The sequence below is a fragment of the Lissotriton helveticus genome, chromosome 7 (assembly GCF_964261635.1).
Source record: "Lissotriton helveticus chromosome 7, aLisHel1.1, whole genome shotgun sequence".
NCBI lineage: Eukaryota > Metazoa > Chordata > Amphibia > Caudata > Salamandridae > Lissotriton > Lissotriton helveticus.
The window spans coordinates 1544542702-1544686880 of NC_136068.1; the positions used below are offsets into that span (position 1 = coordinate 1544542702).

The window sequence follows — 144179 nt, forward strand, 5'->3', positions numbered from 1 at the left end:
CCTTCTTTACAGTTTCTCTTCAAGAATAAGGGGAAGGAGAGGAATTTTATTGAGCGATCCAGCATACATCCTCCCCAGGCATCATCAAATTCAGAAAATGGATGCACCTTTCAGCAGGATCACCAAATCTCCACTCAAGACATTAAGATCTTTAAATATGATAATTAGGGGTATCACTTTCAGGATGCACAAGCCCCTCACCCACACAACTGGCATGCTTCATCATCAGGCTGGGCTCCTCGCTGGGTCGGCCCTGCAATGCCTAGTGGGCCTCACGATGGGGTTCTTTACCGGAGATCTTTTATTCTTCTTGCCTGGTGTTTGCAACAGCAAGGGATGTTTACCTTTACTATGACTGTTAAAGGGAAGGTAGATTGGGAGACAAATCTGTTAAAACTGACTATGGGCAATCAAGTAAAGCGTTCTTTATTCTCAGCGTTTGTCAAAAGGGGGACAGTGGGTAATATGATTGTCCAGGGTAATAGCTGAAATTGAATGGTGGTCGTGGTACTTTGTCGCCACTACTCCATTCCTCATAAGTTGGTGTCCACCTGGTTCTGTTTGATTCTGTATTCTGGTTGGTCCCTTTGGTCAGACTGGTTGACTGTGTTTGTTGGTAGTTTTCATTTGTATATGGGAGGGAATACGATTTTCACACAAAATGTCTTTATATGCTTCTGTAATTTGTTTATCTTTTGTTGGGTTAGTTCTTCAGTCTGCTGACGACCCAGCATTTACTCTCTCCTCCAACCAAAAGACTATGATTTCTTGTACCTATTGGCTAGTTGCTGGCTTAAGGGAAGCAGCTCCAAGATACTCTAAGGGGCCCAATATTAGGACACAATAGGTACATACATGCTGTAATGAGCATGTTATTGATTATTTCACTATTGTTTTCTGTGATAACGAGTGTCTCACAAGAGCGACCCCTGCAGGTAAGAGCAGTGGGCCGGCTGGGCGGGTTGGGGGGGAGTCGACAGATGACAACGTGGAAAAATGAATTTAAGGAAAAAGAAAACCACTCCGCCTTGCGCAAGGTGAGTGGTTTTCTTTCTTAATTTAATCTTCCCTCTTTGTCGTCTGTCGACTCCAACCCACCCCGCCCCACTGCTCTTACCTGCACGGGTCGCTCCTGGTGTTGCATTGTGTTGCCTTATATTACTTTTTATATGTTGTTTTGTGTAGCGCCCACCAGATGGGGAGCCCAGCTCGATGATGAAGCAAGCCACTTGTGTGGGTGAAGGGTTGGTGTACTCTAAAAAGCACACTCCAAATGACCATAATGAGTAGAGACTTGTTGGTCCTGCAGAATGGCTCTTCAACTTGATGTTACCCTTTTGTACAGTTACTATGTAAACATAAGAAGCTGGCCCCTGGCACACTCCCCTGAGCAACTGTTATTCACAGTGTAAAAGACTGAACATACTGATGGTTCATTCCAGGTTTTTCAGCTTGTATTTGTCTGGTATCCCCCTCATTTATGATCCACTCTGAACAGAGCCACCTGTCTTCTCTTGGCTTTATACATCCTTCAGTTCCATTAGCCTCCATGACGAGCTAATGACAGCTAATGGTGGTGTTTTACCACCCTTTCCTACCCCTGCCATAGACCCATCCTCACATGTAGAGTACCTTGTTTATCAGGAGAAATGTTGGACCACAGACTGATAGGAAAACTGTTAATATATTTTGAATTTGTCTGTAACTGTGGCTTCCAAGTGTAAATCGGTGAACACAAAAAAACATTTTGGGTAATCCAAAATTCGGATGAATATCAAACAAGAAGCAAAATCCACACACTGTCTTGCCCAGCACATTTTTCCCCATTGTTCGTAAAACTCATCATAATGCAAGATTTTGGCTTGTTTCCGAGGACCATCCGAAGAAAGCCACTAACACTTCGTACTTTTACATTATCCAGCCTGTGGGGAAAAATAAACAAATTTGACCTAGATACCGTTTGTGAAACAAAACCAATTACGAAGGCATAAGGGCACACCACCAAATGCCAAAAAGGGATAAGCACTAGGGGAAAGCCTCTAGCAGTCACTAGATTAACAGACTACGCTCTCATGTGTATTACTAGAAAAGTTCCATTGTAGATTCAATACATCGATCGCTCCTGATGCTCTCCGAGTGCCTCTGTAAGATTATTCTAATTTCTTTTCTTCTTTTCAAAACGTCCAGATTGTCCTTTCTTTGGTTTCTGCAACTTTATTCTCTTTGTTTATTATTACCAATTCTTTGTGATCCTACTGTTTTACTTTCCCCAATTTTAATCTCTCCACTGCTGTTTCACTTTGCTTCTTGAATACAGTTTCAGTTGTACAACTACTTGTTTTCCATAAAAGGTCTTCATATGAAATGCTGCACTGCACTTTTGCTGGTGGAAGCCTTTTTGTATGGGTCTCACCTATCTGTTGTGACAGATTGCTGGAGTTGCGTCACTTCCATGAGTTGCCACTACTGACGCTAGGGGTCGCAAAGGCAGTGCCCGGGGTCACAAGTGGCATGCCAGGGGTCGCAGCAGCGACCCCTGGTGACCACTAAATGACGTCCATGCTAACTTTTACTCTTATTGCTAACTATTTAACTACCATCTGTTTTGTGGATACACATTCAATGTTTTCTTCTCATCAAAGCATAACAACATTCATTAAAATTATATTGCTCACAATAATACCACAGATTCACTTCCCTAGCGCCCGCTGCTGCCTACCTTAACTATAATATGTGCATTTTTAATTTAACAATTGCCTTCTAAGGTGAAACTAATCCTACCTGTTTCTCTGGATCTGCAAATATGCAATAAAAATGTAGTCCCTACTCAGGGCTAGTGGTTCGGTGAATGGACTACTGCATTACAGGTTCATATTCGGTCAGGTCTACCCAGCCTTTAATAATTCTGAGATCAATAAAATCAGAACCACTGAGTTGAGTATCATTAAACATCTTTTATTCCGCACCAAGTTGTTGTGTTGTTTTCTGTTATTTAAGTCTTCTCCAAAGAATCTCAGAAACATTACTTCAAACTATTAAGTTAACCTCAAAACATGTCTTAAATTAATTCTCTGTGTTCAATCTCTGTTTCCAACAAACTTTCAAGGAAAAACAAACAATTTTCAAGGCGTCTGCAGTTTCTGACCGCAAGGTCTTCGCAAACTATCATGATTTCCTAGCAAGGACGCAGTGAAACCAAATAAACTTATGACCCACTAGTCCAAAATGTATTTTAAGTTCGGGCACCGATTCACAGTGAGTACGTCTGAGATGCCTAGCCTAAACAGTGGCAGCTCCTACGCAATGGAGGAAGAGCATCACCCCCCCTGCTGAAATACTGCAAAAATAAAATGATAATAAAACCAATTCATTATTATTTTATTTTTCTTTCTCCGCTAGAGCCAGCCAAGTCTGGGCAAGGCAGGGCTATGGTGACAGCATGGAAGGAGAAGTGCAGCACTCTAAGTGAGCATGACGGTTTGGCCGGCCGTCTTAGGCCGGCCAACCCGTCATGCCCACTTAGATTTCTCCAACCCAGCTGTGTTGCACAGCTGGATTGGAGAAACAGCACAGGTCTGAGCAGCAAAGCAACCCACTCAGACCAATCCTGGTGCTGCTCTCATGGTATTGAAAGCAGTACCAGGATTGGGTGGGGAGCCTGTGCTGGTGTCTCAGGGACTGCAGGGACGCCATCAGGAACACCGAAGCGGCCAACAGCATCGGCGGCAGAACAGGTAAGTTATTTTTTTTATTCTTATTATTTCCCTAATACCCTGTCCGGAAAACGCTACGCCTCCCCCCGCCCACCACCTGACTTTAGCAGCGACCACCACTGAGGCATTCAGTAAGCAACACCGATACTCCGGGACCAATGGCAGCCTTTCATTTCCAGAAAAAACTGGGCTTTTCTGCTCACCAATCAAGGTAAGTCACATATCATCTTCTTGTTCACAGTAGAGAGTGAGAGAAGCAGATCAGTTGCAATCTCCCAGGTACAATCGCATCACAAAAAACCAACTGCTGTTGTCTGTATATCCCTTACAGATATCCAGACTGTCAAGACTAGGGGAAGAGAAAGAAAGGAAAAGTGCAAGGGGTCCCAAAAGGCGGTCCGTTCTTCCTCAGAATATCTACAGATGGAGGGATATCCAAAGATATTGGAGAAGACGCCTCAATCACTTATCGTGACATGCTTTATCATCTGCATCATTCCACACCCAGGTAACATGGTACTACCTGGGCGGACTCAACCAAAGATGTTATGGGAGTTCTTATATAAAATGTAATCTGGCCACGCTGGGAACCAGATGGATGATGCTAAAAATACCTACAGGTATACCCAAACAATATCTTTATTCCTAGGGTACCTGGGGTATGAGATAAAATTGTGAACCGAATGGGGTTTGTTCTGAACTCAATTGATTCAGTTATACCCTCTTAAAAGTGCCAATATGTTTCGCCCCTCAACGTGAGCCCTCACGGTCTGGGGCCTACTTTAGGGCTAGAATATCTACTACTAGGTGTCCCTGCTCTATACTCAGCACGCTTTACATGCAAAATGAGGCCTAGTGCACTCACCTGTACTTTCTATTTTCCAGTAGTTTTTCTACTGGGTGTCGCTAATTTGCACCATGCGGGTCAGGGGATGTGGTGCTGTCTTTTAGTCACACATTTGTCAAAGTACAGTCACCGCCGGAGTACCTGTATCTCTCACCCAGCCGGCGGCTGGTACTCCGGCGTTGACTGTACTCTTAAGATATCTCATTTGGAGTATAACATTATTAATATAAGTGATACTAAAGCTGATAAATGTGACAGCAGCACATCTATCAGATAAAAATACCAAAGGAACACCCTTTGAGGGACCCAAAGTTATTTGGAAAAACTGGTAGCAGTACCTACAGAGTAGATCCAGGATCCTTCTATACCAAATGCACTCCAAAGACATGATATTAGCCGACTGTGCACTGTATAATTGTCAAATAACAAAAACCCTATATGAAATATTGGAACAGATTAGGAACTGTAAACCAGCAGCAACATATCTCGTATAGCCATTGCCTGATCAAAATCCCAAAGAATCAAAAGAAAGAGTGTCACAATCTGTCTTATGCCAGGTGCAGAACACCCACTCCTCTAACAGCACTCACATACTCGCTCCAAATCACAAAAAAATACATACCAAAAAGAACTTGAAAGTCAACAAAGTTAGTTTTCAGGAAGTCCATTAACTCCTCAAAGTGGTTCAAAGATTCAAAACCTCAAAATGGCCTTTGATACAATCCTCAAAACATCCTAAAGTGACTAAACCACTCTACCAGGGGCGTAGGTTTGGGGGAGAGTTTGGGGTGGGACACACCCCAAATAAATACATTCTTGTCTTGGTGGCCTGCCTGTCTATTTGTCGTCATAAATATAAATTTTCGATGCAGCCTATACAGATTTATGAATGGTCATTGATAACATTACAACATCCATTGCAAGACCCGCAAGTGGCATTCCCGTAAGTGCTTTAAAGAAAGAAGACACACCAATTGTAACATTCAGCCAACCTAGATTCACATTACTAGATTCACATTACTGGACATTGTCCGTCTGATGTGACCTCTCGCAGTACACTGATGCTCTGATAGGCCATCGCAGAACAGGATGTCTTGTCTCATAATTCTCCACATTGTCTGGCTCTGAACATGAAGTCCGTCATTGAACAGGAGATCTCGCCTTAGTCTTTCTATTCCCATCTTATAAACCAAAGTGCCACCTTCTTAGATGAATTCGTTCATTAAAGCACGAAACCCCAGTTTGCAGCAGGAATGCTTGCTCTTTAGCAGACAGTTGTGTCTTGTAGTAGGACGACCTTCTATATTTCAGGAATGTGTGTCTGGTAAACGTTCAACCTTGTAACAGGAAGAGCTGTCTTGTAGGATTTGGTTCTAGCTTGTAACTAGAAAATCCAGACTGTGAAAGCAAGGTTGGATTTATAATAGAAAGTCCTCCATATTAGCTGGAAATCCTCGAAAATTATTGCAGTTAGTGCCTGTTTTGATGGAGTGTGTCAAAATATACATATTGAAGAAAAAAAAACTAACCAAGGTCGTGGAGGGAATTAAGACTAAAAGTGAAATAAATTTAAGGCAAATGTAGACTGAAAAGATAATAAACATCTCTAACAGACACATATTTTGATCAAAATGTGCTTCCAGTAATTTACATAACAACACAGTAGGAGCATACAAGGCTAACCCTTCTCATCCATTGGAGATGATCGCTCTTCAGTAAATGGCACGTTCTGACTCTTCTCTGAATACATCAGTTCACCAAGCGATAAATAAATAATTTATTGTGAAATAAATTTACCAATGTTTACATGAATTACAGCAATCTTGGGTAAAGATATCTTTGATGGGTCCAAAGACCTTTATGTCCTCTGGAAAAAAAGTCACTAAATCGTCTATCAGCTGTCGTTTCCAAACGTTTGGCCCATGGAGCAAACTGTACAGTGATGTCATGCAATTTTTTTGATGAGACGAGGTGAAGATATCACTTACTACTACATATTCCATTATTTTTGAGAGTGAGGTGGTTTGTTTCCATCAGAAAGTCTCAACTATTGTACAACAGAATTTGTAGGTCTACGTTCATCCTCTCTCAACTCATGTTTCAAGACAAGCTTGAATGACGAAGATCAACGCCACCAGCAGGATGAGAGCGGCCAGACCAATACGTACTACATTTTCTGTGCTGATTGAGGTTTCCTCAGTTTCAGGGTCTTGGATAACAAAGGGGGGAAAACAAGAAGGATAAGTCAATGTTGATAGATCAAAATGTTATTAGCAGGAAGTAATACATAATAATGCAGTTGGTGAAAACCAGAGGTAAACCAAGCTAACGTCAAATCAGACCAGTGCTTTGAACAGCTTGGGAGGGCTAAAAAAGAGGTGGTCACATGTCACGCATATATTCAGGAAAGAGACGAGGATGTCGCTCATTGGCTGCATGAATAGGTTATTTACCACTGGGAAAGGCAAGGATGATGGCAGCCCTTTCTTCAACAGCAACCATAGAGTATATGTCGGGTCCCTGTAAGAACAAATCCAGCAAAAAATATCCTTCTAAAAAACTTAGACCATGATTTAGAGTTTTGCTGAGTAGAACATTTGGTGCAATGGTGACAGGCTACCTCTCTGCCAGCCTGTTGTTCTGCCCAACTTATTTAGAGGTGGGCGGGTGAACTGAAAGTATGTCAACGATGGAGCCTACTCTGGCTTTGTTGCTGACACACTCCTCCGACCGCCCAACACCACACAGGGATGTCGCAGGTTACCTATCCGACCACCTGCCATATTTAGAGTGGGCAGTCAGATGGCTTTTTTTTTTTTTGCTGTTGATCACCGCCAAAGGACCAGCAAAAAAAATAATGGGGCATATTATCAAGGAATGGCGTTAAAATTATCGCCGCTTTAGCAGCAGGAAACTGCAGCTAAAGCGGCGATAATGGGCTTGATAATATGCCCTTGAGAATTCCAATAGAAATCCATGTTCTGGTGATAATTTTAACGCTGTTCCTTGATAATATGCCCCAATGACTTTCATACAATGGGAAGAACATCTCATGGTGAGGGGGCCCCTAGTTTCACATTTATAAATAACAAACTCTCACTTTGGGAGTTTGATTTTACAAAATGTAAAATGGTGTAAAAGTTAAACAGAGGATCTTCATGTTTGTCAGAGCTGTCCGTCAAACTTTTACATCTTTGACAGAAACTGCCATAACGGCACTTCTTGCCAATGTTAAGAGATGTCTGACTGACCAGCTGACATCTCTAACTTTGGTGGTTGGCAAGCCATCAGAGCCATGGTGTATGTTTACCAAAGTCTAAATCATGTCTAAAATCATGCCTGTAGACTCTAAAATGTAGGATGTCAAAATCTCGACCTTTCATAAACATCTGCTTCAAAAGATTTAGACCGGTATTTAATTCATAAAATTCAAAGTCGCTTCCTACACATATTAGGGATGGGTTTGTTTACAATCATACCTCCAGCCCTTTCATATTTTGGGCCAATTGCTTGATATTTGGATATTGAATTCATTGTGGGCTAAATATTTTAGTTTTTCTTTCTTTCTTTTGATAACTTTATTTCGCTCACCACGGACCATAAAAGTAGAGAATAAAATACACACAAACACTATATTACAGAGAATAAATAACATGAAACAAAACAAGGACAATCACAATCATGTATGTACACCCACATTACAAGTTTAAAACCGTCACATATTAAAATCAGATTAAACCATTCAAGGTAGTTATCGGAAGTATTCATTTAATTTCCTGCAGATATATAAATTAACAATTTATTTCATTAAAAGATTCCTGCGTTTGAGCCACATCCCGTTTAAAAAGCGGGAGACGGCAAAAACGATAGGAGGGTATGTATCATATTTTAATACTCTGAAGGCCTTATAACATTCTCTGAAACCAAGGTTCCTACAGATAGGTTTCACCCAGCGTTTGCGTACACTCTGGTATTTGGGACAAAAAAAAAAGGACGTGAATCTCATTTTCAAGATGATATTTGCACGCTGGGCACTCAATATTTTTATTTAAGTCCCATTTACTAGTAAATGACATGAGCGGCAGTCTACCCATCCTAAATTGCATGTACAGTTTCCTTGCCGAAGCTGGATAAATCAGGTCAAGGAAAGCCTCCTTTTTGTAATCCTCTTTTACTTGGAGGAACTGAGATGTCAGTCTACCAACTGTAGAGCTCACGTGAAGAGACAATAGATTGTGGTGCCTATAATGGTATACCAGATCGGCCCTAGATATTGCCAGTTCTGATTTCAGCTCACACATCCCTGAACTCATTTCTGAAGGGAGCCAGTTCAGGAACTGACCATAGTCTTCTCCAGTAAGTAAGTGGCCTTTCTCAATAGATGGAATGGACCAGATTCAAAATATGTAAGTGTACACCAGAAGATTATTCCGATTTTTGAGTGAAGATTTACACATTTTGTGATTTTCAAAGAATTCCAGGCTTACTTGTGGAAAGCTGAAACAGCTGCAGCTTTCCAAGAGCAACTGTAAAAAGTAGCACATGCATAACGGTAATTAATGTGTAGCCTACTCAAAATGTTCTATTGCTAACTTTGCTTTCTGTTTTTTCTCCAGAAAGCTCTTTTCGTACACCCCACACATTTGTGTGTGTTCCTGGTCCATTAACACCCTTGAAGCATAGTTAATCCTGCCCTTCACAGAAGTATTGGCTAGATGTACTAAGAAAGTGTAGCAATTTGCGACAATTTTTTTCGCGTCTGGTCTGGTAATTTGCAAAGGATCTATTTACTAATAAGTCAGTGACAAATGACCAATTTCTTGTTTGTCGCAATTCGGCCTAACTAATGAATTTTAATGAGGTAGGTTGCAAATTTAAACCCAGCAGCAAAGGCAGCCATCACAGGGATGGTGGTCTGCTGGGGTCGGCAGACCTCCATATCTGTGAATGTTTTTAAATAATAGGAAACTGGATGAATTTAAAAGAAAAAAGGGTAGGTTTAATTTTTTAAGAATAGGCAGTGGCCCACGCTCTTAAAAAATGTTTTGGTCAACATTCACAAAGGTCCCTTGGCGACCCCTTCCCGTCTGCAAATGGTTTACCTCCTCCATTGAGAAGGTGGTAAAAGATTAATGTTCTGTGAAAGGAATTCGGTCGCGAAACATTAATGCATACTACTACGATTTGATACTTGGAAGAGACACCCAAAACATGACCCTCCCAAATACCAATTCAGTATTGGGTCGCAAATAAGCATGGGCGTAAAATCCGTTCCGCTCGCGGATTTTCGGTAAATTCGCAATCCGCGAACTCTCGCGAACTTACCGAAAATTCGTAAATCCGTGCGAAGCGGATTTTTTTGCTTGGTCGCACTTGCCAACTAGAATACTATACAATTTCGCGGGAGTAAACACTTGCGAAAACGTAGATGCGGCGGGCAGCGACAATCTCGCAATTGCGAGATTGCAAAATTTGCAATTTCGCACAAGAAATCCACCAGCAGGCAGCATAAACCTTGAAAATTATGATTTTTATCAGAATAACTCCTCAGGTTGACATTTGCCTGCACTTTTTTTTTTGCAAGGAGTCCATTTTGGGGGGAGGGGGGAGGAAGGAAGTGCCCCACAGTCTCCAACTTCCTGTTCCTGTCCAGCAGGCTCCTCTCAGTGCTTTCTTCATGTGCTGGTCACTTTGATTTGGATCTTGACCTGGAAGCACTCAGCAGGTGCAAAAGTTCAATCTTATCATTAGTAACCATTCCCTGTAGTGCGTGGAAGGATTACTCTTTGTGGATGCTGCTGGATATTTGGATTTTTGCAAAACTGAAAGCACTCAGCAGGTGCAAAAGTTCAATCTTATCATTAGTAACCATTCCCTGTTGTGCTTCCTGAGGTGCCCCTTCAGAGTTCAGTTGCCTACTTGCAACTATTCTATGACCCTGCTCTGACCCTCACAGCAGGCTCAGAGAAAGCAATTACAGATAAGGAAGCAGGTTCCAGCCAGGAAGTTCAAATTCAGTAACACATTAATCAGCCCCTAATTCATTTATGTCAGTTGAGGCAGGGCAGGTGTGCTTTTCCACCCATAATCTACAGTGATGAACTAGAGGGTGGCATGGGTGAGCCAGAGGGTGGCATGGGTGAGCCAGAGGGTGGCAGTGGTGAAACAGAGGGTGGCAGTGGTGAAACAGAGGGTGCTGTGATGAACCAGATGTAGAAACAACATGTTCGCGACCGTGGCTACCCGAAAAGTAAGTTCGCGTTTGCGAACTGGTACAAAATCCTCGCGAACTGGCAGAAATCCTTGCGAACACAAAAAAAATAAAGAAATCTGCAAATTCGCGAGAGTTCGCGGATTTTGCGGATTGCGAATCCGTAAATACGCAATTTCGCGGATTGCCAATTCGCAAAATCCGCCCATGCTTAGTCGCAAACCCAAATTGTGATTTGGTAACTTATTACCGAATCACAATTTGTACATCGTACATCTGGCCCCAAGTTTCCCAGCATTTTCAGCATCAGAATAGATCACAAACAGGTTTGTTAATACTACAAACTTTCCAGAGCATTCCTGCCCCGGTATTTCCGCTACCTCAAATATCCTCCAGTGTAATAGTACACAGTGCTGGCGCTGTAATAGGTTGTTTAGGGAAACAATGGTTCTGATGTGGCCTAAAGGTCCAAGTTGAAGTGACCCTTTGGCGGGCACTAAAGGTAGAGATTAAGAACTTAATTCTTAAATGAGAGCGGTAAGCAATATAAGCAGGGACATGTAGGTCAGTATATGACAGGCACTGTAATAGGGGCGAGTAAAATAATTTATTTGTGTACATTTACATTTAGTGAATAAAAACATGAATTGGCTCTTGAAAGTCAAGCCAATTATATGTATTGATGGAACGTTGTCAGTCAGACCCTATGTTTTAACATTACTGTATTTATTTAGGGTCTATCCCACTACATGGAGTCCACTACATCATGGGGCGTTATATCATCAACGCTACATCATTGTTTACATTGTTAAAACTAAGTAAAGTTATGAGTTAATTAATTTAAAAATTAAGATAATTCAGTCAAGTAATATTGTAAAAAAAAGGAGGCGTTGAGAGGGTTTCCTCCAAGATGATATAGCATTCCAGAATGTGGTGGGGGATATGTAGTGCCCGCGATGTGGTGTCATTCCATATAATAACATACACTTATTTTAGAGGCATCTAAAGACATTAATATAACTACTTATTGGACTGATTTAATATTGTGTCACCAGGCCACTGGTAACAGACAGAGTCCTGTGCGAATCTAGATGCTTCGGAGGAACTCTCATTTGGAGAACATTAGTAATTTCCACTAATTTTCAAACTGAGTAGATGTGGGGGGCTAAATTAGAATCGTCCTCGAGTTTCTCCTCTTGGACGAAGACCTCTAATGTACAGGGCTGTGGCAGAGTCAGTCACATACCAAATAATTCCTTCTGTGTGGACTTTTTTACTGCCTCTCCCTCAGTGGTGACTCTCTAATGAAGGCTATATTCAATGCTTGGGAGGGAGACACATTGAAGGTTATGGAGGAAAATTAGTGTAGATGGTAACGTTTCTTTAAGCATTGCCAGCATTGACATCTGAAGAGGTATCTATTTTAAGAGGGTGAATATGGTTTAAAAGAACATGGCATTATCCAAACGTGGGTCACTTAAGACACTGCAGATAGTTGAAGATGTAACAAGCCCTTATAATGCCATCACAGGTTAATAAATCACAAGCCTTTGTAGTTTGTACATGGCACCAGAGCTCAGACAGGGCATTATTGGTCCATAATACAACCAACACATTATGAATGTGTTTTTATTTAGGACGTGAAACGTCTTTTATGCTTCTAATTGGCTGAGCATCTGTAATATAAAGTCACTATTTATTTAGTTATTTATTTATTTGAAGAGTTTTATATATCGCTGGCTAGATATGTCCATCTCTTGCAGTATTAGAAATAAATCAAGAATAAGACATAATTTCTGTGATTATGGATTGAGAAACCACTCATATAAGTACAATTCTAATGGCCAAACAAGTAATATTAAAGAATATTAAGACGTATTACTCCCCCCACATTACCGTTCAATGAATGATAATATGAAACTCCCAACACCGATATTGTAGCCCCAACTTTTACGTGGGGCTTTAGGACATTCATTTAATCTTAGACTTTTGTTTTGGTGGTTAGAGTGTGGTTGGCTAATTCTGCTCTTCATTTTAATTTATTAATGAGTATTTCCCTTTAGGAAACGTAACATTTTTTAATTATATGAATTCGCTTAAGTCAATCAAACTTTCTTATGTGTGTTATAGACAGCTAGAATGATTGATGCTGGAATGCACAGTCCAGAAACTGATTTTTTCTATTAGTATTTGTGATAAGCAAGATCAGCCGCAGTTAGATTTTATAAATCAGGTGTTATAACTGAATTGCTGTTTCTTAAGTTAATGTTCATTTTGCTGACATGACATGCTGCCCATTGACCTGAGTGCACTATTTTAGGTAAGTGTCATCTTGAATAAATCCCATTTCAATGGTTTCAGATAGAAAACAGTGTTTGGAGCAGATAATATCTCCGGGGAATTGTGAAATTGGACACGCACTGCGCTACAAACATTTACCACAATATTTTTTAGACACTATGTGAAGTACAGTGAGCACATTACTTGCATAACTTTTGTGTGTGACGGTATGCCACGGTATGATTCACGTAAGAGGCATCATTTTTGCTGAAATATATGTAATATGCGTGGAGAAAAAAAGTACCACATTTTGCCCACATGTAGGTGGTCATTAACTGTTTGCAAACATTCACAATGTTGTCAGCACTGAAGTGCTACACAGTCGCTTTGACTGCCACATAAAGGCTAGGCATTAAAACTGATCATCATGTCTACAACGTACGAGTTGAGGTCAGTGTTCTTGCTGGTAAATGTTATACTTGTTTCAAACATGCATCTTTTCATCCCCTTACCATCATCGTATGTTGCAATATTTATAACCAGGCAGATATGTCTGAAATGATGTAGTAAGATGTGTGAGTCAGTGCCTCGCCAGGAGTTCGATGTTATCAGTCAGTCCCTGTTTCCGAGTGACAGACACAGAATCCCGAGGAACTTCATGACATGGGACCCCGACAGGGCCTGGCATCAGCACAAGAAAGTAACCACGTGACAGACTGAAGAGTCACCTCACCCCTAAGACCACTGTAATGACTGAAAATAACAAGCATTGGCAAAACCAATAGGTCACGCCTTTGGGACTATTGGCTATGTCATTGCTTTTCGCTCCGAGGCCACCGAAGTCATCTGCGGCGTCCCGCAAGGATCTTCACTCAGCCCCACCCTCTTCAACATCTACATGAAACCTCTCGCAGCCATCGCACGCCAGCACAACCTCAACATCATCTCTTACGCCGACGACACCCAGCTGATCCTCTCCCTCACCAGAGACCCCGACACCGCCAGAGCCTGCCTACACGAAGGGATGAAAGACGTCGCCGAGTGGATGAAGGACAGCCGCCTGAAACTGAACTCGGACAAGACGGAAGTCCTCATCCTGGGATCTTCGCCCTCCGCCTGGGACGACTCCTGGTGGCCCCCAGCCCTGGGCACCGCACCCAAACCAACCGACCACGCACGCAACCTGGGCTTCATCCTGGACCCCTCCCTCTCGATGACCAGACAAGTCAACGCCGTCTCCTCACCGTGCTTCAACACCCTGCGTATGCTTCGCATGATCTTCCGCTGGATCCCGACCGAGACCAGGAAGACTGTCACCCAGGCACTCGTCACCAGCCGACTGGACTACGGAAACGCCCTCTACGCCGGAACCACAGCCAAGCTACAGAAAAGACTCCAGCGCATCCAGAACGCCTCCGCCCGACTCATCCTGGATGTCCCCCGACGCAGCCACATCTCCAGCCACCTGAGGAACCTGCACTGGCTCCCCGTCGACAAGAGGATCACGTTCCGGCTCCTCACCCACGCACACAAGTCTCTCCACGACCTGGGCCCCAAGTACCTCAACGACCGCCTGACCTTCTACACGCCCACCCGCCAGCTACGGTCCACCAGCCTCGCCCTCGCAGCTGTACCACGCATCCGAAGAGCCACCGCCGGAGGAAGATCCTTCTCTTACCTGGCTGCCAAGACTTGGAACTCCCTCCCCATCCACCTTCGGCTGACCCAGGACCATCTCGCCTTCAGGAAACAACTCAAGACCTGGCTGTTCGAGCAGTAGCATACCCCTCCCCCCAAGCGCCTTGAGAACCTCCCAGGTGAGTAGTGCGCTATACATATGGCATGATTGATTGATTGATTGATTGCTTTGTGTTCATGCTGTACACCATGGGCATTGCCGACTTTAGTCTTAATAGTTGGAACAGTGATAAATGCAAGCCTTCAAATATTCACGGGACCGCATAGGGTGTGGGTTCTATAAACAGAACCGTGAATTTGCACTGAAAAATAAAGGTGGGCTTAATTGCTTAACTCAGATCTGTTTTCACCATAAATTCCACACTCGACCAAACCTTTTTCGGGGAAATGTTGGTCTCTCCAGGTGCATCAAATTGTAAAGAAGAGTGACGTAAAAGGTAACTGATGTATACAACTATTCCAATTATACGTTACCCAGTAACCGGACTCCGCAAATAGGTGGTGGTGGAGGCTATAAAAGAGCAACACACTTCTATCTTGGTGAAGACGTGGGTGGAAAGTTTACCCTTTTGCTTCTATCTTTTCCTTTTCCTAGAATTCTTATCCCACACTATTCTACTCAGACAACAACGTAATAAAACCGAAATGGACTGATAATAATACTTTTATTTGATCTGTTAAAATCATAAAAAGAGTGGAACATACCACCATGATGAAAATATCATAATTCAGATACAGAATCAAACTTGCAATATAACATTCTAGTTGTCGTAACCATCACATGATATGGTACCAAGGTACAATTGAGTATTGTAACGGCAATGTAAACTAGTCGATGCTTTCTTTTTAGGTCTCGCTTGAGACAGCGCATGCTGTCTCTTCGAGACATTTAGTAAGTGAGTTTTCAAAGTGCAACCTACATGGTTTTGCTGGCCTAAAGCTTGCGTGCCCCATGTCGTGCATGAGCACAGCAGCTGCTCACACTCCCTCCTTTGTTGTCAGCTGTAATGAGGCTCCTCTGTTTGCACCCCAACCCTCCTGCTCACATTCCCCCCTCCCTTTTCCTCCAGCCCTTCTCGTAACCTTTGCTTTCAATCACCCTTCCTTTCTCCCCCACCCTGTTTTCGTCATGTTAGAAGTTTGAGGTTTTAAATTGTTTTAATTTTACACACCTTCGTATAATTCAATTGAATGCGCTTTCTGTACAAAACGCGTGCACTCTACGAGAGCTTTTTGGAATTCATTTAAGCAAGCAAACCACCACTTTTTTTACAATTGTTTCTGCCTGGTTTTGAACGTGCTTGCAGAACAAAACCCGTTCACCCTACGGGCGATTGTTGTACAATTAGGCAAGATAACTGCAAGTTTGGTTGAATTACTTTTTAACAATAAATAAAATATGCTTTCTAAAAATGCCTCAAATGTTCTTTTGAACAAAAAAAAAAACCTTACTGTAGTTTTTGTTTGTGTCTACCCGTGTTTTAGTAATGTAGCCTTCACCAGACGTTTAGTGCCGTTGTAAACAGGGATGTAAATCATGTAATCTCGTCACATTGCTTTAGACAGCTCAGGAAACGGGTGGCTGCGCAACACAATGAACGTGGGGGGGTAATCAATTCAAAGTTCCATTGAGAGAATCCAGTCTTAAGAAAATAACATAAGAATGTGGTTAGTATGACAGTGTACCAACTCCATTCTAAATTGGATGTGAATATATTTTATATTTTATTATACCTGGACCTTACATTGAAATTTATTTTTTCCCCTATTTGCTTACATTTTCTTTCAAAGGCAATGGTTCTGTTCACTTTTAGCAGCAGATCTCGGTGGACTACAGGTCGCTAAATGTCCGGAATGTGAACATTTGGCTTCTAGTGCCCCGTGGACCATAGTTCCCACAATCTCTTGTGCAGAGACCCTCCTCCTCCAGTGTCAAAGAGCTCATAAATTCACTGGAGATTGCCCTTGTTACAGTTAACATCATTGGGACTTTATGCCTGTTGTTCTAATTTGCATAGAGCATTATTCTGATTTAAAGCAAGAAGCTATTGAAAGCATCGGGGAAGTCCATCGCTGTAGGCACTTGATCACAAGTATTCCGTTTATTTAGGCATATTTTACTTATGTACTCGGTTAACGACCATTAAAGTTTCCTTATTACAGAGGCAGTTGATTTATTATAGGAGTGAAGAAAGTAACATCATGGGGTCGGCTTTTTCAAATTGTTTCTTGGCAACAAGGGTTGTCCAAAATTTCTTAGCTCATGAAGCACACGTATTTCTTGCAAGATCCCATGAGAACTACACAAAGCGAAAGTTTATCGCCAGTTCCCCTTTGCATGCCAATTTAGTGTTTTTTACAGTAGTTCACTGACCATGTTCCCCTGTTGAGTCTGTCATGAGGTAAGCACTCGTGCAGTAGAGGAAGCTAGTGCGTCGAGAGAAAGACGCCTAGACCCATCACTTTCTGTAAATTGGGCAGGCAGTTGCTAGCACAACCGACTTAACTCAATTTCAAAGTTCTCCAAGACATTTCTGACGAACCAAATGTAGCATGACTAAACTACATAACCTGTGTATCAAACCCATTCAACCAGTATGATAGTGTAACACAAAACTAAGTTTACGTATTAAAACATGGTATGGGCCTACTTGCAATCCTTCCTTTCAAACCAGTGGAACGTAGATATCGATCCTTTATGCTGGCATTGCCGATTATTGGCCCTTGAGTGTCCACACACACAACCACACACACAACCACACATACAACCACAACCACACACACACACACACACACAACCACAACCACACACAAACACACACACAACCACAAACACAACCACACACACACACACACACAACCACACACAACCACACGCACAACACACATACAACCACACACAACCACACACACAACCACACACACACACCCACACACAACCACACACACAACCACAACCATACACAACCAAAACCACACACACAACCACAACCACACACAAAACCACAACCACACACACAACCACACACACACAACCACACACAACCACACACTTAACCACACACAGCAACACATGCACTATCACATATACAACCACACACACACACAACCACACACACAACCACAACCACAGATACAACCACACATACAACCACACATACAACCACACACTCAACCACACACTCAACAACACACACAACCACACACACACAACCACACACAACCACAAACACAACCACACACACACACACACAACCACACACACAACCACCCAACCACACACACAACCACAAGCACAACCAAACACAACCATACACACAACCACACACACAACCACACACACAAACACACACAACCACACACACTACCAAACACACACAACCACACACACAACCACACACACACACAGCCACACACACAACCGCACACACAACCACACACACACAACCGCACACACACAACCGCACACACACAAACACATACACATAAACACACATAACCACACACACAGACAACCACACACACACAACCACACACACACACAACCGCACACACACACAACCACACACACACAATCAAACCATTCCACACACACACAACCACAACCAGACACACACAACCACACACACAACCACACACACACAACCACACACACAACCACACCACACACAACCACAACACACACAACCACACACACAACCACACACAACCACACACACAACCACAACCACACACACAACCAAAACAACACACACAACCACACACAAAACCACAACCACACACACAACCACACACACAAAACCACACACAACCACACACTCAACCACACACAGCAACACATGCACTACCACATATACAACCACACACACACAACCACATACACAACCACAGATACAACCACACACACAACCACACATACAACCACACACACAAACACACACACACACACACAACCACATACACAACCACACCCACAACCACCCAACCACACACACAACCACAACCACACACAACCACACACACAACCACACACACAAACACACACAACCACACTTACTACCAAACACAAACAACCACACACACAACCACACACACACAACCACACACACAACCGCACACACACACAACCGCACACACACACAACCACACACACACACACAAACACATACACATAAACACCCACAACCACACACACACACAACCACACACACACACAATCAAACCAAACCACACACACAACCACAACCAGACACACACAACCACACACAACCACACAGACAACCACAACACCACACACAACCACACACACACAACCACACACAACCACACCACACACAACCACACACACAACCACAACCACACACACAACCACACACACACGCAAACACACACACAACCACACACACAACCACACACAACCACACACACATGAACACACCCAACCACACACAACCACACACACAACCACCCAACCACACACAACCACACACACAACCACACACAACCACACAAACACAACCGCACACACAACCACACACACAACCAGACACACAACCAAACACAACCACAAACACAACACACACAACCACAACCTTACACACAACCACACACACACAACCACAACCACACACACAACTACAACCACACACACAACCACACACATACACACAACCACACACACAACGACACACACAACCACACGCACAACCACACGCACAAACACACACAGCCACACACACACACAACCACAACCACCCACACCCAAGTTTGTGAGTATAGGTTGATAATTGCTTCCAGTAATTTGGGGGGGATTCCCCAAGCTTTCATTTTGACCCCTAGCTTGGCTCTTGGTACTTTATCAAAGGCTGCTTTAAGATCTATGAAACATGTGTAGAGTATGTTTGAATTGGTGATCGCTTTCTTTGCTAAGAAGGTGAGTGCTGAAATATTTGTTAAAGTCCCCGTGCCGGCCCTGAACCCAGTCTGCGTTTTCGGGATTAGACTTTTGCTGCTTACCAATATCTCCAGGTCTGCCAGTAGATTTGTTGCGTAGATCTTAGCCCCAACATCTATAAGGGCTATCAGTCTATAATTATGGGGGTCTGAACGTGTCCCTGACTTATAAATGGGTTGACGGATGCTGCCCTTCCAAGAATCTGGAAAAATTCCGGTCTCTAAGCTATTGAAGAACAGGGGGGTTAAATAGCAGGACCCGAACTCGGGGTTATACCTTAACAGTGCATTAGGTAGACCATTGAGGCAGGGCGCCTCATCCGATCTCAAATGTTTTATTGTATGCAGGATATGCTTTTGTGTTATCTGTACAGGTTCTTCTCTTTCCGCATGCTTGATAAAATCGCTGCTGTCTTTCTGTGTTTCTCTGATTTCGATATGAAGTTTAGCGTTGGATAAATTCTTCAAGTCGTTGACTGATGCGTCCACCGATGTCCATTTTTCCGTACTCTGACTCCTGGCTTCTGATCTTCTGATTTTTTTCTCCGGACTGGAGCACCTTTTGATCTTGTTTGTATTGTCACCAGTGCTGACCATTGTCTGTACAGTTGTGAAATTATAAGTATCTTCGATATGAGTGCTCCAAGATTGTTCTGTAATGTCAGAGGTGAATTGACGATGTTTGCCATTTAGCAGGAAGTTGATTTTTGCCCAAAACTGTTTCGAGTTTCTCTGCTTACTTGTGTGGAGCAAGTTGATCTCAAATTTTTCCTTATATGTACATTTATCCACCTTTATTTCGTATTTTAGTTCCCTTATCGTCTTTTCTATAATTATGACTGGACACAGCATACTGATGCTGCAAGGCTTAATATTTGTCTACTAAGATGCACAAGCACTATCTGGCACTGTCCCAGCCAAGTAATTCCTCAGCCTCCATCAAATGTTGGTTTTGGTGGTCTGGTTTCAACTGGGCGCCACATTTGTTCTGGTGGTCTTTGCATGGCTGCATGCACTACTTCTACAAGGGGTACAGATGCAGATATGAAACTACCTGAACTACACAGAGCCCATGCATCTTACTTTAATTGCATGGCTGACGTTAAAGGACCTACATTTAATTCCCCACTTCCAAGGGGGAATAACGACCTACCCCATCTACTGAAACTTAATATAGTAGTGACAAATGGACATCCACCCTACTGTTTGCAATATGTATACCTTGCTTGAGATACTGTTCGCTACTCCTGATATAATAATAACACAAGGCAGGCCTGGCTGCATGGACATGGGTGGGATCACTGACATAATATCGACTACAAAAATATAGGCATTTAAAATATCGACTACAAAATATCGACTACAAAAATATCGAAGTCCTATCTACAAACAGGTAAGTACAAAAATATCGAGTCAAAAATATCGTTTAAAATTATGTACTTTGTAAAAATATCGAATTTATTAAAATTCATGTAAAATTAAAAAAAGATTAAAAATAAATAACTAAAATATACTTAAAAATACTTAAATAACCTTAAAATTATTAAATAATTAATTTAGGTTATTAAAAAAATACACATTTATTTGTTAAAACATATATATATATTAACAGAATATTATTAAAAAATATACAATATTATTACCGTAGCATAGCAAGAGTGTTAAAATTACTATTCCCACTCCAATGAGTGCAACAGTAGGGAAAGCGTTGGATAGCGTAGCGGTTAAAATTACTATTCCTACTCCAAAGAGTTCAACAGTAGGGAAAACGTTGGATAGCATAGGGGTAAAAAATTACTATTCCCACTCCAGTGGGTGCAACAGTAGGGAAAGCGTTGGATAGCGTATGGGTAAAAATTACTATTCCCACTCCAGTGAGTGCAACAGTAGGGAAAGCGTTGGATAGCGTAGGGGTAAACATTACTATTCCCACTCCAGTGAGTGCACCAGTAGGGAAAGCGTTGGATAGCGTAGGGGTAAAAATTACTATTCCCACTCCAGTGAGTGCAACAGTAGGGAAAGCGTTGGATAGCGTAGGGGTAAAAATTACTATTCCCACTCCAAAGAGTGCAACAGTAGGGAAAGCGTTGGATAGCGTAGGGGTTAAAATTACTATTCCCACTCCAAAGAGGGCAACAGTAGGGAAAGCATTGGATAGCGTAGGGGTTAAAATTACTAGTCCCACTCCAAAGAGTGCAACAGTAGGGAAAGCGTTGGATAGCGAAGGGGTAAAAATTACTATTCCCACTCCAGAGAGTGCAACAGTAGAGAAAGTAAATACTTCATATATCATTTAAAAAAATATGAATTAATATCTATTAAAAATGTATTTAAAGTATTTACCAATTTAATATAATAGAATAATTAATCAATTATAATTACAAATTAAAATTAATTATTACAATTAGTTACCTATTAATACAAATTAATTACAAATTAACAATTAATTCAAATTATATACAATTAAATAAATTGAATTATTTAATTAATTATAAATAAATTACTTCCCACCCTATTCCACTATAAACCCACAACCCACTACAGAAAATAAATTAGTTAAATTAACATAATTAGCAATTAATCGATTAAATAAAATTAATTGGCAATTAAAATTTAATTAATTACCCATAAAAAAGTAATTAACAATTAATTCTAAAAAAATTAATAATAATTTTACATATTTAATTAATTATAAATAAATTACTTCCCACCCAATTCCCCTATAAACCCACAACCCGCTACAGAAAATAAATTAGTAAAATTAACATAATTAGCAATTAATCAATTAATTAAAATTAATTGCCAATTAAAATGTAATTAATTACCAAATATAAATTAACAATTAATTAAAAATGAATACCAATAAATAAATTTACATATTTAATTAATTATAATTAAATTACTTCCCACCCTATTGCCCTATAAACCCACAACCCGCTACAGAATTAAATTACGCAATAATTAAAAAAACAAAATTCATTAATTAAAATAAATTAGAACATAAATACACATTTTTCACACATATAATTACCTAGAAAACACTATAAAAAATTCGATATTATTAAAAATTCGATAATTTTAATAACCTATATTATAAACTTCGATATTTTAACTTTCTATATTTTTAACATTCGATATTACATTACTTACCTTAAAAACGATATTTTTGATGTCTATATTCTGTCCATTCGATATTTTGTCCATTCTATATTTTGGACTCGATATTATGTCCATTCGATATTTTCTACTCAATATTTTGACTGTTTACCACATGGGTGCATGTGTCTGGGTGCCATCAAAGCAGAGCTCTATCTGCAGATGACAAAAATCCCCGCCAGTAGATTGCAGAACAATGGGTCCCGTTTTGATGTCAGTACCTTGATAAGGCAGGCTGCAGTGGGAGGTGGAGTCTGATGGGTGTTAGATGGAGGTGTTTCTGATGGATGATGAGGGGTAATTGGTACTCACTCTCCCTTTGTTCAGGCTCCCCGCAGGGCTGCAGCTTGCCTCCACTTAAGGGCAATGTTTATGAAAGAGTCCCAGGGTGCGTTACAGGGGGGCAGAGACCGAGAGTGACTGTCTGCATTCCAGGCAGCCTCTCGAGTCCTGCTCGGATCCCTCAGAATTTAGTGGATCGAGAGCAAAATGAAGTTATGGGGTCCAGCAGGTGAAGTGAACGAAGAGACATAGAAGCAGGGCTTCATGCATCATCAGAGGTGGGCAGTTCCTATTCTATGAAATGTGACGTCATGGTGTGGGGGGCTGTTTACGAAGCCTTCCTCTCCAGTCAAAGTACGACTTTCCTAGCCATGGGGTGAAGCGAGTGAAGCACAGCGAGGTCGAATACAGCTTACGTACGAGCTGCTCTATGGCCCAGAAGAGATGCAAAGAGCGAAGCACATTTTACCTAGGCTGCCTAGAACACTGCATCCATTTCTGCAAGAGAAGTAACTAATATTCCATTTACTGATAGACAGTTTACCGACCGCAGGAGGATAAGTGGGCTGTGTTGTTTCAACATCACGTGTTCACGTTCTACTCAATGAGCCACCATGCCGCCTCTGAGTGAGTGTTGCAACAGCACAACAGTGTTTTGCGAGAACAGAGGTAGAAATACTGCAGATGGTAATACCTCTCCTAAGAACAACACCAGCAACAATAATATTGATGATAAAGTAGACTACCCAAACTTTACCCACTGCTTACTACACGCAGCCCAAAGCTAAATATACACTGTAGATGCGATGCACACAGACAACACCATCGAAATCAATTCCCACGAAATGCTCACACCTGCAGGTTTCTCTCAGCTGCGGTTTACTTTAGTACTAATTAGCCAAGACAATGTCCTGAAGACATATTCAACATTCAACTTGCCCGCCTTCCCAAATAAAAGCTTCACTAATTTACATGAAGTTACAATGCCGTCCATTCATCTAAAATTTACTTTTGCTTGGCTTACTCGGGCCGACTGTAAACTAGCTAATACAATTATTTTGATGTAGTGTGCGCAGTGAGCTCCATAACTTCTAGGCGCCTGGCCTTTAGTACTCACCAACAAGCATGGCCATGCGGCCGCGAAAGGAATCTGAGGTATGCAGCTGGTACCCAGTCACGCTGCTGCTCGCTCCCGAGCTCCCTAGGCCAGGGGAGAGAGAAGGCGGGACAAGCACCTGCCTTTGGCCAATTGCATGCTGTCTTTCTCAGAAAGATGCATGCAAAGGCCAATAGCGGGGAGGCAAAAAAAACCACATGCACGAGCGCGTGGTCCCAGTTGGAAGCCCTTACAAAAACCCTTGCGGAGCAGCCCATGCGCGCTGGCTCAGGCGAGACCTAAAAATAATGTGAGAAATGTGTGGGAGGGAATGCTCTGTGGGCAGCGTCGGATTGATAACACGGGCACTCGGGACGGTATTCGAATTCCAGCATTGGGCTGCTTTTTTGAACAGCCTCGGGGAAAGATTTGGGTGGTTTCTGCGTTGTTCGATGCAGCCAGCAGCCCAGTGGGTGCCTTAGTGGCCATTCCGGAGGCAGATGGGTATCCATTACCTCCCTTTTATCAACCACAGAGGTGTCACTCCCTTTCTCTCCCTGGGCTGGCCCATTTATATATGCATATTGAGCGGGGGCAGGGGGCCTGAGCAAAAGTGGCCTCACTTGTTTTCAGGTGTGTTTCACCAAAGTAAACTCATTTTTTAACCCTGCTCACCCCCTTTTTTATACAATTTCGCCAAAGCAGTGTTTTGCAGTAGGGCAATATGCAAATCTGGCCCACTTTTTTTTTTTTAGTTTGCCCAGGCAGATTTTTGATCCCAATCCAACCCTGTCTGTGGGTCCTTCCCAGGGGCACGTGAACAGTATGAGGTACTGCTTAGGAACGGAAGCTTTCTGACACTGAGGCTTCCTGTGGTTACAGTGCCAGGAGGCTAGCTAATTCGGATATTTGTAGACTGTGCAAACATTAGTAAATCTGCAGAAAGTTCAAAAAGAAATACTGTGTTTTACAATATGTACAGTATTGGGTATGCTAACTAATAACTAATTATTGTGATATGTTCATATGTTTCATTGCCACCTCGGACAAATAAAAACGTCTAGATGCTTTACAGAGTTTTAAAAGAAGAGAAACATTTGTAGGAGTGTGCTCTGTTGTCAGGAAGCACTTCAAACGCTCACCTGCTTTGCTGAAGGCTACATGTTCCTGGCCTGTGTGTGCACCAACCTCAGTGCCCTCGTCTGCCTTGTACAAGCAGCCATACTTCTCTCCAGGGCCGCCCAGCGTCAGCTGAGTGATGTCAAAGGTCATCGGAAACGTCTCAGTCTGCAGGGCAGGAGTCCTCTGTCTAGCTAGGGGTTCTTGCTCTCCTTCTCTGTACAGATACACCCAGCCACCTCCAGACTCCCCTGGGGTGATGGAGCAGTTCACTGACATCTCCCAGGTTGCATGGAAACGTATCCCTTGTGGGTTCGCAGGCTCATAGGGCACACCTATTCGTGCAGGGAAAACAAGCAGACATGCACAGGTAAGTGTGGGGTTAGTCGGAACTTAAATCTAAAACATTCCCACTAAAGGGGAATAAGGGTTACCATCTTTCTACCCATTTTCTAGACTGCACACCATTCTTGTGCCTCTACCCAGGGTGAAAGAGTCCATTTTAGTGGAGGAGTACTTACCTGTAACTTCAGTTATCCAGTATTGGTATCTTTAATAGATTCACATGCTTGAATCATCCCCGCCATTGAGGTGGGAGTCTCACGGTAAAAATAAATATATATCTATATATATACAGCAGAAGTAACAAATATTATAATAGGCTATAAGGGACTGCACAGTCACTGCAGTACCCCGTCCTTGTCCTTTTCTAAAAAGAACCATAGTTGAAACACAGCCAATCAGGCTCTAGCACCCTTCTAGGAAACTCCACAGAGAGGCAAGTCCCTCAGATTTTCGAGCACAAGTGACAACAAGCAATATAGCAAGAGGGGAAGCCTCTCCGGGGAAGAGGGTCTCATATGAATCTATGAAAGATACCAAGACTGGATAACTGAAGTTACAGGTAAGTAACTCGTTTTCTTATCCAGTATTGGATCTTTCATAGATTCACATGCTTGAATCAGAATAGCTAGCAGTTAATGAATTACATTTTAAAGGATGGTGGGTATCATATGAATGGCAAATAGATACCTATAAAAGGATATATCTGTACATATTCTCAACATATACGGTACAATATGTAAACAAGCATTTACAATGCAATGGTCTCGGCATTGTTAAAGTTAGAGCTATTGGCATTGCTCATGACATTATTTTTATTTATGTTTTTGTTTTTAAAACATATAAATAAATGGCATTGTCATTTACAATGCCAATAGCTTAATCTCTCGCAAATGCGAGACCTATTGCATTTGCACCCTCACACATAGCCACACACACAAAGCCACCCACACACACATACAGAGCCACCCACACAGTCATTCACATAGAGCCACCCACACACTTTGGGATGTCCAGGGGCACCTGTGCTCTCCCCTCCCACCAGGCCCTCGAGCGCCCCTTGGAGTCAGTTTCCTCTGCTCCACCAATTACATAGAAATAAAGGGAGTGGGGGTAGCAGGTGGGTCACTGGAGAGAAAGTCGCTGCAGATCCAGAAAACAAGGAGCTTTGCACGGCAGTAAGTTGTACTTACCTCTGTGCCCTACATTCCCTTACTCCAGGAGAGGATGAGCTCCAAACATTAGGAAATGCAGATGCTGAGGCAGCCAACAGGACAGACACTGCCCTGACCAAGGAGAGCATCCGATCTGAGCTGAGATCTTTTTCCAAGGGGGGGCAGAATACGCTGCATTGGTGGTGGTCTAGGCTGGGAGGGCAGGGCAAAGAGCGAATGCCGAGTGATGGCGGTATGGGCGCTACGGTTCGCAGATGGAGGGCGATGGCGTTTAGCCCAGAGTGCCTTCTTGCGCAGGACGTGAGGTGGCTTGCAGGCTTCTGGGGGGGAGGAGAAATAAATAAATAAATAACGTTTCCATATGGCAGAACGCGTCGCAGGCGGTGCTGAGAGGGGTGGTCAGAGGTCGGAATTAAGTGAGCAAATGGACGGGGCGGTGGCGGCGACTCTACGAGAGTCCTAGTGCTGCTGGGGGGGTGCGGGTCTATTGGGGGCTGGTTTTGGGAGTTGCAGTGCAGCGTTGGAAGGTGCAGGGAGCAAGTTCGGAGGGAGGGAAAGAGCGCCAAGGGGGGTGGGCACCTACGCAGGGCAGCCAGGGAAGACATCGAGGGGGCGGGGGGTTTAGTTACAGGAAAGGGGCCGTCCGAGGAAAGGAATGTATGAGATAGGGGTTCAAGGATGTCAGACTATGGCCCAGTGGGGCAGGCTGGTGAAGAGGGGTCAGTGCGGGTGCAGCCCCCACCAGGCACGGCAGTAAGAGGGGGTGGGATGGGGGGATGCGGGCAAAGAGGAGGGGCCTACAGTTGGGCCGGGGGGGCAGGATGGGAATAGCAGGATTCAAGTGGGGAGTATGTTATCGACCGGCCTATGCCTCTCGACGGTATGTATAGGCAGCGCGAGATAGTGAAGAAAAGTTAAAGTCGGACGCTTGATGTTCAGGTATTGGCTAGGGCGGCATTGCTTACAATGGCGGGAGTGGCCAGTTATGCGTTGCACGGTACCAGACTAGATGTGCGGCAATATGCCAGAGTGCGGGCGGGGGGCGGTTTGTTTTTAGAAAGGGCGGACTTTTCCCGAAGGCGTGGGAGTGCTCCGGAATAGTTACAGTAAGGATACAGGAGGAGAACATTACACGTCAGCATGTTACAAAAGGACAGTGTTGAGTTACACTAGGCAAAGGTGACAATTGTAAGGTAAAAATACAAGTGGTAGCAAACGATACAATACAGGAAGGAAAAGTTGCAGGAGGCAAAAGTGAGGGGATTGTATATCGCTCTGCGTGCCCAAAAATGGACTCTGGAATATGTGTTTGTTTTCCAGAGTGCGCATCCTTGTGAGGGACAGGATGATGCACAAGCCAGCAACATACATTGGATTTGGCACTGGCTGTACGTAATTGTGTGCACGTAGTGCACCCCCACACGGAAGGACGCCAACTGCAACAAATGCCGGCCCGGGCATGACGGTGTGGCCGAGCAGCAGCTACCCAGGGAGGGCCGGGTAGGACAAAGGATGTATATATTCACTGCGTGCTGTGCCATCAGGGCGAGCATGGTTCTGTAGGAAGCCGCCCAAAGCCTGTGGGTACCGTCAGGGCAGACACCGTCACCCTTGGACGTGTGAATGGGAGAGCAATGCCGGGGCACGTTGTGCCCTCCCACCCCCCGTGTTTGTTACGCTGACTAAGCAACACGAGAAGAGTCAGGGATTTTATGTCTCACGCTGCCTGCACACGCCAGTCGGCCCTCTGATAGGTTAACAAGGAACACCAATTAGAGAGCTGACTTGAGCGTGCAGGCAGCGTGATGAGGGGCGTGCTCTCTCCCAATGATGTCAGGGAGAGAAAGAACAGCAAAAACACACCCCTCTATCCCAAAAAGACGGGGCTTGAACGGAGTGACGCCCCTTTCCTCCAATGGCTGGCCTCCATTTAGGAAGCCAGCCAATGGAGAAGAGGGGCGGGTTCAAGCCCCCCATACTGTAAACATAAAATCTCGGCTGCGCGACACTGCTGCGCAGTGTACGCTATGCCGAGACCTAAAAAGCATTTAAGCATAAAGAGAAAATAAACCAGCAATAACGTGAAGCAAATACATTGAATTTAGTGTTTAATAGATAATCACCTCCAAAACAGAGGCTTACCTTATTGGAAAAGGTTGTGCAAAACTACTTGTCCTACACCAATTTCGGTTCTGTAGCCAAATCCAAGCAGTAATGCAGTGTAAATGTATGCACATTCTTCCAAGTTGCAGCACAATAAATTTTATTCAAAAGCAATTCAGCAAAAAGCGCTGCTGACGATGACACTGCTCTTGTGGAATGAGCTTTAGGTGTGACAGAAAGAGGACTTCCTGCTTTAGAGTGACAATATCTGACGCAATCCACCTTGCAATTGTTGCTTTAGTCACTGCCGTACTTGGCTTAGGGCACCATAGGACACAAACAATTGATCCGATCTTCGGATGGTCTTAGTATGTGACAGATAAAATTTGAGGCATCTCTTTACATCCAGAGTATGAAGAGCCTTTTCAGCCAGGTAAGTATGGCTAGGGAAGAATGAATGCAGGATAATCGTCTCATTAAGATGGAAAGCTGATGGAATCTTAGGAATAAAAGTAGGATTTATTCTAAGGAGAACATAATCATTGATAAAGCGAAGGTATGGCACTTTAATAGTAAATGCTTGTATTTCGCTGATTCTCCTGGGGGAAGTAAGAGCTAACAATACAGCAACCTTCCAGGAGACATATTCAAGCTCAGCTCTTTGAATTGGATTGAAGGGAAGCTTCATAAGCTGCGCCAAAGGAGCTCTTACAGGAGGATACACTCTGAAAAGCCCTTTCATGAACTGCTTGACCAATCGGTTTGAACAAAGCAATGGACCTCCAGTAGAACATCTGTAAGTAGAGATGGCGGTCAGATGCAACTTAATGGATGTGAACATAAGGCCAGATGTAGCTAGGGAGAGCAGATAAGGCAAACCCTTGTCTAGAGCAGAATCTAGAGGATGGACATCATTATGAAGACACCAGGAAAATAAAGTTTCCATTTGAAAGTGTAAGTCTTAATCGTGGATGGCGACCTTGCTTTAGAGAGTAAGTCCTGAGGCAGATCTAACTAATTGAATTCAGTGAGTTCAGAAGCCAGGCATGTAGCTGCAGCAGGGCTGGATGTGGATGGAGAATCTGGCCCTTGCTCAATGTCAACAGTGCTGGCAATACTGGAAGGCAATAAGGTCTGCATTCTGAGACTACGAGAAGCTCTGTGACCCAGTGCTGATGCGGACAACGTGGGGCAATGAGAATTATTCAGCGTGGCTCCATTTTCAACTTCCTCAGAAGTCTCGGGATTAATGGGGGGAAAGCCATAGGTGAAGATCCCTGTCCACCTCATCAGAAAAGCGTCTCCCCAAGAGAATCTATCTGGTTCCCAGCTGGAATAGAATTGTCATTTCTGATTTGCTTCGGAAGCAAAGAGATCCAAATTGGGCTTGCCCCACATCCGGAAGATATATTTGCGAACTTTCTGGGCCAGTTCCCATTCGTGGCAAGAATTGAAAGTTCTGCTCAAGGTAACTGCCAGACTGTTCTTTATTCCCGGAAGATGTTCCACCTTTATAGAAATGTGGTGAGAGAGAAGCCATTTCCATATCTCTTGAGCTTCCTGAGATAGGATGTGAGAGTGTGTTCCCCCTTGCTTGTTTAGGTAATGCATGCATGCGGTATTGTCTGTCCTTATGTGAACCAAGGATCCCTGAATCCTTGGGAGGAAAGCCTGTCAGGCTACAAAAATTACCAAAAGCTCCAGGACGTTTATGTGCATTTTTGAAAGCGCTTTGGACCATTTTCCCCTTATGCGGACATCTTTCGAGAGAAGCATCCGTAGTGAAGATGAACTCTGGTGTTCGAGAGAGGAAATTTAACCCTGTTGAGAGATTGCTGGACCGCTGCGACCAGAGCAGAGCTGTTCTCATGACTGGAGTTATCCTTACCAGGTCGTTGAACGATCTGGTCACCTGAAGCCATTGGTTGTCTAGTTCTTCTTGTATAGGTCTCAGACAAGAGTAAGGTACCATTAGGATTGCAGAGGACAGTATTCCAAGAAGAGATTTTATCAGCCTAACAGAAGCGAACTTTCTTCCTCTTAACTTTGTTGCCAGAGAAATTAGGTGAGATTGCCTTTCTGTGGACAAGAATGCTTTGTCTTGGATAGTGTCCAAAACTGGCCCTAGAAATTGCGGGGCATATTATCAAGAAACAGCGTTAACATTATCGCCGCTTTAGCAGCAGAAAACTGCAGCTAAATCGGTGATAATGGGCTTGATAATAAACCCCTGTGAATTCCCATAGAAGCCCATGTTCTGGTGTGAACATGGGCTTCTATGGGAATTTTTTACGGCGTATTATCAAGCCCATTATCGCCGCTTTAGCTGCAGTTTTCTGCCGCTAAAGCGGCGATAATGTTAACGCTGTGCTTGATAATATGCCCCTGCGTCCTTTGAGGCGGATGGAGAACTGACTTTTGGAAATTGAGAGATAGTCCCAGGGATTGAAACATTTGAAGGCAAATCGATGTTGCTGTTGAGGCTTGTTGAAAAGATGGTGCTTTTATTAACCAGTCGTCTAGGTAAGGGAACAGCTGCAGGCCCTGCAGCCTGAGATGAGCAGCAACTGGAGCTAGACATTTTGTAAAACCCCTTGGAGCTGACAGCAGACCAAAAGGGAGAACTCTGAACTGAAAATAAGCACCTGCCACAGCGAAAACAGAGAAACGTTCGATGTTTGGGATGGATAGGGTAGTGGAAATATGCATCCTGCAGATCTAGTGTCATCATGAAATCTGCATGATTGAGGAGCTGCAGAATTTGCTGAAGAGTGACCACACGGAATGTTTTTTTGTGCAGATATTTGTTTAATTTCCTTAGGTCTAGAATTGGCCTCCAGTCTCCCGACATTTTCTTTATTAGAAAGAAACAGGAATAAAAACCTTTCCCACTTTGGAGTGGGGAACTCTGCCCATAGCTCCTTTTTGGAGCATAATTCTGGCTTCTTTTTTGAGGAAACTGAGATGAGGTGGAGGCTTCTTTAGGAGGTGGATGGGGCAGAGGTAGCTTAACAAATTCGGGGGTATGACCACATTTTACTATGTCCAGGACCAATTTGTCCGAAGTTATTTTCTTCCATTGGTCAAAATTTAGCGAAATATTTTTGTCCTTGGGTTGAAGGGTGGCCGAATTGTTGCAGGTGCTGGGGAGGTGTGCTTTTTAGGTCTCGCCTACGCAGAGCGTATGCGCTGAATAGGCAGAAAGACCTTTTGCAGTTGCTTTGGCTTTTAAACCAAAGACGTGCACGCGTTCCATTGCCTTCAATGGCAACGAGTGTACGTGTGGCGATTCACTTGCGGGAGCACGCGGCACCATATGGGAGCAATTATCGCTCCTGGTGCTGCACGTTCCCGCAAGTAAAACGCTTTCACTCACTCGCCCCTTCCTCTCGCCCATCCCCCTGCTGCCTCCTTTAGGCGCGAGGAACGCGCTTGTTCTTTCTTTTGAATGACATGTGAGTTGGCTTGTTGGGAGTTGCCATGAGCAGAGTGCCTGGAAGGGTGAGGATGGGCATCTCGGCGTGCCCTATCTTATCACCCCACCCCAGTGACTGATCTTCGTGTGCGCGCGCCTTGGACACCTTTAGGGAATCCTGATGCTGCGCCCACCTCGCCCTGAAACACTTGAGTAAGGTAAGTCCCTGCGCAGGCGCCCAGCCCTGAAAAACCGAGTGAGGTGTGAGCCGGAGAAGGTGCTGTCAAGAGTGCAGCAGGCGCAGTGGCACCGGGCTCCGACACTTTGATTCTTGCACTTCCTCTCATGTCCATGGCTAACCCATCAGGTCACAATGCTTTTCACGCAGGAACCGCCGTCCCGACTTGAGTAGCCCACCTGCCGGCCCACACCCCCAACCCTTCACAACCTTAACACTGACTCACCGTGAGACACCCGGAAAGGCAAATCCGTCCACGACAGAATGATTGCACCACCTACCCATCATACCTTGAAGTACTTCCTCTGATGACGTGACAGAATAACCCCAAACCCCCTTCCAGCAAAGCTCCGACAGGCAGGGGCAGAGCTCCAACTCCATTCCCTTTGATGCTGAGTGCTAATTACCGCACATCCTGTGAGTAATCCTGGCTGACCTTTCACTACAGTGACAATCATCAGTACCTGCCCATTGAATGCAATGGGCACCATTAAACACCCCGTGTATTACACCCCCACACACAGCTGTAGACTTCACTGCCAGTACCGCACCCAGGGATGGGGCCGGGGTGGGTTACGCTTGGTGCAGTGCGATGACTCGACAGTCCTGCAGCGCGTCATGTTTTAATACTTCGGGAGAAGGGCCTGTCTCTTACACCACTAAAATGCACATGCACTATGTAAAAGCAGGCTAGAGGGAGACTTTAAGAAAGTATTTTGAACATAAATTCATGGGGGGAGGGGTGCATTTTTGCCTCGTTGACATCCAATTTACAGAGCTCTGACACCTTCGGGTAATGGCTGCGCTTTATAAAAATACACTAAATAAATAAAATTGCAACTCATGAAATTGGGAGCCTTGAGTATTGATGGCTAATGTTTGCTGTCGGTAGCGGCAGCAGAATGAAGCATGTGTGAATGATGGTTGGAGAATTTTCTTTCGTATTCTCTTTCCCAACCATTACTTTAATTTATCATGAATGGACCCTGGCTTCCTGCATGTTAAAAATACCTGGTCCATGGTATTGTGTTCTGTGTGGAAGCATTGCCATAGGCTATTGGCTCCCATTTAAGCCAATGCCAGTCTCCTGCTGCTACTGTGTGAAAGGTCATCCCATTGTCTCCTGTTTTCAAAAGGGACCAGCCTGACCGCCTCAAATTTCTCCTCACTTAGTTTAGTAACTGGAGCAGCCAATAGGAAGACAGCCTTGCTAAAGCAGCAAATGGGAGGACAACCATGCGCACAGACAAACATATTTACAGGAGTAGCCAATCCAGTCTGCAACGCAGCTATATTCTAAGCTTACTCCTAGCTGAGTTATTTGGTCACATGCCGTGTTCTAGTGTTAAGAGTAGACTAACAGCGACCTCTTTTGGTAGGGTAGCTCTACACAAATGCCACACATACTATTAAATGCGAAGAATTAACTTCTCAACCAGGCACCATGAAGTTTCAAAGTTTGATATGTTAGGATATTCACCTTCTAATTTCACTAACAAATTAAATATCAATATCAATTTGAGAAACTCACTATCCAGTGTCTTTAAACCATCCTTCTGTATCACCAGTTCTTGGTCGCGAGTCTTAGACCCCAAACTGCATCACTCCTGCTTCGTTTTCCAGGTCTGTGCGCAGTGTGCTGCTCAAAGTGTGAACTCCAGTCCAGGTTTTTGATTTGAATGCTGGGACTTGTAGTCGCGTTTTATAATGGAGTCAACAAGACTTCACGTCCGCAAATGGAATAAGCATTTGCAATGCAATAGGTCTCGCAGTTACACAAGTTTAAGCTATTGGCATTGTAAAGGGCAATGCCTTTTATTTATGTTTTTAAAACGAAAACAAAAATAAAAGGCATTGTTATTTGCGATGTTAATAGCTCAAACTCGCGTAAATGCGGGACCTATTGCATTGCAAATGCTTGTTTGTATTGTCTCTGACCTGAGGCGGCTGTTTTCTCCTGTTTTTCTGTCTGGTGTAAGTGGCAGCAGGGGGGCTCTATATGATTGTTGAGCTTGGTATCCTTATCTGCATTTATAAGTTTGGGGCTGGTATTTTTGGTAGCGCCCAAGAAAGGAGTAAGCCCTTCTACCACAAGCGCCTCGAAAAGGTGTTTTCCTGTACTGAAGTGTACCTAAGGCTTTAGCAGTATCCATATCCTTTTTTATTTCCTGCAAGGCATCGTCAATGTGTTTGCCAAACAGTGCATCACCATCGAATGGCATATCTAGGCTATTGCTCTGCACCTCATCCCGAAAAGTTGTAGACTCAAGCCATCCTTGGCGACGGAGGACTGCTGCCCAAGCTAGCTGCCTAAAACCAAAAGAAAGCAAGTCCATGGAGATGTCAATTATCTCAGATGCTGCTCTTTCCCCTTCAAGGAAAATTTTCCTTGCCTCTTGTTTCTTGTCGTCTGGCAAAAACTCAAGGTACGGAGCAACATCAGACCACATTTGGTGTCGTACCTTCCCAATATTGCCAAAGAGTTCGCAGCACGCACAGAAGCACCTGCCATTATGATAAATCTTTTTCCAATGCTATCCAATCTTTTTCCATCTTTATCAGGTGGTGCAGTTATAGGCACTGAAGGATTTCTCGACCTCTGTTGTGCAGCTTGGGAAATCACAGAATCTGGTTTAGGTTGTTCAGTCAGGCATGCAGGGGCCTGGGGTCTTGTAATTCTTGTAAATCCTAGGAAGAATCGCAGGTACTGAGAAAGGGTTCTTCATAATTTTAACGCCCTCTTCCCAAATATGGTCAGTGATGGGAATAGCACGGACAGATTTCCTGTTTTGGTCTTTGAAATCGTATAAAAAGCCGTCTGTCTGCTTAACAGGCATGGGAAGGTGAAAACGGTTTGCAGCTCTTTCCATATGAAAACCCCCAATGTCCTCTGGAGGAGAATCAATTGCATGAAGAGCCGGTGGAGAAGGTGTTGGAATTAAATAATCGTCCCACTCATCGACTGCAGTAGGTGTCTTTGGAAGTTCACCTTCCTCAGCGACTGTCTCGTTGTTATCATCCTGCACACTCTGGATTTGCGGCACATTCAAAAGATCTTGAGTTTCCGTCGTAGGAATTGAAGGTCCTGAAGACTCTGGAGCAGGCGAAGGAGAGGGTTGTCATTGAATAAAACCTGCTGCAGTAGGATAACAGGTATTGTGGTCCTGCACTAATGCCACAGGCATTTGAACCATAGGCTCTTGACGCGGTGGTAAAACTTGACGCCTTTCAATAGGTTGATGATGTGTGCCATAATTATCATCCTTGTCTTCCTCATTCTGGAATTTTACGTGTAGTTTATGAGGGGCTGCAAGCTGGACTGAACAGGCAATCATCCTCAGATTCCTCCAGGAATTGGCTAGGACGCAGAGGGGATATATATGAAGGGTCCTGACAAAACCCCATTGTCGACGGGATTGTGGATGAGAACCTGGAAGATAATATTTGTGTTACTTGCAAAGAAGAAGGCCTTCTCCGTTGCAGCATAGACGAGATGAGTGTCGACATGACCGTCGTCAACGGTGACGTAGTCGTCGTCGAGGCTATCGACGGTAGGACTATCGCCGACTATGTTGGCGACGTTGATACAGTGGTCGTCATCGTTGGCGGTGGGAGCGTCGAAGAGGGAGGCACCGTCGACAAAGAAAATGTCACCGACGGAGAAGACGCCAATGGAGGAGAGACTGTCGTTGTCTGTGGCACTGTCAACGGTGAAGTAGCCAAGGGCGAAGAGCATTTCGTCGACGATGGCACAGTTTTTGTCAATGAGTTCGTCAACGAAGTAAGCGTCGACGAGGTCAGGGGAGGTTTTGTCGTCGACGAAGCCGATTCCGATAACGAGGTGGTTCTGACAGACTCTGACAGAGTCTTAGGCTGTTTGAAGGAAGCTTTTTGGGGTATTTTTGAAGTAGCATTTTCCCCGGAATTCTCCTCAGAAGAGAATGGCAGCTTCCCTTTTTAGAGGTTGAGTGTAAAGCATCATGATGGGACTTTTTTGAAGATGTTTTAAATCCCTCAGGAGATTCTTCAGACCTGTCCCTTTTCTTAGCCAGCTGGACTGATGCCTGAGAACTACCATTGCCTTCATCATCAGAGACCACAGATGTTCTTGATTTTAGCTTATCCAGCCAAATAAGCAATATGCCTTCCCTCTCCTTTAAGGTTTTAGAGGAAAAGGTCCTGCAAATCCTATGTCCTTAACTTTATGAACAGGGTAAAGGCAGTAAATACAATCCTTGTGGGGGTGTTCAAACTGCAGCCTCCTCTCCCCACAATGACCCACAAGGATTGAATACTCCTTTTTTAGAAGTATCAGACATTCTGTACTCACAAAATCCAACAGATTGTAGAGATAACTGAGCAGAACTCAGGGAGACTCCCTGTCACACGACGTGCTGTAGAAAATCTGAGGGACTTGCCTCTCTGTGGAGTGTTCTAGAGCGTGCAAGAGCCTGATTGGCTGTGTTTCAACTTTGGTTCTTTTTACAAAAGGACAAGGCTGGACTGTTGTAAATGAATCTAGGACTCTAGTGTAATTTTTCCCGATTCATGCCCTTATATAGGTATAGATTATCCTATCCTTATATAGGCATAGAAATCATTACCATATTTAGACTGAGCCTATGCAGCCCAAATACAGCATGGCTACTTCCACTAAATTCCAAGAATCAACAACGATTTCTTAGAGAAACCCGCCTCCAGCAGCTAGGGACTTCCCCTTGCCTGAATACTAATTTATCTAGGAAATCATGGACTTTTCGAAGAACTGAGTCTCTTATGACGTTATTAAGTCCAATCACACGTCAAACTCGGCACCTTCAAAGTATAAATATGCCTAGATTTGCCCAGACAAACACACAGTGGTTTGGAGCAGATCGACGTACTACTTGCCCGACGCCCTGCAGCAGTGTCGACGGAAGCCAACCCTCCAGCTGACGCACTGAGAGACGCTGTCTTTTCTCCTGCCGAGAAATCCAGCTCCAGTGTTTCCAGGCTACCCTTGCGGGTTGCTGGGAAATCGAGTCCTGAGATTGAGATACAAGAACTCCTTCATTCTAAACCAAGGTACGTAGCTGATTAGACCCTTAGAGAATTCTTGAATAGATTCTTGGCAGAGAAATACTAAACTTAAACTACTCCTTACTTACTTCTTCCCTTGTACTAGACTTAGGTTAGGTACACCGGGGTAGGCGTATTTTAGAAGCACCAGTTGAGTACTTTTAGTCATTATTTTATCACTGTATGTATTTTATATGTTTTAGGCAATTTATGGCTTAGAAACCATATCATGCTTTTACAGTACTACTTTATAATACTTTTCGTATTATATGCCTTGTACTTCATAACCAGTATTATGATTGTAGCAGTACATTTCTTATGCTCGAGAAAGAAGACTGTTCAATAAAATACTTTTTATTGAAAACGCCCGTCTCTCTATTTTCTCAGCACCGCTGGTGAAACGAAGCATGCACGATTGACTGAGTAAAATAGTTATCTATTGTTTCCGCGACTCTAGAGATTGATTTCTTATTCTTGGGAAACAAAGTTGTCATGTTTATGCGGTTGTCAGATACGAATCCCTTCTTGTGAATTCGAGAAAGTTTCTAGTGACCTCTGAGCTAGCTGGCACTCACAATTAAGTCTAATAGATTCGGTAGAGACCTAGTCGACCTCAGTTCTACGTCTAAACTACAGCATTTTGATACTAGAGTAACTCAGTCGTGCTTTTCACACAGACCCCTTTCTCCTGTAAAAACTCCAATAGACGTCTGGAGTGGGTGAAAGGCTAATATCCGCCAAAACTGAGTAGGACGAAAAATCCTATGTATTAGTTTCTGGTTTGTTCAACGTTGAAGGATACAATGTTCCAAAATATTGTGCACCTAATCTTTGTTTCCTTGAAACTTGTTCTGCAAACTTTTCAATCAGTAAAAATAATGGTTACTGACTGTTGGACTTGGCCCTTCTGGCAGGTTCGCCACTGAACTTTTTGCCTGGTATTATTAAATAATTATAGTGATTTCTGGTCTTTGCGCACTTTGACACTGTGGCACAGTGTAAAGTGCGTGCGCTCCCTGAGTGCGTGTGTGAGATTGGCCTGCCCTCCCATAGGAATGCATGGGGAATGTGTGTGTCCCTGGTAGTTCCTGATGCCTGGGGATTGCAGATGCGAGTTTGGTATGTGCGGACTCGTGTGATTAAATGTTGCTCAATGATGTATGCGGCGTGATCGTGTCTAGTGTGGAAGTGCCACTTCTAGAAGTTGGCATGTTTGTGTAATTTGTGTCTGGCTTGTGATTGGCTGGAGCTAGCTGGTGAGCCTGGCTCCATGAGTCATGATGGGTCTGCCCCGGTGGTGAGTGTTGAGATTAGCATGAGTGATGTTAGGGAAGAGTACACCAGGGACCTGAATAGAGCTGGGCTTTCCCCACACAATGCTGGCTCTGCCCCCTGTGGTGCATCTAATGACCCTAGCCTGGCCAGTGAATAGTGAGAGGGGCTGAGCCCATCAAGAGTGCTCTCAAACCAGCTGCGCCTGGTTTTGCCCCCACCCTGCACCTTTAGACAAAGGGATTTTTGTGTATAAAAAGAGGCTGTGACCTCTTGTAAAATGTTCTTGTTTGCCAACTTGAAACAACCAGGGGCGTGCTGCTGCTGGGGCCCAGGGGAAGGATTGCCTCCCTGGGCCCTGCCCATTCCCTGGATGCCTGGAGGGATTTCCTTTTCTGGGAGCTGCTGTGCTCTGTATTACAAGAAAGTAACTGTGGGTCTAGAAGAGAGAAGTGTCTATGCGTGCCTTGATGACTCTAAGTGTGCCTTAAAATATGGGGCATACAACCGGATATCTACACAGTGTGGAAGAGTATTATATAATATAATTTGTTTGAGCAGTAGCAAATACTTATTGGGTCCTGATGAAGCGGTAGATACCTTTGTGGATCTTTAATTCCCGCAGAAACATGTCGACCAAAGATCTAGTCAGTAGTTATTTGTTCAATCTACTGACCTATTTGCACTTAATTGTTTTTATTCTCTTGGAAGTGGACGGCTCCAGAATAAAGTGAATATTGCGTTCACTCTCCAATTTTTAACAATAGCACTTTTCTTTATCACTTTATGCACTGCTTTCAGTTACATTTACATACCAACTACTGGTCACTTGGGTCCTAATACCATTGTAGTTAACCATTTCATAACAATGTCTTTTGAGGTGGTTACAGCATGGACTCCCCACTCTGTGAAGTGGTCCAGATGATGAAAGGGCGGTACAGGAAAAGTAACTGATGGATACTCTTCCACACTGTGTAGATATCCGGTTGTATGTCCTGAAAATGGTTTTATTAAAAATAATCTCACTACACCTAAAAAGAAGTAGGAAAACACTAAGCAAACACTTCCTAAAGAGAAGCATTGGCAATCCAGAGGAAGATCTCCCCAATGGGGAGGTAGGTCTCCCCAACGGGAGCCCTCTGAAAAAAGATATAACCTTAGAAATAGGGATAACTTAAGAAAACCTGATAGATATCAAGATACTGATACACGTTCCTCTCGTACCTTTCAGACTTCCTCGCAGAAATCCGAGAGAAGAGGACAAAGAAGAACAGCACGTTCCAAAAAATAAGAAAACTCAATTCACAAGAAGAAGGTAGCAAGCATAAAGATCAGACATGCCGAGGATCTTGAGGACACAACTCAAGAACGGGGAGTGGACCCAAGCAATGCTAGACAGCGCAGCAGAAGTGACCATAGCTCGCAAGATCCTGATGGATCATCTGGAGACAGTGGACTTGAATGAATGCATTCAAGTTGAAACTGCCGACACCAGGGTTAGTGTACACCACAAGTTATATGAAATAACACTCCGGTTGGAGGGGGACATACGTAGAAAAATAAAAGCTCTCTTTTGGGATAAGCTTTCCAAGGGTTATGACATTCTTCTAGCTGAACGGGACTGGCCACCTGAATTTGTCAGGGAGTGCCCACATGGCAAAGAGATAATTATGCCAGCCTTTTCAAATCATATTCCTATTCATAAAAAATATACATATGCCAGAAAATGGGCAGTAGCTCAGGCTCCAACATTATATAAAAATCATGTGGGATGGGATGAGGATTCTCCTCACCATAAAATCCAGTTAAAAAATCAACCTACTGCACAGAGGCAGTATCCAGTTAAGCAAGAAGCTAAAAAAACAGGTCATGGAGATTTTAAATCAACTTGAATACCAAGGGGTGATTAAAACATCCACCTCGTCAATGAACAACTCTTTGTTTCCTGTCTCCAAGCCAGACAATTCATATCGTCTAGTTTTGGACTACAGACACCTAAACTCCTGTTGCAAAACATTTGCAGTACAAAATGCACACAGTGCAGCACTAATGAATAACATCATGCGCAAAAAATATAAAACCACATTAGATATTTCAAATGGGTTTTTCTGTCAAAATATTGCACCTGAAAGCAGGCATTTGACCGCTTTCTCAATAATGGGGACACAGCGACAATTTTGCCGTCTCCCCCAAGGATTCAAGAATAGTCCAGGGTTATTTTCAGCCACAGTAACAGAGTTACTACAAATGTACGATGATGAGGCTTTATCTTATGTCGATGACATCTATCTTACAGACGATGATTTGGACGTGCACTTGAAAAGAGTGAACACCATAATACTCGGGTTCGTATCTGAAGGGTACAAATTCAATTTTAAGAAATCACGAATTGCCCACCTCAACGTCCTATTCTTAGGATACGAGTTATCAAGTGAAGGCAAAAGCCTGGCAGCCAACTTCCTAGAGAAATGTGCGCTGCTCCAACCTCCAAAGACGCTGAAGAACTTACAGTCAATTCTAGGTTTCCTGAATTTTGGAAGAACTTATGTTCTAAATTACGCAGAAAGGGTTAAACCTCTCTACAAACTAATCAAACCTGATTTCAAACCAACAAATTGGACTCAAACACACACAGAAATTTTGCGTTCAGTGCAAACAGACATGTTAGCAAAAACACAATTAGAAACACGCGATAATACGTGCAATCTTGTGATCCGAATCATCCCAGGGAGTGACCAGCAACTATCTCCAATTGAACAGCAACAAGACAAAGATTATGCTTTTTGGAAAAGCAACTGATCTCTGGTCTGCTGACCTGTGGCCTTCTGTACTTAGCCCTGCCCCTTCACCTAAGCAGTCAGAAAAAAATCTTGGAGTGAAGTTAGATCAATCACTCTCCATGAAAGATTAAGGTAATGCCACCTGCGGCACCTTCTTTGTCACTATGAAGCTCCTTAAAAATGCCCTCTCTTGGTTTCCTAACAGCGCTAGGAAAACGCTTGTCCAGGCTCTTATCACCAGCCACCTCGACTATTGAAATGCTTTGCTGACATCAGTAAATGATAATAAGGAGTATCACCAGAAAAAATGCTCGAAGAGCGATTTTCTACGGGATGATTCGTTAGCAGGGAGAAGAAAGTCCTTCTTTTATTAGGAACCCCTCAATCACCGACCTGGTCGGTGACATGCTTCATCATCGGGGCCACCCTGATGGCCGAGTGCCATCAAGGTGTGCTACGACACCTGAACTACAGTGGAGCTGGTATGTGGGTGATGAATGCAAAAAAGAAAAAATAGTGGGTGAGTTAAAAATTGTCCTGGTATGACTTATGTGAAAAAAATTTTATTCTTGAAGCTACTGGACAATATTAAAATATAGATGGCGATACTGTTAGTGGTGTAATTATAACCAAAAGTATCTGGATAAATGTGTGGTGGGTCTACATGTTTCAAACCGTGTTTGGGATTACCGGTTTTTCTTCAGGACCAAAACCAGGGAAATGGGTGGTCAGGGTACACTAACACCCTGCCGTGCCTGCAAATCCCTGTGCCTTTGCAACAAAATTAGTGGTGCTAGGCGAAAAAATATAAATAATAATAACCCAAAAGTGGTTATTCAAGACAAAAAAACTCCAATTGGAGAATCACAGGGCAGCACGGGATTTGGGAGGGGCGGCCAGGTTAAGAAACATATTAGTTTCACCGGCTAGCGGTAGCAATGCACCTACGTGGTCCCTCCACGAGCCCGTGCCGCCCCTCCCAAATCCCGTGCTGCACTGTGATTCTCCAATTGGAGTTTTTTTGTCTTGAATAACCACTTTTGGGTTATTATTATTTATATTTTTTCGCCTAGCACCACTAATTTTGTTGCAAAGGCACAGGGATTTGCAGGCACGGCAGGGTGTTAGTGTACCCTGACCACCCATTTCCCTGGTTTTGGTCCTGAAGAAAAACCGGTAATCCCAAACACGGTTTGAAACATGTAGACCCACCACACATTTATCCAGATACTTTTGGTCATAATTACACCACTAACAGTATCGCCATCTATATTTTAATATTGTCCAGTAGCTTCAAGAATAAAAAAATTTTCACATAAGTCATACCAGGACAATTTTTAACTCACCCACTATTTTTTCTTTTTTGCATTCATCACCCACATACCAGCTCCACTGTAGTTCAGGTGTCGTAGCACACCTTGATGGCACTCGGCCATCAGGGTGGCCCCGATGATGAAGCATGTCACCGAGCAGGTCGGTGAGTGAGGGGTTCCTAATAAAAGAAGGACTTTCTTCTCCCTGCTAACGAATCATCCCGTAGAAAATCGCTCTTCAAGCATTTTTTCTGGTGATACTCCTTATTATTTTTGTTAATTAAGATACCTAACCTAGGGGACCAGGAGTATTATTCCGTCCACTTCGAGGTGGATAAAATCCCTTAACTCTCCCCCAATTGTTTTTGACATCAGTAAATGATACCCTGCTGTCCAAGTTGCAAGTGGTCCAGAACACTGCTGCTCAGCTAATCTGAAAACCTCCTTCTCTCTCGCCCTCCTCCTCTACTCCTCCTCCTCCACTTTGAAAGCTTCATTTGCCGCCAATCTGACAACGCGTCATCTTTAAACATTGTTGTCTGACACATAAGGCACTTCACAAATCCCACCTAGCATATCTGTATACTGAATTAAAACCCTATCAGCCCTCCAGATGCCTCAGGTCCTCGGATAACTCGCTTCTGGCTATCCCTCGCATACGGACCTCAAAACAGGGGAGTAGATCGTTCTCCTACACTGCCCCCTATCACTGGAACAAACTCATCCTCAGTCTCCGCTCAGACTTGACCGCCTTCTGGAAGGGGCTTAAGACTTGGTTATGTTAGAAATCTCCCCCCTCTTTAAGCAATTCATCACCAAGATCAGCCACGGCTCCTGCAGGTAAAAGCATTGGGGCAGTGGGGCTGGGTGAGGGGGATTATGACAGATGACCAAGAGGGATAAATAAATAATTAATTTTCCCTAGTGGTCGTCTGTCAAAATCCCCCCCACAGGGCCCCTCTGCTCTTACCTGCTCGAGCCGTGACTGGCCGAGATACTCCTCCAGGAGTGATTTGTGCCCTATATTAAATGTTTTTATCATATCATATCACTGTAAGGGGAGATGCACACAGTAACACCCTTTCCTGTGCTTTTTGTCTGTTTCTTCCCCATTTCAGTGATTGCTTTCACTCAACCCAAGAATGCTGTGCCATGAAGGATGTGTCCCTCACTTGCACCTGTACAGAATGTTCAATGTTATTGTTTCAAGGGGAGTGTTTCAAGGAGTGTTTTAGGGCATCCCTTCCAAATACTGAATTGGTATGGTATGTATTACTGTTGCAATTCAGTAATACTTTACCACCCATTTGAAACTGGTGGTAATACATTTGCATATAGGACAGGGGTCCCAAAGTCCCCCTTCTCCTTTGAGAATGTAAATCAAAATATGTTTTAAGAGCAGGCAGTAGTCCCACAGACCACTGCCTATTCTTAAAAATTAAACTTCAAGGTTTCATTTTTTTCTTTTTAAACATATTCCTTTAAGGAAAACGTTCTGCATTTAAAAACAAATCCTTTATTAAAAAGCAATCACAGACATGGTGGTCTGTTGACCTCAGCAGGCCACCATCCTTGATGGCTGTGATTCCTAATGGGTTGTAAACTGCGACCTACCTCATTAATATTTGAGGTAATTCGATTTGCGGCCTACAAATAATCTCTACATCAAGAATAGCGATTAGGAAATCGGTATTCCTAATGTTTGTACATCTGTCCTAAATCCTTTGTCAAGACTGACAAGTTTGCAGTTGTTGCAAACTGTCTATTAACCCCTTGCGCGGTGCGTGAATTTCCGCGCTGTGTGGGCAAAATGAAGAGTAGGCGGGGTTCCAACGGCCCCTGGCCGTCCTCGGCACAGGCCACTGTGACGTGTGACGGCCAGGATCCATCCGCAGCACGCAAGGGGTTAAGGCAGCAGCCAGAATGCAAATTTTAAAGACATGGTTGCTCTTTTTAGGGTAACTATATCCGACTCAGTCTCACACAGATGACTAACTACGTGTTACTGCCATGGAATGATTTTTAGGCAATAGCAGTTGATGAGGGCATGGGGACTGGCACAATATGTTGGCATGATTACTGACCCAATAACTGTTTGATGGTCACACATTTAATAATTACAGGAATTAGCATTCCATCTCTGTTCCACACATGGCTTTTAGGAGTGCACATAGAAGCTTTACTTTAACATTAATAAAGAGGGAAATTCATTTTATTTCCATAGTTATTCAAATTAGAAAGGCTGGACTGGTGACATGGTTCACTGAGTTGGCACACCCATACTCGTCCGTTGGCTGAGTCAGCCGTGAGAATGAATTGTCACTGGTGATGGTTTTGCCCAGATGAAGCTGACACTTTAATTGGTGGACATCTTGAAACCTGGCAAAACCTTGGGGGTGGGGCGCCACACTCCCTAGGAAGCACTGCCTGCTGGCTGGCACCACCAGCCTGCAGGGACTGCACCTCGAACATGGGTATTAAGGGGGCTGTTCTGCCTGCAGGAGTCCCAGACTCATACAGTGTCCAATGCCACCCTGGCCCGAGTAGGGAAGGTGACTGTACCCGGAGCCTGGCACCTGGCCTACGGGGATCAGGCCCCCCCAGGTGAAAGCCATGGCTTCTCCCACCTCTCACAGGGGAATATAGAATCTATTCTGCTTGCAGGAGCCCCTGATTTCTCCCCGATCACCCCGCCCAGGGAGCTGCTTGGGCCTTCACGTTGGGTTCCGTCTCTGCTCCACCCCACTCTGGAGGCACCATGCCCTTGATACGGACTGCAACTCCTGTCCATAAGCTAAGCGTGCCCTGGGTCGATTTGTTCCACCTTCCTGGTGTCTGAGCTTGGGGAGGTAAGGATGGTTAAGCTCCTAGCCAACCTCCTCACATGTCCCCATGGGCCTGCTGGTCAAGCCGTTTTTCCTTAACTATTAAGCCCTGATTAAGTGGAGGCTTACAGAACCTAGGGGGAAGACACAAGTCAGAGTTAGCTGCACTGGTCGACCCGCTCATTATGTCAGCCAGCCACTAACCAGTCATCTGGTTGGACAGCCACCGGCAGGTCATCTGTCTTGGGCCGACATAGTGACCAGAGTGCCCAGGCAACAGTTGATAAGGCCAGTGTTCAGGAGGGATCTTCCTCGAGCCACTGACCAGCTTCTTGCCTCCAGGCGACTCCACTGATGCCCGCTCTGGCCATCTGGTTACTCTGCTGACCTTAACCTTTTCCATGCTCATGACGAGCTGAGATCGTCATGAGGCACGGTGCTCCGGTGCTCAGCTCGTCATGAACCGTGGAACGCTCAGGTGCGGGGAGAATTCCCCTGCTGTGCTGAGCGTTCCACGGGAGCCGGTGCACCTGTGACGAGCTCAGCTCGTCATGAGCACAGGAGCGCTGTGCCTCATGACGAGCTGAGCTCGTCATGAGCATGCGGGCGCTGTGCGCGCCCCCCTCCCCCCAGCACAGCGGGGGAATTACCCCCACAGCGAAGGGATTACAAACATTATGCCACCATCCCTGCACCAGCCGGTGCAGGGCCAGAGGGGTAGGTGCCTATGCTGCCCTCCTCGTATTGGAGGCAGCTTCCATGGGCCTGCACCCTGTCCCTTCCATCAGCCTGGTGGCATGAGGACCCTGGGGCAGCACAGGTGTCCACAGACTGAAACAAAAGCTTGGCTCAGAGGATGAAATTCAATAGATCACAGCAAGGTATCTGCTCTGCTAATTAAGAAAACCCTGGCCTAGAAGCAGGTCATCTACAAATGATTTAGTATCAAGTACCCCACGAACATGTGGTGCACTAAGAGCGATGGAGGCAGCCCCTTCCATCCACGCTCCAGTCCCCAAGCAAGCGGCTCTACGCACCAGCCCAGAAGCCTGCTATCTCAGGCCATCATAGGCTCCACAACACTGCAGTATTGTTAATGTTTAGGGGAGATTCTGATTTAGAGGCATTCAGTCATAATGACACAGATGGTAGCTTTACCTCTTTGGCTCATCGGCCAAGCATATACATCAAGGGGTCGGATCCGATCCCGTAAAAAGCACTCCGAATCGTCGTACGGAGCATTTTTTTCTGTACGATTCGTACCCGTAACTGTCCCCGTACGAACGACGTAGTACGATCCACACCCGATGCAGCTATCCGTACGAATCATACCAGGGACCGTACGAATGAAATTCCCGTACAAATAGCCCTCGGAAGTCGCTGTACACGACGTTTATTCGGTTCGCGGCTGCTTTTTATGACCTGGCAAGTACGATCCGTGTTGTGTACGCTCCGTAAGACCCTTTTTCTATGGGAGCTGGAAACTGTCGTACAGTCAGAGTTCGCCCCGAAAAAGGTACGGAACGGCCCCCCCGGGTACGGCGCGTACACCCCATGATCGCAGGAGTACGGCGCGTACCCCTGCGATCATGGGGGGTATGTGCCGTACACCCAGCGTACATGGGGTATGTGTCGTACCCCATGTACGCTGGGTTTACGGCACGTACCCCCCATGATCACAGGGGTACGGCGCGTACACCCCATGATCGCAGGGGTACAGCACGTACCCCTGCGATCAGGGGTGTACGCGCCGTACGGTGTGTAGGTGATCGTGCGCTTTTCCGTAAGAATAGCCCTTACCTGACGTGGACCGTACGAATCGCGTCCGGGTAGCCCGATCGGGATCATAATCGTCCGGTCGTACGGCGTCCGTACGAGTCATACAGAAACGGCTCCGGATGCGAGTCGTACGGACGGTGATTTTTAACTGATCGGAATCGACCCCCAAATGTCTGAACCTATAGTTACTCTCGGACTGAGCACGATACTATTGCAACAACACATCATCAGTAGTTTAAAATGAACCTGTCTCACAACTGTCTAAACCCAGCTCATGTCCCGTAATATTGGGTGAACAATCCAAATATTAGAGAATTCTACTTCGTAATGATAGAAAGAGCCGACATCGAAGGATCAATGCTTGGCCATCACAAGCCATCCATCTTTTTTGTTGAAATCTTTTTATTAGGGTTTTGCATTCATAAAACAGGTCACAAGGCAAACCGCATATGTGCTAGCAATACATAGCAATTACAAACGTGATTCAATGACAACAGATCAATTCCAGTCCCATGGACGCTGCAATTGCATAGCATGTCCCCTGAGTTCGGTGATGGGTTGTCCCATCGCGGGGTGTCGTGCTCGAGTGTATCTGATCCCTGGGGTGATGAGTTGGTGGGGTCGGATGGAACTATTCCCCTTCCGTTGGCATACAACCCTATTTGATAAGTGCAAACATCAACATGTTTGTAGAAATGTCAGACTTCAACGTACCAACTAAAACTGAACTGGGAATCACAGGAGGGGATACCTCCAGGGGTAAAAAGGAAAAAAGGGGGGGATGGGTGGGTGTGAGGGCCGCGAGCATAGGGGGAAGGGGGCGCGAGGGGCGTTCGCAAATGGCGCATTAGTTAGGCGACAGCCTGCAGTAGCCGGTGCAGCGCGTCCAAGGGGGCAACCAGGGCAGAGGGGGGAAGCAGGACCGAGAACGAGGGAGAGCAGGGGGGGTCGGAGAGGACCCCCCCCATCGAGACGAGTGGTGATAGATGCAATGGCGGAGGAGCCCGTGAGATGGGGCCACTAAGTGGGTTGCGAAGGCTGGGGTTGTGTTGGCCCCAGAACATCCTGTGCTGTCGTTTCGTGTTTAAATTGTGGATCACTGACATAATATCAACAGTCAAAATATCGACTTACCAAAATATCGAGGTAAAAATATAGAATGTCAAAATATCGACTTCCTATCTACAAACAGGTAAGTACAAAAATATCGACTCCAAAATATCGATAGGAAAAAATATAGACAGTCTAAATATCAATTTTTTAAAATATCTTAAAAGTAAATTTAAAGTACTATAATAATAAATATAATTAATTAAAACATACTTAAAATACTTAAATAAACTTAAAATTAATAAATAATTATTGTAACTTTAAAAAAAAAACATTTTTAAAATATATATATATATCTATATATACATATTATTAACAAAACATATACAATATTTTTTCCGTTGGATAGCGAGAGGTTTAAATTTACTATTCCCACTCCAGTAAGAGCAATAGTTGGGAAAGCGTTGGATAGCGTAGGGATAAGAATTACTATTACCACTCCAAAGAGTGCAACAGTAGGGAAAGCGTTGGATAGTGTAGGGGTTAAAATTACTATTCCCACTCCAAAGATTGCAACAGTAGGGAAAGCGTTGGATAGCGTAGGGTTAAAAATTACTATTTCCACTCCAAAGAATGCAACAGTAAGGAAAGCGTTGGATAGTGTAAGGGTTAAAATTGCTATTCCCACTCCAAAGATTGCAACAGTAGGGAAAGCGTTGGATAGCGTAGGGTAAAAAATTACTATTCCAACCCCAGCGAGTGCAACAGTAGAGAAAGTGTTGGATAGCGTAGGGGTAAAAATTACTATTCCAACTCCAGCGAGTGCAACAGTAGGGAAAGCGTTGGATAGCGTAGGGGTAAAAATTACTATTCCCACTCCAGCGAGTGCAACAGTAGGGAAAGCGTTGGATAGCGTAGGGGTAAAAATTACTATTCCAACTCCAGGGAGTGCATCAGTAAGGTAAGCGTTGGATAGCGTAGGGGTAAAAATTACTATTCCCACTCCAGAGAGTGCAACAGTAGGGAAAGCGTTAGATAGCGGAGGGGTAAAAATTACTATTCCCACTCCAGCAAGTGCAACATTAGGGAAGGCTTTGGATAGCATAGGGGTAAAAATTACTATTCCCCTTCCAATAACTGCAACAGTAGGGAAAGCGTTGGATAGCGTAGGGGTAAAAATTACTATTCCCACTCCAAAGAGTGCAACAGTAGGGAAAGCGTTGGATAGCGTAGGGGTAAAAATTACTATTCCAACTCCAGCAAGTGCAACAGAAGGGAAAGCGTTGGATAGCGTAGGGGTAAAAATTACTATTCCCACTCCAGCGAGTGCAACAGTAGGGAAAGCATTGGATAGTGTAGGGGTACAATTTACTATTCCAACTCCAGCAAGTGCAACAGTAGGGAAAGCGTTGGATAGCATAGGGATAAAAATTACTATTCCCACTCCAGCAAGTGCATCAGTAGGGTAGGCGTTGGATAGCGTAGGGGTAAAAATTACTATTCCCACTCCAGAGAGTGCAACAGTAGGGAGAGCGTTGGATAGCGTAGGGGTAAAAATTACTATTCCCACTCCAGCGAGTGCAACAGTACAGAAAGCATTGGATAGCGTAGGGGTAAAATGTACTATTCCAACTCCAGAGAGTGCAACAGTATGGAAAGCGTTGGATAGCGTAGGGGTAAAAATTACTATTCCAACTCCAGCAAGTGCAACAGAAGGGAAAGCGTTGGAAAGCGTAGGGGTAACAATGACTATTCCCACTCCAGCGAGTGCCACAGTAGGGAAAGCATTGGATAGCGTAGGGGTAAAATTTACTATTCCAACTCCAGCGAGTGCAACAGTAGGGAAAGCGTTGGATAGCATAGGGATAAAAATTACTATTCCCACTCCAGCAAGTGCATCAGTAGGGTAGGCGTTGGATAGCGTAGGGGTAAAAATTACTATTCCCACTCCAGAGAGTGCAACAGTAGGGAAAGCGTTGGATAGCGTAGGGGTAAAAATTACTATTCCCACTCCAGCGAGTGCAACAGTACAGAAAGCATTGGATAGCGTAGGGGTAAAATGTACTATTCCAACTCCAGAGAGTGCAACAGTAGGGAAAGCGTTGGATGGCGTAGAGGTAAAAATTACTATTCCAACTCCAGCGAATACAACAGTAGGGAAAGCGTTGGATAGCGTAGGGGTAAAAATTACTATTCCCACTCCAGCGAGTGCAACAGTAGGGAAAGCATTGGATAGCGTAGGGGTAAAATTTACTATTCCAACTCCAGTGAGTGCAACAGTAGGGAAAGCGATGGATAGCATAGGGGTAAAAATTACTATTCCCGCTCCAGAGAGTGCAACAGTAGGGAAAGCGTTGGATAGCGTAGGGGTAAAAATTACTATTCACACTCCAGCGAGTGCAACAGTAGGGAAAGCATTGGATAGCGTAGGGGTAAAATTTACTATTCCAACTCCAGAGAGAGCAACAGTAGGGAAAGCGCTGGATGGCGTAGGGGTAAAAATGACTATTCCAACTACAGCGAATGCAACAGTAGGGAAAGCGTTGGATAGCGTAGGGGTAAATTTTAATATCCCCACTGTAGTGAAAATAAATTAATATAAATCACATAATTATAAATTAATCAATTTTTACATTTTAATTACCAATTAAGAATTAATTAATTACAAATTAAAAATTAATAACCAATTTATTTAAAAAAATACCAATTCATTAATTATCATGTTTAATTAATTATATTAAATTACTTCCCACCCTATTCCCCTATAAACCAACAACCCGCTACTAAAAATAAAATAATATTATTCACATAATTATCAATTAAAAATTTATTATTTACCAATTAAAAAATATTTAACTATTTTTTCCAAATAAATACCAATCAATTAATTAATTAACATATTTAATTAATTAAAATTAAATTACTTCCCACCCTATTCCCCTATAAACCCACAACCCGCTACAGAAAAAAAATATTATTCACATATTTGTCAATTAAACAATTAATTAAAATTAATTATCAATTAACAATTAATTAATTATCAATTAAAAATTACTTACCAATTAATTCAAAATAATTACCAATTAATTAATTAACATATTTAATTAATTATAATTAAATTACTTCCCACTCTATTCCCCTATAAACCCACAACCCTCTACAGAAAATAAATTATTAAAATTAAAATATTTATCAATTAATCAATTAAAATTAATTACCAAATATATTTTATTTAATTACCAATTAATAATTAATTAACAATTAATTCTAAATAAATAACAATAAATAAATTAACATATTTAATTAATTATAATTAAATTACTTCCCACCCTATTCCCCTATAAACCCACAACCCGCTACAGAATTATATTACACAAAAAATAAAAATTAATATTAACTTACCTAAAATTCGATATTTTTGTTGTCTATATTATGTCTACTCGATATTATGTCCATTCTATATTTTTGATTTGATATTATGTCCATTCTATTCGATATTAAAATGTTCTAGTCGATATTTTGGTAGTCTATATTATGTCTAGTTGATATTATGGCTATTCTATATTTTTGACTCGATAATATGTCTAGTCGATAAAAATAACTCGATATTTTGACTGGTTACCTTAAATTGTATCAGCAGGTGTGCCCATTCCATAGAGATTGGGTGTTTGCGTGTTCCTTTTACCTCCTCGTCCCTCAAGATCTCTTCTTCCGCTGCCCCCCACTTGTTCATCGCCCCTATCCAGGCCGGACCCGCAGGCGCCCTCCAATGCATGGCTATGGATCGTTTGGCTAGAAGGATAGCTAAGGATGCGAACCGCCATTGCAGCTTTTCGGATTTCTTCTTCTTATAAATGACCAGGACGCACGTCTCCCAAGTGGCAATGTGTTGTAAGTGTACCAACGCTTGCAGTATATGGTGCACCCTACCCCAGTATGATTGCAGGGAATGACAGTCCCAAAACATGTGTTTAAAGTCTGCATTCAATGTGTGGCAACAGGGGCATATGAATTCTGTGTCTGGGTAATATTTACTCAACTTGTCGGGTGTAAGATAAGCACGATGTAGAACGCTGAACTGTATATTTTTGAAGCAGGCATTACGAGAGACTTTTTTGGGGTATTCTAGTGCTCGTGTCCACTCCGAGTCGTGAAGGACCCGCCCTACGTCATCCTCCCAGGATTGGCGCAACCTGTCTAAGGGAACCTCAGTGAGTTCCCGGATAGATTTGTAATGCCAAGTGTCTAGGTGTCTACCTGTCCCCATCCGCAATATCGTGTGCAGCACTGGGTGTGTGAGGGGTTCACCTTTTCACAAGTCCCAGTATGCTCGACTACTGTCTATGATTTGACTATGTGTTAACAATTGCCCCTGTGGAAGGTCGTACCACTCGACCATCTGCTCGAATGACTTCTGTTGCCCCTCGAGGAACAAGGCCTCCACCTCGGATACCCCACTGTCAGCCCACATCCGCAGGTCCCTCTCAGTGTAATATCCGTCCTTCCGGGGGAAGCCCACCAAAGGGAGTAGTGGGGAGTATAGCGGTCGTCCTTTTGACAGCCTATGGATGCGCAGCATGCATTTGCGAGCTGTAGCGACCTGCAACGGGTGTGTACGAACTGGTCTGGAACCTGGCATCAGTAGTCATCGGATGGCAGGTAGAGGTATCCATCCACTATCGGTGATCGTCTCTCCGATATGTCTCTCGGCCGTCCAGTGAGATAGCCACTGGAGTTGCGCGGCTAGGAAATATGATTCGAACGACGGGGCGCCCCGGCCACCGCTTACTGTGGGTAACTGCAGGGTGAGTAGAGCGACCCTGTGTCGTCCGTCCCCCCAGATCAGTGTTGTAAGGAGCGTGTCCAGTTCGCGGAAGAAGGACCGAGGCGGAACGACTGGGAGATTTGTGAAATGATACAGGAGTCTGGGTACCATTATCATTTTTGCGATGGCTACCCGCCCTATAGGTGCCAGGGGGAGTGTTTTTCCAGAAGCCAATAGCGGAGCGAAGGCCCGCCAGCACATTTCGGTGAGTCCCCTCATAGAGGTCCTCCGGGGAATGGTATAATCTCACACCCAGGTATCTGGGAGCTGCTGTACTCAATCTCAGGGTGTGTGCGTCAACCTGCAGATCGTAAGGTGCCAGGTCTGGGCGGAGTGGGTAGATCGTGGACTTGTCCCAATTCACTTTGAGACCTTACAGGTCGCCGAACTCTTGTAAAGCACGCCAGAGGAAGGTGAGATCACCCATCACATCACGGACATAAACTAGCAGGTCGTCTGCGTAAAGAGAGACACAGTGGGTCGTTTCCGCTATTGGGATGCCCCATCCCTCCCCCCCCCGACGCAGCCGAATAGCCAGGGGATCCACCACCAGCGCGAATAAAAGGGGGAAGAGAGGGCACCCTTGCCTGGTCCCTCTCTCCACCGGAAACGAGGTTGATATCAGTTTCCCGACCTTTATTCTGGAGACAAGGTCTCTGAACAGGAGATGGGTGTATGCCAGTAGCGTGGGGCCTATCTGGATTTCCCGCAGGACTGCGAATAGGTGGGGCCAAGTCAGAGTGTCGAATGCCTTTTCCAGATCGAAGATTAGCAGGCCGCACACGAGAATCGGTCAGTAACTTCGTGTTGTATATGAAACAGCCGACGTACGTTATGGGAGGTGTTGCGTCGGGGCACAAAGCCACACTGGTCGGGATGTACCAGCGTCGGAAGGATTTGGCTATAGCGTACGGCTAGTATTTTCCCCAGGAGCTTACAGTCCCGTTGAGTAATGTGATCGGCCTATAAGAGGCTGGAAGTGTGGGGTCTCTGTGCGGCTTTGGGAACGTCACAATCAGCGATTCGCGGAACGAGGCCGCCAGGTGAGGTGTTATTTCAGTCGTGAATGTTTTGAGGTATTCCAGGGGGAAGCCATCCATACCGGGCGCCTTTTTCTTTGCTAGCGAGTTTATGGCGTGCTTAATGTCGGAGGGTGTGATTTTACCGTCCAGGTCCTTCCTGTCTGCCTGAGATATTACCGGCATGTGTGATGGTTGATAGCCAGAAACCGGTCCTTGGATGCTTGATTCCGGTCTGGGAAAGACATGGCTTGGTAGTTCAGACTGGACTGTTCCCATGAGGCACATCGTCAGAGCATATTTGCATATAGCCAGTGTCTAACCTAGGGTGGTGTAGAGTGCAAAAAAACGATGGATTTAGGCCCAGATCTTTGTACTGGGGTGAATGTATGACATTGTTCTACATTCCGTCCATCAACTGTGTTTTTTGCAATTTTCACCCCGAGTGGGCTGGGTATGCTCAGACGTGAGTCCCAGGCTCTCCACACCACTGGAGTCAAGCTATCCAGGCTGATGAAGGCAGATAGCCAGAAACCGGTCCTTGGATGCTTGATTCCGGTCTGGGAAAGACATGGCTTGGTAGTTCGGACTGGACTGTTCCCATGAGGCACAGGGTCAGAGCTGATTTGCATATAGCCAGTGTCTAACCCAGGGTGGTGTGGAGTGCAAAAAAACGATGGATTTAGGCCCAGATCCTTGTACTGGGGTGAATGTATGACATTGTTCTACATTCTGTCCATCAACTGTGTTTTTTGCAATTTTCACCCCGAGTGGGCTGGGTATGCTCAGACGTGAGTCCCAGGCTCTCCACACCACTGGAGTCAAGCTATCCAGGCTGATGAAGGCTGATAGCCAGAAACCGGTCCTTGGATGCTTGATTCCGGTCTGGGAAAGACATGGCTTGGTAGTTTGGACTGGACTGTTCCCATGAGGCACAGGGTCAGAGCTGATTTGCCTATAGCCAGTGTCTAACCCAGGGTGGTGTGGAGTGCAAAAAACGATGGATTTAGGCCCAGATCTTTGTACTGGGGTGAATGTATGACATTGTTCTACATTCTGTCCATCAACTGTGTTTTTTGCAATTTTCACCCCGAGTGGGCTGGCTCCACACCACTGGAGTCAAGCTATCCAGGCTGATGAAGGCTGATAGCCAGAAACCGGTCCTTGGATGCTTGATTCCGGTCTGGGAAAGACATGGCTTGGTAGTTCGGACTGGACTGTTCCCATGAGGCACAGGGTCAGAGCTGATTTGCATATAGCCAGTGTCTAACCCAGGATGGTGTGGAGTGCAAAAAAACGATGGATTTAGGCCCAGATCTTTGTACTGGGGTGAATGTATGACATTGTTCTACATTCTGTCCATCAACTGTGTTTTTTGGACTTAGGAACTGTGGCAAGTCGTGTGGTGATGTCAGCGTCGGGCGCGATATTTCATGGCGTAATAGTCGTGGAATATACGTAAAATATCCGGTTGGGAGTGGTGAAGGTGTCCGTGTGGGTCCATGAGTTCGGTGATGGGGCGGGTCGTTGTATCCTGTTTAAGCAACCAAGCTAGGAGTGCGCCCATTCTGTTGCCCTCCCTGTGTGTCCCAGTCGCATAGGCGCGGAAGTTGTATTTGTGTAAGTCCCTCATGGCCTCTGCGTGTGCGAGCTTCGCCATTGAGAGTTGCGCTATGGTAGCCCTTCCCTGATCCATGCCCTGGGAGAGATACGCCAGTGCTTTCTCTGACTCGTCCAGTGCTCGCGCTCGCTCTAGTGTGCGCCGCACCCCCACTACCTGCTGAATGCAATTTCCACTGGCGCTAACTTTGTATGCGTCCCATTCAACGGCCCGGGAAGAGGCCGAGCCAGCATTGTGTAGGAAGTGTTCCCTGATGTATGCGCTGTGGGCATGGCGAAAGGCCTGGTCAGTGAGACACTCCTGGGGTAGCTTCCATGTAGGGACCGGGTGGTGAGGTGGCCGCCAGCGCAGGACCGCAGTGTGCGCGTCATGATCTGATAGTTTTCGCCCCATATAATCTGCATGCCTTATCTTAGGTATCAGGTCTGCAGTGCATAGGATTCTATCTAGCCTCACTCGCAGGTCATGCGGGATGGAATGGAAGGAGTACAGCCGCTCGGTTTGGTTCAGCGCTCTCCATGCGTCCACCAGGGACCAGTGATCAAGCCTCCGGCGGAAACGTCCTGTTTGTTTGTGGGCTGGCGAGTGGAGTGGTGGGGGATGTGACCTATCCAGGTGTAAGTCTAAAGCACAATTGTAATCCCCCCCAGGAGCCATGGTGTTCCAGTGTGGTGGGCCAAAATGCCAGTGAGGGTGTCCCAGTATTGATCTTGGTCAGTGTTGGGGGCGTACACACAACCTATAAGTAATGGCTGGTCCTCAAGTTGGCCTGTGAGAATGGCGTAGCGCCCCTCCTGGTCAATGATTCTGGTGTGTTCTTTGAAAGGCACCGCCGGCCTTATCCATATGAGCGTGCCTCTGGCGAATGCGGAGTACCCAGTGGCGCAGATCGTGCCTCGCCATTTTTTACGCAATCGGTCCGCTTCCTGCGCTGACAAGTGTGTCTACTGTAGGAGGGCCACTTGAGCCTGTTGCCGTTTGATATAGGTGTAAATCGAATACCGTTTACTGGCCACGTGCATGCCCCTGACATTAAGCGTGAGGAACTTGTAATCCGCGTTGGATAGTTTGTGCGTCATGTGGAGTCCATGTGGTCACACCCCCTGCCCCAGATGTGTCCACATCTCCACCCCGCCACCCCAGCCCGCCCCCAGAAGGCCCATGTTGCGCCCACCATCCGCCACCCGCTCGCTCGGGATGAGTAGAAAAGGGAGGATGCAAAAGGGGATAAAAAACTGTAACTGCGGGATACTTTCCCAACAACGGGGACCGGTTGCGCGAAGCAACACGTCCAAACTGGTTTGCATGATAACTTTAGAATCGTGGGGTTGTGGAGGGACATTCCTCCGGGCGCTGCCGGTGCGGCTTGGCGGCCTTTGAATACATCAGTGAAGTGTCCTCGTTTGGCGGAGCATCTGGGCTTCGCGTCAGCTGGGGAAAGGTGTCGCTGGTCATCGTAGGCTCTGCGACGCGAACCGGCAGACATCATGCCATGGCCCGTAGCAAGCGGAGTAGTACCGCGGCAGTTTGTGTTCTGGTGTCGGATCTCATCGCCCTCGCTGTTTGTCCAGTGCTATCTGGCGTCGCATCACATCAGGGTGTCAGCTGTCTGAGGAGTCACTATGGGGGGGTGACACAGAACCCTCCCAGGACGCAGGTGCGTCGCTGCACTCGTCCTCCGATCTGAAGAGATGTGGGCCCTCCTCTGCGTCAGACCCTCGCCTCTCGGGGTCCAGGGCGGCCACCGCACGTAGCGCCTTTTTGCGTTCAGCGATGATTTGAATCCGGGGAGCCTGTTCCGGATGGACTGAATCGCACCTCCAGCTGTGTCAGAGTGATTTTGCGGGGCTGTCGTCTCCCGCTGCGAACCGCTGGTCTGTTACGAGTGGGTGAGGCGTTGGATCGGCGGGGGAGATGTTGTTCAATCCAGGCGTCCGCTTCTTTTGGGTCGGAGAAGAAGTGTGTGTTCCCATCGTGGATAATCCTAAAATGGGCCGGAAACAGAAGGGCATATTGAACATTCTGTTGGCGCAGGGTGCGCTTAACTGTCTGGAAGGTGGCTCTCTGTCCTGCCTGGGAATAAACGGGGAACAGCATCACTTGTTTGTCTTCCACTTGTAGGTGGCCATGCACCCTAGCCGCACGGAGAATGGCATCCCGATCCCGAAAGTGCAGCAGTTTCAGCAAGAAGGGTCTGGGAGGGAGGCCCAGTTTTGATCTCCTCGCTGGCACTCGGTGCGCCCGTTGGATGGAGAAGTGGGGAGTCAGGTCCGCGGCGGGCGTGAATGTTGGGATCCAGTCCGTAATGTACTTGACCGGGTCCCCTCCCTCCGGTAAGTTCATGATGCGGATGTTGCTCCTACGGGAGCGCCCTTCCAAATCATCCGTCTTATGCTCTAGCGTCTGGATCCGGGCCTGGAGGTCTTTCAGGGTCTGGTGTTGTTGTTGGACTGGTGGATCCATAGTTTGTATCGTCGCTGCGCTCTGGTGCACCTTTTCAGCAAGTTTCCTATGGTCATCCCGCAAGAGATTGAAGTCTGTGGCCAGGGTGTCAAACTTTTGTTTCATCGCCACTCTGGAGTGTTCTATGGCCGCTAAGACTTGGTCCAATTTCCTGGACATAGCGTCTTCTCTGGCGGGGTCGTCCCGTGGCTTTGTGACGGCTGGGGTCTGGGAAGGCGTCTTCTGTGGGCGACCCATGCTGGGGGAGCAACCTCTCGTCGCGTCTTCTGGACGTCGGTGGCCTCCTGTAGCCCGCGACGGTTTCCTCGTCAGGAAGAGCCGCAGTGGCGTCTTGTTGGTTTTGTCACGCGAGGGACCAGGCCCGCAGCTACAACCAAGATGGCGGTGAGTGTCGCAGCGGCGATCTGGGCCGGGGGCGGTCAGGCACCCCTCCTGACCGTAGTCCACGTCTCGCGCCTCTGGCTTTCGGGACCTCACCAGTTGCGAGCGGGGGGGGGGCGGGCGGCATCGGTCATTAGAAATCCCCAGACATGCACCCCGGGTGTCGTGTCTGCATCTTCAACTTCAGCCACCCGCACCCAGGGTCACCCCGTTAGACTCGGGGCCCCGTGGCAGCAGGTCCCCAGCGCTGGACGGCAGCTCCGCGTCCGTGTCGCTCAGTTCGTCCCGCTCCCCTGCAGCCCCTCCGTCCCCGGGGGGGGTTCCGGCCCAGGTGCTTCCATGCGCTACAACTTTGTCGCATATGTGTCTCCCAAGACGCCTCTGACAGCGTATCCAACCTCCAGGGCCCAGTGCTATCAGTTCACTTTGAGGGCATCGCGGAGCCTACAGCGGTAACCACCGACCCTCTCACAGCCCGGCCCCACACTCCGTGGCTCACCGACCCGGGGCCGCCGGGCTCAGGCCGCCAGCACTGCCTCACCTGAGGATTGGGGCGCGTGTCCTCCGCGGCGCCGGGCACCAGTCCAAGCGTGGTCTTCTCTGTTCTCCAGGCGGAATCCGCTCCTGCAGCGCAAGCCTCTGTGTGGTGCTGAATCGAGGCTCGGACAAAGGCCTCGCGTGTGTGTAGGCCACAGATCGGGGGCGCCTTCACCCGGCGATCGGGCCGGTCCAGAAGAAGGGGGGCGAGGGGGATCCCCCCGTGCTGCGGAGGCGTCTCGTCGCGGTGCCGCTGGGCCTCTCGTCAGCAGTCTGGCCGGTGCGGTCAGGCAGTCGCTCTCCGCCGAAAGCACGGTTGCTCCCCCCGAGCCGGCGAGGGCGAGCCGCTAGAGTTGCGCGGCGCTCCGCCGCGGGTCCGCCATTTTGAGGAGGACACCCGTAGAGGACACGGATTGAGCGCGCCCGGCTCCATCGCGTCGTGTGTCAGGGCACCGAGTACACAGGAATGCTCCCAGCTGTTTCCGGGCACATTTGGCTACCTTCAGGGCTTGGGAGGACACAGGTAAGGGGTAGTTAGGGCCGCGGTTACCGGCCGGCAGCCAGAGCCTCACAGAGAGACGTCCGCCATCTTAGCTGGACCGGCCACGCCCCCATCATAAGCCATCCATGTGGTAACTTTTCTGGACTCTCCTACTTTAAACCCGAAAAGTCAGCAGGATCGTGAGACCCTGCTCTCAAGGTCTGTATTCAGACTGAAAATTGAGATCAACTGAGCTTTAGCCTTTTGCCCTTATGCTATGCAGTATATTTTTGTCTTACCTGAGCTCACCTCAGGACACCTGCGTTATTGTTTGACAGGTGTACTGCCCCAGTCAAATTCCCTACCTGCCACTGTCCCTGGAGTGGGTTGCACCTTGAAGGAGCCGGGCGCTTGGTGCGCGAAACAAGAGCCCCACAGGGTTTGCCTCCCCCGCCTCACCACTTAGGTAACAAAACTATGAAAGCAGTGGCATTTCACTGCCAGCCTGAGGGCCTCCCACTTATCCTACACCTCTCATATCTGTTCAGAATGCCAGGCTAGAGTCACACTCAACAGGATCTGCTTTCCCCACTGATTGTGCTAAGCCCATTCCCTTGGCTATGGTTTAGCTAGATAGTAGCTAGGGACAGTGGGGATCTCATTCATCCATTTATGCGCGTCACTAATAAATGACAAGGCATTTGGTTATTGTTGGACCAACATACAGAGGCTCACTCTGGGTTGTTAATGCTGCCCATCAGCGTCAAATCAGACTTGCTTTCAACAACACAACTATTGTTCTGGAGTATAGCGATGCTTAAAGCTTGCAGGAACATGAATCACATATCAGATAGCCTTAAGAGTGTCATAGTTACACCCGCAGTTTAGCCATGTTTCATTGAATTTCTTCACTTCAACATTCAGAGCACTGGGCAGAAATCACATTGCGCCAACATCGCCTTGGGCCTTCGTAATACTTTGATTTAATTAAACAGTTTGATTTCCCTGGTCTGCAACATTTGTCAGCTCGTGGGCACCAGCCAAGGCAGAACACCGACCATACACCCCAGGTAGGGGCACGGGAAGAGACGACCACTGCAGCTGGGGAAATCCACAGGAAGGGCCCAGCTCATGGCCAAAGTCGCCGTCGCCGCAGAGGGCGACACTTTTTCCAGCCTCGCTTAGCACCCCAAACCAACCGGCCCAGTCCTTAGACCCAATTCTTATCTCGAAGTTATGGATCTGACTTGCCGAACTCCCTTATCTACATTGTTCCAACATGCCAGAGGCTGTTCACTTTGGAGACCTGCAGCAGATATGAGTATGGGCCAGCACAATATTTACAGTACAATATTTACAGTATCTCCCCTGGAGACCAGCGAGATTATTCACTGGCTGCCACCATAACCAAATCGCTTTCCAATGCTCAGGCCCCTCTCATGGGGTGAATCCATTCCAGGGTGTGCTGCCCTTCACATAGAAAAGAGAGCTCTCCCCCAGGGTTCCCACAAGCTTATTTGGGATTGTTTGTGTTACCACACTGGACGCCACGAGGGCGCCCATCACTGCCACTCCAGGATCAGGGATCTGAACCAATCTCCCTTTCGGTCAGCTGATGGCATTGGAGGCCATTGACCGTCCCTTCCGAACGGCATTTGCCCATCTTCTAGGAAAACTGACCCATGTTCAACTGCTGTTCACATGGAACCCTTCTCCTCTTCAGCCTTCAAAGTTCTCATTTGAATATTTGCTACTACCACCAGGATTTGCAACTGCAGCAGCTCCACCTGGGCCCTTGCCCCAGGCTTCTGTGCATACCACAATGGCCCTCCTACTCATCACAGTAGGACATGGGCTTAGTCCTCACATCTCCCAGCACTGGCCAGGTATGTGGCCAATGCTCCAGCACCATTCATTTTCAGGGCTAGTTGATCCGGCAGTTGAGTTGTTACACACTCCTTAGCAGATTAGGACTTTCAAGGCCACTGTCCTCCTGTCTATATCAACCAACACCTTTTCTGGGGTCTGATGAAAGTTGTCATTGGGCACCTTAATCCAGCATTAGGTTCATCCCACAGCACCAGTTCTGCTTAACAAAAGTGGCCCACTAAGCAAACACATTCGATGCCTGGCTCCACACCACCAGCGAGCTGGGCTTCTTACCCATTTAAAGTCTGAGAATAGGCTGAGATTATTTCAGCCCCAAGACCTCTAATCATTTGCTTTACCAGATAAAACTGGGGTTTCTGAATGGCAGCTATCCTGATAGAAACTTCAGAGGGAACTAGCTACTTCATCGTTCAATTTGTCTTTTGCTCCTACGCCCATGTCCTGGCCTGGCAGGTCGGGCTGGACTGTTCCCATTGGAGCAGGGTCAAGACTAATTTGCAGATGGCTGGGTCCAAATTGAGGTGGCATGGTTTGCAAATTAATGATGGACTGGTATGTGGCCTGAGTAATTACCAGTGGCTGAGATTATCTCAAGTATTTAATTTGTCACTTTTTTGTTTACTTTAGTGGCCAAATTGCATGGACACCAGAAGGGGGGTACTCTCTTTTGCATGGGGGGTCACAGCAGCACACTTTTCCCCATATTGGAGACCAAAGTCTGCAGGGGCCAGCAGGGAAACCAGCACCTCTGGGAAGGCAAGGGCCTACCCAGCCGCACAAGTCGGTGCCCAAGGTGGTGCACACGGAACGCCGTGGGAGATCACAGACAACTACATGCAGCACACAGCCAGGCATGCATGGAGCCCCATACTTTTAAGGGTGTAACAGACCTGTTATTGCTCAATCTCAAATGGCTGAGCACTACTTGTCCCTCTAAGAAGTTGAATGGCAACAACTGAGGGGTCACGTAACTAGTTAGCTTGGAGGAGTCTCAGTTGTTATAGGAATTAACCAGACAAATCGTTCCACCAACTGAGAACGGCTATACACCACAGACCCTAAACACATGAAGCCGCAGACTTTTGTTTCATCAGCAAAATACAACATGGAAGTCCTAATAACACCAGAAAAATATGACAAGATGGCGATGGACATGTCGAAAAGTAGAAACCTTGAAACTGTGAAATTTAATTATACGTTGCCTCTGCTCATCCTTAACTAACTAAATCACTTTGCTCCCAGAAATGGGGGCAGCACTTGAGCCTGGGAGGACTGACCGTGGCTCCGTAACAATAGGCATTCTGCTTTGTAAAGTTAACCATATGTCTGGATGTCTACATGCGGAAATATTAATCTTTCCCACTCCTAACTATGTGGTCTTTACCATGTAGGCTACCCAACAGAGAGCAAGGCAGTAATAGAGAGACACAGAAACTCTACACAAATTGGCTCAAACAAAAGGTTGTTACATCTAGTGTAAAGCGCTCCGATACCCTCTAGGATCATGTTCGCACTATACAAAACTTTATAAATAAATACAAATATGTAATGTGACTGGTCCACAGTAAAGTGCGATGATACACATTAGATCGAGTCCACACTGTGTAAAACTCCAAAATAAAGAAATAGTAAGTGTCTCTGTGTACCTGTTACTCTCAATTGTAGAACATCACTGGCTTCTGACCACAAGCCATTTCCATCCCTTCTGTAATAGAAGCAGTTGTAGAGTCCTCTATGCAAAGGGCCCACATTCTGTAGAGGAAACTTGACGATCGGTAACTGGTCCTTGGGCTCCTGCTCTCCGATTAACGTTTGGCCCTTATAGAGCGCAAACACCATGTTATGCCAAAGCCCCTGGCAGCAGATAGTCGCAGATCCACCATTCAGAATAGGGTTTCTTGGGATCAAGGATATACTGGGCTTGGGGTACTGCTCTGCAAGTCAACAGAAGGACAGAAAAAGAAAATGTGAAGAATAACTGGTGAACACACTAAATAAGACAAATTTGACTAGTATCCTGGAAAAACGGTACAAGTGCCAACATGCCGGTTTCTCTGTAAGACCCTGCATGACAAATGATTGACTCTGCCCTGCTGGCCTTTCAAAGTAAATAGAGTATTCTACTGCCTCTCATCCATGCCCCCTCCGGTATTTAGGTTTATAACAGAAATAGAAAAGAAACTACTATCACCCTAAATTGTTACATGCTCTTTTTTAGATCTGGTTTGACAGTGCAGCTTTCCGAAAAACCTAATGTATTAAACTGTACTAGGAGAGGGTCTTTGGCTCCACCTAGAGGAGTATTTCTCTCTCATCTCATGCTATTGGCTGTTTGGTGTATTATTACAAATGCTATGGACTACTTACAGTGAAATGTATGGGGGACTATTTTACATCTCAAAAGAACGATGAATCATCACGTTAAAAATGTTTATCGGAATGTGGTCATTTTTAGGGAGAGCCCATCTGACAGCACAGCTGCATGGTTGCAAAAGATCTATTGTGAGCTTACCAAGAGCTTACAGGAAGGTACAGCCCACCCACTGCTTGCCATTGATTGGCTTTACTGCCACCCCCCTCATTTACTTGCTTCATATTTGATGGTTTTCCTTGTCCCAGATCGTGCATCTTGTGTTAGTCACTCCCCTGGAGCATAGGCACTTTCTTTCCCATTTCTCTGAGTGTCTGGCTTGTATTCTTCCACAGCTCACTATTAAGGAACTGCTGGTTTTCTTTTTGGTTTAGCACTGCATAAGAGTGCATGTGTTTTTGCGTTTTCTCGTTTGTGCTTCTGCCGTTCAAGATACCTGTCCCCCATGCTGCAGTCTCCCTTGTGTGCTACAAAGTTCTTCCCCTCGCCAAACTTCCTCGTGCTCCATGTTGCTTTTTCCATTGTGGGCTTCTCCCCTCACCCGAATGTTGTTTTACCTCATGTGCTGCTTTTCTCTTCCACCCAACCTACTCTGCTTTGCTTCCCACCCCCACGTGCTCCACATTGGTTCTCACTCCCTCTGCCACCCGCTTGGTCCTCAAGCTACTGGATACTTTGTTTATTTAGAGGGCCAGGAAGCAAATTGTGGCTGGTCCCTCTGCCTTTAAAAAGTGCTTTAGTGCTACTTCAATTTCATATTTTTGTTATTTATCAATCTATTTCAGAATGGTACGTAATAGAAATGGCACCTGGGCCATTTCCCAGGCACGCATGCATGGTGATGCTTGCACGCCCCACGATATGACGTGGGGGACTGTGTCATCACGCCTTTTTTTGATTTGTTTTTTACCTTAAGCCATATAGTATACCATCTTGCTTATGCTGTCCACCTTCACCAAAAGGCACTGGCAATACAAATAGATCCCAAAGCCTAGATTTGCTTTGCCAATGCTTACTTTATTTAGTTTTTCCCTGAAGCAGACTATGCTAAAATATTTTACGAGTCAAAATGCAAGCCAGATCTTTTCATGGATATAATTTAGGGTTCTCTGGGGGTCGCAGCTACGACCCTTGGCTTTTCCCATGTGACAACTGGCACTGCCTTTGCCTCCCCTGGCCTCAAGGGTGGCAGAATCAGTTCCAAGAACTCACAGGGGCTCCACATTCCTTATTCTCGCCTTGTTTTACATTCTCCAAATAGTGAATAATATTCTAATATTCACTATTAGTGTAGCGCACTTAGGACCTAGGGTAGTAAGTAAAGGTGGTTTCAAATGTATGTTGTAAGGGTGCTTGCTAATAAGAGCATGTTTAAATGAGAGAGAACGTGTGTATGTGTGAGAACATTTTTCTGTTTGTGAATGCATGTGTATGCGAATAGAAGTGAATAGGAGTCAAGTGACAGGTAGTGTGTAAGAAAATGTGAGATTGAGGCCTAGATTTACTGTTCTTTGATGTGACGCAGCGATGCACCAAAGTTGCTATGCTGCCTTGTGTCAAAGGGAGATAGAAAAATGTGTCATATCTAACAAAGATATGGCACATTTATTCTCTCCCCGTGTGCTGGCGCAATTTTGGCACTATGTGCCAATGCACATACCCTTGTGCCAGAGTGCACGGTAGGTGTATTCTCTGAAGCATAGGTTTTGCATGGGGGTCCCTTCCAGTACAACAACTGTGCTTTAAGGGGTTTCTGCTTTGTATGTTTACTGTACAATACAGCACATGTACAAAGCTGAAAAACAAGAAGAAAAGAAAACATCTCTCCTCGTTACGCCTGCCTCAAGGAGGCATAGATTTTGGCACAAATTCCTGTCTACCAATTTTGTAAGTAGGGATTTGTCTCAATACCAATGGGTGGTTGCATGGAAACCCCTATGCACTATCGATGGAACACCCTTTTGATACAAAATAATGCAAAGCAGTGCATAGCACAACTTTGTGATACTATCTAACGCAAATCCTGAAATGTTTTGATGTTAGGTCATGTGACATGCCTTTCTGGAAAATAAATCAGGGTACGGGGTCATATTATGTCACTTACTGTGAGGTCAAATGGTATGTGATGTCACTTGTGCTGCCCTAGGCATTTTGGTCAATTGATGGCCATGGACTTTTTGACATGTTTTTAGAATTGCAGTTTTTAGGTTTCGGCTACCGTCCCACTGCGTAAGCAGTGGGTGGGCGGAGCCGAAATCTTTTGTTGTTAGTAGGGGGCCTTAACACGCCCCTCTTCTCAATTGGCTGGCCTCGTAAATGCTGGCCAGCCATTGGAGGAGAGGAGCGTCACTGAGTTGAGGGCCCGCCTAGACGCGATTCGGGGGCGTTTCCGGGTCTTTTTTTAAGTCCCGCCCTCTCCTCTTCCCATTGGCTGGAATTTTACCTTCCAGCCAATGGGAAGGGGAGAGCACGCCCCCAAATCCCTACAGGACGCTGTGTTTTCTGAGCAGCTACCGAGGCTTTTAGGTAAGCCTCTGCCCCCCTGTTTGTGCCGTTGTTTCTTGTTGTTTTTGTTTTAGATTGACGAGGGCCCGGTAGCTCCCTCGGCAATATAGATTTGTAAAAACCTTGGCAAAATAAAATGAGCATTGATAAAACAAAACGGCTGTCCGCCAACGTCAGATTCATTGGTTTTGCCAAGACTTGTTTATGTTGGAGTCTTAGAAGGCATACACCCTAGTTACTAGCTGTTGTCGTTGTGCATGTCGCACTATTCGGGTTTTTAAAGAGGTGGATTGCGCTTGTTTCTTAAAAGAGTAAACGATATAATTAGGTCCCGCGCAGCAGGTGTAGCTTATCTTTGTGCACGACCGTCAGCAGTCGCTGGTGCCACCGCCTCCTTTTAGCGCACGTTTGGTTCTTGAACCTTGGTGTGGGAAGCTACGGAATCGACTGAAGCGAAAGCGAGATCTGTATTTAAAAACGTAGAAGGAAAAAGAGCAGGTTTACTTTATTTTGCGTATCGTAGCATGCTGCATCTATTCACGAAACCTTAAACCAATTGCACGAGGAAACGCCGACTTATGGGGGAGGGGGTGGGGCGTTGACGAACAGCTGCCTAAGGGTCCTGCGTGTCAAGCGTATCTTGCATTCCGTCAAGTCTTTCTGTGTATCTCAAAAAGAGTGTTTCTAAACGCCCATTGTTTTAACTGCTGCTAGCTACAAAGCAAAACATGTCGATGTAATGGGAGACTTGGCATCTAGGCCTGCACTGAAGGGAGGGCTCGCTGGGATGAGAGGATGGCTGATTTTTGCAGTATTTGCTGTCCATCTCTCCTCCCTAAGCAATGCATGTTTCTCATGGCGCGTTGGCACACGGTTACCGTTGCCATCCTATAGTAGACCTTTGTGGTTGACAGAGTCAGAAGTATGCAACTCTCTGTTACTCTATTCCCCCCTCCCGCTGTCCATGTGCCTGCCCGCCCCCCTCCCGCTGTCCGTGTGCCTGCCCGCCCGCCCCCCTCCCGCTGTCCGTGTCCCAGTCTCTGGGTCTATCACATTCAGAGGAGGCTCGGGTGGGGGCTGCCCCCACCCTCCTCTGGAGCGAGAATAACCCGATCATATCCATGTATTTTAAGGCAGATAGCGCCTCGTTACCATGTCGGCGCCTGTCGCCTCGGGGACGCCCCGGGCATCCTTGCTGCGGGCCTGGCTGTTGGTGTTCACAAACATGCGCCGTACTTATCCGTTACTGTTCGGAAATAACCATATAAACACGTTGTGAACATATTTCTTTAAAGATACAGCAAAAAGCAAGATTTAGGAAACCCGACTATAAATCTGACATGCTTCGATCTTATTTCAATTTTACAGCCGCCAGTGTGTAGCAAAGACATCTTCTTGGGCGCGAACTTGTAATTTATGCCCAAGCGCCTTGGCCATGTAGGCGCTGTATTATGGCACCCATAGCCTCCCCAGCCCCGGTTTCAGTCGAGAATAGGCGCCTCTGGTATCACATACGGATTGGGTGACGGTTAAAGAGAGCCAATACACAACAGACAGCTCTTTATTATGGGCCCCAATGTTCTGGTGACATCCAGCCATTCAATATGTAGTTGGTTCGTAACCAGCAGCTGCGTATTGCCCAATGACGTCATGTCTTGTTCCTGCTGACGTGATAATAAACCACGACAAGTGGGCTTAACTATCACCAGCACTCCAAAGGGCTTTGTTAACCTTTATAATGCATGCATTGCGTGCATTTTTGTCAACAGTCGTCCATTTTATTTGCCTTTGAATAGCTCAATCACACCGTTTGAATGGCCTCAAAGCGCTTTATGACCCTAGATGTTTTTGCGATGCTGGGGCTCTCGTTGCGCATAGTATTTTTAACAAAATTATATTTATTCGTGTTTTTTTCGAAACAGTGAAATGTGTGCAGAAATGAGTAATATAGGGACTGCGATTATAGCTTATACGATTATAGCTACTGGGCTTCCAAATGGAGTAGAGTTGTAATGGGAAGTATTTGACAAGTCGGAAAAGGATGACCCAGGAAAAATGTTCTTGCTCTTTGTGGCATGATAACACACCAGTCAGTCGTTTAGCATTCGGGCGTGCATAGAAGGCGGCTCTAACCAGCAGATTTCCATGCTGCCAGGGCAGCTGGGGAGGTTAATGCACCTGTTGCCCAGACCCGCATAAAAGCAGTAGGGCGCGGGTTTCATTCCTGCTAGAAAGCTCAGTGGGCTGCTGTGTCTGCTGCAGACCCGGTGTCTAATTACTACTCCGAGCGCTTGAATCTTAGTAACATATCTCAGGGGGTTGAGTGAATACTACAGAGATATGTTGCTGACTCGCTGGACACCGGTCAGTATTTAACAACTATAGTGTTACACTAAATATTTAAACGTTGCGGGACACTTTGGCATATGGTGGCGCTTCATAATTGGACAGTGCAAAATATTATTATTCTACTATTGTAAGTTGAAAAGAACTAAATAGGTGTTGCATTTATTTATATAAAATGATATTTGACCGAAAGCAGCTCACATTTATTTTATATAAATAACACGAGTTATTTTCAAGAAAATACAGGGCTTAGGCAGGCCATACAGCTAAATGTACATTTCTAATACTTGCCAAAGGAATTCCTTTTTCCAGTTCCTTTTTGGTTGCACCATTTGAGTCATGAAAACGTGCATTTCTGTGTGATCATTAAGACGACTGAACACTTAAAAAATAATAACAATTGTATTGTGCCCAGGAAAAGCGCGCGCAGCCTCTCATACTTTTTCGGCAATGTATTGTCAGCATACAGTGCAAAAAGAGAATTCTACTAAATATGATAGTCCTCAAGCAAGCGTTTTCCAAGTTTTCGAATCTAGTAGGACTGTGATTGGTGTGTTTGTGCTGAGTGCACTCTGTCTCATGTACAAAACCAGTGTGTATTTTTAATTTTTTTTGTATAGTTTTTTTTATATAGCGCGAACTCGGCCCGAAGGTATCTGGGCGCTATACACGAGCACCAGGTTGCATCACATAAGGATGCATTCATTTTTTGTAGGCACGGAGAGATGAAGTGATTTGCCCAGAATCACAGGCTGTTGAGTCGACGCCGAGATTATTCAGTCCTTGTTCTTCAGTCTATCAGGTTTTAAAAGACATGGCACCGCCGGAAGCGGCCTCTTGTGTATTTCTGAGTTATTTTGCTGACCCACGGGTTTTGTTGCAACATAGTTCTTTTTTATTCTGGATATTGTAGTGTTTGTATTCCCTTGCCCTCTTCAGATCTCAAAGAGAAAGCAGAGTGTTTTTCCCCTAGAAAAATAACAAGCATTTACAATGCAATGGTCTCGGCATTATTAAAGGTAGAGCTATTGGCATTGCTCATGACATTTTTTTCTTTTTTTTTTAAACATAAATAAATGGTATTGTCATTTACAATGGCAATAGGTGAGCATTAGAGAGTATTCGCGGACACAGAGCACACACAGAGCCGCGCACACACACAGACAGAGCCACGCACACACACAGACAGAGCCACGCACACACACAGACAGAGCCACGCACACACACAGAGCCACGCACACACACAGAGCCACGCACACACACAGACAGAGCCACGCACACACACAGACAGAGCCACGCACACACAGACAGAGCCACGCACACACAGACAGAGCCACGCACACACAGACAGAGCCACGCACACACAGACAGAGCCACGCACACACAGACAGAGCCACGCACACACAGACAGAGCCACGCACGCACACACACAGACAGCCACACACGCACACACAGACAGAGCCACGCACACACAGACAGACAGAGCCACGCACACACAGACAGACAGCCACGCACACACAGACAGACAGCCACGCACACACAGACAGACAGCCACGCACACACAGAGCCCCGCACACAGAGCCCCCCCACACACACAGAGACACACACACAGAGGCACACACACAGCCACACACACAGAGCCACCCCCCACACAGACACACACACACACACACACACACACACACAGAGTCCCACACACACACAGAGCACCTGCTTCCCATGACCATAAAACAAGCAGGTGTTGCACACGGCACCTTTTGTTTTTATTAAAATAAAAATCTGTTATTTGTGTAGCGCTTTCACAAAAGTGCTTTACGTCGAATGCGGAAAGGAACAGGAGTGGTGCCAATGCACTCGCAACCATGGAACATATGCAACAGGGAGGCTAAGTCTAAGGGGGCGTAAAATGCAAGTTTGTGAGCAGCGTGATCTGCATTACATAAATTACTCTCTTACAAGGGGGTTAGTTAAAGGCCTGCCCCTGCCCTTGAAGAATCCTCCATTCCTTCCCAAACAGACCACACACACCTAATAAATGAGCCCATCCTAGGAATATACACTAGTAAAGGAGCTCTTCCAGCGTGCCATGGTTTTTGTGCTTTTAATGTAAAGTTGTAATTGTGCCTTGTATGGAGATTAAGAAGAAGATGTGCAAAAATAACTAACAGAAGTAGGTCCCTCAACCACCTGAAATGTCCGCCATTAATTTAATTTGAAACAAGTTATATTGCGTGACGAGTAGTGGCTTCCAGCCCTGGTCGGGAGGGGGGGAGAGAGGGGCTGTGGGGGAGAATGCTGGAGGGCTAATGAATAACGCTTCCGCATGCCACCTGAGCTTAATAGCAGCACTCATTGTAAAACACTATTTATAATATGCAGGCTACAAGTTTAAAATCTGGCAAACGCATTGTTTCTTTATACTTGGCAATACGTATCATTATCAAAAGTGTATTGGCAAGGCTGCTCGATTTCTGTTCGATGTTGTGCGCTGCTTTTCCAATTGACAATGTTTTCACATGAATGTTGAATTTCAAGCATTGGAGTCCTTTGTCATTTAGGCAACATTCTGCATTGGACGACTTGTCAAGGGTCGGGTCTTTATGGCTGCTTTTAGCTGTCATTCCATGTACATAAAGAAAGCCCACCCCTAAATTGTGCATCTCTTTGCTACTCCTGTGGGGTTCCATGTTTGCATCTTCAGCATGCTCTGTAGGGTGCCACAGGTTTACCTCGCCAGCACTGCCTGGAATGATCATCAGTAGTACTAGCGGGCATAAATACCCGGGTGACTTTACAGGCATTGTATAAACTGGCATTGCCATGTTCGTGCACCCAAGGATAGAAACAGCAGTGCAGAAGACTTCACGTTAGCAACACATATTCTTTGGTGCCAGGTGAAGATACTTAGTTACAGTGGAGTGGACAATGAGACAATGGGTCCTAACTCAAGAAGAAGAATTATCCTCCTACCCTCAGTTTTAGTAACCAATTGGCATAACTGAAGTTCAGTGCTTCGTCGACTCCCTGGGCCCCATTGTGACCCTACCTGCAGTGCTTATGATAGCTACGCCCCTAAGCATGTGATGTCCACACTCACTTCGATTGTTTTTCACCTGCTCCTTTCCAAATGTGTGTCTATCACATGTGCTGCCTTCTCTCACTCTATTCCCTCTGCCCTCCTTCTTGCTTTCTCTCTCTTCTACCATCCCTCTCTTTTCTGCCTTCTTACTCCCTCCTGCCCTCCCTTTCCACCTCTCTTCTGCTCTCTTTCACCTTCTTGTCCTCCATCTCTCTCTTGTTCTCTCTCCTTCCTGTCCTCTCCTCCTCTAGCCCTCCTTCTCCTTCCTGCCCTCCCTCTCCTACCTGCCGCCCTCTCCTTTCTGCCCTCTCTCACACACTCCTACCTTCCCTCCTGCCCTCCCACTCCTTCTTGCCCTCCCTCTCCTTTCTGCCTCTTTTCCTTCCTGCCCTCCCTCTCTCTCCTGCCCTCTCTTCCTTTTGATCTCTCTTCCTTCTTCTTCCTTACTCCTGCTCTCCTTAACTTCTATATCTATCACTTCTTCTCTTGCACTCAGTCTCCATCTCTCTCCCTCTTGCCCTCTCTCTTTATCTACACTCTCTCCTTCTTGCCCTCTCTCTCCTGTCTTCTCTCACACTCCTGGCTTCACTAACATGCTAACATGCTTTATGAAATAACTTGTATTCTAATTCACTGTACATCTGCATCTAATTGCATTATAAATGCAATCCATATTTCTGTGTAAAGTAAAACACATCAACGTTTTACACATAATTCAAAGAAGTTAGAAAAGACCATTTGTCAAAAGCAATACCAAAAGCTCAAACTTTAACAAAGGCGAAACCATTGCATTGTAAATGCTTGTTCTTTTTCTTCTTTAAATATATATTTCCCTCTTTTTAGGTTTTGGGTAGAAAGCACATGCGGTGTCTCTTCAAGACATGTTGTTTACAATCAGTGGGCTTACAGCCTGCTCATAGCTTGCCATTGGTAATCTTCAGCATCACTCTCATTTGCTTTGTTTCCATTTGTCATGGCATGCATGTGCCATGTCCTCTTCTTGTGTTTGGCTCTCCCCTGGAGCAAGGACCAAGTGCTTGTGTCTTTCCACTGCTCCCGTTTTAGGACCAATTATTTTTTGATTTGTCTTAATGATCTCCATAAGAGTACTTTTATTTTCAGGCCAGCTTCCATATTCCTATCTATGTCACTTTTATTAACTTCTACCTGCTCCCCATCAATGTTACTTTTTTCTTCTACCACGCATCTCCCGCCCATTTCGCTCTTTTCCCCTTCAACTCACCCTCATGTCACTTTTCTACCTCCCTCCCCCGCCGCATTCATTTGTTCTTCTTCTCGCCCACCCACCCCTGTCCCTGTTTCATCTACCCCCGCCTGTCATTGTTCATGTTGTCTGTTTTCTTGGGGAATCCTCAATGTTTACTTCAAAAGCTGATCCGTTGAAATATGCAAGGCCCCAGGCCAAAGGCAGAATGGGCCCCTACTCTGTCACATTCACCCTGGTAGTTCCATGGGACATCTGTTGTAAAGGAGCTGATGCAGGCTTGTCGTACAACATTGGTTTACAATTTCGTAATCATGTGTGGTGTTGCCTAAATTCAGAGGCCAAGAAGTACAGTTGGTGTAATGTGGCACAGCTAACCACAAGGCTGGTAAAATGTATGCGAAGTGTGGGGAATGTTTTAGCAAATATTAAATGCCTTTGTTAATTGCCTTCTACCCACCCACCGTCCACACCCTCCCGTGTTGTGTTGGTTGTACAGCCCCTGTGTTGTATCGTTTGTCCCGCCCCTCCTGCCAGATAAAAAGCCCTCTGACATGGCCAGCGATGGCCATGTCTAGGCACTCTTTTCCATGCTTACAACCATGCTGAACAGCAGCTGTGCTGGTATACAACATGGCTAGAAGACATTGAAATTGACAACACCAACAGCTCCTACATTTTCTAGACCTATTTGATTTGCCAATGCTTGTTTACTAATTGCTGGTAGCCTTTGTGAGTTGGACTTACCGAGGGTGACATTGACAGCCCGGCTGATATTGGAGTATTTCAGACTTCCAGATGTTCGTGTTGAGTACTGGCATCGGTACTGCTCTCCAGGGCCCAGAGTGACATTAGCAACAATGAAGACCACACTGTGATCAGTGTGAGGGACCTTCTTGACTCTCACCGGCTTTAGAGTACCCTCTCGAAACAGTCTGAACTGGCAGCCTCTGTACTCTCCTGGGGCTGAGCAGTCTATCTCATATGCAGCCCCAGTACTGGGGTCAACCCGCCAAGTGATGGTGGGTGCGGGGAGAGCTACAAGACAGGAATAAGAATGGTGGGAAAACATTGCAAGGTAAACGCAGTCTACCCACCTCTGCCCGAGTGAATAACAATCACCATAAGTATCTTAAATCTAACTTTGAAATAAAAGACTTCACATTGATTTCTAATCGAGTTTTACATCCCAGTAAAATGCGATTTTTGTTTCTTCTCTAGGTAGTGACATTGAAGTGCAAGAAGTTTCTACAACTTTGAAAATGAATACTTTAACTTTTTTCCAGGCTTTAAGATAACTTTCATGATGTTTGGAAGTGCTGGGCCTGTTCACTTAAAGTCCTAAAATAATTTTAAAACATGTTAATACAATTGGGACGTTTTCATCAAGATCCTTCGAGTTTATAACATTTTTCTTTCAGGTGAAAATAGAGCCAGTATTATCCCCTGCTGAGTGGCGCCGTTTCACCTTATTTGGGCCAATACCATTAGTCAAAGCGGTTCAGAGAGCAGAAGTGCAGTTCGGAAGGAGGTTTAGTCCACGGATGGGTGAGTGGAGCAGAGTTTCACTCACCCTTCTGAGCTAGTTGAAGTGAAGGTTATCAGACTCGGTAAAATAACTGCTTATATTTCTAAATCTACATCCTGAGTCCTGTTCTCTGTTACCTAGCACTTGTCACACAGTGCATGTGAAGTCCGACTGCACATGTGATAGTTGAGTGACAGTGCATGTTTGATGGGTGTTAAAAGAGTGAAAGTCTGTAGCAGAGAAACAGCACTGCTCCAAGTGATAGAAAATGCACTCAGCATCATGGATTCAGGCAGTGGCGTAGCAAGGTCAGGTGGTACCAGGTGCGGATAATTTCTTGTCACACCCGCTTGACAAAATGGCAAAAATATGTGTTTAAAACACATATTTTTGCCATTTTGTCACCCCCCTCAGTGATGACACCCAGGGCGGCCTGCACCCACCGCACCCCCCTTCCTACGCCACTGGATTCAGGCAACTGCCTCCTTCCTTATCCTTCTTGGCTATTTTCAGCATTCACTACAGTAAATCATTGGATGCGTCTGAACACACTCATTGTTGGAGTGGTCCTCAAATGGTTCACTTTGTAACTAACAGACAAATCGTAGAGGTTAAAAATTGACACCAGTTTCTCAAAAAAGGTTGCCTTAGCACAAGGGGTGCCCCAGGGATCCATTCTGGTCTCTTTCTGCTTTAGGTTATACATCGAACCACTGGGAGAGTCATGCTAAAGAAATCTGGGGCCTTATTTATGAAGGCCTTGCGGCCCCGGTGCGCCACTTTTAAAATGGGAAAAAGTGACGCACCGGCGCCGCAAGGCCTTCATAAATAAGGCCCCTGGGATCCTATGTCATCAATATGCAGCAGATGATACACACATATATCTAAAGGACTCATCGTCCAATGACATCTCCCTCCTAACTCCGACCCTGAATTCTGTTCAAGACTGAATGACTGGCAATCACCTAAAACCTCATCATTTTAAATCAGAATTTCTCCTCATCCCCTTATCTCATTCATCATTGCCTGTAAATCTGGGAGGGAGAACTTAGCATCCCAAACCTACCATCGTCAACAGTGGTAAATTGATAGGAGTCATTCTAGACAAGAGACTCAATCTACAGTCACTTATCAACTCCAGGGCTAGGTGTGCACACTATTAATTGCATCTGCTCTAGAGTATTCAGCACTTCATTCGAGAACAAGACTCTTGTTCAATCACTGCTGCTTTCAAGGATCAACTATTGTAACTCCCTCCTCGGTGGTTTTCCAAAGTATATATTTCCCCATTAAAAGCAGTACTACATGCTGCAGCACAATTTGTTTCTAGCACCAAAAAGGTTGACCATATCACACTGATATGACTTATGCGTCAATGGCTACCCATTGAGGCCAGGGCTATGCACAAAACGGCCAAGCTAAAGAAATCTGATCTCTGCATTCCTTCCTGTAGACTACACCACTACACTTCTGCTACAACTGTCAACCTTAAGAAGGAACGCACTACTGCTAAATCCATCTCAGGAAGAGCTATTGAAATCCTGAACTCTTTACCTCCGAGATTATGTACCACTACATCCTCCTATCTTCTAGTTTGAACAGAAAGTTCTTCACTTTGAAATATACCTGAATTCATTACTATTGTCAGCACTGCTCACCCAATCTGTTTTTGCTTGACAAGTTCACTGCCCACTGCCATTTGCATTTGATATAGAGCATCTCCACTCCTCTTGCTGTCTCCCTCCTCCTTGCTTCTTAATGCAACACCCTTCAACTGTGATCTTTGCGATGTGGTTTACAGATTTCAGCGGACTTAGGGCCTGATTACAAGGGACCGCCAAACCCGTGGTGGAGGTGCTGTGGTGGTCGGGGACCGCCCCACCAGCGGGCCTTATTACGAGTACAGCGGTTGGACCATTTTGTTTCAGTCGCAACTGGTAGGGATCCGCAGTCTGGGGAAGCCATATGTGAGGTGATGCCAAGCTTATTGCGAGCCTCCCCACCCTCAGCCTTTTCATGGGGAGAGGATGTAGCCTTACAGCTAGAGCGGTCAACCTCGGACCTGGCGAACCGGGTTTGAGTATCTGCAACGACGCTCAACATCCTGTGATTCCGGGCAAATCACTTATTCTCCCCGTGCCTAACAAAAATGAATGTGTTAATCGGCAACGAAACTGGTGCTCATGTAAAGCGCTCTGATTCCTGATACCTCAGGTCTAGTTTGCACTGTATAAAACTCTAAAAAAATAAAATAACAAAAAGCCCACCATTAAAAGACTGGCAATGGGGAAACAAAGGGGGCCCTACAGGACCCCTGTGCATGGGGATGCATGCAGGGGGGCACATGTTGTGTCCCCCCTGTCTTCATGCACCCTCTTTTCTGCACGGCATGGACTGAACAGTCCATGCATTGCAGGAACGCCCTTTTCAATAGGCACTGCAATGGGACCTCCGCGTTGCCCGCCCACCCGCCAGTCAACGAGGAAACTCGTATTCTGGTGGGCAGGCGGCAGTCAACTTTGGGGGTCTGGGAGCAGGGCGCTGGCGGGGCGGCCCACTCCCAGACCGCCAACGTCATAATCAGGCCCTTAGATTATATACTAGCCTTATATTACTGCTTACACTTGACTTTGTATAATACTTTATTTAACTTCACACTTGATTGCATACTGACACTCCAGCTTTTATTGCTGGTGTAATTTAATATTAGTTTCTAATGGCTACTTCTGTTGTAAAATGCTGTCACATCGGATAACGCCTGTGCTATTTAAAAGCGCACAAACAAACATAGTTAGTAACCAAGTTAGACTAACACCCTGAAATAGCTTTATTTGCGAGTGCAAAACTACTTTTCTGATTAAGAAAAGTTAGTTGAGCACTGGTAAATGGATTTATTCATTCTAAAGTTTTGTATGAGTAAATCTAAAATCAGGGGTTGGTCTACAGACCTAAATGTATAAAATTATTCCAGGTCATCAGGTATATTGTTTCCTGGGTTTTGGTAGTACTTAAGAATCAAATGCATTCTGGGAGTTGTAGGATTATCTCAAGCCAACCTAACATTGATATAATAGATTAGTGATGTCACGGAGGCGCCATTGGTAAGCTTTTTGAGAACTGGAATGCCTTGTGAGTTTATGACCATAAACTTGCCTTGACTCCTTCCAGCCACGGGTAAGGTCAGCGATTTACTTCTTTCAAGGTAAGAAGCAAATTCCTTTCTAGAAACCAGCCCCAATATTGATGAGGATTTGGGCAAGGGGCTTCATCACAGGTAACATTTTCTCCCTTGTGCAAGTGCATTTGTATCAGTGCTGCCGATTTCTTCATGCGAAAATACACTCATGCAAATGTATGCATGCTAAAATGGACTGCACAAAAACTTTCAAGGCGTACATCCGTCAACATATGACTGTTGCAGATTTCTAGTTCAGATCTGTAGACAATCTCAGGCATAGCTGACAGCTGCGAAATCCGGACATTGCTCAATTACATTGCAGAAGTAGTCCAACAGATGTGTCATGCTAACACACCCAAAAACATCAGATTGCTTTTTTAAAGATTTTCTCTAAGGAAGCTGACAGCTCTTAAATAGTCTATAGTCTCTCTGGGGTTTTCATATTATATAGTTTGATCTTGAGCATGTACTGCTTCAATAGTCGAGCCATGTTAGATTTTCTGAATATTCACATGACCTAACTGTACCTGTAATAGATCTAAATCTGAATCGCCTGGATCATCAGTAGTCCTCCTGAAAGCCTGTCCTAAGTGTCCTTACGGCCGTAGAAGTACAAACTTGCACACCTAAATGCATAAGGGGCGACTCACAAAAGCATTTATGGCAGGCACGGCCCGTGTCGGGCGTTATACTGGGGCGGTGACGTCAGGCAGGGGAGGGTCAGGGTGGGGGGTTGTAAAATGCGGGATATGGACCATTAGAGGTAAGTACTGATAAAAATAAATAAAACGAATTTCGTTGCCCACGCTGTGATGCAGCGTGGGCAACGAAATTCGTTTTATTTATTTTTATCAGTACTTACCTCTAATGGTCCATATCCCGCATTTTACAACCCCCCACCCTGACCCTCCCCTGCCTGACGTCACCGCCCCAGTATAACGCCCGGCACGGGACGTGCCTGATTTATGGACATGTGGAATAGCACTCCAGGGGCACTGTTTTACATACTCTTACAGGCCTTTGTGAATCTGCTCTGAAATGTCCAACCCTATTTTACTGAAACTGCAAAGAGGGTACAGTCCTTTCTATTTGAACAAATTGTATATGAATATGATTATTGCCATTTGGGACGTTATGGGGCCTATTCTCAAAGGTATGTAACGGCACATGAAAGGGAACAATGGGACTATTACATTACATACACTGAAATACCCTTGTGAAAAGGTGCCATGGTGTCTCACTTAATCTGTAAAGATCACATGTATGCCAGCATTTTTGTCTAAATCGAACACAAACTAACTTAAGGGTGCACCACTGGTTATTAATGCTGCTCTATATACTATATGCACTGTCCCACTGTGTTATGTTTGCATGTATATTACAGGAGTTGCACTTAAGTGGCAGATTTTTACAGGAGAATAAAATGCAAGGAGAGAAAAAGTCCAGGATACATAGAGATCTAGACAAAGTATGAGAGGACGTCAGGGTGGCAAAGAAAAGGAAATAAGAAGCAGAAAAGGAGAGATAGCAAAAAGAAAAAGGTATACAGATGAAGTGGATTTAAGAGAAAGGAAAGGGAAAATAAACTATTCGAGACTAATAGGCCGGAAGAAATAAGAATGGAAGAAATAAATAAATAAACAGGAGAAAAAGAATCTGGCATACAACTGGGGGAAAAAATAAAATGACGAGGCAGCAAAAACGACAGAGAAGTAAAGAAACAAGAATGCAAGCTGGTAAAGTATGCTAGAATATAAAGCAGAGAGATTTAGAAAGGACTAAAAAGGAAAGAGAATAACAGAAAAGAGAAAAAATGAAGAAAATAAGTAGTCAAAAGGCAAAATATAATTTGGGGGAAGTAAGTCTAACATTTAGAACACGCTGGGAAGAAAAGTGTAGCAAAAAAGAAGGTTGTATGAAATAAATAAAGCATAGCAAGACAAATAAAAGTGGGAAAAAAATAAAGAGGTGCGGAAAACAAAGGTGAGGGAAAAAGTGGCACAAGATACAAGTAAGCCAATAATAAAATCAGGTAAAGAAGACGGACCGGTTGAAGCGGTGCGTAGAGTGATTGAAAAACGACAGAAAAGGAGTTCAGCCTTCACACTGAGAGAAATCCCAAATATTCTATATGGCAAATAAATCTATAAAAGCCAAGAACTGCACTGATTTTGAGCATGGCTTGTAGCACTTAGGACTGGCATAAATTTAAAGTGCGCAGCGAAAAAGTGAATTGAACAAACAATTTCGAAACTTAGAAAACAGCCTTCTGTTTAAAATGCAAGCACTGAAGTTAGTTTAGAAACGTTTGAACAGCAGATGCGAGGCAGGAGTACTTACTGTGGACAGCACTGGACGTGTGCAGTGGGAAGCAAACTGTAGAGAAGGAGAGCAGACCATTAACGTCTTGGGAAGCTCACTGAAACCAAAGTGTGGTGATGATGGAGGTCACTTATAGATCATGTGCTCGAGGGAACAGGGCTAGGTATTTTCCGCATCCCCCATCCTTATTTGTATCCATTCATAAACACAGGACTGAGGCGTGGCTGCAGTCAGCTGTTGCCACCAAATGTCCCCAAAATGCAAATAAACATTAAATCTCCATGAAAAGGATTACAACATTTAGAGCATGAAATGACTCTGTGGAATCAATTAAGTATGCTAAGCAAAACTCTTTCTGTACCAATGACTCCCTGAAATCAATGTTCAATCTTGAGGTAAGCTGACATTTTTTATATTAATTTGAATTTCATTTAATTTACAAAAAGGCAGATCCCACTGCTCTACATGCTTCTTGCTTGGCAAAGAGCTTCATTCTGGATCCTAAGCTTGAACCGAAACTAGTTTCCCCCATGCTGTTTTCAGAAGCCCACCTGCACCCTGCTTCATTGTGGACCATAAGGATGATTGGTTACATGGCACAGACTACGTGCCAGAAGCACATTGGTGGTAAGTGCCACCACAGCAGAGTTGACACCGAGCTGGCTCAGGTGGCATCGCCCACCCAGAAGAGGCCACAGATGGGCCAAGAAGCGACTAGCAGAAGCGGCTCAGGGCCACTGAGCCTCATACTCACAAACTGCCAGAAGGACGGAGACTGTTCTCGACATTGTGACTCCTGAACACTCATCTGGCAGCCCGGCTCAAAGATATATATATATAGAAGCTTAGGAGGAACTAGAGTGAGGGGAGTGACAATGCACGGAGAGACACAAGGCGCACGCGCTGGATGTGAGCCATCATCTTTGAGAAGTCTTTTACAGTAAGAATTTATGGAGCTAGGCAATGGTCCCTTCTTAGCACAAACCTACCTGGGAAGCAAAGCAGAACGGTATTAAGCAAAGGGCACGACGGCAAGCCTGGAAGGGGGAATATTGCAGGTGTACATGCAATAGCAAGGGAGGCGAGGCACAGGACTGGCGGCTGGGGGACACTGTAGCATTACCACAGGCTGATGAGGTGCTCCTGGAAGAGATGGGTCCTAGGTTACTTTCTGAATGCAGGAGTGATGGTGCGAGCCTCATGTTAGAGGGGAACCTTGTGTGGACTCCTAGTGCATAAAGATTGCTCTGCTTTACATGCCCCAATCTAGGCTTAGAAATCTGGGGGTTCCTACTTGTATGCTCTCTAGCTGATGTGATTGGTTTAGCACTGAAATAAATGCGCTAGCTTAGCGTCACATTTACCAGGCATGTAAAATACTGCTTACAGTTCATTCATTTCTGTGGAAGAGACTGGAACATATTTCTAAGGGGATGTGTTCACATTGGAATGCTGCAGATAGTCACGTGCAACGAAGGTGCATTGTAGCAATTGACCCTGGGACCCCAGCCGGGACTGTGTCGGACCCCGGCCCATGATCAGGCTAGTGACGACTCCTGCAGCTACTGCGCATGTGAAGCCTCGGCCTCTTGCAGTGTGCCTGTCTGCCTGACAGAAATGCTGGACTTGGTTTTCATGATGATTGAACCAACATGGCTTCCTCTGTAAATACCTGGCCATAGGTACAAGTCATACAACTCATGAGAGCTGGTAAAAGAAACCAAACACGTTATGAAGACTTGTAGCTCCTATTTCAAGAGGGAAACATAAAAATCACCTGGTCACTGTCGGTCCTCTTTGACTACGGCTTTGCTGAGCTCACTCATTGCATTATATAATTACTTCTGAATAACTCCCCCGACGCATTGACGCATTGTGCAACATGTCTTCAGGACTAAGCCCTGTCATAAATCGCTTTTACAATTTTACTGTACATGTACTCCCAGTATTTAGCTTTAGTAACAGCTACTGTGGTTTGGGTTATTCTTGTGGGTCAGATCAAATATTGTTGATGGCCAGCTGTATAAGGATATTTCTCACTTGTGTAATTCAGGTCGACATCCTGCATGCTGAACAGGCGAGGTCCACCCAAGGCAAGGGCCCAATGATCCTCCAAGCTATGTTCCAAAGATATTCACAGAACAATCTAATCAACATTAGCATTTTGGCTGAGCATCCATCTTGCACAATAAGCTGCAAAATTAGGGAACATGACATTGGTTTGGTAAAGGCATGGCTCTTCCTAAACTAATGATGCAGAAACACATCCACTAAAGAACACACTCCACTTACTGCGAGGAATTTATGAACAGTAGACAATTTGGGACCCATTCCAGCTATGAACCAGAACCTAGCATTCCAGTCAATGATAGTAAGCACAACCACACCTTCACTTCTCCTGTGGGAAGGGAGAAGAGTTTGCTGGAGAAGCTATTAAAAATTGCCTCTCTATGGTGTTTCATTAGTTGACGATTAACCAATTAAAATGTGATCCGGATAAGACAGAGATTGTGGCCTTTGCTCGATCTTTGACAAATCTCTGGAGATCCCTTTGGCCCAAAGGACGCTCCCCTCCCTGTTTTTAACAGGATTCCATAAAGAACTTAGGCATCGAGTTCGATAGTGCCTGCTCCCTTCAACCACAGTTCCAGGCTCTGATATATTCCTGCTTTTTGGCTGCTACGGATGTTTAAAAAATGTCTGCTCCTACTGTCAGAGGGTTCCAAGAGAATGGTAATCCAAGCATTATTGACTTCCAAATTGACTACGGGAATGCTCTTTACCTGGGTCTCCCGAGTACCTTCTGGGTAGACTTCAGGTGGAGCAGAATTCGACAGCCAGGTATCTGAGAGAGAATATTCATGAGTACGTCCCTTCTAGAACCCTACGTTCCACCTCTAAACATTTGGCTGGGGTTCCCAAAATTCATCGGTTTAGAACAGGTAGCAGATCTTTCTCTTATCTTGGGCTGGTCACATGGAATAAACTCCCTTCGGATCTGTGGACCACCATTGATGTCCCCATTTTTAAGACAAAACTAAAGGCATGGCTCTTCCAACAATCTTCATGGGACAATCATTGCTGGTGCTGTTATGCCTGATTTAGCGCCTGGACACTTTTCAAGCAGCTGTGCGGTGTATAAATCTCATTAACATAACATAACATGTGCATCACTTATTCTAGTTCAATCCACTCCAAGCATAAGCGTACCTAAACAACTGCATTATCCAACTAATCACATTCTATTACAAATCAATCGCAAACCCAAAATACTTCCCATATCAGCCACTTCCACAGGGACCCAACCAAATGCAATCATGAAATAATTTAAAATAAATCCATGCATTCTGTCCCTCATTCATCCTTCCCCTACTACAGAAGTTTGCACAGTGACCAACACCGTGATAACAGAGCCTCTCTGATCCACCACACATGAGAAGAAAACACCTCCACGTAGGTCACACTGCATCTGAAAATCATTCTAATCAAGCAGTCCTCACAGTGTAGCATGATACCCATCTACTAATATGCACCTTAATATGGGTATTAATTGCAATATTGAATCAAAGTGCAATACAAATACAAGACAGTAGAGCCTGGTTTAGCAATGCTTTAAAATTGGAGTTCTAGTCTCCAAAAAACAGATAAAACTTGAGTACACCCTTTCACATGTATGCAAATCTACAGTACAAACGAGACATTTTCATGTGTGTATCAAACACAGCAGACACCCTCAAACCATATACTCTTAGTATAATCCAAAACAGAGGGCATTGTGATGCAACAAAGGATACCTTTGATTGGCATAAGACATGTCAATTTAAACAAATTTCCTACCATACCTGCTTCTTTACCACTGCTAACGCTTTTATGCACCACGTGTTTCTGAAACCCTACTAGTTGATTCTCAAATACCCCACCAGTAATGGAAGCAGTGGTAGTTATTGCTATGTTAGTTTGCACAAATTGACCCATCAAGGTCATATTGTAATTAAGTTACAACAAAAATGTCGGCATGTTTGTTGAGATCGAATTTTGGGGTGTCTAGAAGTTTGGAATACCCCCTGCCCACAGAAGTCAGGTATCAGAATTTGGTAGAATCAATCTTGCCCACCATGCTATCTGACGGCATATACAGCTATCAAGGGTCATTCAGCAATAAGTTTTACAAAAACCCATAGAAAACCAATGGATCACTGAAATATTATCGACGGACAAAATATCGAGTTGCCAAAATATCGTTGACTAATTATCGACTACAAAAATATCGAGTTTATATACTTATTTAAGTAACTACAAAAATATCGAGTCTATAATATCGAGTCTATAAAATATCGACTTCAATAATATAGACAAAAAATATATCGAATACAAATATATCGTTTGTAACCTAAATAACCCTAACACTACAAAAATATCGACTACCAATATATAGACTACAAAAATATCGTTTTTTGTGATTTATCGACTTAAGATTATACACATTATATATGTAAAATGATACATAAATCTTCTTGTAAAATACATTACACAATCCTAATTATATATTATATATTAAAATACATTTTTATAACACATTTAAATGTGAAAACATTTTTCCTACATATCATGAATAGTTAGAAAATAATATATACATTTTTCGAATTTTTTCAACATATATTATCACATTATTAGTACATATATTTAAAAAGATTTAATTAACTAACCTGCTTTAATGCAAAACTCTTCACAAACGACCATTTCCACTTCAACAAACAAAGCAATTAATTGTGAAAAAATTCAAAGTACCCAATAAAATGCTCTCTTTCTTAAAACATCCAATGACATTAGAGAATACAAAAAATACACACTATAAAAGGAGTACATGCCTACTACCATTTGTTGCTGCACAAGCTATAGAAAACAAAAGGCAACTCTTTGATCAACTAGTTCCTGATAAATCGAGATTACTATTCAAGATTGCTACAAAATTAATCAAGTAAGTGAAAATTAATTATTATAATACACAAGTACTAGGCTAAAATTGTATGTATTTCTCCTAACAGTTTAAATTACATTTATTTTTCTCTTTTAACATTTGATTTATAGACATCTCCTAAACACATCAAAATATGTGCTCCTAGTGATTTACCACTAAATACTATTTGTAAGTATATGTAAATGTTGTCTAATACACCAACTGCTGTTCTTATTAACTATTTTCTAATATCCTTTCTTTATTTATTCTATCTTCTAAACAGAATTTCTGATAACATCCGCATTCTACTCAACGAAATATAAAGACTACACAATTTAAACAAGTAAGTATATGTGTACAGTTCTAAAAGGCACAAAAATACTAAAACTATTTTCTAAAAACAATTTCTTGTTTATTTTATCTTCCATACAGATATTCTAAACACATCCTACATCTACTAGACTAAAGGCAAAGACTACACAATTTAAAAAAGTAAGTATATGTGTAAAATTCCTCAAAGGCCCTAAAAAGTTAAAGCTATATTCTAAACACCATTTGTTTTTTCTTCTATCTTCTCTACGGATATTCAGAAAACATCCGACATCTCCTCTACCTTAAGCTAACACTACAGAATTAAAACAAGTAAGTATATTTATTAACTTCCTCAAAGTCCCAAAACTTATAAATCTATGTACTAATAATCATTTCTTGTCTATTATATCTTCTCTACAGATAATTACATTACATCCTTCATCTACTCCACCAAAGACAAACAGTGATCAATTTTAAAAAGTAAGTATCTCTAATAATGTCCTAAAATTGCCTAAAATGCTAAATATAATACTGCTTTCTCCAAAAAAAAATAGAAACATTTTTAAAAAATGGCTTATAATTTTTTACTTTGCCTACCAACAGGAAAACAAGAAGAACATACTAGAAATAAATTGAACATAACAGTTTCAGAATTTTTCAACACCAGATTTACTAACTGTAAGTATAAACAGTGAAATATAAATGTGTAAAACACTACCAATAATATTTTACATTTAAACATGTTTCTTTCTAATCTTTCCTAGAACAATTAATACAAAATGACTGAAGGTGCAGAATTTGTTATGTCACAGAAAAATAAATTGTTGTTATGTTATATGGGGTATGTTTATAATCAAGAAAGACAAACAGGAAGAAAAGTATTCTGGAAATGTACCAAATACTATTCTAACAAATGCTATGGTAGGGCTACTACTGAAGACACAAATGTATTATCTATCAGAGAACATAATCACCCCCCCAATGTCACAGAGATAGAGATAAGGGATGCTTTAGAAACTATAAAAACAGCTAGCACAGGGAGTGACAAACCTACCATACAAATCCTAAAAGAAGAACTGTTAAAAATTCCTGCCCATGCTTCAGGGCAGCTACCCTCAATTGACTCCCTTAAACGCACAATAGCACGCACTAAAAGATTAACTACTACTACTCAACCTAACCCTACATCTTTTGAAGAAATAATAATTTCCCCAGAAATTAGCGTAACACACAGTAATGATAATTTTTTACTTTTTGACAACGAAAGCCCCACCAACAGAATTATCATGTTTGCAACAGCAACAAATTTAAGAAAAATCCAACAATGCGACCAATGGATGATGGATGGGACTTTTAAACCATGTCCCAAACCATTTTATCAACTATATACCATTCATGGATTATATCATCACTACAATATCCCTTTCATTTACTGTTTGTTACCTAACAAACAACAAAATACATATATAGAAATATTAAATGTTATCAAAAATGAAATCAATAATTATTTTCCCCAAAAAATAATTATTGATTTCGAAATTGCTATGATCAATAGCATTTTGAAAACATTTCCCCACACAGCTATCCAAAGTTGCTACTATCACTTTAACCAAAGTATATGGAGACATCTCCAAAAATCAACGTTAAGCATTCAATACTCAACTGATAGCAACTTTGCATATCAAGTTAAAAAATTAATAGCACTAGCCTATGTTCCAGTTACTGATGTAGCGGAACACTATGACTTACTTATTAACAGCACATACTACAAAAAGTATGAAGACAAACTAGCCCCACTACTGGACTATTTTGAGGATACTTGGGTGGGAAGGTTACATAGATCTGGGCACCGACGCCAACCTAAATTCCACATACCTTGGTGGAATGTATATCTAAGTACATTAAACCAAGAGGCAAAAACAAATAACAGTGTGGAAGGATGGCACAATGCATTCCAAGCTACCACTAACAGAGCCAAACCCACCTTCCTAAATCTAATACAATCTTTAAAAAAAGAACAAAGCTACCAAGAACTAAGGATAGAACAATCTGTTACACAAATTGGCCCTAAACTAACAAAACAAACAAAACAAATGTTCAGACTCCTGCAAAGCCAAGTGACTCTATATCCTTCAACCAGAGGTTTAGAATACCTATCACTGATAGCTAAAAGCCTACTATAATGTATCATACCAAAACTAACAAAAACTTATGATAATTTCATAAATTGTGCAATCAATAACAATTTTCATTTAATCATAAATAATACACATTTATTAAATAAATTTGTTAAATTATAAAAAAGATTTATTTAACAAATATGCAATATTTATAATATTAAACATTGCAATGACATTTAAATCAACATTTCCCACCCAAATAAAATAAATGTGAAAAACTTACAATTTATGTAGCAGAAGAAGAGGTCATCCAGCCACGTATAATCCATACAATACCTTACAATCCAGTACAAATCCAATTCCGGAAACCCTCAAAAACCCGAAAATAATAAAGAATTTGTGAAAAACACTCCAGGAAATCCCGATAATACAAGTGTGGACACTTTATTATTTAAAGTGATATACACACACCTTGTAAAAATTAACTTACGCATATTCTTCTCCCAATGCAATGCGACGCCCTACAAATATCCCGAAAATTAGTAAAAGATTAAAAAAATCGCTCCAGTAAACGTGGGGTAAACAAAGTGTGTAAAAATCATAAAAAATGAACATACACACACTTAGTTAAAAAAAAAAGCACTATGTTATCGTAATCCATCCCAAATCAACAACCATAAAAACCCGAAAAATCGTGTAAAAGATTAAAAATCGCTCCAGGAAATCACGAAAAAAGGAGATAGATGTTAAAATATTACATTAATTTGTAATACAATCTTATCTCCCAAAAAAAAACGCATCCTTCCATGGAATAATACTGCGAAGTTCCGGTACCTGTAAAAAACATACATTAAGTAACCCACCCACACAAACACCCAAAGATTCCAAAATACACATTAAAATGTATGTAAAACATGTTCAAACACATATCCTAAGCATAAAAAAACACTAGGCCTCTAACATACACGACGCCTTGGTAAATACGAAGTTTCACCTAAAACATACCAAAACGACGACTACATACATACAATAACTCTAAAAACGTCGAATATAGTCTCAAACACTACTACTCTCTATGAAATATTATTTAAATTCCCCTTACCTTTCTCAACGCGAAGCAGCTTCCAACCGCGCTCTTCTCCAGTCCTGAATGAAGCAAAATAACCTTACGCGGTCAAAAAGTAGTCCCCTTAAAGTATATTAGAAAGGTAAAAATAATAAATACAATGTTCTAATAAGAAATAAAATACATACACAAACTTATAATTTCTAATAAAAATGTGTAACACTAATGACCATTTATTTAGTTTAGATATCCGTTTTTAATTAATATTAAATAATATTTATAGAATATTATTTAATATTAATATTACTTAAAATATATAAACTTTATAATACATATCTTTTAAATGTTTAATGTTAAATGATATTTATTATAAAAAAAATCCTTTATTAAACTAAATGTAGCAATTTATTTCATTTGTAAATTAATAGTATAAATAAATAATTATTGTTATTTATTTATATTAATAATATAATTTAAATACATCATTGGAAATAAATACTATGACAACTCTAAAATTGAATTACTATTTTCAGAATGTATATATTTATTTTGTAACAAATGTTATAATTATTGTAAAATTGTAAATTAATTTTAATAATTAATATAATATATTAATTATTATTATTAATTATCCCAACAATGTATGTAAATTAAAAACATTTATTTTTAAACATTATATCCAACTAAGTCATTGTTTTAATATTTCATATAGTATTGGGAATAATGTTTTTCTCCTAAATATTTGTATATATATAACAAGAATTAAAAAATGTTTATTGTTTATTAAAAACATTGTATGTAATATCTATCAAAGTATTTTACAATGTTTTTTGTATAATATCTTTAAAACATATATTGACTATTGTATTTTTTTATAATAATCTATATATCAAACATGTATATTTAATAATATTAATATATAATATATTAACATTATTAAATTAATAATAAACAGTCTGTGAATAAAAATGATTATAATTTGTTCTCAATATTACAATTTGTCACCCAAATATAAATATGTTACAAATTATTATGTTTTGTATAAATACAGTACAAAAGATATGTATAAAAAATGTACATTTATAAATTACAATAAATGTAAATGAACACATCCTTTTTTCCTAACTACTTATATAGAATATTAATTGTTTTGACTATTGTACTGTACATGTTATAAAAACAAATTGACAATAAAATTATTAAAAACATCCATGTGTACTTATTTTCCTAAGATTATAACACAGTCATGTAAATTTTTCTGTGAGGGTGCTGAACACTGACCAATTATATTTTACTATTCCTAGTCCAGTCAGACAAATATCAGAGAAGGTGCTGAACACTGACCAATTATAATTTACTATTCCAACTCCAGTCAGACAAATATCAGGGAGGGTGCTGGACACTGACCAATTATAATAGATGTATTACGTTACAACGCATACTTTTACAACGCATACCTTTACAACAAAATATTTCGAAGACAAAAACCATTACAACGCATGTAATTGAAATGAATATAATTTAATTTAATGTAATGTAATTAAATTTAATCAAAATTATTTAATATAATTTAGATGTAATTTAATGTCATTTTTACCCTGTTCCCATAACCCCAAAACCCAAAACTAACCTGGCCTGAACCCTAAAAATACCCCTTTAGCCAAAACCCCAAAACTGACCCTGAACCCTTAAAATACCCCTTTAGCCAAAAACAAAAAACTGACCCTGAACCCTAAAAATAGCCCTTTACCCAAAAACTAAAAACTGACCCTGAACCCTACAAATACCCCTTTACCCAAAAACTGAAAACTGACCCAGAACCCTAAAAATATCACTTTACCCAAAAACTGAAAACTGACCCTGACCCCTAAAAATACCCCTTTACCCAAAAACTGACCCTGACCCCTAAAAATACCCCTTTACCCAAAAACTAAAAACTGACCCTGATCCCTAAAAATACCCCTTTACCCAAAAACTGAAAACTGACCCTGAACCCTAAAAATATCCCTTTACCCAAAAACTGAAAACTGACCCAGAACCCTAAAAATATCACTTTACCCAAAAACTGAAAACTGACCCTGAACCCTAAAAATATCCCTTTACCCAAAAACTGAAAACTGACCCTGACCCCTAAAAATACCCCTTTACCCAAAAACTAAAAACTGACCCTGACCCCTAAAAATACCCCTTTACCCAAAAACTGAAAACTGACCCTGAACCCTAAAAATATCCCTTTAACCAAAAACTGAAAACTGACCCTGACCCCTAAAAATACCCCTTTACCCAAAAACTAAAAACTGACCCTGAACCCTATAAATACCCCTTTACCCAAAAACTGAAAACTGACCCTGAACCCTAAAAATATCCCTTTACCCAAAAACTGAAAACTGACCCTGAACTCTAAAAATACCCCTTTACCCAAAAACTAAAAACTGACCCAGAACCCTAAAAATACTCCTTTACCCAAAAACTGAAAACTGACACTGAACCCTAAATATACCCCTTTACCCAAAAACTAAAAACTGACCCTGAACCCTAAAAATACCCCTTTAGCCAAAAACAGAAAACTGACCCTGAACACTAAAAATACCCCTTTACCCAAAAACTACAAACTGACACTGAAACCTAAAAATAACCCCTTTACCCAAAAACTAAAAACTGACCCTGAACTCTAAAAATACCCCTTTACCCAAAAACTGAAAACTGACCCTGAACCCAAAAAATACCCCTTTACCCAAAAACTAAAAACTAACCCTGAACCCTAAAAATACCCCTTTACCCAAAAACCCCAAACTGACCCAGAACCCTAAAAATACCCCTTAAAAAACCCCAAACATATTACATTTAAAATAGAATTATATACTTACCAATACTTAAGTTGTAATGTAATGCGTTGTAAAGGTACCTACGTAGTAAAAACATGCGTTGTAAATACATGCGTTGTAATTGTTTTTGTGTAGTAAAATTTTTGTTGTAATGGTAGTACGTTGTAAAAGTTGCGTTGTAAAGCTTGTTTCCCATTATAATTAACTATTCAAACTCCAGTCAGACAAATATCAGGGAAGATGCTGGACACTGACCAATTATAATTTACTATTCCAACTCCAGTCAGGCATATATCAGAGTCGGTGTTGGACACTGATTCTAAATAAATTTGTCCACAGATTATTTGTGATTTACACTATATATAATATATTTGATCATTTAGTATTTTTAATATACAAATTTTTATTTTTGATAATGAATTATTGTAAAAATATTACTTGTAATTAATAATTTTATTCTAAATGTTTAAAATTTCTGTGCAAAAGATTATATTTTACAACATATTTTGATAATTTTTTTCCACATATTAAATTATATATATTGTGTTATAAAAGAATATTTATGTTATTTTCAGATATATTTTATGTGTATTTTTATCCGTATAAATATTTTATAATCTTTTTTTTAAAGTATCAGTATATTGTTCTAAAATTAAATAAATTTAAGTATTTCTTACATATTTTATGATATTAATTATGAATTATATTTTCTTATTTTATGAGCAAAAATTAGTAGAAATTAATATTTGATACATTTATAAATAATAAAAATTAATTAATAAATGTATTCTATATTTAATAAAAAAATAATAAATATTTATAAATATTAAAATATTTTATAGTAATTGTTAAAAATATTAATACATGTTTATAAATATTAAAATAGTTTATAGTATTTGATAAAATTATTAATATTATTTTGAAAATATTAAAAAAAAATTACAAATATTAAAATTTGAAAAAATAAAAATATTTTTAATTTTTAATTAGTTATTTAACATATATTATCCCAAAATTTTATTTTTTCCTATAATTTTAAATATTTTTATATAAAAAATGTTATTTAAAAAAAATATTTTACGTAAAAAAATTATATTTATAAACTTATTTTAATTTTATTTTATAATACATTTATAGATTTTTACACTTTTTATTACATATTTTTAAATTACTCCCCACCCTTATCCCCTATTAACCCAACATCCCGCTCCTAAACATTAACATTATTTTCTATATTTATATAAATTTATATAGGATTTTTTTAAATAATTATTTATATATTTTTTACATTATTTCCAATTTTTGAGTAGATTTTTGTTATTTTCTTTAAATAAAAAAATATTATTTTGGATAAAAAAAATTATTAAATACATTATTAAAAAATATACAAATATTTTATAGATTTTTACACTTTTTATAACATATTTTTAAATTACTCCCCACCCTTATCCCCTATTAACCCAACATCCCGCTCCTAAACATTAAAATACATTTATATATTTATATAAATATATATATTATTTTTTAAATATATTAATAATATTTTATTAACATTTTATCTGTACTTTTTCGATATTTTTTACTATTACTACATATCGATATTAATATTACTCGATATTTTTGACTCGATATTTTTGTACTCGATATTATTTTCACATTAAATGATACGATATTTTCTACTTCGATATTCTTTTTTACGATATTTTCCTATACTCGATATTTTTACTCGATATTTTGTCCATTCGATATTTTGGAGTCGATATTATGACTAGTTACCAAAACCAATAGGTCTCAAAAAATTTTGAAACAATTAAAATGCAGCTATTAGATCATACCAAGTTTTGGAGTAAGGAGCCATGAGTTTGGCTACAATAGGTAGTGATTTTTAAAAATGAATGAAAAAAATGGATTTGCAGCCTCAAGCTAAAATTAATGCAGTATGCAGAAAATACCACAGAAATTGAGCACAACCATAGAAGTCTCTGACCAAAAGGAAGTGAATGCTCATGAATGCCCCAGAGGTACCTAGTGGACAAGAGCAATGGTTTAAACATTTAGCCATCCTCCCAGTGAAGGGTCGGATTGTGCAGTGATACAGCCTGTGAAGTTCTGGATAGAAGTTAAGAAGATAGAGATGTCTTTACAATCCATATTTATGGATGTCCCTCTAGTAGAGTTACTTACAAATGTGTGCCAAAAGGTGTGTTGTTCTACCACCATGACTTAGTGCAATGGTTATTCCCATCCACATTATTAAGTTGACCTCAGGAAGTTGCTGGCCAATGTCTCTATTGGATGGAGTGGCAAACACGGTCAAAATGTATTTGCTAATAAAGTAGAAAAAATGTAAAGAGAGGAAAATATATTTATTGTGAACTGACAGGTAGGTTTTAAACTAGGTGTTGGGATTCTTCTTGTTAATCGTCGCGAGGGCATTCTTGTGACATTCTGATTTGGGTTCCGGGGTTGAAAATCAGAATGTACTTTGACGGCAGTTGCTACCGGGAGGACTGCTTCACCGGACTTGAATAAAGGAAGCTCTTCAATTACCTGGTGTCGTCATCCTTTCACTGGCAACGGGCTGGTCTGGTGGCTGGTCCATTTAGCGTCCTGGGCAGTTCTCCCAAATACGCCTTAGTTTTAATCGACTATATGTCGAAATGGCCAGAAGTTAGATTTGTGGAAGGAATTAATTTTGCTACAATTATACATTTTTTTAAGGACGTTTTTCATCGGGAAGGATTCCTGGAGGAATTAGTAACAGACAACGGTACCCAGTTGGTGTCTGTTGAGATGCAGAATTTCCTTAAAGTGCATGGCATCAAATATATTCTCACTTCTCTTTACCATCCTTGCAGCAATGGTTTAGTTGAACGTCTGAACTGAGTAATAAAGGATCAATTACAGTTGGCCTTCATTAATGGTTTTCACTGGAAGCAAGTAATTTCTGACATGCTGTGGGCAATGAGGGTTACTCCCCATTTTAGTACGGGTATATCTCCTTTTACTTTGCTTAGAGGTAGAGTAGCGGGTTCCAAGCATAATAAGGATTGGATGTCAAGGAAAGAAGTAAATGTACAAAAAATAGGGAAGGTGGCTAATGTCAGAGCTGCAGCTCAGGCCAAGTAGGCATCTGACAGCGTCAGAACATCTCCTGTGTGTCAAGGTGACTGGGTAAGGATCAAGAAACCTATACTTGTGCGCAAGGGCTATTCTCGGTTTTCTGCTCCTGCCAGAGTCAAGGAAGTAAGAGATCATGTTGTTGTACTGGACAATGGGAACATTTGGAACAAGTCTGTTATCTCAGTAGTGCCTGAGTGAAAGGTTGAGTTTGCATAAAATGAATTTGGAGTAAGCACTTCTGGTTCGACTCTGCCCACTGAAATTGCCAGTCCTAATATATCTGTACCGAATAACAATGTTGTTTCTCTACTGGGTCTTTTAGGAACTAGGGGCCAGATGCATCAAGCTCAAATCCGCTCGCAAAGGGCCAGATTCTGAGAATCTGGCCCTTTGCGAGCGGTATTTTTGCATTTGGGATGCATCATCCCAAATGCAAAAATCGCAAATAGAGAATTCGCTAAATTGCGATTGTTTGCATTTAAGGAATCTCAAATTGAGATTCCTTAAATGCAATGCATGAAAGTTTCAAAAATAGCGAATTCGCTAATAGGGCACGCAAATTACCACGAAGTACAACTTCATGGTAATTTGCAAAAGCGTTGAAAAATGCACTTTTGTGCATATTTCAAAGTTTCATGTTGCGCACACACATGCCCTAAGGGCATGTGTGTGCGCAACATATATGCACAGATCAAAATCAGGGGTGCAACAGGGTGTCCTTTGAACACCCCTGCACCCTTGAACTCGCAATCTCAATTTGCGAATCGCTAATTGCGATTCGCAAATTGAGATTGTCTTCCCATTCATTCCTATGGGCCTCTGGGCCCATAGGAATGAATGGGGAGGTATTCATTAATTGCGACTCGCAATTTGTGAGTCGCAATTAAGGAATTCTAAGGAATCGCTATTTGTGTAGTGATTGCTTGATGCATTCCATTTTGCTATTCCTTATTAGCGATTCCTTATTTTTCGCTAATAAGGAATCGCAAAATGGATGCTTGATGCATCTGGCCCTAGGTCTCCTCCTGTCAAATTTCATGATTATGTTAGATATTAAATTTAATTTCTTTCTTTTTTTTCTCTAATCTTCTTCTTCTTTTAGTTTGTTATTCTTATCATTGTAATGTATTGGTATTATTTTGTGATGGGTGGGGGTGGTTCTGTTTTTAGCCATTGTTAATGTGTTGGGAGGGGGTGGTGTTTTAGGAAAGTTTTAGCGTTTTCAGTGAAGGGAGGGGGATGTGTTGGGATTATTCTTGTTAATCGTCGCGAGGGCATTCTCGTGACATTCTGACTTGGGTTCCAGGGTTGGAACTCAGAATGTACTCTGACGGCAGTTGCTGCTGGGACGACTGCTTCATCGGACTTGAATAAAGGAAGCTCTTCAATTACCTGGTGTTGTCTTCCTTTCACTAGGGATCAGCATAGATGAGAAAGGTATAAACTTACTAAAGCTAAATATTAGGAGTAGATGTACAGTAAAATTGTAAAAGTGATTTATTGCACAGGGATTAGGGCCTCATTACAATGGCGGTGGGACCGCCACCTCCAACCCAGCGCCATCGGACCCTGCATTACCACCTGCCGCATTATGATGGTGGGCGGGTGCTTGACAGCTGGAGAGACCGACCGGCATGGATCAGAAGGGCTCAAGGAGTGTAATGCCTACAATGGTGGTGGTGCCTGCTACAGCACAGCCAAAGGTATTACAATCTCAATTTCTGCCGGCCGTTTCGTGGCGGTTTACCCGCCATGAAAAAGCAGGCGGAAGTTGTATCCATAGAGATCCCTCCTTCCTCCCTGCCATCCTAATCAGGCCCTTAGTCCTGAATACATGTTGCACAAGAAGTCAGTGAGTCAGAAGAGTTATTTAGAAGTAATTATATAATGCAATGAGTGAACTCTATAAAGCCACAGTCAAGGAGGTCTGACAGTGGCCAGGCCAATTTATTTTGCCCCCTTTAACAAGGAGCACAAACATTTCATAATGTGTTTGGTTTCTTTGACCCGCTCTCATGAGATGTGTTATTCATACCCATGATTGTATGACAGAGGCACACATGGCTAAACCATGAGTCCTCTACCATGCAGCCCCAACAATGAATGCATCTAAACAATGCATTCCTTTATCACGCATGCCTTTACCACGCATGCCTTTACCACACAATTTTGTTGTAAAGGCATGACTGGTAAAGGGATGTCTGGTAAAGATAACACCCCAACCACCCTGTCTTGAGCCCTAAACACCACCAACCCCACCCCCAAGCTCTAAGTACTACCCGACCCGTCAAACACTAAACACTACCCAACCCCTGTGAGCCCTAAACATCACCCTGACCCCCAGAGCCCTAAACACTACCCCAATACCCCTCTGAGTCCTAAACACTACACCAATACACCCTGAGCCCTAAACACTACCCAAACCCGAGCTATAAACACTACCCTGGGGGTGAAGGGTGGGAAGTCATTTATTTTTAATTAGTTGTTAAATGATAATAATTAATTGATAATTAATTATGTTAATTGTGTAATATATTTTTTATGTAGACGCGACGGGTTGTGTGGTTTATTGGAGTGAAGGGTGGGGAGTAAACTAATTTAAATTAATTAATAATTTGTTGTTAAATACTATTAATTATTTAATTGACAATTAATTGTTTTAATTGGTTAATTATTTTTTTTATTTAATTTTAGGTGTGGGTTGTGGAATTTATAGGAGTAATTGGTGGGAAGTTAATAGATTTTAATGAATTAATATTTAGTTTTAGATTAATATTTGTTTAATTGATAATTAATTATGTTAATTGAGCAATAATTAAAAAAAGATTTTAGATGGGTTGTGGGTTTTGCAGGGGTATGGGGTGTGGCACAAATTAATTTAAAGTAATGAATAATTCATTTTTAAATTAATATCTGTTTAATTGATAATTAATCATCTTATTGGTGTAAATAATGTTCTGTTACACTTTATGAGTGTGTAGTGTGTTTTGTGGGGGTATATTGTGGGAAGTAAATTAATTGTAATTAATTAATATTTAATTATGAATATTAGTTTGTTGATAAATATTTATAATAATAATCATATTTTGCTAATTAAAGTGAAGTTTTAGGAGCAGATTGTGAGTTTTGTGGGGTTATACGTGGGGGAGTAACTAAACTAAATGTATGCAATAAATTACATTTTGTTAATAAATCATTTCTAAATAAAAATATAATTAAAAAACAATATTTTGTATGTCATTTATTAAAACATTTGTAGTTATTTCTGATATGTATTTACATTGTAATAAGTTTTTATTTTTTTAATTTGTAATAGTAAATATATTTGTAATTTTTTGTACGTTTCTATTTTTTTTTAATTTACTTTGTTTTTGAAAATTTTGTATTTTGTTCAATATATTTTGTTTGTTTTTCATGTTGGTCTAACTGGAGTGGGAATAGTACATTTTACCCCTCCATAATCCAACACTTTCGCTACATTACATTTATTGGAGTCTCAATAGTAAATTTCACCCCTCTGCAATCCAACACTTTCCCTACTGTTGCACTCATTGGAGTGGTAATAGTAAATTTTACCCCTCCGCAATCCAACACTTTCCTTGCTGTTGTACTTACTGGAGTGGGAATAGTACATTTTACCCATCCGCTATCCAACACTTTCCCTACTGTTCTACTGACAGGAGTGGGAATAGTAAATTTTACTCCTCCGCAATCAAATACTTTCCCTACTGATGTACTGAAAGGAGTGGGATTAGTAAAATTTACCGCTCTGCACTCCAAACGTTTCCCTTCTGTTGTACTGGCTGGAGTGGGAATAGTGCCTTTTAGCTATCCGCAATCCAGCACTTTCACTACTGTTACATTTGCTGGAGGGAGATTTGTAAATTTTACCCAGTTTTATTCTTTTTGCATTGCGTGAAGTCAGAGTAGTGCAATTTTAATATATTTAATATAATTGTTTACATAGTTTTATAGAAATTGTAGTGGGAATAGTAAATGTATTACATTTTATATTTTATCATTTATTTTGTATTCTTACAATTGATATTTTTTGTTTATTTACAATTATATGTATTGATCTTTTTTTGTGTAAAATATTTTTACTAAATGTTAAGTTGTTTACTTTTTAATTTAATTCGAATTTTGTTTTTAAAGAGTTTATATTATTGGTATGTGCATATCTATCTATATATTTGTTTGTTAAATTTTTATTTTATTAATAATATTACAAATTAAAGTATTTGGTTTAATATCAATTCTTTTAGTAGATATATGTAAATATATATAAAAATTATTACATATGTGTGTTTAACTTTTTTAAATTAAATGTATTTGTTATATTTGTTAAAATATACATTACATCTATTTGTTTAAATTAAGGTTACTATTTAATATATTTAATATGTTTATGTATATATATTTTAAAAAAAACAATATTTATTACACCAATATTTTTTTCCTGATATTTTTGTACTTACCATTATAAGTATAGGATGACAATAATTTTGGGATTGATATTTTGGTCATGATATTTTGGGATGTGGATATTTTGAGGGTCGATATTTTGTCAGTGAACCGGTTTGAGCCCTAAACACCCCCTGATCCCCCGATACCTAAACACTAACCTGACCACCCTCCTGAGCCCTAAACACTACCGGAGCCCCCTGAGCCCTAAACACTACTCTACCTCCGGCCCTAGCCCTAAACACTACCCGGACCCACCCCCCTAAGCCCTAAACACTACCCTGACCCCCCTGCACCTTAAAAACGACCGCTCCCAAAACCTGGCCCTAGCCCCACTTATCTCACCCCGTCCATTTCCGATCATGTCTACTCCTTTCCACCCATCACAGTATCTAGACCACGCACGGCCTAACCACGCATATGCGTGGTTAAGGCTTATGCATGGTTAAGGCATATGCATGTTTAAGGCATGCGTGGCAGAGCTTGCACGTGTGACTCTGCCAGTGTTGTTAAGGCCATTTCCCGTACCGATGGCCAGGTATTTACATAGGGAATCATGTTGGTGCAATAATCATGAAAACCAAGTCTAACATTTCTGTTAGGCAGGCACCCTGCAAGAGACCGAGGCAAGGGGCATGGGTACTGCACATGCGCAGTATCTGCAGGAGTCATCACTAGCCTGAGCATGGGCTGGATTCAGACCCAGACTAGATGAGGCCCCTGGGCCATTCGTTTCATGTCAAATGTCAAAAAATCTTATATAGCGCAGCTTATCACCGTGAGGTCTCGAAGCGCTTTCATTGCACCTTCATTGCACGTGACTAACATTCAATGTGAACAGCTACAGTACACCTTGCCTATCCTTATATAGCAGCAACAAAGACCACCAAAACTGCCACGTACACATCCAGTGTGACCTCATTCACCCTGCTGACTCTGCCTGTCCGGCCACACTACCCTAGCCTGGATCTGAATGGAGAGTCACCATCACCACTGAAAACAGTACATATGTGCCTGTGTATATATGTTCCACATCCAGCAAGCATGCGGCTAGTTTCAGTAGCGCTGGAACAATTTTCAGGCTAGGGGTGCTGCCATAATTGTTACTATACAGTAACACTTACAAAGTACACTGTACATGAAAGATCCTCCTGGGCGGATGATTGGGGAGGCTTTAATGGGCTTATTGACAGGAAAGTAGACAGGAGTACCTCTCGAGTCCTACTGATTAGTAGATGGACACTCCTGGAGGCATTTATGGCGTTTTACAGTATGTGTGAAGTATGTTTACAATGCCACCTGACTGGATGGTAGGTAAACCTTCTTTTCTAGAGTACACAGGTTCTTTCTGCAGTAAGACCACTTCTTTTTTCCAACAGCAGAAATTGCCAGAGTGGCATATACCTGGGTATATGTCAGATTGTGCCCTGACAGAGGTTACAATAAGCAGGGGGGGGCCATAGAGGCGGCCGGGCATATGGTGATTCAGTACCTGGTGGTTGACAACAGATGCGTTTAGGAAGGTTCTAAGAGAAGACTTTGGGGCCGATTACGATGGCGGGAAGTCCACCACCGCCAGCCTAGCGGTGAGGACCGCCGTCCCGGCGGCGATGGCGGACTTCCCGCCATCTCCCTGAATATTCCCACTTCCAAATTAGGATGGCGGTGGGAATAGGAAAGGTACCGCGGCGGACGGAAAGACTGTCCGCCGTGGTCCTGCAAGACGGCCTTTTCCGCCCACCTTGTGGGACCAGGTACCATAGGGTAATGGAGGTGGTGCCGTGCAGGCACCGCCGTGGGCATTAGGGTGCCTGTCTTTTGCGCGGAGTTTCCGCCGCAAAAAGACAGGGGGTAAATGCCTTTGGGGGCCCGTTGCAGGCCCCCAGGGGGGGTGCTGCACATGAGGGGTACCTATGGTATCCCTCTACATATGCATGTACAAGGTGGCAGGCACTGCGCGGTGCCTGTAATGTTGTACATGCATATGAAATACATGTTTTTTAACATTGTGGCGGGTGATGCCATGTAGTGAGCAACAGAGCATCGGGGTTCACTTCCAAATGCAAACGAGATGCCATGGAAGAGCTTGCTCAATTAAAGAGGGTGTTGTAGAGCCAGAGCACCAATACTGCGATGCTGAGTTGGAAGAAAATCTCCAGGCCCTGAATACGGTGAGACCAGCTTACTAACAACGCTTCATGAATGAGGCTCAACACATATGGGTGCCAATAAAATGCAGAATTTATAAACTAGAAAGGAAAGATGGGACAGCTACTGCACTGGTTGTGCTAAAGAGGGAAGGAGAGAAGTCGCATGGGGTGCTAGATGAGACATGAAACTTCATAGAGGACCCAACTTTAATAGCTTAGGAATTTGCTAAATGTTATCACAAACTTAATGGTCCCGAAAGTCCAATTCTCAGCTAGACCTCACCAACTTAAATTATTTCCCAATAGACTCACTATTGTATGCATAATTAAAGGGTCTGAACTGTGAGCTGACTCATCTCCCAGCTTTCTATGGGGAAAACCCAAGGCCAATGGTATTCTGCCTGAGTTTTCACACATGCGTCTCCGAATATATATATGTATATATATATATATATATATATATATATATATATATATATATATATATATATATATATATATATATATATAATATATATATATATATATATATATATATATAGACACACATACACACACACACACACATATATATATCTATATCTATACTACTATTATAAAGTAAGAACTTTGAACCTTTGAGGCGGGTAAACTCGGGAACCACAGCGCCAATCCACACACCCGATACATCATTGTAATCGTCAGGGTGTGCAGATGGACATAGGCTATATAAACTATAAAAGTATGTGTTATTTAAAAAATTTACATTAAAAAAAGTAGTCCCTTCGAAGTAGCGCCGGCCGCGACCTCCGTGCTGACGTCAGGAGCGTGGGGAGGAGCGGCGTCCAGGAGCGCGAGGAGGAGCGGCGGACATGGCGCGGGGGGGAGCGGTGAGGAGGGGCGGACAGGCGGGAGGAGCGGTGACGAGCGGCGAGGAGCGGCGGAGCGGTGAACTGAGGAGCGCGGGGGAGGAGCGGCGGCTGAGGTAAGGCTCCGGGGGACCCCACGGACAATGACGGGGCAGGTGGGGGTCGGGGCAGGTAGGGGACGGGGCGGGCGGGGGCCCGGGCTGCTGGACAATGTCGGGGCGGGCGGGGGTCACGTCATGGATAGAGCCAAACAGCAGCAATGTCACATCGCTCCAAAAGAAAAGTACACTGTGCTCAATACCAAGAGCCCCAAATAACAAAGGGCCATGGGGGCCTGTTTTTCTCCCAGCTATGCCTGTCTGCACATGGGCTATTGGGAGAAGCAGGTCCTCTTTGGTGAACACCATGACATATGTATGACTAACATCGTCCGATGGTACAGATACATCGATGATGTTTTCGTAATTTGGCAAGGGACACAGACGGAAGCTGATCAGTTTATTGACAAATTGAATTGTAACCAATTCAATTTGTCATTTACCTCAGAGATAAGCCCTAACTCAGCACACTTTCTGGATGTCACTCTCGAAGTCATTGAGGGTCAGTTACAAACCACCTTGTACAGGAAGCCCACTGCGGGCAATACGATATTGCATGCGCAGAGCCATCACCCTCCCCACCTGTTAAGAAGCATCCCCTATGGGGAAATGCTTCGAATCAGGAGGGTATGCAGCACCCAGGGCCAATGCAAGCTGGCCCAGGAAGCGAGTAAACAGCGGTTTCTTGCGAGAGGCTACAGCATTAACATCGTAGATGCTGCAATTAACAAGGCCAATGCGATATCTAGGGACACTGCCCTTATTCATAGAAAACCCCTAATGACCCCCATTGAGGTCAAGGAACAACCCATTAGACTGATTTGGACCTACAATAGACAACATGGGGCTCTGAGAAAGATCATTAACAAGCACTGGGATCTTGTTAGATTTGATCCAGTCATTGGTGAGCGTATGCCTAGGAAACCATACATCACTTATCGTAAGGCCTTTTCTCTTCAGGATGCATTAGTGAAATCTAGTCCTGAGGTGGTTAAGCCCGATAATTGGATGCTTGGGAGCAAAGGTTTTAGAAAGTGTTCCAACTGTAAAGCCTGCTTACATGGTGTTAGTAAAACCGAATACACCGTTCCGTTTACATCTACGCCCCGCAAGATCTTGAAGCAGCTCACGTGCAAAAGTGAGTACGTGGTATATGTGCTGGAGTGCCCGTGTGGACTGCGTTATGTTGGTAGTACCAAATTGCAGGTCCACAAGAGGGTGCTCCAGCACATCAGGGCTATCAATACTAACGATGCCACGTACCCGGTTGCTAGGCATTTTAAGGAGTGTCACAGCAACAATAGTGCACTCCTTAGATACTATGCAATTGATGCAGTAGGTCCTCTTAGGAGGGGTGGTAACAGGGAAGGCCTCCTTAGAGCGTTGGAGACCAAATATATCATTGAATTTAACAGTAAGGCACCTTGGGGCTTAAATTACACTGAAGACCTTCATACATGTCTTTGAAATGTCTTTGGTAAATTACACCTGTATTTGAGTGTCTCTATTCGCACAAGGTCCGATTCTGGGTCAATGTGTCTTTGCATATTTATCTCCTCACTGTACCCAAAATGAGTTTATAGCTATTATGTCTTTAAGCTAAAGTAACAGGGTATTTTTGAACTACCTGTACTTGTGGTTGGCCCAGGAAGCAGCGTTGCAATGTACACATCAGCATAGGTTGGGATCAGCCTATGCATCTTGATGCAATTGATTTTAACTACATATGAGTATTGATGCATACTCATATGTCATCACATCCACTTGTCTATTAGTTTTTTCTTTTCGACCCAAAATAACAATTTGGACACTTTAGCGGTGCTCTTCTTGGCATGTTAGTCCCGACTTGTGTTTCGGGGCTGATGTTTCAAATCACACATTGGTGGTTTGGTATTTATATATTTATTGTGTTAGTTGTCGGGTTCATTAACAACTGTAACAGATGTATGTGGTCTTGGACCTGCTCTCTAGAGTATTAGTGGATTTATCCAATATATTACAAAATATTACAGAGATGCATTGTGTTGAGACTGTTATGAATTTATCTTACACTTTGTACCAACAAACACACACTCTGCCATGCCAAAAGTACAATGCACCATGCCACTTTATATGTACACACGCAATGACCAAATTGGATTATCCAGTGATTTTGCATGTACTTTAAGTCTGTCTTTTATGTTATCTTTTAAGACTTGGTGGTGTCCAATCGTTATTGGCCGAATTGTAGCACCAGCACTTTAAATTTTGATCGCCCTCTCTTTGTGTCATGTGACCAAGGCCTTTCGGAGGCCGAAACGTTATGCTTGACGAAGGTGCTGATTAAAATCTTCTCACCTGAACTCCTGGGTCTCGTGTTCCTTGTTGCAGCGGCGCCTGGCAATCTTCAAGCGGTGTCCTCCAGCTTTGAGCGTTTGGAATATATATATATATATATATATATAAATATATATATATATATATATATATATAGACACACATACACACACACACACACATATATATATCTATATCTATACTACTATTATAAAGTAAGAACTTTGAACCTTTGAGGCGGGTAAACTCGGGAACCACAGCGCCAATCCACACACCCGATACATCATTGTAATCGTCAGGGTGTGCAGATGGACATAGGCTATATAAACTATAAAAGTATGTGTTATTTAAAAAATTTACATTAAAAAAAGTAGTCCCTTCGAAGTAGCGCCGGCCGCGACCTCCGTGCTGACGTCAGGAGCGTGGGGAGGAGCGGCGTCCAGGAGCGCGAGGAGGAGCGGCGGACATGGCGCGGGGGGGAGCGGTGAGGAGGGGCGGACAGGCGGGAGGAGCGGTGACGAGCGGCGAGGAGCGGCGGAGCGGTGAACTGAGGAGCGCGGGGGAGGAGCGGCGGCTGAGGTAAGGCTCCGGGGGACCCACGGACAATGACGGGGCAGGTGGGGGTCGGGGCAGGTAGGGGACGGGGCGGGCGGGGGCCCGGGCTGCTGGACAATGTCGGGGCGGGCGGGGGTCACGTCATGGATAGAGCCAAACAGCAGCAATGTCACATCGCTCCAAAAGAAAAGTACACTGTGCTCAATACCAAGAGCCCCAAATAACAAAGGGCACTAAAGATCACGGCGGGGGCCCGGGCTGCTGGACAATGTCGGGGCGGGTGGGGTTCGGGGAAGCCTGATTGCTCCCGGACAAGGTCGGGACGGGCTGCTAGTATATACATACATACACACAGCTGTTTCCCGTTTTTACTCCTCACATCTCACCAACGATCTCCGATTTGTACGTCTATTCAATGTTTTGCTTGTCTGCCATTAGCGTTCCGGTCACAGCCGTGATTTTGTTCACATAACGCACTGCACTTTTCCTCACCTTTAAATACGGTCACATGATTCTTTCACAGATAAACTTCTTCGCTTTAGGCGCCGTGATACTGATAGATATTCCTTTGTTAGATCATATCCTACATTATTTGCAATATTTACAAAAACTGCAATCACAGATTTTAGCTTTCAACATTATGTGATATTAGCTACAGTGCCTACAAGGTTAAAGACATTCTTGTGTACTCAATATATATACATGTGATGTGTGAAACCACATTTCTAATATCTCTGTCTTTGAGGGGTCCATAATCTCTGCCCTTAATGCATGACTTGCTCATACGCCCCAAAATGTATCTTTCAAAACTCAAAGATATTTTAGCAATTTAAGATTAGAAATTGAGGGAGGCGTGAATAGATATAGTAGAAACAAATATTCGAGCCTGGCTGAAAGAGCGATATAAACAAATAGAAAAGAATGGTAGAAACATAAGTCTAAAATAGACATAAAGAAGTAGAAAAAAGACAAAGAAGAAAACATCTTATAATAGGAAATAATGCAACCCCTCTGTTTTAGCTAACGTGTTTTCAGTGTGACTGCTGGGCAGATTATTTCTGAGCCCCTATTACTGCTTAACTTACTCAGTTGGCGGTACTGTCTAACTGAGTTGATTCATTCCTGTTCAAATAATTTTTTTCTTTTCCTTTACCATTCCATTTTTATCACAGGTATCATCACTCTTAAGTGTTTTTGGCAGCCTGGAATTTGACTGGTTAGCTTGAATGCTGCCCCTCACTTTCAAAATACCTTGTTCCTGCCCCCTATTGTTATGGTTTTATTGGGGGTTTGTTTAGTAAAGTGGTTGCTGCTGATGTTATAGACCTGAATGTTATTGACCCTTGGCACTGTTCTAGAACTTTACTCTTTCTCAATTAAGTTTCGGATATGTGCTGGAAATCGTGCAGGGAAGTCTTCTACTTAAAATTTACAAAAATCAATATAATTGCTCCTCAATGTTCAAACCATTTGTGAATTTAGGGCCTGATTACGATGGCGGGGAGACCTCCACCTACAGCCTGTCGGTGTCGGTCTCCCCGCCATCATAACCAACTTTACCACCTGCCATATTATGAAGGCAGGCGGACGTGTGGCGGCCGTAAAGACCAACCGCCACACATCTGACCGGCTCCTTGTGCCTGCCGATAAGGCGGAGGGACTCGTAGTCCCTACAATAGCGGCAGTGCCTACCAGACACTGCATGAAGAGATCAGACAGGGTGAAAGGGACATTGGGGGCCCATAGCGGGCCCCCCTTACCCTGTGGCCCCCAGACACAGGACCTAGGGGGCACCATGTGGCAGGCACCGCATGGTGCCTTATGAAAATTAAAGTTGTGCTGTTCCTGATCAGGAACAGCACTACTTTAATTCTCATATTGCATTTGGGCAACTGTACTGGACCTCATGTATAAAAGCCTTTTGTCCCTCTATTTGTGAATACCGTATGGTGCCTGCCACGCAGTGCAGGATTTGTAAACTGTCCTTTTTTTGCATTGCGGCAGGAGCTGCAGCCAGCAGCACCCGCCACAATGCAAAACAAGGGCAATGCTACATTCCCGGTGGCTGTCAAATTGTAATTTGTACTGTGGGACTGCCGCCTTGTAGGCGGTGGCCCCAAATACGAATCAATGGCGGACGGACTGAAGTCTGTCTGCCACTGTAATCAGCCCCTTAGTGTTTATGTTTATAATGGATCTACTTTCCAGCGGTCTCAGCTTCCTTTCTCGGTAACCTCACCTCAGGGAGTTTGGAACGGCATCACCACAAAATATGATAGAAATTCTGCATCAATCAATAAATCAGTTCATGGAACACATGGAGCTGGGACAGAGCTTCCTGAGATTGGTTAACTGCGATGTACGGAACCGTTAGCTTTAGCCCGAACAGGCCCCGCAATCTCTGAACAATTTAGGGTGGAGCGGGGCACTGCTGTTTGCCCTAGCTATGGAGCCTCTGGCCAGCCTAGTCCGGACAGGCAATAGATATCAAGGCATACAGGTAAGAGGAAACTATCAGTATATATCACTGTATGCTAATGACTGCGTTATGTTCCAGGGAGAGGCGTAGGGACACTGGAAGGGGACAGAGAACTGATGGCGGAGTTTGGGACGATGTCGGGCTTTAGGTCAATTGGCAGAAGTCCAGGTTTTTCCCCACTGACAGAGGATAGATTCCCGCCGAGTTGGCTGGGTAGCCTCCAGTGGGAAGCTTGTGCCTGGAGTATCTTGGCGTGAAGATATATCATTCCCATCCTGATCTCATTGAAGACAACTTGGGGCCTGCTATACAGTCCTTGAAGACCAGCATGGATTTCTGGAAAAATCTGCCACTATCCGTAGCTGGGTGGCGCTTCTAAAAAATGGAGGCACTTCCACACCTACTATATTTCTTCACAATGCTGCCTATATGGGTGCCGAGGAAATGGTTCACTGACCTACACTCCCTTAGAATTTCCGTTATTTGGGGAGCTGGCCATAAACAGGTGGCTCTGAAGACAATGAAGCGCCCAACGGATGACAGAGGACTTGAGGTCCCTGACTTTGAAACATACTACCTGGCAGGACAGCTGCAGTGGTTCGCACGATGAATAACGGGGCGACGGACAAAGGAAAACAAGATTGAGCCATTCACAACTGACCTTGTGGTGCTCTTACAAACTCTGCTGAAAGTGGGTGGAACCCTGGCGGACTGTACTGGTGAGATGGAGGTAGTGAGGCACTGCTGGAGGAGATGCCTCCCAAACACACATAGTCGAATTCCGTATTCACCGGACCTCCCCATGATGGTACTACATATCTTGCCTCATCGAGGGCAGTGGGAGGATATCAGAGACTGGACAGGGGCAGGGGAAACTTCTTTGGGAGACCTTTATAGAGATAGAGAACTTCTCCCATTTGAGGACTTTAGAGAAGGGTTTGACCTTCCCCAGGGCCACTTTCTACTACCTAGAGCAGTGACAGCGGCCATTCGACGGCACTGGAGGGCGGGCTCCTCGGAACCGAAACATCATAATACCTGCAGATACACTGCATATCAGGGGGCAGGATCAGAGCATTTATCTGCCTCTATACAGCGATAGGAGAGGATACCCTACTCCCTCTGCATGCACTGAGAGACCGTTGGGCGACTGACTTGGGTACCCCCATAGCTGACAAAGACTGGTAGTCCATCCTGGCCGGGATCCCTAAAATATCGAGAAATGCCCAATTCGGTTAATTCATTTTTTTATCCTGCACAGGGCATACCTCACCCCAAGGGGACATTAACCCATTCCACGCTCATGACGAGCTCAGCTCGTCATGAGTTACGCCTGTCGTAGGCTCATGACGAGCTGAGCTCGTCATGAACCGCGGCTTTTCGCAAAAGTCAGCGTACAGCGGGAAAACCTGCAGCGCGCATGGGGTTAACAAGTATTTCAACAGAGAGGATGTGAGATGCTTACGATGTGGCGAACTTTAAGCAGAATTTGTTCACATGATCAGAACATGTCCAACACTATAAGGTTACTGGGACGAAATCACAAAATAGGTGGCGGCAATGATTGAAAGACCTGTGCCTTGCCCGCCAGCCCTAGGCCTGTTCCCTCACACTTCCAATACAAGGATTACAAGCAGATTTCAAGACCTGGCCTTTACCCTAGCTAAAAGGGAAATAACAGGACATTGGAAATCATCTGAGGGGCCCTGAATAGTACGGTGGAAGAAAGTGCTGGAGAGATCGGGAATATGTGAAAGACGAGTTCTGCTTCGAAATTCCCGGAGGAGGATTGGCTCGATCGAGAGAGCCTTAGCATTGGAGACCCTGGTTGATACCATGAGAGACCCCAAACCCAAGGGGCGTGGCTTGCATTGGCAAGATGGTGGATGCATCGTAGTGCCGCTCTGGATCACACCTGAATTATCCGGCATTTCCAATACCTGGGGTCATCCATCCAACAATCCAAGCTGCACCGGATACCCTGCGGCGGACATCGAGCTGAGAGAAAACAGAGTCAGAGGCCACAATGCGAAGTTGCGCTGCTGATTCGGTGCACAACCTGAGCTCCTGAGTTCAAAGCAGGTCTCCGGTCTGGGCGGAAGCTGCCTGCAGGCGGAGACCCCGAGTGGCAGCGGAGCAAAGGTATGCGGCTGCCCGAGGCCACCCTGTGGCCATCAGGAGGGCGGGCTAGTAGTCCCAGAGGGCCTCCCCCGCCCCCCTCCTCCTACTTCGGTCACCCGCCCCTCCCCGGGCAGGAGGTGCCCGGCCGGAGGGTGGGAGGGCCTATGACGTGCATCCGGGGCGGCAAATATGGTGAAGGGTATATAACCTCCCAGCGCCATTTCCCTGGCCTCTTTGCCGCCCCTGACGTCGCGCGTCGGTCACGGGAGACACTCTTTTTCAGGACCTTGAGGTGAGTGGCCTTCGGACTGTTCCCCCCCGCCTACTCCCTCCTCTCGGAGGTCCAGCGGGGCTAGGCGGCCTGCGTAGTGACGTGCCGCTGTGGAGGAGGGGGTGCAGAGTCGGCCTTGACCCCTCCGGTCGTTTCGTGGTCTCGGGGTAGGCAGAGCAGGCCTGGCTCCTGTTGTACGGGGCGCCTGGCTATCGCTCACTTCTTGAGGTGGGCGCAGGGGTTGAGGGGGGCAGGTGTTACCCGGCCCGTCAGGCAGGTGTTACCCGGCCCGTCGTGCAGGTTCCTGCCCGGGCCCCGGGTCCGGCCTCTCCCCCGGGGGCTCGGCGCCTCCTTTTCCTTGCAATAACTGACCCACCAGCCCCCCTTCTGCCCGCGTGGCCACGGGTTGTGGTGGCGGGGGTTTTGCCTGGCCTGCCTCGCCAAGGGCCTACGGGTCTGATGGAGCATGTGTGCAGTGGGGTGCTCGCGCCTAGCACTCTCTCACCCTCGTGAACTCCGGGGCTCGTCGTGTGCAAATGTGATATCAGGTGCAGTCTCCCCCATATGTCCGCGCCGGCTCCCCTCTCTGCCTAGTCTTGCGGGGGGGACTTGGAGGTAGGGTTAAGGAGCGGGGCGCATGCCGAGTAGTGGCGGCTTGCCTGTCCACCGCGTGCGGCCTTTGCTCAGGTCCTCGTTGAGCCAAGCCTGCTCCTGGGGTGCTAGCCCGGCGGTGCAGCGGCTTTCACGCGGACTTGGGGCACACCGCGTGGCGGTGTTTGCTCCTCCACGCCGTTGCGGGGCGAACTAGCGGATGCCTTGGGCAGGGGGCCCGGTCACGAGCTACTGCGTAGGCAGCCTAAGGAAGTCAGGATGGGTCATTAAGTTTGAATTGCTCCTTTGCCCTGGGGCACGTGGCAGTTGTATCGTGAAGGGGGGGGAGCACTAAGTTCCGACCGTCGGCACCGCATCAGGGCGCCCCATGGGTATGATTGCTTCTGTTAGCTGACGGCGGCATTTGAACAGGAGTTGTTTATGCAGTTTTATTGTATAAATACAGGGTATAGATTTGCCTTGGACTCAACAATTTTATGTATAGAGTGCACATCGGGGGAACTTGTCTGTGATGCAAAAGGACAGCGCAATATTCCTATCTCTTTCAGGTCGATGTTAAGGCTTATCTGCAAGGTTTCCTTGTAGCTTCATCATGTACTGTTCTGTGTGGTGAGTCTGGCACTAGGCAGCTTGCGTGTTGCTAAGTGCGACACCCTGGGTCGGGCAGGCAACCGGGGACTCCCAGGCCGAGCCAACATTTCTTCTCATACAATCATTTCCGCTCGCCTCTGCTTACTTCCACCTGGCTCACGGACCAATCCTCTGGTGGTATGTATGGTGAACTCAGGTTTTCTGCGGTTGGCAGAAAGGTTGGGCCCGCGCTTCTCAGAGATGGGGGCCCACGTGGCGGGGTAACACCAGGAATTTTCGGCTTGCCTCTAGGGGACGTTACTTCATGCATTCTTTTGCCTTTCAGACCGATCCGTGCCCGCACCCTTTCGCGTTACGCTTGCTGCTCGAACCTCCTTCTCCTCCCCATTCACCTGGATTTGACCTCGGAGGTATGTATCGTGTGCCCTGGCTTTCAGGAGGCCAGCTAGAAGGGTTTCGTGTGGGGTTTGCAGTCCGGCTATGCCTCCAATAGGAGGTTGTGAATAGGTTGTGAATGAGAGTAGAATTGGCCTGGGCATCTGAATTATCCACCCCGCAACCCGGCACACTTTTAGGGTTTTGTACTCGCTATTTTATCGGCCAGGTATCTGGACCATTCTAGTCCTTCTCAGTGACCTGGGACTTGCTGGGGCTAATTCGCATTGTGGGGTATCTGCAGCCTCACAGCTGTCCTTTGTAGCTCACAGTCATTTTCTTTTGCAGGGAAAGAGCCCATGTTGGGAATTAACAGCCAGGGTTCCCCCCCCCCCGCTTTTCTCACAGACGTCTCAAGTCGATGACTCCGGGTTAGGACCGTCGCAGGATGCACAGCTGAAAGCAGTCCTAGAGTTGATAAAGACTAATGGGGTTGCCTGGGCAAGTGAACTTTTGAATGCCAACAACCCAAGAGTTCCCGGGGTCGGCCCATCACCTTCGGCCCCGGAACAGGAGATTATAGAGGAGACTGGGTCCACCAGGCCCAAGAGACTGAAGAAGCCTACAGTGAAGGATTTCCCCGCGGATCCCGTCCCTAAAACCCGTGCACCTGAGCAGATCAGGAACGTAATTGTGCACGCGCCCGCTTCCCCTCCGGCAGTGGCCAGGGCACTCCAACTCCCACCGGCTGTTGTTCCACCTACGCACTTTGCCACCCGGGATGATCTGGGTAAGCTCACGGACACCCTTGCGGACTTCATGTCAGAGGTCAGAGCTGGCTTGCGGTCCTCCTCCTTGCTGGTGGGAGCAGCTGCGGGGTCACCTGGGGCTGGGTCTGTGGCATCAGCACCAGCCCCCATGGCCTCAATCGACGCTTTGGTGACACAAGTGTGGGGTGGGCTCTCGGACCAGGGAGGGGCTAGCACCAGCAGCACGTTGCGCACCACCCCCCTTGCCACCGCCCCTGCGGTGTCCTTCTGCACCCAGGCCGGTCCTGTGCCATCTACACCCCCACCTCTCCCCACCCCCAGCCGCCTCGGCGTTGACCACGCCCCCTGTTGCGATCACCTCCTCCCCCACCCCAATTGCCCCCGCCCCGGCGGTGCTAATGACCATGGCACCTTTGCTGTCAGGCAAATGCTCCCTGGCATGGCAGGTGCCTCAGGCTGCCAAGGAGGGCATCTGGCGCAGGGAGTTCATTGACATTTTTTCGCTCCTCATGCTGGGGGCGTAGGGCATGGACATCAGGAAAATGGGGGCAAAGAGGAGGACAAGAAGTTCCGTTTTCAGTCTTGGCCGGAAAAGTCAATCAAAAACTGGAGACAGGCCTTTTCTATTTTAGCGGCAGTTATTACCGAACGTTTTCCCGAGCAGGCGCAGGGTCTTTTCCAGTATGCGAGTGTCATAACAGAGGAGGCAGAATCGACCGCAGGAATGGGCTGGTACAGATATGACTTTGAGTTCAGGAAGAAAATGTCGGTCTGTCCCGAGTTAGACTGGGATCAAATGGAAGTGAGGCTATGGATGCAACATATGGGTAAAGGTAGGACTGATGCCGGGGGCAAGGTTAATGCACAGGAAAAGAAGGTGGAGGCAAGCAAAGGCCAAAATACAGAGAAAAAAGGTTACTTCAGGCAGTCCTTTCGGGGGAGGACGGGGTGGAGGGAGCTTTCACAGACAGGCTAACAGGAAGGGCTTTGCAGCGACCTGCAGGTTATTCAACGGAGGAAACTGCACGTGGGGTAAGGCCTGCAGATTTGCCCACTCCTGCAGCAAATGCAATGGTTCCCACCCCGCTTCGGCATGTGATAAGCGCGAGTCTGCAGCAGGCCACGCCAGTAAAGACAAGGAACAACCCTTCCATCGTCTGGCCACCGGTATCCCGCCCTCCCTCGCCCTCCCCTCATCCTTCGCTCCTGCCCGCCCAAGCCATTTCCGTGCATGCTGTGCCCCCAGTTGCTGTAATCCCCTCCCACGACAAGGGTCCATCCCCCATCATCTTACACAACCTTTTGCCATTGCTGAGGTGCTATCCAAATGGTAAGGACAGGGCCATCCTGTCAGCAGGCTTCCTTGAAGGTTTCAAAATACCTTACCTGGGTCCTTTGGTCAGCAGTGATGCGGAGAACTTGAAGTCGGTTAGGGACCTCCCGGATGTGGTAGGTGAGAAGATACGAAAGGAATTGGCCTCAGGCAGAGTAGCGGGTCCATTCCATTCCCCTCCCCTCCCGCACTTTGTGGTATCTCCACTGGGTGTGGTGCCCAAAAAGGAGCCGGGGTCCTTTAGATTGATTCACAACCTCTCCTTCTCCGAGGGCAATTCTATAAATTCTTGGTTAGCCGAGGGTGCTTGCTCTGTTTCCTACTGTTCGTTAGACATGGTAATTGACTTGGTCAGAAGAGCAGGGAAGGGGGCATAGCTAGCGAAGGCAGACATACAGGCAGCTTTCAGACTTTTGCCGGTACACCCTGAGAGCCAGCACCTCCTGGGCTTCAAGTGGAGAGGGGAGTTCTTCTTCGACAAATGCATGCCCATGGGTTGCGCGGTATCGTGCGCCTTTTTCGAGGCTTTCAGCTCCTTCCTGCAATGGGCTCTCTCAGAGAAATATGGCATCACAGCGGTGTCCCACTATCTAGATGATTTCCTTTTCATTGGTAGAGAGGGCACGGAGGAATGCAGTGAGGGATTGCAGTGCTTTACAGACCTGGCTACACACTTAGGAGTGCCTTTGGCACCTGGCAAGACTGAGGGCCCGGCACAGGTTCTCACATTTCTGGGCATCGAGTTAGAACAGTTGAGGGTGTGTCGAGACTCCCTGCTGGGAAGGTGCAAGACTTGAAAAGGGACATCGAGGTTCTGCTAGGAAGGGACAAAGCGCCTCTGGGGGTCATTCAGAGTCTACTGGGCAAGCTCAATTTTGAGGCTAGGGTTATTCCAGTGGGACGAGTGTTTGCTAGACGATTAGCCAGAGCCACAGCCAAGGTAGCAAAGCGTCATCATTTTGTGAAATTGTCCGCTGGTTTGAAGAAGGCATAGCGGCCTTAACTCTTGAGGACAAAGTGCAAGCTTTTGTTGTGAAAATGTCATTCCTGGGTATGCGGGCACCTGGCAGCTATCAGCCATGATGCTAGATTGAGGGGGGCTAGGGATCCTTCTAAATCTTTTGTGATAAGGGCAGCTTTGAAGGGCTGTGCCAGGGACGAACCGATGGTTCCCGACAACAGGTCTCCCATTGACTTCTCCACGTTACAAGCTATGCTAGACATTCTGCAGGCAGTGGCGGACTCGCAGTTTGAGGCGTCACTATTTGCGGCGGCTTTCTGCCTAGCCTTCTTTGGGGCCTTCCGGAGCAGTGAGTTGGTGGCGCACTCCAAGACCGACATTTCTGGGAACGCCCTAGGGGCGGCAGATATAAGCATAGATAAGGGTCTGTCCATCACTCTCAGGCGGTCTAAGACGGACCAAGATGGCAAGGGGGCTGTCATTGTGCTGGACCCCCTTGGGGACCATAGGTATTGTCCAGTGTCTGTCCTGCAGGCCTACCTTGCCCAGCGTCCAGTGTCACAGGGTTACCTCCTGATTCATGTTGATCTAAACCCTCTCACTAAGTACCAGATGGACAAAATTATGTTAGCGTGCCTCGGCAGAGCGGGACTGTTGGGTCAGGGGAGGAAGTTTTCCAGCCACTCATTCAGAATAGGGGCAGCGACTGCCGCATTCAAGGCAGGAATACAGCCAGCAAGTGTTCAGAAAGTGGGTCGTTGGGAATCGCAGTGTTACAAGCGTAACGCTTGTGCAAGCCCTTGAGTGGCCTGCTATGCCTCGACATTTCAGTCTAAATATTGGTGTGCGGTGTTCAGTGTGTTGTGCTAACATAAGTCAATAACGATTATCGTGTGTACACCTTGTAATTCAATAAATATTTAGAAGTGATTCGTGTCTTTTCTTTGACAGGGTCAAGAGTGTGGGTCTTGGGGCATTCCACCGTCTCCAGGTTGGGTCGGTGGGCAGCAATCAGGAACTGGACGCAGGGCTTCACGGACACAGAGTGTGTTTGGTTGGGGTTCCCGGGCATGCGCTGGAACAGCCTGATGCATAGGGTACAGGAAGCGCTAGCGACAGTAGGGCCGCCGCCTCAGCACTTGGTCATACACTTAGGGGGCAATGACCTCACAAATTTAGGGAGGTCCGCTCTACTGCAGAAGATGAAAACAGACCTAGGCGTAATCTGTGGTTTAGTTGGAGAGGGCGAAGTCTGGTGGTCTGAAATTGTGCCGCGCAGGGTTTGGCGGGGCGCTAGGTCCGGCGAAGCAGTAGACAGGTCTAGGAGAAGAGTCAATAGCGTGATGGAGTAGTTTCTGTCCTGTAACTCCAGTTCTGTAGTAGGGGTATCTCTGTTATAGTCATAATCTAGGGAATAGTCCCGCCCATGTGCGTGGACCCCGGAGCAATCAAAAATAATCTCTTATAGTGTCAAAAAATGCAGAAAAGCATAGACACTTAAGAGAGAATTTAAAGACAGATAATGCAGCCTAAAAAGGCTACACTGTCCAGTACTTCAACTAGAAATTCCACCATAAAATCCACAAAACAGCAAAAGCCTGTACAGATTTCCCTTGCTTTACCAGCAAAATCCCTCAGGAATGATAGAGAGAAGAACCTGGACAGACAAGCCCAATAGGCTGCCATTATGTGGCTCAAAACAGGATACTGTGCCTTTAAGAGAATCTTCCAGAACCTTCTCCCAGTATCCCAGAATGCATAGCAGGTCCAACTTAGTTTCAGTTCTTTTTGAAGGCGCAACACGCCAGACCTGTAGCATTCCATAAAGGAATATGTCTCTCTCCACCGGGGAGGAGGGAGGGCGCTTATGACTATAACAGAGATACCCCTACTACAGAACTGGAGTTACAGGACAGAAACTACTCCTTCTGTAGTAGGGGATCTCTGTGTATAGTCATAATCTAGTGAATAGAATGGCAAGCCCATCCCCACACCAAAGCGGCGGTGGAGAAAAGAGAATTAACGCCACTACTGCGCGAACAGATTTCGCAGCGAAGCCTGCCCAACCTGAGCGTCTGCCCTGGCATCAGTGTCCAGGCAGTAATGCTTAGCAAAGGTATGAACCGACTTCCAAGTAGCCGCCTTGCAGATTTCTGCAATCGGAACATTACGGAGCAATGCTGTCGTGGCAGCCTTGCCCCTGGTGGAATGAGCCTTAGGCTTACCTCCTACGGTCTTATTAGCTTTTTGGTAACACAGCTGTATGCAGGACACAATCCACCTAGAGATAGACTGCTTAGAGGTCGCAAGACCCGTCCTGACAGATCCATAATTGATCAACAATTGGTCTGACCTACGAATATCCCTGGTTTTATCCAGATAAAATTTCAGCACCCTCCTAACATCCAGGGAATGCAAAGACCTTTCCGCTGGAGATGAAGGATTCTGAAAGAACGTAGGTAAAGATATAGTCTGATTGATATGAAAATCAGAAACAACCTTGGGAAGAAACTTAGGGTGAGTACGCATAACAACCTTAGCAGCATGAAATACAGTATAAGGTTCTTGGCAACACAACGCCTGAATTTCACTCACCCTGCGGGCCGATGTAATGGCCACGAGGAACGCCGCCTTCCAGGACAGGTGCTGCAACGAAGCCTTATGAATAGGTTCAAAAGGCTCCTTCATCAATCTGGACAGCACCACATTCAAGTCCCATGAAGGCGACGGAAGCCTGACAGGAGGGAACACTTTCTTCAAGCCTTCCAAAAAATCTTTGATCACAGGGATCTGAAAGAAGGAAGTCTGTGAAGGGCATTTCCTGTAGGCAGTCAAAGCAGCCAGATGAACCTTAATGGAATGGACATTAAGGCCAGACTGCGCCAGATGTAGCAGATATGGAAGGATGACATCTTCCTTGCATGTCGTAGGGTCATAGGTCTTAGACTTGCACCAGATGCAAAACCTCTTCCACTTGTAAGCATAAGAAGTCCGAGTGGAAGGTCGCTTAGCCTCCTTCAGTATGTCCATACAATCCGCTGGGAGATTCAAATGGTCATATTGCACTATTTCAGGAGCCATGCCGCCAAACTCAAAGACGAGAGGTTGGGGTGCACCATCCGCCCCCCGAACTTCGTGAGAAGGTCCGGCCTGCACGGCAGTTTCATGTGAGGAAGGAGAGACCGGTGAAGGAGGTCCGTGAACCACCACCGTCTGGGCCATTCCGGGGAAATCAGAATCATCTTCGCCCTGGACTGGGAGAGCTTGATGAGAACCGCTGGAATCAGGGGAATGGGTGGAAAAGCGTACAGAAAGCTGTTCGACCAGTTGATCCATAACGCGTTCCCCAGCGTCCCCGGCTGGTAGTACCTGGAGGCGAAGTCTCGGCATTTGCTGTTTTCGGCGGTGGCGAACAGATCTACGTCTGGAGTGCCCCACCTTGCGAAGACTTCTCCTAGTACTTCGTCGTTTATGACCCACTCGTGATTTTCCTGAATCAGTCTGCTCAGCTCGTCTGCCTGAACATTCTGCACACCTGGCAGATGAGTGGCCGTTATCGAGAGTCCTCGAGCCAGAAGCCAATGCCAGATCGCCTGCGCCTCCTGAGACAGAGTGCGCGATCTCGAGCCCCCCTGCTTGTTGAGGTAATACATCGTGGTCGTATTGTCCGTCTGTACAAGCAGAGAGTTGGTCCGGAAGGATGGTTGAAAGGCCTTCAGCGCCAAGTGAACAGCCCTGAGTTCCAGGAAATTGATGTGGTACGTGGACTCCGACGGGGACCACGTCCCTTGAATCTGCAGATCTCCGGAGTGCGCTCCCCATCCCAGGAGAGAAGCATCCGTCACAATAGTCTGAGTGGGAATGTCCCTGTGGAAGGGAACCCCTCTGAGGAGATTCTCCGTTGAACACCACCACTTCAGAGACTGAAGAGCATGCAGAGACAGTCGTATCTTGTCGTCCCAAGAGCCTCTCCTCTGGTCCCACTGATCCTCCAAGCACTCCTGCAGCGGTCTCATATGCAGCCGTGCATGTGGCGTCAGGAAGATGCAAGAAGCCATCGATCCCAGCAGCGAAGACACCGTCCTCACTGTCGTGGACGGAGCGGACAGGAGAGCCCGAGCCTTCCGAAGGAGTGATAAACGTCGCTCTTCCGAAGGAGACACGCTTGCCGACAGCGTATCGATGGAGGCTCTCAAGTACTGGATGCACTGGACCGGAGTCGGGACAGACTTGGACATGTTGATGTGCAACCCCAGCTTGTTCAAGAGAACGCACGTCTTCTGGAAGTGTGCTTGAGCTTCCGAGAAGGAGGAGACCTTGATCAACCAATCGTCCAGGTATGGGTAGACAAACACCTTGTTCTTCCGCAGGTGTGCCGTTACCACTGCCATGCACTTCGAGAACGTCCGGGGCGCAGACTTCAGCCCGAACGGAAGTACCGTGTACTGATAGTGATTGGTGCCGACTTGAAATCGCAGGAACTTCCGGTGTTTGTGTGCAATGGGCACATGGAAGTACGCATCCTGCAGGTCTATGGCGCAAAGCCAGTCTCCCCGTTGCAGCTGAGGATAAATCTGATGCAACGACAGCATGCGAAACTTTTCTCTGCGAATCCATTTGTTTGCCTGTCGCAAGTCCAGAATGGGCCTGAACTCGTTCTTGTCCTTTTTTCGGACCAGAAAGAACCGGGAGTACAGACCTCTTCCTCTTTGAGACAGAGGTACATCTTCTATCGCCCTTTTCCTTAGAAGGATGTCGGCCTCTGCCTGGAGCTCGCGCAGTTGATACTGCGAGCTGACCGGAGGAATCGATGGAGGAGGGCTGATGAACCGAAGACTGTATCCATTGCAAACAATATTCAGCACCCACTTGTCCTGAGAAATTTTTCTCCACTCTGCCAGAAAAAATTGAACGCTTCCCCCCACCGGAGCGGGTAACGGACAAAGGGGAAGTAACCGCTCAGGGTCGAGACCCGGCCGGGCCCTTGTTCGCGGTAGAGGACTGCTGTCCACCTCTACCCCTCTGGCGTTTCTGGAAGGGCCTTCTGTACTGCTGCTGCTGTTGCTGCTGCTGATGTTGTCCAGAAGACTGTCCCCTTCCACGACCCTGCGACCCGAACCGCCTTTGGAACTGACGGTAGGGTTTCTTTTCTTTGGGCTTCTCCAAGCCCACCGCCGTCAGGGTTTCAGCCTCGGCCTTCATCCTGGCCATTTCATCATCTGCGTGTTTCCCGAAGAGGGTGTCGCCAGAAAACGGTAGATTGGCCACTCGTTGTTGCGCCTCAGGCTTGAGCGACGTCAGCCGGAGTCACGCATGGCGTCTCTGATTGATACCGTGGCAGTATCCATGCGCTGCCAGCAGGGAGATATCCGCCGCGGCGCTGATGGCCTGGTTGGAAACCAGCATCCCTTCCTGGACAATCTCCATGAAGTCCTCCCTCCTGTCACGCGGAACGAGGTCCGCAAACTGCTCCATGGAGTCCCACAGTGCACGGTCGTAACGTCCCAACAACGCCGAGTCACTGGAAGCCTTCATTGTCGTGGAGGAAGTCCCACACGCCTTCCGTCCAGCAGAGTCAATCCAGCGGCTCTCCTTATCCGGAGGCACAGTGGAGGCCGGAGAGGTGGCATGTAGCTTCCGAGCCGCCGTCACAATCACCGAATCCGGTACCGGGTCCTTCCGCAAGTAAGCCGGGTCCGACTCTGGTGCCCTGTATTTCTTGATGAGCCTGGAAGGGGCAGCTTTCACCACCGCCGGCGCAAGGAAGAGCTGTTCAGCCGGCTCAACCAGTCCTGGCACCAAAGGCAGTAGGGGGCGAGACAGGCGTTTCGTATGCAGCGTCTCAAAGATCACAGAAGTTGAGGGCGTCGGGGCCGTAACCTTGATTCCCAACTTCGCAGCCCCTCTCAGGAGAACCTCCTGGAATGTGCCAATGTCATCTATCGGAGACACCCTCGTCTCCGGTGAATCCGACAACGTAGGTGAATACGAACGGGTCCCAGAGGCCGAACGAGACCTGGACCTATGCCTCCTATGGCGATGTCTGGATCTCGAGGAGGATCCGTGTCCACTCCTAGATCTATCTCTCCTCCCTGAGCGAGACCTCGATCTCCTGGGCCTGGGACGCTCCGCCGGCTTCCCCGGCTCGGACGTCTTGGGCTTAGGAGGAACCTTCGACTTAGGAGTCTTCTTCGGAGGTGTCGGGAACCTGGGCATCGACACCGATCTCGGCGGAACCGGAGGAGGAACACCCGGTACCGGGGCCTGCGGTCCGGAAGGACAAGCAGGCAGAGGAGGCAATGGAGGAGGAGTCGGAGCCCTCGGAGGAGGACCCCTAGGCAAAGGAGGAGGAGGTGTAATAGTCTTCTTAGGGGTATACACCTCAGAGTACGCCGTTCCCGGCGAGCCATCATCCCGTCCTGACTGAGGGGAGCCCCCCACAGTCTTCGGCCTGTCCTTATGACCCCATGACGTCGAAGACCGGTGTTTAGACGTCGAATGTGGTCCCCTCGATGTCGAGCGGCCCTTCGGCGTCGACCGGTGTACATGCCTCGGCGTCGACCGGCTTCTATGCCTCGACGTCGATCCTGACCAGATAGACGATCCTCGAAACCTCGACGACGATCGCTTGTGCCTCGGCGCGACCGCCTCGACGGCGACCTCTTTGACCGCCTCGACGGCGACCCCTTCGAGCGCCTCGACGGCGACCTCTTTGACCGCCACGACGGCGACCTCGATCGCCTCGACGTCGACTTCGTCTTCGCCGGAGACCCTTTCTGCCTCGACGGCGATCTCTTCCGCTTCGACGGCGGCCTGGACGACGAGGATCCCCTCGACGACGATGATGTCCTTGACGGCGAACGGCGGTGTCGCCTCGACGGCGAGCGCCGACGCGTGGTCCGTCGACGCCGTCCACTCGACGTCGACGCCGATGGCGACGCCGAAGAAACCGTCACTGGGTTCGACGGCGGCCGGTGTAAGCTCCTCGACGTCGACGGGCGACGTTTTCTCGACCCAGAGCCCTGGGGAGACTGGGAACTGGCCGTGGATCTTCCTCTCGACGTCGTGGTCGGAGCCACCGATCCAGACGGAGAAATAGGCCGCTTGCTGGACTTCCTGCCCCCGGGGAACCCCCAGAGGCCTCAGCATGGGCAGATGAAGCCCCAGCAGACCCACCTTGAGCCTTCAGCCTCCTCTCCGCGAGGCCCTGAAATCTGATCTTCCTCCTGTCTTTCAGGGTCCTGCCAGAGAAGCCTTTACAGATCTCACACTTCTCTGGAACATGGGAAGAGGGCAGGCAGAGGATACACACCTCATGAGGGTCTGACTTAGCCATCTTCCTGGAGCACTCAGGGCATTTGTTGAATAAAGAAGGCATATTCGACAAAAAAAAGAGTGCAAACACCAAGAAGAAAAGTCACAAAGTACTTTAAAAGTACTCAAAAACGGAATTTCAATGAAAAAACACTAAACAACCCTAAAAAGGGAGAGCTCAATGCTCCAGGGTCCTGCTTGCAGGAGCCGGAAAAAAGAACTGAAACTAAGTTGGACCTGCTATGCATTCTGGGATACTGGGAGAAGGTTCTGGAAGATTCTCTTAAAGGCACAGTATCCTGTTTTGAGCCACATAGTGGCAGCCTATGGGGCTTGTCTGTCCAGGTTCTTCTCTCTATCATTCCTGAGGGATTTTGCTGGTAAAGCAAGGGAAATCTGTACAGGCTTTTGCTGTTTTGTGGATTTTATGGTGGAATTTCTAGTTGAAGTACTGGACAGTGTAGCCTTTTTAGGCTGCATTATCTGTCTTTAAATTCTCTCTTAAGTGTCTATGCTTTTCTGCATTTTTTGACACTATAAGAGATTATTTTTGATTGCTCCGGGGTCCACACACATGGGCGGGACTATTCCCTAGATTATGACTATACACAGAGATCCCCTACTACAGAAGAAAAGATTCACCCTACAGAGGGGTTTGGGTTTCATCAGGCATGAAATGATTCAGGACAAGGTCAAGGGTTATTTTGAGGCGGATGGGGTCCACCTCTCACCGGTTGGCTTGGACTTGTTCCGTCTGGACTTGAAAGAGGCACTTCAGAACAAAGGTTGCAGGTAAAATAGGAGCATTTGGTGGGGGGCCCGGGTGGCAGCGGGGGCCGCCACCCGGGCTCTGGCAGAATTACAGGGCAATCCGGAAGCGGAGAGGTGCAGCACTGTACTTCAGCGGGCACATAGGGGTGCCAAAGCCTAACCTGGAACCTCATGGGAGGTCTGGGAACCCGTGTCGGCGCCCCAGTAGTCCTTCGGGCGGTTGTGTGCCTGTGCAACCGGGGGTTTGCCTAGATACGCCCCGCAAGGGGCGTGAGTAGAGTTATTACCATAATGGCGCAGCAGTTGGGGTGGTTCGCCACCGTGCCCATTGGCTCAACAGGCGGGCAGGTGGCGAGAATGCGGCCTGCCCTTGGATCACCTGTAAGATAACCCACCGTGATTACATATGTTATATGTAATAAACCTGCAGCAACTTTCCCAATCTAACACTGGTGTCTGTGGGTTATTTGCGGGATGTTGGGTATGTTTGGGCCGGGGGTTGTTGTTGACCTGATGTGACTATGCGGCTGCCCGAGGACACCCTGTGGCCATCAGGAGGGCGGGCTAGTAGTCCCAGAGGGCCTCCCCCGCCCCCCTCCTCCTACTTCGGTCACCCGCCCCTCCCCAGGCAGGAGGTGCCCGGCCGGAGGGTGGGAGGGCCTATGACGCGCATCCGGGGCGGCAAATATGGCGAAGGGTATATAACCTCCCAGCGCCATTTCCCTGACCTCTTTGCCGCCCCGGACGTCGCGCGTCAGTCACAGGAGACACTCTTTTCCCTCCCTACCTCTTCCCCTGAGTGTCAGCAAAGGGGGGGAGTACCGGGGGGACTTTAATGTGTTCTTATTCGTTGCAGGCGGAGTTACAGGGCGATCCGGAAGCGGAGAGGTGCAGCACTGTACTTCAGCGGGCACATAGGGGTGCCAGAGCCTAACCTGGAACCTCATGGGAGGTCCGGGAACCCGTGTCGGCGCCCCAGTAGACCTTCGGGCGGTTGTGTGCCTGTGCAACTGGGCGTTTGTAGAGTTATTACCATAATGGCGCAGCAGTTGGGGTGGTTCGCCACCGTGCCCATTGGCTCATCAGGCGGGCAGGTGGCGAGAATGCGGCCTGCCCTTGGATCACCTGTAAGATAACCCACCGTGATTACATATGTTGTATGTAATAAACCTGCAGCAACTTTCCCAATCTAACACTGGTGTCTGTGGGTTATTTGCGGGATGTTGGGTATGTTTGGGGTGGGGGTTGTTGTTGACCTGATGTGACTACGTTCCTTTCCTTTCCCTGAGACTGCCTGTGCAGGGGATGTGAACTATGAGCGGCTGCCTGTGACTCTTCGAGGGAGTGCAGTATCGAGGCTAGTCTTAGCAGTTGCGCGGTCGATTGAGGAGTTACGGAAGCCCAAAAATGCCTAAATGTTATTTCAGAGAGGTGACTAGGCCCTACTGATCAGACCCACACCTAGCGTTTGCCTGAAAAGGGGTCTCTTGCCGGCGGGAATACCGCGTTGTTGAGGGCTCAAGGCGTGCTTCTTCCCCCCTTCCTCCCCTGAACTGATTTGGTGAGTAGCCGGAGACGCGGCATACATCTGGCCCCCTAGAGAGAAGCGTAGTGAGAGGAGCAGTGGACGAGAACCTGCAAGACTGCATGGACTGAGGAATTAGCGAGAGAAAACCTGGATATAATTAATGCCATTGGACCTCTGCACTTGGGGATAGAACATGTTAAAACAACATGTGGGTGGAACTCGAGTAGAGGCTGTCTGTTGCTGGCGGATCGGCGCTGTGAAGGCACTGAATGGCCCATCCCTCCACGGCCTGTCCTGAACTTCTGTTGAATACGGGAGGGCTCCGCAGACGTGTGCCTGGGGCCATGGAGGGAGGCGAAATGGATCTGCGGGGCTGGGGACTACCTAAAGGCCGGAAGGGCTGATAGGAAACAGCTAAAAGCTGAGGAAGCTGCACAGAGCGGATCCGTGAAAAGGGCAGCCACACCGGGGCTGGAAATTTCTCCCTTAGGCGAGGGTGGAATTGGCTCCAGGCCGGGTGGTGGCTGCGGACCTGAGGGCAACTGAGGGACCCCATTTAGGCATTGATCGCCAGACATAGCCCTGGTGAGTGGATCGGAGCGCACAGTCTGGATATACCTGGGAACACACCTGTACCGTAGCTCCACCGTGCTGGCAATTGATAGGAAAGCGGAAACACTAAACTCACTGCCCCATATGATGGACGCACTCTGCAGGGACACATAGGAATACAGCAGGACCTAGACACGGTAGCACAAATGGAAGCTGCACTACTAGATACAATAAAATTGTGCAGGGTGGTTGTCACATAAAATCGGTGACAAACAAGACAGTTGGCAAGAGCGGACTATATAACCCTAGGTGATCACTTCAGATGCAATAAACATTATTACAGAAACTGCTAAATGGGGCACATCAGGGGAACATCTTCCAGCGCATCTTCCAGGTTCTCCTCAGTCATGGAGGCCGATCAACAGGACTGTTTGAGCCAGCAGAGTGTGCAGCAGGGAGACAAGTTTGATGCAATATTACAGGCCAAAGAGAGATCTTTTGGATCTCTCTGGAATCCAAAATTGACAATGTAGTAGCAGATTTGACGATCCCTCATGCTGAACACAAAAAACTAGCAGAGTGAGTCACAACTGTAGAACATACCTTGATGGAAGTGCAACCAGCTGTAGACATAATGAAGAACCAGATGAGGGGGTATGAAAGCAGACTTTGCCAACCTGAAGACAAGATGGAGGATGTGGAAGGGCGGTCTAGGAGGAATAATATTAGCCTAATTGGACTACCAGAGGGCACGGAAGGCCAAGACGCAGTGGGGTTTACTGAAAAATGGCAGAGGGAAATTCTACCAGTGGCCTCCCTGTCACCCTTCTTATCAGTTGAAAGGTAACATTGAGTGCGGTTCCAGAAGCCAGCTCCTGGATCCAACCCCCGCCCATTCCTCTTCAGTGTGCTCCACTATCGAGACAAGGACTCCATCTTGAGAGAAACACGAAAACTGTAAGAACTTAAAATAGAGAACGCTAAAGTGATGTTTTTCACCACAGTGCAACAACAGCGCATCTCTTTTATAGCAGTAAAGCAACAATTGCGGCAGCTGGACATTCAATACTCCTTGTTCAGCGAGGCTGCGTATAATAACAAATGGCAAAACTCGTTTTTTCGATACACCGCAGGATACTTGGTACTGGCTGGAGGTGACGGTAAGTTGTCACGCGCCAGGCTGGACGTCGTTTCTTGGCACACTAATTGGCACACCTCAGCAGGGTCGGACTGGCCATAGCGGGCACCGGGCAATCCCCTGGTGCGCCGCACGGTTGGGGGGTGGTTTTGGGCCCCTGGCATCCGTTTTTGTTACAGGGCCATTTTTGCAGCTTAGCTGCAAAATCAACCCTGTAACAAAATCGGCCCCAAACCGGCCCTGGCAAAGAGCTCGGCAGCACCCACAACCCCGAGCAGTTTGCCAGGGCTGGATTTGGTTCCCAGTCCAGCCCTGCACCTCAGCAAGACAGAATGAAAAACCAGACCCTACCTATAGAATAGCAGCACATCATATAATGACTTGGAACGTGCTCATCTCGCCAATATGCAGTATATGCATATCTCAAACAACAGAACACGCAGATAGCCCTCATCCAGGAATCTCACTTAACACACACAGAAACTAGAAGTCTACAACGTAAATGGCGAGGGCAATCTTTACTACAAACTACTCAGCATTTGCCCAAGGGGTATTGATCTGGGTCCGCCCACACACCCCTCTTTTGGTGGATGATGTGATCATAGACCCTGGGGGCAGATGTATATTCCTTAAAGGTAAATTGGATGGGAAATGCCCAGTGATGGGCGATGTATATGCACCTAACACAGAACAGGGACCCTTTTAGACTTCACTGTCAATAGCGCTGTCCGGCTGGTGTAATATACCCTGGATAATAGGAGGGGATTTTTATAATGTATTGGACATAACTCAAGACCGCTCATTCCCACCATTACGTAGCACAAATGAATCTGCAGGGGTCCAGATGTTAGAAACATGGTCAAGAAGCTGGGGAATGACAGACATGTGGAGGCATCGTAACTCCAACACTAGGGTATACTCTTTCTATTTAGCTTCGCATACCTTGCATGTTCGCTTGGACAGGTTCCTCAGCACACTCAACCTTATGTGACACAAACAAAATATTTAGGGCGTACACACTCGGATCACAACCCACACTTCCTGATGCTGGCGTGGGATGCACGTCGCCCTCCAATCCCTATGTGGCGTCTGCAATCTGCCTTGCACGAAGACCTAACGTACGGAGAATCTCTACACACAGTAATTGAGAATTACTTCACTAAAACACGGGCACAGAATCATCGTCACTAGTAGAGTGGGACGCTCTTAAAGTCATGGTATGGGGGAGCTTTTTAGGGTGAGGGATGAGGAGACAAGTGGAGGCAGAGCAACAGGAAGTAGAACGTGAACTGCTAACACTGGAGGATTGTGAACGTAAGTTCCCTATAGCCGTAACTTGGAATGCGATTCTTAATTCCCTTCAAGAAATCACATGGCCAGATTTGCAATCAGGTCAACCTTTAGAGGAGGACCAGGATCAGGACTGTGAATGAAGAATCCAGACATAAAATAGTGGAAACATATATATATATATATATAAAATGCGCCTTACCCAGTTAAATATGAATTAGTTGGGGTGAAGTGCATAGAAATGCTAACTATACAAATTGACACATATTGACACTGACATTGAATTTAATGAGCCGGGAGTAAGTTGTTAAAGTTTGAAATGTTCAAATGTTTTCTGAGACTATGCACAAATGGCATGTGTATGATTCGTGGACAATGATCCATGTTTGCCATGATGCGCAAGAAGTATGAAACGGATGTTTATGCAATTACACACAAGAGTATCACACACTCAGATATATTGTATACTCATCACCCCCGTATTTATATGTATGAATAACAAATAAAAATTATTGTAATGTGCTGTTATTGGAAGTAAACATTGCGTGATGTCAGACACGGGGAGTAAGGGGTTGCATTTATAAGTCACAGTTGATAACTGCAGATGCGTCATTCCTATCAATACTCATGATCAGGGGCTATGTAACACCCCTATATTGATAATATAAGTGCACATATGATGTAAATGAAGAAACTTGATATGGTCGGATAAAAATATACAAAACTCAATAAACAAAAACAAAAAATATGAAAGACCCCAAGCCCGACTCGGGAGAATCAATGCCACCAGAGAGATCCCCTCCCATAAGTCCACTACCCGCCGACCCTGGGGATAGTGTTTTGGGAGGTCCACCAGATGAGATTGTGAGTAGCCACTAGATTGATTGAGGACAATAGAGGGAACAATGATCTGGGGAATTCCCAACACTAATGGGGAGCAGCCCAATTTACACCCCTAAACCACAGCAGCATTTAGCATACAGGGTTGGGTGAGGAAGTTAATAGGGGAGTTTTGAACAGACACTCTTGAGGCATGTTGATATCTGTATTTTATATTACAATTGGAGATTAACTCCTGTCAAGGAGATCATTGACCCTTATGTACATTGCGTGACTATCTTATGCAAATAACTTTGTTTTTAAAAAATCAATCACAAGTTTATATAGCATGGCTTCTCACCTGTGAGGGTCTCTAGGCGCTGGGGGGCTGCTGACCTGTCTGGGCGTGGAGGTTCAGTTGAAGAGACAGGTATTGAGATCCTTCCTGAATTAGGTCATTGACGCGGATTGCCTGAGGTGGAGGGGCAGGGTGTTCCAGGTCTTGGCGGCGAGGTAGGAGAAGGATCACCCTCCGGTTCTGATCTTGTGGATCCGTGGGAAGGAGTCCAGGGCGAGTTGGGTGGAGCAAAGTTGTCCGGTGGGTACGTGAAATGCGAGGCGGTGGATTAGATATTCTCGTCCTGCATCGTGCAGAGCCTTGTAGGCATGTGTGAGGAGATTGAAGGTGATTCTTTTATTGGGAGCCAGTGGAGTCCTCTGAGGTTTTGTGTAGCGTGGCTGCAACGGGGGATGTCGAGGACCAATCTGGCTGCTGCATTTTGAATGTTCTGTAGTTTCCTGAGCTGTTTCTGGGTGATGCCGGCGTAGAGTGTGCTGCCGTAGTCATGTCTGCTGGTGATAAGTGCGTGGGTGACCATCTTTATGGATTCTGTGGGAATCCATCTGAATGTCTTTCAAAGCAAATGGAGTGTGTGTAAGCAGGATAAGGATACTGCATTGATTTGATGGTTCATTGTGAGCGAGGAGTCCAGAATGATGCCGAGGCTCCATGTCTGATCCGTAGGGTTGGGAGGGGTTCCTAGTGCAGCGGCCCACCGGGAATCATCCCAGGATCAGGGGGCTGGTCCCAGGTTTAGTACTTTGGTCTTGTCAGAGTTGAGCTTGAGACAGCTGTCATTCATCCAAGCAGCAACGACCTTCATTTTGCTGTGATCGTTGATTCTGGTGGTAGTGGGTTTGTTGGTGAGGGAGAGTATCAACTGGGTGTCATTGCGTAGGAGACGATGTTGAGTCTGTGGTTTCTGACGATGGCCATGAGGGACAATGTCGGTATTAAAGAGGGTGGGGCTCAGGGTAGAGCCATGGGGCACTCCGCAGCTGATCTCTGTAGTTTCTGAGAGGAGCTGGGGTAGTCTGACTCACTCTGTTAGGCCGGTAAGGAAGGAGAGGATTCAGTCCAGTGCCTTGTCATGGATGATGGCACTGTTGAAAGTGGTCGAGAGGTCCAGTAGTAAGAGGACTGCGGTTTAGCCCCAAACAAGGAGGGACCAGATGTCGTCGGTGGCAGTGAGAAGTGCTGTCTCATGCTGTGGTTGCTCCGGAAGCCGGACTGCGAGGTGTCAAGAACATGATTTTCTTCGATGAACTCGGAGAGTTGGGAGTTGATGGCCTTTTCGATGAACTTGGCTGGGAAAGGGAGGAGGGAGATGGGTCTGAAGTTCTTGAGGTCTGTTGGGTCAGCAGACGGCTTCTTCAGCAGGGGGTTGACCTCGGCGTGGTTCCAGTCATCGGGGGAAGGTGGGGGTTTTGATGGAGCAGTTGATGGGGAGGCAATAGTGGCGTCTGCTCTATGAAACGTGATACAGTCAAGTGTCTGATGGAGCTCCTGAATGGATGCCCTTCATTGTCTTGAGATGTCATCTGTGGTGAGCAGAGTCCATTTGAGCAAGATCTGTTTGGGTGCGGGGTGGTTGCGTGTGGTGGTAGCGGACGTTGTGGAAGGGTCTTCGGTGTCGGAGCTGTCGTAGATCTGCCTGAGCTTGCGGTGGAAGAAGGTGCTAAATTTTTGCAGGGGTTTGGAGAAGGTGGGACGTCTTTGGTGTCACTGTTAGGCCTTTGCGAACTCCTTGATGTTGGCAAAGAGTTCATTGCTGTTGTGTGCGTTGGTGTTGATTCTGTCGTGGTTTGCGTTTTCTTTGTGGTTTTGAGGAGAAGATGTGTGAGTTGACAATGGATTTGAAGGTTTCATGTGTTTCTGGGGTTTTGTTGTTCCTCCATCTCTTCTCCAGTCGTCTGCAAGTGCGTCTGGGCTCCTAGAGGGCGGTAGTTAAACAGCTGGCTTTATTTGTGTGTTGCTTGCCTGGTGTCTTCTTGAGGGGTGCCAGAGTGTCAGTGTAGTTGGAGATCCATTGGTGAAGGTTGCGTGCTGCAGTGTTGGTGGAGTGGTCGTGCTGAAGAAGTCGATGAGAAGTTCTTCGGTGACCTTGTTCCAGCTTCAATGGGATTTGCGGGGGCAGTGGGGAATGGTGGGACTGGCGAAAGTGAAATGCAACTGTGTGAATCAGTGCGATACCTAGCTGCTTGAGTCTGATTTGGTGAGGTTCTCCAGTAGGGAGGTGGTGTTTTGGTCAGAGGGATTGTCCAGGTGGAAGTTGAGGTCTCCGAGTAGGATGTAATCGGTAGATGCGAGAGCCTGGGGCATGATGAAGTCTATGATGGCATCGGTGAAGGGTCGGCAGGGAGCATGTAGACAAGGTTGCCACATAGGGTTTTGGGGTTGGTCTGGATCTGGAAGTGAAGGTGTTTCATGGTTGTTATTGGTCGCTTGAGTAAGTGGTCTGTCGGAGGGTGTTCTTGTGGACGATGGCGATGCCTCCTCCTGGTCGGTTGGTATGGTCCTTGCAGGTGATTTTGTAGCTGTTGCGGATGGCAGGGGAAATGTCCGGTCCAGAACAAGGGTTGGTCCAGGTATCCTTGAAGAAGGCGATGGCGGGAAAGGCAACGTCGAGTTGAGCCCGGCGGGTGAGTTTTTGGTTGGCTGGGCAGCAAGAGGAGCTGGCATAATGGTGTGGGTGAAGGTGTGGCTGCAATTCTAGCAGGAGAAGAGTCCTTAGGTCTCCTTCAGCGACGTGGGGTGGCAGGCGGTGTGGTGTCCTGAGTTGAGGCTGAGGAGGGTGCTGACATCATTGCAGTGGAAGGTCTGAGAACCAGAGTCCCTTGCACTCGGCGCGGTTCAGGAGAGGACGGGTGCTGCCTTTGGTGAACATTTGCCGTGCCAATGGTGCAGCCACCATTAAGTAGTGCCGTGGGAGAGCTGGCCAGCTGGGAGGTGGGAAACGCGGGGAGTGGAAAGGGTCACTGAAGGGGGGACATGGGGTATCTCAAGGGTGACAATGAAGCAAAAAAAACAGTAAAAGGAAAGAAGGGTTAAAAAGGCAGAAGCAGGGGAAAAAGAAAAAGAGGCAGAGAAAAGCAGAAAAAGAGTAAATGGTCTACCCTGGGGGTATAGTGTCCTTGGGGCCTATTAATGCTTAGGAAGGGGGCTGCGTGCCTCCCTCCCCATAAAAAAGTTATGGCCCTGGGAAAAGAGGTCACCAAGACCTGCGAGAGGATCAAGGAGGGGGGCCGCATGCACTTCCCTATTATTTTCAGTGGGTGCCGTGAGATGGGGTCCCCAGAGCCTTTACAAAGGCTGCATAATTTATGCGGCACTCTAAGCCTGAAAGAGTATTATCTTGACTTATGCTGGATGCTCCCTTGTGTCTGGACAAAGCTATACCCCTGAAGAGCTCCAACTAGAGCGAAACACGTGTCAGGGGTTACTTTTAGTCATGCCAGGTCGGCTTGGATGGTATTTTACTAGACCAAGCTGTAATACTGTGCCTGGTGTGGTAAAAAGCTTTTGTCATTTTTCAGCTTGGCGTGGATGGCATTTGTTAATTTCTATGCTTTAGACTTTGCTGTAAAAATGACAAAAGCCTTTGTCACTCTCTGTTTTGACATGGATGACACTGTGCTGATTCTATGCATAAAAACTCTGCTGGAGAGAAACAGACAGTTGAGGTAAGCAGATTCAGAGAATTGGTGGTGTTGTAGGGTGCTCCATAGAAAGGAAGTGCTCTCCACATAAACTTGGGAACAACCCAGAGTTTTCTGCTTCCTTGTTTACAGAATTTATGTGGCATTCTAAGTCTGAAAGGGTATTGTCTGGACTTAACTTAAACTGAATGCACCCTTGTGTCTGGACAAAGCTATACCTCTCTGAAGCGCTCTAACTAGAGTGAAACACATGTGTCGGGGTTGCTTTTATTCATTGCAGGTTGGCTTGCATGGTATTTTACCAATCCAAAGTTGTAATACTGGGCCTGTAGGGGTAAAAGGCTTTTGTTATTTTTCAGCTTGGCATGGATGGCACTTACTAATCATGTGCTTAAAGACTTTTCTGTAAAAATGAAGCCTGTGAGGAACTGGTAGAGTTTAATTCCTTGGAATTACAGAGTGCAGAGTGGGCACCCTACAGAGCCAGAAACAGGCATGCTGTGACAGTAAAAAGTAAAAACATGCAGGCATGTACTGCACTTACCTCCTTGAGCTGCTTCCCCTCCTGCCAAACATTCTCTTACTCCAGTTCCAGCCAACATGTGCCTGGGATAGAGGCTCCACTGCCCAGGAAGGGCAGCCAATAGGCCACGACAGAGGGAGAAGGAGGGACTGCTATGCCAGAGTAAGAGCCATGGCTGTCTGCTGCATAGAGGGAACTGCTGTTTTCAGCTGGGATATGGTTTTGGCTGCTTCCTGTAGCAGGGAGGTTAGAGCAGCTAGTGCCTGGAGTAGTTTGATCCGCTGCCTCCTCTGGTGGGAGGGGGGGGTGCAGGTGTTGAGCTTGTGCTTCCTACCTACAATGCTTGATCAGCTGCCTGCTCCCTCGTGGCCTGCCTCCTCTGCTCTTACTCCTTGGTGGTAGTGTGGAACTCAGACACTCACACATCCACTCACAGACTCGGTCACACACACACACTCATACACCCACTCACAGACCCATTCACACACCCACTTACAGACCCACACAGACACTCACACACCCAATTACAGTTCCACTCACACACCCACTCGCACACCCAGTCTCACTCCCCTACTTATAGACCCACACAGGCACTCACACACCCACTCAGAGACACATTCACACACGTGCTCACAGACCCATTCACACACTCATACACCCACTCACAGACCCATACAGCCACTCACAAACCCATTAACAGTCACCAATAAAGCCACTCACACACCCACAAAACCACTACACACCCACTTATAGACCCATACAGCCAAACAACCACTCATACAGCCACTCACACCCACTCAACACATACAGCCACTCACACACCCATCCTCTAAGGTTACAGGTTACAGTTACAAAAATGTAATTTTAATTGAAAAAACCCTAGAAATTCACTGAAACCAGCAAAGGCCATGGGACGTTATAATTAGGAAATAGAAATTTTAAAAAACTTAAAAATTCACTAAAAGAACCAAAGGTTACAGGGAGGTTATAGTTAGGCTCAGATTGTACATGCACAAAACCATAGAAATTTAGCAGTTATAGTTACCTGAGCTAACTATAACTTGCGGACTCACAATGCAATGCTTATGACCTCACATATTACATCACTTCTGACATGGTCAGTGACATTACTGAGGACATCTCAAATGACATCACTGAAGACATCATCCAGTGGGTGTAAGTGTTTCATCAGTGGTGGCTCCTCCTCTAAGGTGGAGGAGCGCCACCCCACTGCATTTTTTGCAGTGGAAAAAGGAAAAATACAATGATAATAACACTTCCTTATTATCATTTTATTTTCATTTGTCATGCAGCTTTATGGGGTGGGCTTGACTGTCGTACCAGTCAGCAAGGTGAGGAATGGTAGGCACTTAAGTGAGCAGGATGGTTTGGCCGGCCCCCTTGGGCCAGCCAAACAGTCTGTTTGGGTGGCCCAGGGGGGCCGGCCAAACCAGTCCTGTGCACCTTGCATGTTCCCCACCAGGCTTCATTATGTAGGCTGTTGAGGAACATGCACAGCCTCCCATTCCATGTTTGAGCACCGATCCACGACACTCAGGTCAATTGGCTGGGGTGGGCTGTGCTTCCTGCTGCAGAGGACGACACGAGGCAGCGGTCCAGCGGTCCAGCAGCAAGGTAAGTCTGTCTTAATTTATTTTATAATCTCCTCCCCTATCTCACCCATGATGCTCGGTGGACTTCTGTACACCTCCATAAAGAATGAGTATTGCATCCAAGCCATTTTGATTATTTTTTTCAGTTTGCTCTGTTTCATGTTTTAAACACACTAGCATGTTCATTAAGATGGCGGCCTTCTTTTTCAACACTCATTTCTTTGTACCCATCCTCGCCATGCTTCCAACTTCTGCGTCCTTTTCCAGCAACATTCATTCTCTTCACTAGCAACACTGCATCCTTTCCTGTCTCTTCCTAAGTAATTTCTTGCCCGTGCTGGCGGCGGTCGAAAAGATATCAATTTCCTTCGAGTATATTGTTGATGCTTTTTTTTTAGCCTTGCACATGTCTGGCATCTTACACTATTGTTGTATGAACATCATGCTAACACCGTCTTGCAAGACTAGCACGCTAACGAAATGCCTTTCTTTTTTCTATTAAACTAGGCCTGGATTTCTTTCTAATACTGATTTGAGCAGAAACAGAGTTTCCACCCGAATCACTATAACAGCTAATTAGTAATACCATTCTATTCCTGCAGTGGATTTTCCGAAGACAGATTTTACCAGGTAAACCTGTCAGAATATGTGCATAGAGAACCGTTCGGAATTCAGATTTTTTCTGCGAAAATCAGTGTGGTCGCACGGTCGCACCAATTTCCTCTGCAACTCCTCATTCCGCAGAAAAAGCTTGGAACCGCGCGCTATACATCACCCCCAAAATATAATTCCCAGCAGAATTTGAATCCCCAAGTACTGTATCACTGCATGGCTGGTGCAGCAACGCCCCGAACGAGGCCTGGTATGCACCAATGATAAGCATCAGGACAAGAACTATGGCCGCCCAGATTAGAGGTATTGCATACTTTCTTTTTCTATTCGTCTGTATATTTAATGAGCAGGACCCTGTCTCACCCCTGTGCCTGAATACCACACATCACTTTTCAGCCCTCTGAGTTGGCCTTAGAGCCTGACCCCACTTCTCTTCTCCACCCAGCAGTATTTACTGCTGAGGACAAGGAAAAGTAGCTAGTTATCACTATGCATTCCGCTTTTTGTACGTGTGTCACCGAAGCACCCTTTTCACGCATCACCCATTTTGTGTTTATCTTTTTGGTATTTATACAAACTGATGAGGTTTATTTGATGAGAAACTATGCATTAATAAAATACAGGATATCTTTGCGTTATCCCTGAGTGCTATTGTCATGTCCTTAGACCAACATTTAGTAATTTTTTTGATTGTTATGTTTGTGACATGCGTGGACCCCTGGCACCTAGTCACGGCATCTGTGTTCTAAAGCGAAATAAACTGGCCTAGAGCGCACGGACTGCAGCTAGTATCTGGTAGGAACATTGTAAAAATCCCCTCCTTGCTCACAGGAAGCAGATGGGCCGTCAGTTCCCCATTGTGGCTTCCATCAGTGACTAAGATGAACTGCGCTGACAACCTGCGCTTCCGCTGCACCAGGGCCAATGTGTCAGCCCTGTTTATTGCAGTTTGGATCACTGGGTCGCCAGCATGCCTTGAACTCACCTCTGTTTCAAATGATGAGCACGTGTACACTTATATCACAAAAGCATCAGAGGGTCAGAATCTAAAAGGTGATTACCAAGAACAGGGGTGGTTACCAAAAAGCCAAACAGTGTGAACTATAGCAACCAGGTCAGGTTTGTGTCCGATCTCTGGCACCCATCAGTCACCACTCGGAACCGCCCTTCATCATTTGGGGCTCCGAGGACAAACACCATGCCTGTTACTTGCTCCGACAGAGAAGGACTAGCCCTCCTGTGGTGTAAGGATGGTTGATGCGAGTTAGAAAGATGTATACTCACAACGTGGCTGCTGGGGTAAAAAAGAGTGCAGTGCTAGGGATAAGTAATACCAAGAGTGATAAGGAAGGTGAATAAAATTGGTTTGAGGAGCAAAAAATATTTTATTAAAGTATAGCTCCCGACACCAAGGTTAAAAAATAGCCAAGACAGGGGAATTAATAAACTGTCTAGCGGTGGAACGTGGTCGACATGTTTCAGCAATTGTTGGCCCTTTGGCCTTGCTTTCTTCAGGACCTAAATTTTAACGCTACTGCAAACAAAAAAAAACCCTAAAGTGAGAAAATTTGTGTTCTATAAAAGAGAAGAAGAATACTGGAACGATTTCATTATTAATTCAAATGTCACCTGAACCTTCTAGGTGTACTCGTTCCGATACTTCTTACGAATTCAGTATTTGACTGAAAAAGAAAGACATGGCATAAATACAGCACCCACCACCTGTCCAACAAAGTAAACTACCTTGTACACCATCGTACATTCTTAACGCAGGTGAGATCTATGTCCAAGACATTTAATCAATCCACACTGTATTGTACTAGTGTCATCCATTTAGGTAGAATGTGAAAAAGTTATTTACAAATTTCACGGACTACTTCTTACCTGATTTGTAAGAAGTAAAGACCTCACCCCACCTGGCTGCGGCTCAGGACAAAGGTGAAGCACCGCTCTGAAAAGGTGAATAAATCCAACAGCTGAATCACTCACCACAGTGTCAACAAAAGATTCAAACAAGCGTCGCCAAGACCAGCTATCATAGTATTGGGCTGGGGCACACAAGAGTATGGTAATGTGCTAGTGTAACCCTGCTAAACGGTATACTCATTGTCATGCCCATTCTCAGCCCGTTCAGTCAAGTGTCCATAAAGATGTCCACTCATGAACATGGGATAATTCCATAGTTTACCGCCAGCTCTCAGCAAACTATGTATTATTAGGTTAAATAATCCTCCTGCCTAACGTGTGTCCCAAGGCAGTGATACCACATACATGAATGCATGCAGTCGCGGTAATCTCTCAGTTGTTTGTAAGTATGCCAGAGATTAAGCGATGCAGGATAAAATGCAATGGACCCATTATGCAAGAGAAATAGCTCAGTGTCAGTCGTCTGCACGACATGCTACACCCTTAAATCAAGCGCAGTGTCGGTCGGCAAAACAGAATATTACACCCTTTTGTCAAGCGAAAGCCAGTGGCATGACGAGGGAAATACTCAAAGCTCTCGCGGAAACCTTACCTCTCCGTCGGTACTCCAACGCGGCATCTGTGCCGTCTGGGGAGGTGCCGGCAGAGTGTTTACACGCTCTATTTGTGTCATGGCAGCTGATAGGCCGAATGTGCCCACGTGATGTGGAGAAGGGGCGCGTCATGCGTCGATGGTGGCAGACGCGCTGTGGTTGGTTGGACGCTCTATGGATCAGACCTATAGCGTGCAGGGATAGAGTCGACGCTGTAGGCAACCGACCACTCAAAGGCAGTCCCCGCGTTGTTATGGGAATGCTAAGTAAATAAACACCGAGCTATGGTGTTTGCCTGAGGCAGGTCTATGCGATGTTCGTAAAAGAACAAACCTACTACCATTTAAAATTACGGTCAACGCTGCAACAATCTCCCAGTGGCAAGTAGGTACAGTGCTGACCCGAAAGTAGAGGATAAACCACAGCCAAACTGAGGTGTTTACCTGGCTGAAAGTCTATGTCATGTTAATGAGAGTCAGCCATCGCCCCTCTGTGACTTGCAATGATAGTAGGTGCCCCAAGAGATCAGAACATCAACAGAGCAGTAGCAATATGCCCTGTGATCTAGGATTACCCCCTGACGATCAAGGTGTGTTGTCAAAGAAACTCCTCAAGCAGAAGAATTATTATTTTAAAAGAATTTTTAATTCAGCACACCTTGATAATCGTTTGAACCTAGGTCACCCCGCAGAATATGGGTAGTGATGTCAGAACGAAGACCAGGGTATGTCGTCGTTCAACCCTGTGCGGTCAGTGCCAAGAGTCAAAACCCATTTTTGCTCTTTCTTGAGCAGGAAATTGCTCACATTAGTGACATGGGACGGGATGAACGGTTTTTCTAAGACCGTCCATTTAAATGACGTAGGTGGATGATTCAAGGTGATGAAATGATTGGTAAGTCTTGTTGCCTGCCTCTTACAGTTGATGGTACTTCTGTGTTCAGACAACCTCACCTTGATCTTACGAGTAGTCATCCCTACGTACCTAAGGCCGCAGGGGCAGGTGATCAAGTAGATTAACTTATCGCTGTTGCAATTGGTAAATCTCAATTGCCTCCAGGGTCTAGATGTACCAATGTCAATTTCTGTAGTCTTTGACGTCTGGGCACAAGATTGACATGTGCCACATGGATGATGACCGGATACTGGAGGGAGGTCCCATAGAGTACCCACTGCTCTCGGGGTCTCGTCACGTGGTCTAGTGTGGACCATTCGGTCTCTCAAATTCGGACCTCTCTTGAAAGAGAATAACGGCTGAGGGATCGAGTGGGGTCCTGAATTCAAGATAGGCCAACGTTTCTTCACTGCTTTCTTGATATGGTTTGATAATGTGCCAAAAGTGTGCACAAAAGTGAGTCTTTCCAGTGGGGGTTTCGGGGGAGCAGGTTCCAGTATTGCAGCTCTGCTGTTATTACTAGCCCTTTTCATGGCTCGGTGTACCAGGCGGGGAGGGTATTTCCTGTTGATGAGTTGAGTCTTGAGTGCCGTAGAGTGCACCTTGAAGGCCGTGCCGGTGGAGCAATTTCTCTGAACTCGCAAGAATTGCCCAAATGGCAAATTATCCCGTAATGACTTAGGGTGATGACTGTCATAAGCCAAGAGGGAATTCCTGGACATGGGTTTCTTGTACAGTTCTGATTGTAACCCACTGGGGGCGGCATTAATCATGAGGTCAAGAAAGGCCAGATTCCGACCACCAATCTCTATGGTGAAACGTAGAAAAGCATTCCTGCTGTTTAACCAGCCTAGGAAGTCCTGACAACTGTCCTTTGTGCCCCGCCAGACCACCAATATATCGTCGATATATCGTTTCCATGTTTTTATGTGGTCAAAGTATGGATTGGACTCAGTCAGGATATGTCGTTGTTCGAAGTAGTGTACGTAAAGGTTCGCCAGGCTGGGGGCATAAACGCTCCCCATACTGGTCCCGGACACTTGCACAGATGCCGCGTTGGAGTACCGACGGAGAGGTAAGGTTTCCACGAGAGCTTTGAGTATTTCCCTCGTCATGCCACTGGCTTTCGCTTGACAAAAGGGTGTAATATTCTGTTTTGCCGACCGACACTGCGCTTGATTTAAGGGTGTAGCATGTCGTGCAGACGACTGACACTGAGCTATTTCTCTTGCATAATGGGTCCATTGCATTTTATCCTGCATCGCTTAATCTCTGGCATACTTACAAACAACTAAGAGATTACCGCGACTGCATGCATTCATGTATGTGGTATCACTGCTTTGGGACACACGTTAGGCAGGAGGATTATTTAACCTAATAATACATAGTTTGCTGAGAGCTGGCGGTAAACTATGGAATTATCCCATGTTCATGAGTGGACATCTTTATGGACACTTGACTGAACGGGCTGAGAATGGGCATGACAATGAGTATACCGTTTAGCAGGGTTACACTAGCACATTACCATACTCTTGTGTGCCCCAGCCCAATACTATGATAGCTGGTCTTGGCGACGCTTGTTTGAATCTTTTGTTGACACTGTGGTGAGTGATTCAGCTGTTGGATTTATTCACCTTTTCAGAGCGGTGCTTCACCTTTGTCCTGAGCCGCAGCCAGGTGGGGTGAGGTCTTTACTTCTTACAAATCAGGTAAGAAGTAGTCCGTGAAATTTGTAAATAACTTTTTCACATTCTACCTAAATGGATGACACTAGTACAATACAGTGTGGATTGATTGAATGTCTTGGACATAGATCTCACCTGCGTTAAGAATGTACGATGGTGTACAAGGTAGTTTACTTTGTTGGACAGGTGGTGGGTGCTGTATTTATGCCATGTCTTTCTTTTTCAGTCAAATACTGAATTCGTAAGAAGTATCGGAACGAGTACACCTAGAAGGTTCAGGTGACATTTGAATTAATAATGAAATCGTTCCAGTATTCTTCTTCTCTTTTATAGAACACAAATTTTCTCACTTTAGGGTTTTTTTTTGTTTGCAGTAGCGTTAAAATTTAGGTCCTGAAGAAAGCAAGGCCAAAGGGGCAACAATTGCTGAAACATGTCGACCACGTTCCACCGCTAGACAGTTTATTAATTCCCCTGTCTTGGTTATTTTTTAACCTTGGTGTCGGGAGCTATACTTTAATAAAATATTTTTTGCTCCTCAAACCAATTTTATTCACCTTCCTTATCACTCTTGGTATTATTTATCCCTAGCACTGCACTCTTTTTTACCCCAGCAGCCACGTTGTGAGTATACATCTTTCTAACTCGCATCAACCATCCTTACACCACAGGAGGGCTAGTCCTTCTCTGTCGGAGCAAGTAACAGGCATGGTGTTTGTCCTCGGAGCCCCAAATGATGAAGGGCGGTTCCGAGTGGTGACTGATGGGTGCCAGAGATCGGACACAAACCTGACCTGGTTGCTATAGTTCACACTGTTTGGCTTTTTGGTAACCACCCCTGTTCTTGGTAATCACCTTTTAGATTCTGACCCTCTGATGCTTTTGTGATATATGTAACTGGGGCGTGTATTCAGAGCTGGTCAATAAATTGCCCTTGGGTCCCCCTTAATTATATTTGTTGTTGATGCACGTGTACACTTAACCAGGAGGTCGCATCACTGGCACTGATGAGGGGCTCATTGATTATATGTAATGTATTTATTTTATTTTATTTATAAAGTTTTATATAGCGCTAGCTAGACCCTTGGGTATCAGAGCGCTTTACATACACAAAGGAAAAGAAAAGTTGCATTACATCGCAGGACATGAGGATGTATAAAGATATATGCAAAGACATAATACTTATATATATATATATATATATATATATATAGTGAAGGGGAGAAAAACGCAGGTGGTTGAAATAGTCAGATAACCACCATCCGTAATATTTATGGAAAACTCTTTTACGCCAACTCCCTACTTCAGTACAAAAGACAGGCATTAATTACTGAATGGGATGTTTTGTTGTTGATTTTTTGAAATGCAAGATGGTTGGTGAATGAACAACGAAAAAGAGGAAGACTCCAGAGATTGGTCACTTGAAAGGAAAAGGAGAATCCTCCTGTCCGTGTAAGCAGCAACCTAGGTACCTTGATGAAAACCAGAGAAAAAGATCGAGGGAGCCGGTGGTCTGTAGGCTTGAAAGCAGCTTTGAGTGGTCTCTGGAACGGGCAAAGAGATTTAAAAGCTATACTTTTTCTACCAAGGAGCAGTGAAAGCTTGCAAGAAGAGCTCTGGCCGAGATGTGAATAAATGAATACTTGACCAGTTTTATTCGAGAGCACAGCTGCCCCTAGGCAGGGCCATCTTAACAGCATCATAGGCCTCCGGGCAACGCAGAGCACTGGGCCCTGCCTACACAACCTTTCACAGGAATAAAAATGTTCAACGTAAAAAAGTGTTAAATTCTGGTCTGCATGGGGCAGCTATTCTTGTGGGGACCCTAGGCAACTGCCCACCGTGCCCATGCGTTAAGATGGCACTGCGCCTAGGCCCAGCGCTAAGGAAATAAACAGTACTAGAAACCCACAGCACCATAGACATGCCTGTACAACCAGGTTTTCATTGTTTTGCGGCACAACTGCTCCACACTTCTACCTATGGAACTCAGCTGGGAGATTATTCCAAGCCAGAGCAGCCAGGAACGAGAAGGAGTGACTGCCCCTACCAACCAGTCTGAATTTAGGGAGTACGGCCAACGAGGCACGTGAAGAGCGGAGGACTCTGGGCAGATGGTAAGGGTGGATCCTATCCACCATATAATGTGGGCCAGAGCAATCCATGGCCCAATGGACTAGGAGCAGGGTCTTGAAGAGTATCCTTTTACCGACTGGAAGCCAATGCAGGGCTCTGAGGTGGGAGGAGACGAAGAGGTGAAGAGGAAGTAAACAGTAGCTGAAAGATGGTATGTTGGATGGCTTGAAGCCTAGTGTTGAGATACCCGAGATGCCCCAGAAAGAGAGGGAAAGGAACCTCAAGATCGTTTCAAAGAGTTGTTAAAATAGGAGAGCTAATGAGACCATTCTAACGACTTTCGAATCAGATGAGGGCGCATACATGAGGACACTTAGGGGTCTATTACAATAGCGGGCGGATCGCCACCGCCCGTATATCGGTGGCGATCCGCCCTCCATTTCTTCCCGCCCACCTACCATTTCCCCTCGCCATATTACGATGGCGAGGGGACCCCGGCAGATGTGTCGACCGGGCGGAATATGGTGCCATGTCTGCAAGACATCGCCATCCATATTATAATGCAGACAGGGATGTGCCTTTGGAAAGGCATGCGTTTACTGCATGTAGGGGCCCGTTGCGGGCCCCCGGAGTATTTGGTGGGGTGGGGGGTGCACACATTGGTGTGGACATGGTGGCAGGCACCACACAGTGCCTGTCACCTTGTGCATGCCAATGCACAAGGTGCATCCACAGCATTGTGGCGGGCGGTGCTGTGAGCACCTGCTGTGAGCACCGCCCGCCACAATGTCGTGGATGGGGGATGCCACTGTGGCGGTGGCATCCTAATTGCCGGTGCGGTACCGCCGCACCACGGGCGGGCAGTCCCAGCACCGCTAGGGTGGCGGGCAGGCGAAAGTCCGCTCGCCATCCCAATAGAACCCTTAGTGTTCTGACCTTCATGGCTGAGACAAGAGCGGGATCCAAGGTAGGAGATTATGGATCAAGCTGAAGGCTGTTTGATGAGCACTAGGACCATGGTCTTGGACAAACTGATATTCTGACATTTTGTAGCTTTTGTACGGGCATCACGTAAACCTGAAAATCTTGTAGATTTTGTACGAGCATCACGTAAACCTGAAAACTAGCAATTATTTATAAGTACATTGCCATCCAGCCTTATCAACAATCGTGTGTTGTCAATGTTGGTAAAAAAAAGTGTAATCTATCAAGGCAGTTAAAGGTGACACATCATAAATGGTGTAGAAACTTTGGGGACAGCCCATAAACACATCAGTGTCACATGCACTAAAGCTCATTGGAAAGGACGGAGATAAATAGCCTGGTGTTTCTTATTCAAGAAGATCAGGACTACTTCCGGGGTAGGTCGCTAATGCCATTTCATTGAGTCTTTCAATCAATGTGAGGTGATCTACAACATCAAAACGTGTGAGATGTCAAAAATTATGAATACAATAGTGACGCCTTGATTCACGGCCATTAATGGTTGCCACTTGTACAGTGCCATCCCTCATGGTGGACAGAATTCAATCTTTCATGTCAAAAGGGCAAAGTGGAACCCAAAAGGCATGGCTTAGGCTAAATCTGTTAACTTCTTAACTTCTAGGAAGGTGACTTACCCAATACATGTACCACAAACAGGTTTTTCTTGAAGGAATGGATGATAGACTATGTCTGTCTCTCTCTGTCTAGCTCTCTTTCACATTTTGTCAGTCTTAACCTCTTACTTTGCCTGTCTCTCTCTTGCTCTCCTCTTCTTGTTCTCCTTTGTCACATTCTTTCTTGCTCTCTCTCGCACTCCACAACTAGTTCATGCATTAGTAGAATAGTCCCAAACTATACCTCAAATTATATCACAGTAAAAGTGGCAGGAGGCCATGCCAGCATCTGGGCACAACCCAATACAAGAACAAGTTCTTGAGGATTAAACCCTGCTTGGCGACTACAACATTTATGGCTCATGTCACCTGTCCTAATAATACCATTTTGGATATACTTAATCCCACGTAAAAGATGGCATTTT

At 45.1% G+C, this 144179-nt stretch overlaps 1 protein-coding gene and 1 pseudogene across 1 annotated transcript; both read right to left on the reverse strand.

Moving 5' to 3' along the window:
* Positions 1-2939: 2939 nt before the first annotated feature.
* LOC144770470 (T-cell-interacting, activating receptor on myeloid cells protein 1-like) lies at positions 2940-81279 on the reverse strand. The gene is made up of 6 exons (XM_078654995.1): positions 81231-81279; positions 80495-80530; positions 74196-74486; positions 63569-63856; positions 25379-25690; positions 2940-6769 (listed from the first exon to the last, which is right to left on the reverse strand). The coding sequence occupies exons 1-6, from the start codon at positions 81262-81264 to the stop codon at positions 6654-6656; spliced, it is 1077 nt and encodes a 358-aa protein (XP_078511121.1). The 5' UTR covers positions 81265-81279; the 3' UTR covers positions 2940-6653.
* LOC144771095 (28S ribosomal RNA) lies at positions 60153-61309 on the reverse strand (annotated as a pseudogene).
* Positions 81280-144179: the final 62900 nt, after the last annotated feature.

Coding starts and splice junctions, on each gene's coding strand:
- LOC144770470 (XM_078654995.1), bottom strand. CDS start 81,264: ATGTCGAGAACAGTCTCCGTCCTTCTGGCAGTTT. Junction 25,691..63,568: donor TCTACAATTGAGAGTAACAG/GTACACAGAGAC, acceptor CTGCACGAATAG/GTGTGCCCTATGAGCCTGCG. Junction 6,770..25,378: donor TGTAGCCTTCAGCAAAGCAG/GTGAGCGTTTGA, acceptor TTGTTATCCAAG/ACCCTGAAACTGAGGAAACC.